The sequence below is a fragment of the Phyllostomus hastatus genome, unplaced genomic scaffold, assembly GCF_019186645.2.
Source record: "Phyllostomus hastatus isolate PE091 unplaced genomic scaffold, TTU_PhHast_1.1 phas_scaffold_39, whole genome shotgun sequence".
In the NCBI taxonomy this organism is placed as follows: domain Eukaryota; kingdom Metazoa; phylum Chordata; class Mammalia; order Chiroptera; family Phyllostomidae; genus Phyllostomus; species Phyllostomus hastatus.
The window spans coordinates 27,170,154-27,314,332 of NW_025334028.1; the positions used below are offsets into that span (position 1 = coordinate 27,170,154).

The 144,179-nt window shown below is 37.1% G+C and overlaps 1 protein-coding gene across 1 annotated transcript; it reads right to left on the reverse strand.

Moving 5' to 3' along the window:
• Positions 1-1,911: 1,911 nt before the first annotated feature.
• On the reverse strand, positions 1,912-84,370 carry PPA2 (inorganic pyrophosphatase 2). Its single transcript, XM_045820270.1, has 11 exons — positions 84,143-84,370; positions 69,962-70,026; positions 60,555-60,608; positions 58,293-58,412; positions 51,166-51,252; positions 43,142-43,268; positions 25,992-26,119; positions 22,993-23,078; positions 20,314-20,383; positions 3,405-3,441; positions 1,912-2,121 (listed from the first exon to the last, which is right to left on the reverse strand). The coding sequence occupies exons 1-11, from the start codon at positions 84,315-84,317 to the stop codon at positions 2,093-2,095; spliced, it is 978 nt and encodes a 325-aa protein (XP_045676226.1). The 5' UTR covers positions 84,318-84,370; the 3' UTR covers positions 1,912-2,092.
• Between the last annotated feature and the right edge of the window lie 59,809 nt (positions 84,371-144,179).

A 144,179-nucleotide genomic window follows, 5' to 3' on the forward strand; every position in this document is an offset into this window, starting at 1 on the left:
TTTGCAATGAGGCACTTAAAAAGGGGCAGAGCACCTGAATAGGCTATAGAGAGCCCGATGCAGGCCACAGCCCTACTGTGCATTCTAAATAGAGAATAGCCAGCTTTCCTCTCAAGGAACCCCAGAACACCGTTAAGTTGTACATTTGGGATGTGACTGACAGAGGCAGTGTTGCACCAGATACTAAGATGCCCACCAGATGTGGCTTCCCTCTTCCAACTCTCAGGAGACTGATATGCCTCAGGCCACAACTTTCCTTATATATCCTTTGGTAATTCAGCTTGTTCATAACTATTAAAATAACAGTTGGTCTCCATTTTCTATATTTCTATAGGTTTTGTTTTCATAATTAAAAAGTCAATATATTAATAAAATTAAAACCAATAAATTCTGCCCTTATAGTCAGTCTTCCATGCCCCTCAGAGAGGTTCACACATTCCCAGACATTCGAGTGGACCTTGCTATTTCACTTGGGCTGATCACACCGTGTGCGTGCCTGTCTCCTGTTCTGTAAAACAGGAATGCTCTGACCTGTGTCTACATCAAAAGGAGCTACATAGGGGAGCAGCATGCACAAGGAAGTGGAAAGACCAATGGATTTAGAGCCATATAGTCATGAGTTCTAATTTTGGTGCTTAAACTTACCAGGTATGTGATCTTGGGTAAGTTAGAGAATTTCTCAGTGTCAGTGTGAAGTGGGTAGTATCTATTGTACCTTATATGGTATGTGCACATAAGACATCTAAAACAGTGCCTAACATAGAATATTTAATAAATGGTAACTATTTTCCTAACGGTGCTTTGTAAACCACAAAGCATCTTCTGTAAACATCATGTGTTGATGATGATAATAGAACAAAAAAGAAAGAAAAAGATTTGGCAAGGGAAGAGCAGCACAATGCTAGAAACATGAAAGTACAAAGTGTGTGAGGAGAGGAGTGAGCAGCATGGCATGGCTGGAGGATTTCCTGAGGAAATCCGAGTTTTTTTCTTTTTTATCCCCTCAAGAATATGGAAAGCCATTCAAGGCATTCTGAAAAAACTACAAGGCAAGACCTGTGCTTTACGAAAACAACTGTTTAGAAATGTGGAAGATGGGATGGTGGGAGAAAAGCCAGAGGCAGGACTTAGGAGGCAAGAAGGTATGAAATGGCGCCAGAACAACTGGAGATGAGGAGGAGGGGCAGGGTCACAAAGGCACACAGGGAGGCTGTTATAACAGTGCCAGTGAAATAAGTGGGGAAAGCAGCAAAGAATGGGGGTGTAGGAAGGGAGATGACAAACATTTAGGTGGTCTTCATTAGTAAAGATCATAGAAGACATGTTCAAATGATTTTAAGGGTTTGAGTGGGGGACTAGGAGAATGTTAATGCCATTGTTCTTCAACAAAAGAATTAACAAGAACAAAGGAATTAACACAAGGTCAGTTTTGGATGAGAGGGTTCGAAGGCAAGAAGAGATGTTCAGTAGGCAGACCTCAGGAGAAGGACATGGGCTTCTTAGGTAGATTTGGGAGTCATCACCATAGAGAACTGAAACTAGGGAAACTGGATGACACTCAAACAGAGTTTAGGACCTCTAAAACAATAAATTATAGGGAATTATGTTAAAATGTAAACATATTTACATAGGACAAATAAGTGGACAGAGGTTGGCTAAATGAAGTCTACAATGGTGATTTGAAGACTTGAAAAGAGATAATAAGGTATGCAAATAAAAACAATAATATCTACAGAAATCTTATTATTGTACTAACTTTGTTATTTTACATTAATGGATAAAAATAAATGTCAATAAAATCTTTGGGCTCCTTCAGGCATAGAAATGTGAACCAGTCAAAACTCAATGCTTTTAAATTTCTGCTGTAAAATTAGATCTTTTTCATATCAATAAATATCTGGAAGAGACTAATTCAAATATTCCAGTGTTTATTTACATAGTGCATATCTTAGAAAATTTGGGGAAAAAAATAGAGTTCCAACAGAAAGTCATCAAATTCTCACAGATCAGCCTATCTCTAGCACTTGTGGGAGACAGAGTCTGGAAGTCCTCAGAAACCGAAGTCTTGATGGCAGAACTTCAAATGCTCCCATCACTTGCCAAGGAAGTGCCACACTTGCTCTGCATTTAAAATGGCGGGGGGCGGGGGTGGGGTGGGGAGGAGAAAGGTGTTAGGGAAGGGATGACAAGGGCGGGAACAAGGAAGAATAAGAAACATTTAATTTAGACATTCAGGAAGTGTTTACACAGATAAAAACAATCAAGAAACTTAGTATAACATATTTCTCTGGTTAAAGCTACTTCCATTTAAACTCAAGTTCTCTCATTAGGAACAAGCCTTATATAAAACTACATTAAAAATTCTAGGGCGTTCCCACTTTCTTTCCTACTTCCTTCTGGGTCCTTTTAGTCTCTATTGCATACTGCAGACGTTAGTGCCCTAGCTATAGCACGAAGTCTAGAAAAACCTTAAACTGTAAGACTTGACTACCCATGGAACACCCCGCACAGAACAGTATTACAAAGAAACAATGGGTTAGTTTCCCATGTAAGGAATAGGAATGATTTCATGCTTCCCCATGAAATCATGTCTATGAGGTTGCTCCTTTCTATACATCCTAGAACTGGATTCACAGTAAATAGTTCTCATTTTCCCTCCAAATTAACAAGTTCAATATTCTCCTAATGTTTTTTTATTAAAGCAAAAGAGCAAAGGTCTTGCCAAAATTGAAAGACAAATGATATGTGCATGTGCTTGTATTCTGAAATTTTTACCACAGAACATTTTTACTCGTTTTTCAAAACAGCTTCAAATAATGGTACTAAATAATATGGTGTTTTTAGTCCTACTACAATTTTGATTTGTAAGATCTTCAGTTAAAATGAATGATTAAAATAATAAAAGATAATAAAGACAGTCTCCCAAATCAGGTATTTAGAGTCTTGTTAAGTTTATCAAAACTAGCGAGAATCTCCTTACTTCACCAAAAAGTCACTAAATAATCAAACTATTTTCTAGCCTAAAAGTAATAAAGGTATTCTTTCTCATTTTCTGAGATTAGGAAATAAGGTATTTCATTGAAAATTTTAATGACTTTTTAAAAGTATAACTTTCAAAAAATGTTTACTTATTGATTTGAGAAAGAGAGAGAGAAACATTGATTTGTTGTTCCACCTACCCATGCATTCTCTGGTTGATTCCTGTGTGTGCCCCAACCTCGAATCAAACCCACAACCTTGGCCTAGCAGGACGACGCTCCAACCAATAAGCAATCTGGTCAGGGTGTTAGTTTATATAACTTTTAAATGAATATCTATTTATTTCTTTTCTTTTTTTGGTTTCCACTAACTGTAAATGTATTCATTTATACATCTAGCTCCTCAAAGACCAAAACATACCATACCTTCTTCATTACTTTCTTTATTTATTGAAGATGGTACCTGAAAGATAAGAACAGAGTCTGTTACAATGAATCTTTTGATGTATAGAAAATGTGTCTGAAAGTTTTCTCCGTAAATCTATAAATCACGTTCACACATAATGATTCTCTAACCTGAAAAAAGTAAATGTTCCTTTTGCTTATTATCATTGCTTATTCTTTCAGATAAACAAACTACAGACTTAGAGTCAAATAAAAAAAAGCATGCTTGAAAATATCTTCCCTCATGGGAACTACTGGGGATGAAAAGAGAGGTTTTCTTTCAGCTGCTGCTTTGGCTGAAGTCCTGAGAACAAAAATCAAACACTCACATTCGTAAGTATGTGCACGCATGTGCGTGTACACACACAGACACACATACAAATGACATAATGTATTTAGCTGCTTTCTAGAAATTTTAAGATAACTTTTGTTTATTTCAATGACTAGGCCAAGATTTTTAGAGCATATGTAATATAATCTGTGGTAGACAAGTTTGAAAGAAAGGTTTTCTTGAGATACAAAATTTTTTTCTAAGAATACATTTTTAAAAGATTTAAAAAAACCATTTTATTGGAAGATCCATTTTCCAGAGGTAGAAATGCATAAAGCCCAAGAGCACTTAGAATAAACTTCTATGTAATCACTACTGAGCTTGAGAAATGGAACATGGCATGTTCTTCCCCAAGCATAACCTCATTTCCCCAAGGGATAACCACTACTTGGTTTTACAACACACCGTTCAGGTTTCAAAGTTAATAATCAACTTCCAATTCTCTGAATTTGCTCACTCTCAGTAGGGAAGATCTGCCTTTAACATTTGAGATCTGGGGCAAAGGCAGGAATAAAAGACCATCTATTACACATCTGAATATTTAAAAGTTATAAATCAAGCTAATAAAGTGATGACTAAAATATAAAGCATGTTTCACCCTACTACCTTGTAAACATTCCTGTGTAATTACTTAAAGCTCTTACTTAGCATTCTGGACGCCTCAGAGACTACCTGAGGATGACAGATCAAGAAGAGGCATACGGCCCTCACCCTGCCCCTTGTCACCTCCTACTCCAGGATCCATTCTGCACTGGGGGAACCACATGCACAAAGGTGGGAATTCCAGCCCACACATCTCTGCAGCCTCTGACTGCAAATGGCCACCCCCCCAAGCCCCTGCAGAAGTAACAGCACGCACACAGCCACATAGTGAGTGAGTGTGAATCTGGGCAGATGCCCATGCAAACCCTGAAAATGGGCCTACAGCTGTTGAGGCAAAGAATTCCAGGGTGCTGAGTAGCAAGAAGGTGGTCTAGAGTAAAGGGCTTGGCCTCCTGGTGAAGACACAGCTTTGGCCCCTTGGTCTTGCCCTGTGGGAAGGGCCATCACTGGATAAAGGCCAAAGCAGATCCTCTAAAAAGTAGACTCCAAGTAGGACCCTCTAGGTGTAAGGGCACAACTGAATGAAAACAACTCAGCAGGAAAATAACATTTAAATTTCAGAAATATTAAAATATTCCCTATACTTAATGTGTCACATAGGAGTATGTTTTTGGCTGAGATTAGCAATTAAATTGGTGAACTCTGGGTAAAGCAGATTGCCCTCCACTGCATGGGTGGGCCTCATCCAATCAATGGAAGGTCTGAATAGAACAAAAACACAAGCCTCCCCAAGCAAGAGAGAATTCACCAGCAAAATGCCTTTGGACTTCATCTGCACCACTGGCTCTTTCAGGTTTCCAGCCTGCTAGCCCAGTGTGCAGATTTTGGACTAGCCAGGCCTCTACACTGTCTCTCCCCCCACCCCTACACCCATCCGCCCCCTCCTGTCTGTCTGGAGAAGCCTAACTAATACATCTTTCTGAATCATAAATGATTTGAAGTTGTTTTTCCTTCAACTCTTTAACAAATACTAATCGAGATGTCTGGTCAAGATGAAGGCATAAGTAAACACGCTTCACCTCCTCATGTAACCACAGAAAGAATTACAACTTGACCTCAAAACAAATAACACTCAGAACCATATGAAAGTCTGACAACCAAGAATTTAAAGAAGCCACATTCATCCAGAGGGTAGGAATGGTGGAGATGAGACAGGTGGAGAGGCACGGAGATGTGGTGTGGAACGGAGAGGCGGCAGTGGAATGGGCAGTCCCACATTCACTTGTGACAGATAAAAATCGGGAGGGACACCTTGGGAATGAGTGATCCTAGCCTCAGGGCAGACTGCACAGACCAGGGTTCCAGTGCTAGGAAGATAAATCCTCATAACTTCTGTCTGTAAAAACTGGTGGGGGTTGGGGCAGTAGAAGAAACTGCTGGATTTTCAGCAGACTCTGATTAAAGGGCTTGCATGGACTTCATACGTACCAGACCCATGCCCTGTGGGATTCAGCAGCAGGCCAACAGCTGCAGGGCCCCAAGCTGCACAGGGCAGTGCCAGGCAAACCTCCAGAAGCTAGACAGTGTCACTGTCTCTTCTCCAAACCCTCCCTGCACACAGAACCACAAGGTGGTGAAATGGGTTGCCCTGCCCTAGTAAGTACCTAAGGCTGTGTCCCACATAATTTACAAGTGCCTTTTAAACAATAGGCCACACTACTAAGAGAGGGAGTCAAAGCAGCTCTACCTAATACACAGAAGCAAACACAGGGAGGCTGCCAAATTGAGGAGACAAAGAAATATGGCCCAAATGAAAGAAGAGAACAAAACCCCAGAAGAAGAACTAAATGAAACACAGATAACTAACCTATCAGATGGAGAGTTCAAAATACTGGTGATCAGGATGCTCAAAGAACTCACTGAGTACGGCAACAAAATAAAAAAGACCCTGAAGGAAATGAAGGTTACACCAAGTGAAATGAAGAAAAAACTACAGGGAAGCAATAGTGGTGGGGATGAAGCCAGGATTCAAATCAACAATTTAGAACATAAGGAAGAAATAAGCATTCAATCAGAACAGCAAGAAGCAAAAAGAATTAAAAAAAAAAATGAGGACTGTATAATGTGCCTTTGGGACATTTCCAAATGTACCAACCTCCGAATCATAGGGATGCCAGATGGAGAAGAGGAAGTGCAAGAAATTGGAAACTTATTTGAAAAAATAATGAAGGAAAACTTCTCCAGTTTGGTGAAGGAAATAGACATGCAAGTCCAGGAAACACAGAGAGTCTTTTTGGGACCCAAAGAGGCCCACATCAAGAAACATCATAATTAGAATGCCAAAGATTAAAGATAAAGAGAGAATCTTAAAATCAATAAGAGAAAAGCAGGGAGTTACCTATAAAGGAGTTCCCATAAGATGGTCAGCTGAGTTCTTAACAGAAATTTTGCAGACAAGAAGGAACTGGCAAGAAGTGATGAAAAGCAAGGACCTACATCTAAGATGACTCTATCCAGCAAGACTATCATTCTGAATGGAAGAGCAGATAAAGTGCTTCCCAGACAAGGTGAAGCTAAAGGGGTTCATCATCACCAAGCCATTATTACATGAAATGTTAAAGGGACTTATTTAAGAAAAAGAACAAGATCAAAACTATGAACACTAAATGGAAATAAATTCACAAATATCAACTGAATCTAAAACAAACAAATAAACAAATAAACAAACAAAAGGCAAACAGAACAGGAACAGAATCATAGCTATGGAGATCATTTGGAGGATTATCAGCTGGGAGGGAACGGGGGCGGGGAGAATGGGGGTAAAGTACAGGGATTAAGAAGCATGATTGGTAGGAACAAACAGACAGGGGGAGGTTAAGAATAGCATGGGAAATGGAGAAGCCAAAGAACTTATATGCATGACCCATGGACATGAACTAAGAGGGGGCACTGCTGGAGGAAATGGGGGTACCAGGCAGAGAGGGTGAAAGGGGGAAAAATTGGAACTGTAATGGCATAATTCATAAATATTTTTTAAAAGAAAAAATGCTAATGAAATATGCTTTGTTTTGTTTGTCACAGAAAAGGATGATGCAACAATGTAAATAAAGACCTTCGCACATTTTATGTGAAAGATCCTTGACATTTTCCAAGTACTTCAAAAAATAAGAAAAGTTTTATTCAGCTTCCTAGCACAGAGAAAATACTTAATTATAGCTGGTTTTGAGGATGGCAGAACTTACTCTTTGAAATGTTTAAGCTCTTTAAATTGTGTAGGACACAGACTACAAAGTTTGTTGGAAAGTTAGCTGTTTAGGTTTCCCACTTAAAATCAGCAGCTGCTTCTTGCTGGAGCTAACAAACATTTTGGAGAAAGAAAATGTATGGTATAAAACGGAATAACTGAGCAGCTTCTCATAAACCTAAAATGTATTACAGAAAAGTAATGAACAAACTACTCTAGCTGAAACATTTATCATTAAGCTTTATTTAAAAAATAATTTCCAGGTCCTGGCTGGGTAGCTCGGTTAGTTAGAGCATCACACCAATAGGCCAAGGTTGTGGGTCTGATTCCTGGTCAGGGCACATACAAGAAGAATTAATCGATGAGTGCACAAACAAGTAGAACAACAAATGGATGTCTGTCTGGCTGTTTCTCCCTTGCTCCCATCTTCTCTCTCTAAAATCAGTAATAAATTAGTCTTTTAATTTTTTCATTCTGCAAATGTTTATTTCTTGGTTGGTAGAATATATTCAGAATGTACAAAGCCTTATATAAAAGAAAAACATCATTGGTAATTTAACACTCATAATAAACAAATTTTGAGGTAACTTGTTTTTTAGACATTTTCCATACTATCATACACCATAGAGAGAAGCAGTTCTATTTATAAACAACAACATGGGTTCATGATGTGCATCAGCTATTCAACTGTAATGACTTCCTGACTTTTAAACCTAATAACAAACATAACATGCGCTCAGGGAAGCTAGAAGAACAAAGAACTGCGCAGAGCAGCACTTAAAAGGGCCTGCACCCCAACTCCCAATCTCAGCCAACAAAAGTCACCACTGTTGTATTTTCCTAGTAAGAAACAAACAAAAAAAGATTTTTAGTTACTTCTATTTCTCAGTAGGGAAAAATGTGGGCACTCTCTAATCATTGAAGATAAATTCTTCACAAAGTAATAGTATTTTATACCCCAATTCTAAAAATGCTATCTCCTCCCTTTATCCCACTCCAAAAATACTTCTCACAAATATTCATATCTTTAATTTCTTTCAGATAAATCTAGTGTTCTTGTTACCAAAGTATCCCTCTTTCTTTTTCAACCAAAGAAGGTTCATTCTGGCCTCAGTCCCTATCAAGTACAAACTTAAAAAAAATTAATACAAAGTATTAATACAACTGCTCTGCACTTAGTATCTCCTTCAAATAACCCCACTAGCTTCCAACAAGCATTTTCTTAGTTATTCTTAAACAAAATGTTAAAGAGTATTTTAAGGTCATGTAAGTTTAATCTACTTCTTCAAGAATGCATATAATTGGCTAGTAGCCAACCCAATGACTGATTCGATTTTCATTTCTTTTGCCCATCTTTGAGTGCTAATGCACAGTGAAGCTTTTAAGGGGCAAAAAGGAAAAGGAGGAGGGAGATAGAAGTCCACTAAAGTCAGATCCTGGGTTCATCAAGACATGACTTTTTTATAATGAATATTTTATGAGTTGCCATAAAGATGTCCATGCTCAATCACAAATAAAACACATCTGTATGGTATAAATGTCATAGTATGACATCATCAGAAAATTACATCCACAGAACGGCTCTGCCCTAAAAGGAAACAGCCAGCCCTCTTTGATGGAGATGTAGCTTTGACTGGAGTGAGTGCCCACAGAGGAAGAGTCTAGTGCCAAGCATTCCAAGGGGTCCAAGTAACCCTGGTGATAAAAGGGTGTTTCAGCCAGACTGACTTCAGAGCTCAGTTCTGAGTTGGCTTGACTTCAATTACCAGAAGCCAAGAATTGTCATCGCTTCCTGGGATATGCAAGAAACCCATTACTGTCATGTCACCAATAGCTTTCAGTAGAGATAAAGTATACGCTCACAGGAAAACCATTTGAGAAGCATGCTGTTAAAATTCCTATCCAACAACTATAATGAACTGTAACACTGTTCTGGTCATCACTTTCAGAATTTGAAACTACTTTTTAACACTGATTAGTTGGTATTTTCCTACTAGAGCACAGGACCCCTAAGTGTGCACATCCAAGCTAGCTGCTTTATTGATTTGTCTTTGTTGTGGGCCTCTCCAATGCCTCCAGTGGGGACCCAGTCCACAACCCAGGTATCTGCCCTGACCGGGAATTGAACCACCAGCCTTTCGGTTCGCAGGCTGGCGCTCCATTCACTGAGCCATACCGGCCAGGGCTTTGGTGTGAATTTTTAAAAGTGCTATTGTTCTTAAATGATAACAATGCCTCAGACTCATATGAGAGGCTTATGTTGATGAATTCACCTAAAGTCCTTCACATGGATTCATCCTTGAGACTCCATGTAAACACCAATGTGCATTTATAAGATTGCTGGTCCAGTTTAAGGATAAAATAGATGGCTACACTATATACTGATATTAACTGCCACTAACTGCGCACTCTATGCCCTGGCCTCCTGAATGCAATGCTCTTCAAACTTCAGCTCAAAAGTCCTGACATCAAATATAAAATGACCATCCAAATATCAGATTATACTACGTATCTTATTACTGAAAAAATGCTGTCAGAATGAGATACCTGTAATTCAAGTCGTCATTTCCTCCTTCCTTACTGTGCATTTGTGCACCAGTGTCACTGTCATCTCCTGGCTCTGGCTACTTCAGTTTTGACTGGGATGCTTTTAATAGGGATCTGGCCATGACAAGGCAAGATCTAAGCCAGACTGAGGCTGCTGAGAGCTCTCTGGAAGGCATTCTAGCTTTCCAGTTGTAGGTGTCTCTACCTTTCTGGAACCTTCTCTGTGACTAACGTAAGCTAAAAGGTTTATGGTATCATGGGACCAAGTCCCTGCAACTGGGTCGGAGTGTGGTGACTTACTACTCTCCTTGGCCTGGCCCCAGATTCTAAAGTTTTTAAATCCCTGGGGCCACCAGGCTGTGCAGGGTCAGAGGCAGGTCTGGAAATTCCTTTAGCAACAAATGTGGTTCTCTTTGTCAGTTCTACATGCACTGAGTTTGTGTGTGGACCCTCAAAAAGTTATATACATTATATTTATAAAAGACTACGGTCATTAAATATTAGAGAACCTTACAAATTTCCTAATTTAAACTTTTCCCAACTTCACATGCTACTTAGAGGTTTTCTAATTCCTCAGAGGGCAGCATACAAGGAAAAGGCTTAAACAGTAGCATGTGGGAGAATTTTGAGGAAAAAATTCCCAGATGGGGAAAGTGGTTAAGAATGAAAATAAGTTACATTGTGGAAACTAATATATTCTCTCCCCCCATCCTTCTTCCTGTTTAGTTCTCTGAAAATAGGACTCATTCTCATAGAATAATTTAGATTAGGTTGACTTTTTCATTAGTCAACAATGGAATGGGCCATCTCATGAAGGAGTGACAACCTCATCACTGAAGATTTCAAAAAGAGGCTGGAACTGATGGGGCTTCTCTTTGTGATCAATGGAAATAACAACACGAAAAACAATAGTAACATAAACCCCAACTTTTATTGGACACCTTCTTGCTAGTCCACATTTTACCTGGAATATGTCATTCAATTCTCCACAACAGCCTTGATGAGGAAGACATTTTTATTATTTTAGTTCCATTTTATAAATAAGAAAATCAAAGCCTAAATGAGTCAAATAATTTGTTTCAAATTAAGAATAAAAGAGCTGGGATTTGGACCTAAAGTTTGACTCCAGAACAAACCTTTCTTTTTTCTTTCAATAAAGGACTAAAACTGACATGACATAAACTGCACGTAAGTTTTGCTATATATACACTTGTGAAACCATTATCAAGATATATCAAGACAATAAACATATTTGAATGTTTCCTAAGTCCCTGTAAAAATGGTTGTAAATCCCTCCTTCCGGGTTCTCCCACAAACCCTCTGACCAACGATCTGTTTTGTGTCGGTATACATAGGCATTTGCATAGCCTAAAATTTTATATAGCACATGGTGTGATACAATATGTGTATCTTTTTTCCACTCAACATAATTTTTAAAAAAATTCGGCCATGTGTAGCATGTACCAAATTAATTTCTTTCTTTCTGTCTTATATGATAGGTATATGTTTAACTTTTCACAAAAATGCCAAATTGTTTTCCCAAGTGGTTGTAGCATTTTGCATTCCAGCCAGCAGGGTACAGGAGTACCAGCTCCTCCACATCCTTGCCAACAACTGGTATGGCCAATCTTTACATTTTTAGCTATTTTAAAAAGTGTGCATAGTATGTCATTGTGGTTTTCAATCTGCATTTCTTAAATGACTAGTAAATTGAGCTTCATTTCATGTGTTTCCAGTATATCTTCTTTGGCAAAGTGACCAAGTATTTTGCATTTTGGGGAGAGAGGAGATGATTCATTTTCTTACTCAACTGTGAGGGTTTTTTAAATATATTCTGGATATAAATCACTTTATCAGGTATATGCCTTTCAAATATTTTCTTCTAGTATGTGGCTTCTTTCTAGTTTTTTAAAAGTATACTGTACAGAACAAAAATTTTTAATTTTAATGATGTCCAATTTATCATTTTAAAAACTAGACTGTGCTTTTAATAATATATCTTAGAAATCCTACTTAACTAACCTGAGGCCAAATAGGCTTACAGTTTTATGTTTGAAACTTTGGTCTAAGATACTCTTTAGATAATTATCACATGTAGTTCAAGGTGTGAAATAAAGTGTTTTTCCCCACATGGAATACCCAATTCTTCAAGCACTATTTGTTAAACAGATTATAATTTCAAACATCAGTTGTTCATATATACGTAGGTCTATTTATGGATTTTGTTTCATTGATCTCTTTGTTTAGTTTTATACCATTACTACACTCTCTTGATTATTGTAGCTTTATAAACTATGTTGAAATCAGGAATAGTTACTATTCCAATTTTGTTTCTACAAAGTTGCTTAATATATTGCAGGGCCTTAGCATTTACATGCATGAGTTTGTTAATTTCCACAAAAAAGTGCATTAAAATTTGATTGACACTGCAATGAATCAAACGTCAACTTGAGGAGAACTGACATAACAAAACCGAGTCATCTAGCCCACGAACACATTATATCTTCCAATGTATTTATTTCTCTGATTTCCATTGGCAATGTTTTATTGTTCTCAGGGTACAGGTTCTTTGTTTATTTTTTTTCCAGATGTATCTCTAAGTGTTTCATACTTATAATGTCATTATAAATAATGTATTTATTTTTAGTTTCCAACTGTTTGCTGTTAGTATACAACAATACGCTTGTTGTATATTGATCTTGCATCCTGCAAGCTTGCTGACATCACTTACTCTAGTAACTTTTTGGTAGATTTCTTTCTTTTTTCTTAAATTATTTATATTTTATTTATGATGCTATTACAGTTTTCCCAATTTATCCTCATTTGTCCCCCTCCAACCTGCACACCCCCAACTCTCCAGCATTCCCCACCCCTTAGTTCCTGTCCATGGGTTGTACATATTAAGTTCTTTGAATCCTCTGTTTCTTATATCATTTTTGACCTCTCCCCGTCTATGTAATGCCTACCAATTATGCTTCTTCTTCCCTGTGCCTTTTCCCCCATTTCTCCCCTCCCGCTTCCTACTGAAAACCCTCCATGTGATATCCATTTCTCTGATTCTGTTCCTGTTCTAGATGTTTGCTTAGTTTTTGTTTTCACTGTTTGTTTTTTCTTTTAGGTTCATTTGCTGATAGTTATGAGTTTGTTGTCATTTTACTGTTCAGAGTTTTTTATTTTCTTCAATTTCTTAGATAAGTCCCTTTAACATTTCATATAATGAGGGCCTGGTGATGAACTCCTTTAACTTGACCGTATCTGGGAAGCACTTATCTGCCCCTGCATTCTAAATTAAAGCTTTGCTGGATAGAGTAATCTCGGATGTAGGTCCCTGCCTTTCATAACTTCAACTACTTCTTTCCAGCCTCTTCTTGCCTGTAAGGTTTCTTTTGAGAATCAGCTGATGGTCTTATGGGCACTGCTTTGTAGGTAATTGTCTCCTTTCCTCTTGCTTTTAAGATTCTCTCTGTATCTTTAATCTTGGTAACTTAATGATGTGTCTTGGTGTGTTCCTCTTTGGGTCCAACTTCTTTGGGACTCTCTGGGCTTCCTGGAAGTCTATTTCCTTCACCAGATTGGGGAAGTTTTCCTTCATTTTTTGTTCAAATAAGTTTTCAATTTCTTGCTGTTGTTCTTTTCCTTCTGGCACTGCTATAATTCGGGTATTGGAATGTTTAAAGTTGTCCCAGAAGTTCCTAAGCTTCTCTTCATTTTTTTTTTTGAATTCTTATTTCTTCATTCTGTTCCAATTGAATGTTTATTTCTTCCTTTTGTACCAAATCATTGATTTGCATCCTGGCTTCCTTCCTGTCACTATTTGCTGTTTGTCCCTGAATACTTTGCTTTATTTCACTTTGGGTATCTTTCATTTTTTCTTTCATTTTTTGACCACGTTCAATCAGTTCTGTGAGCATTTGATTACCAGGACTTTAAATTCTCCATCAGGTAGGTTGGCTATCTCCTCATCACTTAGCTCTCTTTCTGGAGTTTTTCTCAGTTCTTTCATTTGGGCTCTTTCTTTGTCTTGGCACACCTGTTAAGTTGTAAGGGGGCGGGGCCTTAGGTATTCACCTGTTAAGTTGTAAGGGGGCGGGGCCTTAGGGCAGGGCAACCCTCCTGGCTATGCTGCACCACTGCCAGTTGGTTGATTGTTTAATTCCTTGGTTGTTGGAGTTCCATGCAGTTTGATTTTCTGGCACTTCTGGTTGCTTACTGATTTTAGCTTGGTGGTTATCCTCCCTTTAGTTGTGGGAGGAAGCGAAGGGTTTCTAGCTACTCCTCCATCTTGGCTGGAACTCACATTTATCAGTAGATTTCATTAGATATTCTACACAGACATTTATGCTGTTCTTTTTCACAATTTGGATGTCTTTTCCTTCATTTTAATGCTTTAGTGCACTGGCTAGAACTTTCAGTAAAAACACTGAGTAAAAGTAGTAAGAGCCAACTAGGCTTAGAACTGTATTCATGGAAAGGTTTTGAAGTGCAAGTTTAACGTGTGTATGCCTATTTCTTCTTCTTCAGTGAGATTTGGCAGTTTATATCTTTCAAGGAATGTGTCCATTTTACCCAAGTTGTCAGATTTATTGGTATAAAGTTTTCCACAATATTTCTCAATTCTCCTACTATCTGTAAAATCAGCAGTGGTGTCATTTATTTTCATTCCTGACACTGAAGATTTGTCTTCTTTCTTTTCTTTCCTGCTCTTTCTGAATAAAGGTCTATCAATTTTATTGGTCTTCTCAAAGAACTAGGTTTGGCTTCATTAATTTTCTGTATTGATTTTCTGGGCATACAAGTTTTTAGAACTATGAGATACTTCAAACATACAGAGAGTGCTGAGACTACTATAGTACATACCTACTCCCTAGATTTTTAAATGTTAATATTGTTATTTCAGAAATTTCACAACTGAAGTCTTTTTTCTGGCTACTCATCAAGATTAAAATCTTATTTCCTTTTCCTGTCTGAGGTTACTTCCCCTGACTATTATGCTAACACCAGTGTTTATTGCTATTTGTTTCTGAATTGTGAACACCATAGCTCTTTGTGTTCATTAGAAATACATGGTACTACTGCTCTGGGAGTTTTAAAATTTAGCAACATGGAGAGTCATGCAGTTCTAATTCACATATTTCACCTATGTCATCATATTCTACTGCATAATACACTACAGTTTACTTATCCAGGTTGTTTTTAATTGATACATATTTATTTGGTTTTCAATTTTCCCATGTCTGATCATATAAACACATATTAAATACTCTATAGAATCTAAAAAAGTAATTTCTTAGTGGGTTATAAGCATCTTCAACTTTATTGGAAATTACTTAATTGTTCTTCAAAGTGGTTGTACCAATTTATACTGGCATCAAATATATCCGCATGTATGAGAGGGCTCCTTTTGCCACTCAGTATGTCTGACTTCTAAATGTCTGCCTACTGATAGCTATGAAATTGTGTCTTAGATTGATCTCATTGATTACTAATGACACAGAGCAAATGTTCACATGTTTACTGGCTATTTAAGTATTCTCTTGGGTGAGTTGTCTGTTTATCTTGTTTTTCCATTTCTTCTCCTACTGGGTTATCGTTTTCTTGCAGATTTAAATAAGTTTTTAATCATTTCTAAGTCTTGCTGTTTATATGCACATATCTTCTCCCAATCAATAGCTTATCTTTTAATTTAAGGTATCTTTAGTGGTTGACAGCTTTTTAAAAAGCTTTATATTTATCAATCCTTCCTAGGCTGTTCCTGGCCCTTTACTATTCTGAATAAACTTTAGGATCATCCTGTCAAGTTCAGTGATAACTCCACTAGGATTCTGACTAAAAACAGGTTGACTTCGTGAATTCATATGGGGGAAATCACCATCTTCATGAGTAGCTATCCTTTTAAAATGTTGTAAGTCTATTGTGTTTTCTATTTATTCTTGACTGAGATATAAATTGGTTCGTTTATATCTCAAACAAAATTGTTAATTCATCTGTGTTTAGAAAGGTGTTCTCCCCCCAAATCTCATCATATTTCCTTCTGATTGTGTCTGCAATTATGTTTTCATTTGAATTCTTGATATTTTTATTTGTGCCTTCTCTATTTCATTTCATCATCCTTCCTTTAATAGGTTTGTCTATTTCCTGTCTTAAAAAAGAAACCTAGCTTTTGCTTTAATTGATCCTTGCCATTATTTCTTTGCTTTCTATTTCATCAAATATTTGCTCTGCTCTTTGTAATTTTCTTTTGTATAATGTAAAGAGATAGGAAAAAATAACTGTTGAGTTTAATGTTTGGCCTCTATATTTTCTTTCTTCATTTCTGTTGTGTACATTTAATTTCTCTCAAAAACTATTTTTGCTGCACTGCACAAGTTTTGACATACAGCGATTTAGTTGTCATTCAATTTAAATACTTTACAACTTGTTATAATTCTCTTTTTGATGCATGACTTAATTGAAGTTTGTTTAGTTCCTGAACACACAGATTTGGGGTTTTCTCTTTTAATCGCTCCATAACCCATCAGCAACTTGATCACGTTACTCATGTGGTCCCCATGACGACAACTCGGGCATTTTTTTGCAACTCTCTTTGTGGCCTAACATGTCCTCAATTTCTGGATGTGTCCAAGTATACCAGAACACAACTATGTATTTGTTCTCTAATTATATCCATCTAATCTACTAGATTAGCTTATAAATTTTCTTCCAATTTCATCAACACACTTTAGAGTAACACTTACATACAGTAAAGAATCCGGAAAGTGGTATGTTAAACCCCACTAGTCAAATCAATTATCATTTAAATATCAACTGATACTAGACCTGAAAGGCAAATCAAATACTGTGTATGTGCACATGCACACTCACATGTGCATACACATATACAAACGCATACTCTTTGTTTTCTATAAACACTCTGAACCTTACTCCCTGAAATAAATCTCCAATTACCAGTCACATAGTCCTGAAAAACTAAGAAAGAGTCCCATATTTTTGGCTATCAACTTAGGTAAAGGTTAAGAAAAGGACACAATATCCACAAAATGTAATTGGGTGGTCCTCTGATCGAACCACCAGAGACGAACTCCTGCTGACAGCGGCCACAGGCTGCAGCGCAGACGCCCAGAGTAACCAGGCAGTGCAGTCCTCCGCCCCTTTAGGGATCCCTGGTGCGTTGAGATCTATGTAGCCAACTCTGTTTTTGTCACAGCCATGCCCTTCATAATTGTATATAAAGTCAAGTATCTATACTCATAAAATCTAAAACCCTTTTTAATCATTTCAATTCTCCTCATCTTCTTCAGACCTACAATCCTTCTTATGTTTTCTGCCCCAAGTATAACAAATTATTTCTGTAGATATTTTCTATTTTGTTTCCAAAATCCTTCCAAAGAATAATCAGCAGGATGTTGGCATTTATTTCTTTTTCTTTGTTAAAGTAACAATATCTTTCCTAATTGATCTGTACACATTGTTGAGTGACTACTTAAATTATTTTTGGTCTCAATGCCAAACTTAATTTTGTTTTGATCAAGATATGTTCAGCAATACATGCTTCCTGCAATACTGCTGTTAATCATTCAGAAGTTTAGTCCATTTCTTTTGTTTAAATATATCTTTAAAGTATCTGTTCACCAGAGCAGTTACTTTATTTGAAAAACTCTCACCTAATCAACTCATCATGAGTATCCTGCCAATATACACCTAGAAAGTGAAAACTCCTATTACTGTCTGGCCTTGTTTTAACCATACTTCAGACTCACTTAACAATACGGCTGTCTCAAGATGATATTGCCTGTTGATTCACTTGTTAGAATGAATTTACTCCTTCTGAGCCTATGAATAAACCCTGGGGTTATAGCTGGTTTCTATACACGCTCAGGACTGATATGGTCTGAATATGATCAAGTTTGATGGATGACTTTAACATCTGAAGTTTATTCTGAGTGACCAAAGAACAAATTGGCAGTGCTTTGCACTAGTGCATTGCTCAGTATACAGAAAACCAGAGGGATCTGGGGACATATACTTAAATAATTCAGATTCAAACATTTCAATGTGGTTTAAAGAGATAAAATGTCAAGTCAAAAAAATGCTTTCATTATTAAGAATTTCATTATGACAAGCTGATATAGTCTTCAGGAGAAAATGTTACCTAATCTGGCCTGAATCAGAAGGCTGCTGAAGTGCCATTGGTTGACTTACAAATTTTTAGTGGTGAAACCCCACCTACGTTAAGTTCCATCAGAACTGGTGAAGGAGGACTGCTTTTGCTACATTTTGTTTTTCTCCTGTAGTATTCCCAGTGAAAAATCAGTATAGTACTTTCTTTATTATTATGGAAAGCACAACAAAGTTACCACACCATGTAATTACATCTGGATGTTAATATTTCTGAATTCTAATCTTGTTCCCCAAATCTATCTACCTAGATCATATCCATGTGCTCCATTTTTTTTTCCAAATAGGACTATTTCCCTAGTAATATGACAGGAAACAATTAAAAAAAAAAACAGAATGTAAGATAGAAACTTTAATCTTGAAGCTAATTTTAAGACAAATATCTATTATACCTATTATTTATAAACCCAAAACTAAAATAAATGAAATAGTCTTAATCTGAGCTGGTGAGACTACTTGGGCAAAGATAAAAATTTTTGGGTTTTCTGTCTTTCCTTAAAGAACTAATAGTAGGTATTGATGAGAACTAAATTCAGAATGTAATCTGCATAGATACAAAATTGAAAACTTGAAGAAAATAAATGATATGGTGGTCTACCTTACTAAAATGCCTTCTCTGCATCTTCCCTGACCTCTCTATAGCCTCTTCTCAGCAACGCAGCTGGAGTGTCTTGTTAAAATCTAAGTCAGATCATATCACTCACTTTGCTCAAAACCCTCCAATGGTTCCCAATCTCATTCAGAATGAGAAACAAAATGCTTAAAAGAGTCTTTACGGGCTGTATTACAGGGTCTTTCATAACACTGTACTTTGCCTCCATGTCCAACCCCCAGAGCCAAACAATTCTGGTCGCACCTCCTCCTTTGTCCCTTAGACTTTCTCGACGCTACCAGGCATTGTAGTTCCTCGAATGTTTCTAGAAAATCTCAGGCATCCTCTTGCCTCATGGCCTTTGGGACTGTGGCCTGGAATGCTCTTCCTTCCGATAGACACTTGGCTCACTCTCTCACCTTCTAAGAATCGTGACTCATGGCAGTCTTCTCCCCAGTGCGGCTGTCCCTGACTGCGTCTTCTTTTTTTTTTTTTTTTTAATAACTACAAAGCCCTTCCCACTCCTGGTGCTTTATCCCCTCCTCCCTGCTCCATTTTCATCACAGCATTTATCGCCTTCCAAGACACTGTGTATTTCACTGTGTATTTAATTATTATCCATCTCCCCAATTAGCTATACCAGGGCAGGGGATTTTATATCTTTTCTTTAACACTACATCCCCAGCACCTAGAGCCTGTCTACACATAGCAGGCACTAATTACATAGTTGATAAATCAGTGGGAAAACATTCAAAGCAGCTATAGTGAGGAAACATGTTTGTTGTTCCTAAAATAAACATCTGAGTTTGTTAGTTCCCTACCCAATACTTAATTTTTTTAAAAAACTTAATTTACAAACAGTACTTCTTGCCTAAGCTCATTCCTGAAAACACTTTATATAGAAATAATACTTGATTATCTGAATATGAATTTTCTTATTTAGTGGCATCAAATAAAGCACTATTTTACTAATAAAGTCATTTGTTTCTAGGCAGCAAGTCAGTAGGACATGTAAAAATCCCAGAATATCTTCTTAGTCAGGAGACGGACCTTGAAGACAGCCGAACTAAATGGAAGACCAGGGAGTCTTGTTTGTTTGACTCCCCTTCAGCCAAATGCACCTGTGCCGGCAGTTGGCTGCCCAGTAGCCACTGAAAGGCGGGAACTCATGAGAACACAACAGCATGGAGGAGAATGAATGCACAAACAACACATCAGTCATGTGAGGAAAACCGGCATCATGTGGAGCTAATTAAGTGATTAATGTCCTTAGAAAATTAAATTTAAGTATTCGACTAAAAGCTTTTTGATTTAAATTCCCTGGATTAAAAAAATAGATTTTAATGTTATTTCTTAACTGCTTCCCAAAAGACTTGATACATGTTGCTGCTAGATTTTTCAGAAATTCTGATAGATTTCCTTGTGATATTTGTAACATTAAAAGACAGTTCCCCCTTACCGACTGAACTAATGCTCTTGCTTCCTCCGGAGTGCAATGGAAAGGACTATCGCACACCTGCACGTTCGTGCTGCAAATGAACAGACAATGTTATTATTACACAGGATAAATATGGAGCAATTATCAGAAACAAAGTCAACTCCAAATGCTCCACACTGACAGTGTATGATTTCAGCTAGTGAAAAGGACCTGAATGAATATAAATTAGAAAAACTGAGATTTTTGTATTTTCTTTCAGGCAGGGTTATGAATATATAAGTGTTTAATAGCACTGCACTCTCCAGAATTTAAAAAAAATAGTAAGCAAATCTATAATATCCTGGTGTATATAAAAGACTAAACTAAAACTACACTTCATCTGCACTAAAGAAAAAAAAAAAGATAAATTTGACCCGCAGAATGACAACTCTAAGGAAAAATTTTCCTCTCAGTGAGATGATAAACATTGTAATTGGCTACTGAAAGACATTGTGGAATCTCTTTCTCAGACAGGTATGGAAGATTAAGCTAAGAATGGTGAAAGAAAACCATGTGAATATGAAAACTCAGTTTCCTGACAAGTAAGAAAGTTCAGTAAGGCAGCAGACAGCAGCTCCTTCCACGATCAACAGAGGCTCTCTAAAGTCGAAAGCTCTCCACCCAGTGGGGAACAGCCTCTATCTGCACAAGTTTGCTGCCTACCACCTGTTTCCTACTTCCTAGGTAGGAAAGGTACTGTTCCTCCAAATATAAATTTCATCACAGAAAACAGTAGATTAAAATAGATACAGAAAGAGGTGGTAAGAAGAGGGTTAAAGTACAATTAACTTTTAAAATAGAAGGGAATAGCCCTAGGTGTTGTAGCTCAGTGGACTAAGTGCTGGCCTGCTAACCACAGAGTTGCTGCTTGGATTCCCAGTCAGGGCACATGCCCAGGTTTCTTCTAGACAGGTCCCTAGTAGGGAGCACATGAGAGGTTACCACACACTGATGTTTCTCTCCCTCTCTTTCTCCCTCCTTTCCCCTCTGCCTAAAAATAAAATAAATAAAACCTTTAAAAAAAAGAAAATAGAAAGGAAAAGTGATTAGCAGATTCCTAAAGGAAATAAATAATAAATGAAACACACACAAACATAGACATGCTCACCCTCAAGTGGGTCTATGGGATATATATACATTAGCATATTAAGTTTTTCAATGGTTTGTGAAATATGTTGGATATATATGATAAGAAGATCTGTTAATTATCTTTGTAACTACATCTGTCTATAATTAGATATTGGGTATTTAACAATTATAGTAACTGGTCAGTTTGCTTTCTACCCAGACTCAAAAGGTGGAACTGATTTCCACTTTCGACATGAATAAAATTGATGAAAGTTGGCATCATCATTTTTAAGACTGAAGCATTTTTTATTCTCTTCTGTATATCCTATGTTGAACTAAAAATTGAAAAAAATAAAGCCTTATAAATCAGATGTTTCCCTAAAGACAGTCAAAACAAAGTTTAAAAAGAACAAGACAAAAAAGAAAGCACAGTGTAGAGCAGTATATATAGTATAATATACTATATACAGTATATACTATATACGACATAGTATAATATACTATATACAACGTTTCTAACATTAAAACTAAAACATATCCAGACGCTGGGGCTACAATGCTGAACCACAGAGCCCCCATGGAGCATACAATGTTTAGGGTTCATTTTAGCTGCATACTTGATCATGCCTACAAGAGAAGAAGCAGAACAATTTAAAGGAAAGATCACTAAACTCACAGTGTCTACTTCAAATGAGATTAAATATGACTAAGGAGAAGGTGCTGCTTTCCTTTTTGTAAGATACTAAATATTCTGTTGTAAATTTATAAACATTACATAGTCCATACACAATCTTGTGCACCAAAATAAGCAGATATGGCATTAAAGCAATACATGAACAACACCAAAAATGCTGTGCACAACTGTAATTGCATTTAAAAATAATAAAGCATATTAACAGAAACATAATAGCACAAAAATAATTGGTTAAATAAAAAGAAACAGAAATAGAAAATTACTTGCACATAATAAACAGACACATAAAAGATGAAATTGATGGCCAGCAATACAGAACTTTAATAAAGATAAATTATTTTTTTCAAGATAATTTCAAATCAGACAAATGCTCAGGGTCATGAGAATTCCAAAGGCAGGGTCCAGGATACAGATTGCCCAGACTTTTTATTCTAAGTCAAAGTAGTCAAGAAAAAAGGAGAGAGAGAGAGATAGGAGTGATAATAATTTTAGACTGTAACTCCCAGAGTTTGTAGCAGTGACACTGAAGAAAATCTTCACAAAGGTAAAAGAATTAGAGCTATCTATATACAATCAAATCTATCTTCTTCCAAAGTTTAAGACCTAAATAATTTGGAGAGATATATATGTATGTGTACGAATATATATATATTTGTGTATGAATATATTTTATATACATAAATATATATATACTTTATATATAATATATAAATCCTCTGAGAAATGATACCATGTCAATTACTAGTTTCATGGTGCCCAGCACTTAGTAATGTCTTACAAACAGGTGCTCAATAGTATTTTTAAATGAAAAAATTGCAATTTCTCAGATCTACATATTATTATATTGCTGTTATGTTACAATTAATAAAAAATACTATGTAGAAAACACAAATTCTTACCAATTTATAGCCCCTCCATCACACTTCTTCATAAGCAATGCTTTCCAACATTCATGAGCCGATTTTACAACTTCAAGAGCAAAAGCCTAGTTTCAAACAAACAAACAGGCAGACATAGCAATCATTATACTAACATAGTATACAATAACATTATACTCACTATAAGAACATGAACTGTGGAGTCAAGCAAATCTGAGTATAAATCCTGGCTTCCTTGTTTAGCAGCTGTCTGACCTTAGGCAATTTACTTGCTCTCACTAAACCCTAACCTCTTCCTCTACAGACTGGAGGCAGTGGGGATGCCCGGAGTGGGGGGGAGGGGCTCGCAAACAAGGGCCTGTTGGCCCGATCGAGCCAGCCACCTGGTTTTGTAAATAAATTTTATTCAACACAATTTCATACTTACACTTAATAATCTTATTCAAAGTCCTCAAAACCTTAAAGATTCTTTTAATATGCCTTTTAAAAACTACTGGGTCCAGTAATACATTCTTGTATATCAAAATACTTACCGTAAATTTCAGTTTTCATTAATATGGCTTACTTCCAAACCATAGTTTACTTATTAGCACCCACTTAAATGTTGGTTTATAATGCATAATTCATATACTGGTAATAACTTTTAAAAACTACCCCATGTTTCACACTTTAACTCTTTGGCCTATTTTCTCCACTTATGTCATTTTAGGGACCCTTGAAGGTATTCTAATAGAAAATCTTATGCCAGCAAGGTAATTCAAGTGCTTTCTTAAATTAGCAGTTTAATTCAGTCATGGCAGATGAATACAATGGAGATAAGCTCCATTGTAAGTAACTGTCTCCTCTCCAGAATAGTAAATAGAAGGTTTCCTTTCATAGAGAATTTGACAAATTAGACTCATCATGAAAATCATTCATTTTCTGAAATGAAAGAGATGACAGATAAGTAGATGGGCACAGGACTGCTGGCCAAGATGAAGGCATAGGTAGATTCACTGTGCCTCCCTGCACAACCAAAAGAAGGATAACAACAAATTTAAAAACAAAAACCAACCAGAACTAACAGAAAATTGAGTTGTATGGAAGTCCAACAACCAAGAAGTTAAAGAAGAAACATTCATCCAGACCAGTAGGAGGGGCAGAAATGGACAGCCGGGTGGGGAGGACTCGAGGCAAAGCGGTGGCTGGCGGACCCAGTGGTCTCACATCTGTGTGCAGATAAACTGGGAGGAACAATTGGGGAACAAGAGACAGCACAGCCTAGGGTTCTAGTGCAGGGAAATAAAGCCTCAAATCTCTGATTGAAAATACCTGTGGGGGTGAGGCAGCAGTGGGAGAAATTCCCAGACTCACAAGAGAATTCATTGGAGAGACCCACAGGGTCCCAGAACGTATACAAACCCACCCACCCGGGAATTAGCACCAGAAGGGCCCAGTTTGCTTGTGGGTAGCAGGGGAAACCAGCAGAGAGCAGAGCAAATTGCATTGTTCCCTCTCCGACCCCTCCCCCACATACAGTGTTACAACGCAGCCTCTGGCTTGCCCTGCTCTGGTGAACACCTAAGGATCTTACTATGTAACAGGCACACTGAGACAAAAAAAAAAAATGACCCAAATAAAAGAACAGATCAAAGTTCCAGAAAAAATACAACTAAATGACAAAGAGATGGCCAACCTATCAGACACACAGTTCAAAGCGCTGGTAATCAGGATGCTCAGAGAATTGGTTGAATATGGTCACAAATTAGATAAAAAAAAATAAGGCTATGCTAAGTGAAATAAAGGAAAAATACAGGGAACCAACAGTGATGGGAAGGAAACCAGGACTCAAATCAACGGTGTGGACCAGAAGGAAGAAAGAAACATTCAACCAGAATGGAAGAAACAAGAATTCAAAAAAAATTAGAGGATAAGGAACCCCCAGGACATCTTTAAACATTCCAACATCTGAATCACAGGGGTACCAGAAGAAGAGGAAGAGTAAGAAATTGAAAACTTATTTGAAAAAATAATGGAGAACTTCCCCAATCTGGCAAAGGAAATAGACTTCTAGGAAGTCCAGGAAGGCCAGAGAGTCCCAAAGAAGTTGGACCCAAGGAAGAACACACCAAGACACATCAAATTTTATTACTCAAGACTAAAGAGAATCTTAAAAGCAGCAAGAGAAAAGGAGACAGTTACCTACAAAGAAGTTCCCATAAGACTGTTAACTGATTTCTCAAAAGAAACCTTGCAGGCAAGAGGGGGCTGGAAAGAAGTATTCCAAGTCATGAAAGGCAAGGACCTACATCCAATATTACTCTAGCCAGCAAAGCTTTAATTTAGAATGCAGGGGCAGATAAAGTGCTTCCCAGATAAGGTCAAGTTAAAGGAGCTCTTCATCACCAAGCCCTTATTATATGAAATGTAAAAGGGACTTATCTAAGAAATTGAAGAAAATCAAAAACTCTGAACAGTAAAATGACAACAAACTCACAGTTATTAACAACCACACCTAAAACAAAAACAAACCAAGCAAACAACTAGAACAGGAGCAGAACCACAGAAATGAAGATCACAGGGAGGGTTATCAGCAGGGGAGTGGGAGGGGAAGGGAGGGGAAAAAGGTACAGGGAATAAGAAGCATAAATGGTAGGTACAAAATAGACAGGGGGAGGTTAAAAATAGTATAGGAAATGTAGAAGCCAAAGAACTTATATGTATGACCCATGGACATGAACTAAAGGGAATGTGGGTAGGAGGGGGTGTGCAGGTGGAAGCAAATAAAGAGGGGAAATGGGACAGCTGTAATAACATAATTGATAAAATATATTATAAAAATAAAAAATAGATGGATATATTGATCAGCCTAAAAAATTTTTAATAAAAATGATGGAATAATGGAGTCCATAAGTTTTAAAGTCAGAAAAATGTTTGTTTTCATGGTATATACAAATTACTCATATAAGAAACCCCGAAAGTGAAAAAGTATTGCACAGGTATCATGAGGTACATTGTAAAATAAAGATTACCATCTTCACCTTGTTTTTGAATTCTCCATTAAAAGCAAACTGGTTTTCTGGTTTTCCCTCTGGCACCTTATAAAATCTAAACCAATTAAAGGTAGCTTCCAAATAACCTGGTTTGTACTTCTTAACATCATCAATATCTGTAAGTGAAAAAAAAAGACTTTTTATTTTAAATCAAAATTCATTCCTATTTGTGATAGAGTATTGGCCTGAGGGAGTCAGAAAACATGGGGTCGAGTCTGTCTCTGCTAACCAGCAGCATAATCCTCAACGCACATCCCATCTCTCCTGGACTTCAGTTTGCAATGTAAATATTACGACTTTACTCTACAAACACTTCTTGAGCACATTCAGACTGTGTTAGGTAGAGTAGATGAGAACAACAAAGTTCTCCTCCTCAAGGAGCTCAGGGGTCTAATTAAAGGAAACAGACAACAAAATTCAATGAAGTCAGAAGACTGAGATGTGCTTCAAGTGGACATCACCCTGTGGGCAAAGGAGGGCTTAAAGTAGGGAGAGTTACAACACCAGGATCAGGGTTTTAGAAATGTTAAGTTAAGGGGACACTGAAGATAGAAACGAGAGGGTGGCACCCAGGGGAAAACATGCTCAAGTTGGGTGAGAAAGGTTTTAGAACATATATACTAAATATTTAGTAGGTTTCTCATTCATTGTGTCAGACACTGTTCTAAGCACTGAAAGAGAAGAGTAAATAGAAATGAGTCCCTGCTCTCAGGGCTTACCCAGTAATGAGAGACAGATGACAAAGAAAGAAACAAATACCTAACACGCATATGTGAGTGGCAAAAAGTCCAATGAAGGAAACTAACAGAGTTAAGAAAGAATGCAGACAGAGTGATTTTAAACAGGGTGGTATATGGATGGTTCATAGAGTTTTTCATTTCAAAATCTGTAATGATTTATAGGATTTATTTTTAAGTTTTCTTAGCATGTAAATAGCTTATAACCATTACATTTTGAGGACATTCATTTTAAAATAATTGGGTATTACTGTATTAGTAATAGAACCTCCATAAAAGGTTCCCAAGGAATGTATCCATTCCAATAAATATCAATTCAAAAAGTATGAGAAATAACTAGGTAAAACTAGAAGTCTTTACTTTCCACCAGACTGTGGCTACGCTTAATTTAGCATAATCCTTTACGCATAATATATTATAACAAATGACAAACAACTTGAGAACACTGAAAAATTAGAAAGTTACAACTAAAATCAGGAGCAGACAAATGCACAAGGATAATTAAAAGAGCACATGGTTTCCGGCTTGCTCATCTAAGCCTTGTGGGAATCCTTCTCGCATTAGGCATGTCAGGGAAAGGTAAGTGTTTTGCAGGCATGGGTTAAACAAACAGAAATTATCTTTTTTGATTTTTATGCTTGCCTTTTGCTTGTTATGGAAAGGGTTAGCAAGAGTTACACATGCCTTCTAGAGGCCAGATGTTCCACATAAGTGAAATGGCAAGGCAGATACCTTACGAATGACAGAGGCCATGGCGAACAGTGTGCTGTCTAAAGGCTCTGAAATTTAAAATTTTACAGTGTCAATGGGCCTGTTTTTATTTATGAATGAAACTTTTTGTTTTTTCATTTTACTTATTTATAGAGAGGAGAAGGAAGGGAGAGAACCATTGATGTATAAGAGAAACATCGATTGGTTGCCTTTCATATACCCCCTGACCAGGGACCAAACCTGCAGCTGAGGCATGTGCCCTGACCAGGAATTGAACCCACTACCTTTCGGTTTGCAGGATGACACTCAACCAACAAAGCCACACCAGCCAGGGCACAAATGAAATACTTTTAATTAAGAGCAACTTCCTGGACAATTAACAAAGTCTTCTTTAAAATATTCAGAGTGATGGCCACAGTAGTCTGTATGCTGAGTCTGGGACACAACTCGAAAATAAAACGCACACTTGGCTCCCTCCAGGTAAGTTTCAGCTTTAGCAAGCATCAGTTGTGTTTACTCTCAAAACAGTTATGCCAACAATGTCTTAGCTATGTTATGATTTAATAAAATGTTAGAAAAGGCAGTGATTTTATCAGTACAAAATAGAGATTTTGATACTACAAAGTAATTTGAATGTTTTGAAAGAATTCAACAAAACAGGCCGCTAAAAATAACTGTCATCAAATTAGGCCTGGGTAAGAAAATAGTTAAAGATGAGAAAAAGACACAGAAATCTATAATTATGCATACAGATGGCTTTGCAAGTGAGGTGGGAACATCTTAAATATGAGAGGTCAGGAATAGCCTCTGATAAAATGTAGCAAATTCCTGAATGAAATGTGGGAGCAACTCATTCAAATATCTAGAAGAGTCGTCTTGGGAGGAAGGTGTGAGCACCAGTATTCCGAGGTCTGAGTGTGCTAAAACCTTTGAGAAAGACAGTAAGAAAGCCCTATGTTTAGAGTCCAGTGAAGAAAAAGCAGGTTAGGGGATGAGATTAAAGAAGCAGCCATCAGCCAGTCACACAGGATTCTAAGGGCCACACCAAGGACTTTGCTTTTTACTTTGAAATTGGAAACCAGAGGGTTCTGGGCTGAGGAGCAAACATTTTTTGGAACATCTGTCTGCTGGGTAGGGGAAGACTGTGCAGGAAGAAGTGGAAGGAGGAAATCCAGTAAGAGTCTACTGAGAGTATCCATGTGCTTGTACGGAGCGGTGACAAATGGTCAATTTTGGGTTACCTATAAGAAGCACAGCTGAGAGGACCTACCAACAGGAAAAAAAGTGAAAACAACAAAAAACTGTAAAGAACAAATTCACATAGAACAAAGTATTAAAGAGCTAAAAAGGGCTAGTTTGTAAAATTAGTAAAAACAGTCACCTAAATATGTATCACCCTAATTTTTTTAAAAAAGGCTTCATAAAAGGTATCATAACTTCTGACAAATAATGTGTAACTATGAGGTACTTTAACACAGGGCTTTTCAATTTTGAAAATTTAATCACAAAAATTATGTGGAGTTCCCTTAAGAGAATATTTATATTAAAATTAAAGATATGGTTTATGAAAATAACCATAGTTCTAAATAAATCCATTCAAGTTTTATACATTTTTGTTAAATGCTAGATAAGAAAAGCAGAACAGAAAATAATGATGAAATAAAATAAAAAGTTTAATTTGGTTTTACAAAGTCCAGAGCTCTCCACCTTAATTTAGTTTTTATTAACTGTTTTTGATTTAGGAATTTATAAAAGCAAAGAAATTGATCTAAACTATCTTAAGTCTAACCCTACAATTCCATCTCTGTACACATGAGAGGATCATAGATAGCACTTTCTCTTTTTTAAAAGCAATCTTTATGACTTATCTTTTTCCTTCACCAGGGATACTGAATTCCTTGTATGTAATGAAGTTTCTTTTCAATATAAACCAATTTACTCATTTCTAAAACCCAACAGAATGTCACAAATTGTACTAAGAAAAAAAAAGTGACTTGTGAATTAAAAGTTTGTTTCTATTCTTTTTTTTTTCCATCAAAAATATACTCTCTCACACAGTGTGTGTGTGTGTGTGGGGGGGGGGGCTTCTAGTCGTATGTGTTTGCCAAAACTTCAATTTCACCCAAATTTCATAATTAAAAGTACTTTAAGACAATACTCTCTTTAAGCCAGATAAGCAAATCGTAATTATGTAAATAAGGTGAAAATCTAGTTGATAAGTTTTATTTTACACATACAGCCTATGAATAATATGAGAGAAATATCTAAAGCATGAGATCTTTTAAATCTAGAGCTATATTAAAGTACTAATGAACTTTAAAAATGCTTATGTACTAAAAACAAAGAAAACGCTAAGAAATTAGAAGCATGAGAAAATTATGACAACATACTTGGTTAGCATAATACAGTAAATCTAAAGATCAACAATGAAAATTTTAAATAACTCTCTTAATCACCAAAAAAAGGACCACACTGAGTTCCCATTAAGTACAGATATAACTTAAAATTTTTTTAACAAATAAAAAAGAAAAACTTACTCTGGCTTAATAAATTAACTTTGTGGCCCAAAAGAAAATAAAAACTCGAAGAATACTCTGGAAATGATGACAATAAGAACAGTCAAAAAGCTTATAAAGAAATAAGGTAAACTAAGAAAAACATCCTGTTTGGAATTAGACAACACTAAGTTCAAATTCCAGTTCTGGCATTCGTATACTAGAGTCATCTTGGAAAAATAAGTTACTTTGTCTGATTCTTAAAATACAAAATGAAGAAAATGAAGGTTATTGTGAGAATTAAGGTAATACATGAAAATCATCTAACAATAAGTAAGGGATAATTTTTTTTTAAAAAGATTTTATTTATTTATTTTTAGAGAGGGAAGGGAGGGAGATAGAGAGAGAGAAACATCAATGTGCGGTTGCTGGGGATTATGGCCTGCAACCCAGGAATGTACCCTGGCTGGGAATCGAACCTGGGACACTTTGGTTCCCAGCCTGCGCTCAATCCACTGAGCTACGCCAGCCAGGGCAGTAAGGGATAATTCTTAACAAATACTAATTATCAGTGCTCCAATCCATGGGATGTAGCCAAAGTTATACTCAGAGGAAAGCTTTACCTCTCAAAAATAAATCAACAAATGAATTAATGATTTAGTAAACATGAAGATATTTTCATTAATATTGAGTTATTTTTAATGTGTATCACTACTAAAAAATCAAAGTAGACAGATGCAGATATAAACAATGCAAACAAGTGATGAACATATAAAAGGCATCTGGCCATACTCACACATACACATACACATGTACACTCATTCATACCTTTTTCTATATATTTTTTCTTATGGTAAAGATAAAGCCTCAAATGAACTTGTAATTAGTTTCTCACTTTGTGACAGGTGCATTTACCTTAATTTCTAAATTATTACAATTTAGTTCTTATAAAGTTTTTTTTTGTTTCTAAGGTGTTTAAGTTAAACTTATTCATTAATTTATTTTGGGGAGATTTTAAATTTTATTTTGATTTAATCAAGTTAAATTATAAAACATTTGGAATAGAGAGGAAATATATAAATAAAGTTACTTTTATTTCTGAAATAAAACTTTCACTCAGTTTAAGTATTTAACCAAATTACCAGTGATTAAAAACAATGCTCAATTTTCTTTTTTTTAATCATTGTTCAAGTACAGTTTTCTCCCTTTTACTCCCATTCCAGCCCACCCACCCCTCCCCACTTCCCTCCTATTACCACCATCCCCCTAGTTTTTGTTCATGTGTCCTTTCAATTTGTTCCTGTAAACCCTACCCATTCTCCCCTGAAATTCCCTTTTCTCTCGCCTCTGGTCACTGTCACAATGCTTTTCCAAATCACTCTGCTTTACAGAAAACAGAAATCTCAGAGAAAGATGAGGCACTGAATTCATGTTTCAACAAACTCCCTCCAACTGACCCACAGGAAAACAAGTAAGTTAGGGGAAAAAAAAAGACAAAGCCAAAAAATACCCAAAAAGATAAGTACCCGGCAGACTCAATATAGAACAGTAATACCTGTCAGGTAAAAAGCAGAATGATGAATTATACATATTGGAATATCTCTGAGACTCCTAATGAAAAGAAAAAGCAGCCAACAAAAATCAATCCTGAGATGACCCATGCTAACAAGAATTTTAAAGTAGTTATGAATATGTTCAAGGACTTTCAGGAAAATACAGTACAGTGTACTAACATGGAAATCTCAGTCAAGGAATAGAAACTAAAATACTATCAAAAAGAACCAAATGAGCCCTGGCCGGTGTAGCTCAGTGGACTGAGTGAGGGCTTGCAAACTAAAGCGTCGCTGGTTCAATTCCCGGTGAGGGAACATGCCTGGGTTATGGGCCAGGTCCCCAGTCAGGGGGTGGGGGCATGAGAGGCAATCACACATTGATGTTTCTCTCCTCCTCTTTCTTCCTACCTTCACCTCTCTAAAATACATAAATAAAATCTTTAAAGAAAAAAACAAATGAGGGAGTATCTGAAATAAAAAATTCAGATAGGTTAAATCAGAACTTGGATATGGCAGAAAAAAATCAAGGAAGGAGAAGACAAATCAACAGAAATTATGAAGTCTCCAGAACAGGAGGGAAGACTGAAAAGACATAGAGTTCAGTGACCTGTGAGACAATAACAAGTAATCTAAAATATTTGTATTATGAGTCTCAGAATGAAGGCAAGAGGAGAAGGTGAAAAAAAATGTAAGAAAATAATGGCAAACAATTTATGTTGTAAAAACATGAACTTACAGATCCACAAAAGTCCAGTATACCGCAAGTAGGATAAATATAAAGGAAAGGACACTTTAGCAATTCACACCAAAAAGTTGCTGAAATCCAAAGATAAATAGAAAATCTTTAAAAACAGTATGAGAAAAACAACATATTATATATTGGGTAACAATACATTGACCTTCGACTTGTTATCAGAAACAATGTAGGCCAAAAGTAAATAGAATGTCTTTACAAACTTCCCTCTAACTCATAATTCTATATCTGGTAAAACTATACTTCTAAAACAAAGGCAAGAAAAAACAATTTCAGACCAATCAAAATGGAGAAAATTCATCAGCAGCAGAACTGCACTACAAAAAAAGCTTAAATCTTCAAGTTGAAGAGAAATGACATCAGATGGAAACTATGGATCTTTGGAACATAATAAAATGTATGGTATAGCCACTTTGGTAAAACTATTTGACTATTTGATGTCAAATAGTTTGACAGTTTCTTATGATGTTAAACATAATTACCATGTGACCCAGTAACCCATTTCCTAGGTATTGCCCCAAGGGAAATGAAAACATATTCACACTAAGACCTGTATTTGAATATTCATAGCAGCTCTATTCACATTAGCCCCAAATTGAAAATCCAAATTTCCATCAACAACTGGATTAATAAACTGTGGTATGTCTATACAAGGGAACTCTACTCAGCAATAAAATGAAAAATACTACATGAACCACACACAATGATATGCAAGAACCTCTCTAAAGCATTATGCAAGAGAAAGAAGTCATATACCAAAGAGTGTGTGTCTTTGGCACTGCACAGCTGACTAATTAATTGCAACTCTGAGAGTTAAAAATGCTAAAATGGAAAGTACATGTTTTCTCCCTTTAAAATAAGTGAAAATGCACCCATTTCGAAGATACTTTCACACTTTGCTCACAACATTCATGTTTTGCTTATCAATAATACATATATGTATACATTCATGTATTGATCAATTTAAAAATATATTCAGTGCCTATAATATGCCAGGAACTGTACAAAGCTTTTGTAATGGAAAAATTCATATTAAGTACCTAGAAAGAAATCTAACATAAAATGTAATAAGACCTTCATTATTAAATCAATCACTTTACTAAAAAAATACAAGAAAGTGTGAAAGATGTAGAAATATATACCTATCATATTCACTGACATGAATATTTAATATTTTAGAGACCATAAATCTTTGACAACTGGATTAAAAATTTGCACAGAAGAATACAGGCATAAAAAAATAAAACAACTTTGATAAAGAGCAGAAGAGGAAGTCTGTCTTGTATGTTTCACCATGGGGTCAGAGCAATGAGACGGCACCGCACCGGCACAGGAGCCGGGCACCGACAGCAAACAGAACCCAGACACAACTGCTTGCATAAGACAGGGCGCAGCACACGATAAAGGAGACATTTCAAAACAATGGGAAGAGAACAGATTTTCCTGTTAAGTGGTAATGGAAAAATTGTATATATGAAGAAAATAAAATAAATTCCACATGGATTAAAGACCCAATTATTAAACAAATAAAATATGTAAAAAAGGAAATAAAGAAAAACATCTTTCTGACCAGGGTGTAAAAAATCCTTAAATAAGAATCAAAATGCTACTATACAGACTAAATAATCTTTGGCTATGAGGAAAGAATGTTTTAATAGTTCTATTAAGTAGCATAATGAATGCTAAAATAATCAAAATGCTAAAGTCATGTACAGAAATGATGGATAAAATGGAAGATATCAAAAATAAAAATATCTTGCCTTGACTGGCATGGCTCAGAGGGTTGGGCACTGTTCTGCAAAGCGAAAGCTGGCCCTGGCCATTTCAATTCCCAGTCAAAAGCACATGCTGGTTTGCAGGCTAGGTCCCCAGCTGGGGGCACACAAGGAGCAGCCAATCAATGTTTCTTTTGCACACAGATGCTTCTCTCCCTCCCTTCACCTCTCTCTAAACATAAATACATAAAATCTAAAAAAAATAAAAATAGCTATAAACCAAAAGGCAACAGTTTTTCTGCAAATGAGGAGAAAATATTGCAATTTAGGTTAATACCCATGTAATTACCATATATCAAAAGAATATGTCAACTCAATAGGAAAATGGGAATGATACATCTAGGCAATTCACAGAAGGGAAATTACAAATAGCCAATAGATATACCAGAAAGATACTCCATCCCAGTATTAAACAGAAAAATGCAAAATTAAAACAAAATATCATTTTTCATCAGATTGGCAAATAAAAATGTTTTTAAATGCTCAGTAACTATATGTCATTGAAGCTTTAAGTCCTGTAAACTAGATATTATTTACTTCTTTTATGTAAATTAGGGAATTGGGGCTCCATCAAGTGTTTTCTCAAGGTATTAAAGGGAACAGAATAAACTCAATATGTTAACTTTAAATATGAGACAAGCAGGTGCATGTGGGGAGACATCATCAAATTTGATTAGGTGATTACATCTCATAACTGAATGTATATCAGAATTGTTCTCAACTATTCTTGATTTAAAATTAAAAATCCAACCAACAAAGAAAGGTAGATTCATGGAATGATTCTCAAGTTGGAGTTTTATCAAACTATATACATTCTCATCTCCACACCCCCAAATTGAGAACCACCTGTACTTCCATGAAAAAGTTCTGAAAAAAATTAAAATTTCATTTTTATCTGAATAATTTCCACCAACCCATAACATGAAATGAGGAAAACATATAATGAGCTGACTTTTTGTTTTTATGTTTAGATAAAAACCAGTAACACAAATGTAGTGTTTTATCTCTTTCCCATTATTATTTAAAAGACAGAAGACAAGACACTAGGAAATGGCTTCATGCTTGAAATTTTGTCCAAAGAGTGTAAATAAATAAATATTTGAACGGTCACCGATTCTAAGGGTCTTACCAAAGGAAGCGACGCAGATGCACAGCGCCCGTGTTCCAACACACAGACGCTGCTCTCACGGAACTGATCAGGGCACACTGGCCTCCACACAAAATAGTGGGAGGCGAGCACATGTGTTTTTAATGACATTTTATAAACATTCACAAGAAACAACAGTTCCTTTCCAGAACACACTGTATTTTCTCCATCACAACAAGGTTCCAACTCAGAGATTTATTTTAATAGTTTGTGCTTACTCGGGATCTTTCAAAGATTTTCATGTTTCCCACCCTGTTCAGCATATCTGTGTTTAAGCGTACAGGCTAATGAACAGCATCCACCATTTCACTGGCCCTTTCCTTCTCCATTCTTCTTTCCCAAAATCCTACTCTTATCAATACCTGTGCTGAAAATATGGATTAACATCATGAAAAATAATGGAAATTAACATACTTCAAAAAACAAATAAGGTAATTCTACATTAAGGCCTATTTGTACTGTATCAGAAAAACCTCTCAGATAAGAGTAATTTTTTTTCCAAAAATATACATACATGTTCACTGCCACTTCATGAGAAATTTGACATGACCAATAAAATGAAAACTATCCAGATGTTTTATGAATAGAAACTCAAATATTCTTCTAATCTAATTTTAACATGAAACACATAACAAAGTGGCTAAAGCTCAGGCTCTGGGTCAGAGAGAACCCCACTCAAGTTCCGGCCATATCCCTGAACAGCTGTGCTGAAGAACTCAAAAGTGTGCCGATGTCCCCAAGAAGTCTATTTCTTGATCCTTTAATTTAAACTTTTGCTTTCATCATTAACTTTGAAAATAATTTAGGTCCTTCTGTTCCAGAAGAAGACAGGCTAAAAATAATGGATTAAAAATATTTCCTAGAACTAAAATTCAGAGATGGGAAAAACCCTGGGGAACACTTACTGATTAGAGAATCAACTTCAGAGAAGAAACTGAAGCTTTGAGAGGTCATATGACTTTTCCAAGGTCAGATAACTAATAAACACATGAGAGAACTTTAGAATCTAGGTTTCCCCTGCTCTTTACCACATCATAGAAATAGGACTGAAACCTAAAAAACACTGAAAGATGTCAAGGTTTAGAACAGAGGGAAAAGATTCCCAGAAATTTAATTCTGTTCTTAATTATAGTACATTTTTCTCAATTTGTTCCTGTTCCTCAACTGCCTCCTCCCACATCCTGTCCCTACACACCCACACCAACTAAGGTACAACCATTAATGAAATCAAAAGAATAGAGATCAAAAGAGTCTTCTTTTTACTCGGACCTAAAACCAAAATTATCCCACCGATGCCTAAATTATTTAAGAGCAAATGGCCAGCATTCCCAGAAAGCAACACTGTCCCAGGCCACAAATCTATCCGACTGCCCCAACTGGATTCCAATGGCTCTCTGCATGACTTTACACAAGTTATTAACCAATTCTGCCTCTGTCCCCCACCAGATCCTCAGTTTCTCAATCTGAAAGAAAAAGGGAAATAAACAATTCATAAGTTTTAAATTGTGCACCGTTCTGAGTAGCGTGATATAATCTTGCTTGAGCTTATGCACACATTAAACAGCTACTGCAAAAGCAGCATTCAGCAGAGTTCCTTGGCCGGAGGTAATTCTTCCAGAATCGTTAAGGCTTTTAGAATGAACACGATGACATATTGGCCCCTTTCTGGGCCAAAGAGCGAATGCATGGGAAAGCAAACTTAGCTCCATTCTTTCTGGTTTCAAAGTTAACACATATATGTTTCCTTAGGATTACTATGCTATTCCTTATTTTTCCTTTAAATGGCAGTATTAAATTGTGTCTTAGGAAGGGAATCATCAAATGCCTGTTAATTTCCATATCTTTTAAAAATAATAATTGCAGGGACACAACAATTGTTAATTTAGCAAATGAAAATTTAAGCCAAAGAGATGGTTTCCACATGCATATTCCTGCCTTGAAAAACAATGTATCAGTAGGCCCTCTTATACATGGCTTCACCTTCTGGGGTTTCAGTTACCCACAATCTACCATTTTCCAAAAATGTTCAATGGAAAATCTCAGAAATAAACAATTCATAAGCTTTAAGTTGCACACCATTCTGAGTTGTGTGATAAAATCTCATGCCATCTCATGCTACCCCACCTGGATGGGAACCATACGTGGGTCCAGCACATCCACGCTGTTCATGTTCCCCGCCTGGTAGTCACTGAGTCGCCGACTCAGTTATCAGGTTGACTGCTGTGGCACTGCAGTGCTTGTGTTCAAGTTGCCCTTATTTCACTTAATCATGGCTCCAAAGCACACAGGTAGTAATGCTGGCAATTCAGATATGCCAAGAGAAGCTGTAAAGTGCTTTCTTTGAGGGAAAGAGTAAAAACTCTTGACTTAATAAGAAAAAAATGCATGCTACTGTTGAAACATCTATGGTAACAACAAACCTTCCATCTATGAAATTATGAAGAAGGAAAATACAAGTTGTGCCACTTTTGCTACTACACATCAAACTGCAAAAGTTACAATCACCATGTTTGATAAGTACTTACCTGGTAGAGATGGAAAAGGCATTTTCCACCTTGGCAGAGGTGGAAAACAGGAACAGAAAATGTGTTCAAACTGATGGCAATGTGTTAAGATGGAAAGTATTGAGCCTTTATGAAGACTTTAGCAAGCATCCTCTGAAACAGGTGTCCACATTCACAGAATTTTTATTACAGTATATTGTTATAATGGTTCTACTCTTATTGTTGTTAATCTTACTGAGTTTAATTTATAAATTAAAGTTTATTGTAGGTATATTTGTACAGAAAAAAAAACAGGATACATAGAGTTCACTACTACCTGTGATATCAGGCATCCATTGGGGGTCCTGGAGTAACCGGCATAGGGTGAGCTACTGTATATAAAATACATATAAACTCTGATAATTTTAGAATAAATGCAATGTCGGCCTTTGAAAAGTCCCAACAACCTCATCTACAATATTTTCCTTATTATTAATGCAATTTATTCATTCCAGAATGTATCTACATTAGTATAACTCTTTCTGATTTCAGGTTTTGTTTTTTTAATTTTTTAAAGTGTAAAACCACTGCAAAAGCAATAGTTGTTATAGAACAGATAATAGTTTTCATTTATTTAGTGACAAAACAAAAGGAATCTTCATTGCTCTGCAAGTTGAAGAAGCTTCTAGGCCAAAATTACCTCTCCTGACACTGCTTCCCCAAACATGAGATACGTCGGCATCACCAGCAATTCTGAAGAGGTTGAAACATCTATTTGCTGAATATCTGAAGCTCTACATTATAGATGGTGGTTAATTTAACCAAGAGAGAAATTACACAACCCCAGCATTTTGATCTTCTCAAAAAGCTCTGAACTTGGTTATTTCATAACTATGAAATAACTATTTCATAACTATGCTATTATTCCTAATGGCCTAAGCATTCTCTAGTAACAATTCAGGTGTCCTGGGAGTCTCACTAACTGGTTTGGGCCATTACGGCACCATTAAGAATATTAGAGCCTAGAACCTAATCCCAGTGCATTAAACTGTCTTAGTGCTCTCTGAGTGTTAACAAGCCAGGCAATGCGAATGATTTCCTATCAGGGAGTACAAAGAATTTGTTTTTAGATGTTAATTGGACTTCTTTTAGATTTTCACATTGGCTATTCATTTCAGAAGATAAAACCTGAAGATTTAAGTAATAATGTAGAAATTACAGAAATACAGCTAGCAACCAGTTTCTTCCTAACTAAAACACATTCTCTAATGCAATTGCTAATATTGATTCAGTCATGTCAGTTAAAAACTGTAACTATTGTAATAGGATATTACAGTTTCCCAAAGTTTACACATATGTTCATTAGGATCAAAGAAGTTATTTCATAACAAATAAAACAACTTTAAAGCTTCTTAGCAGAATCATACCTTGCATGTGTGTGGATTAACATAGCAAATACACATACCCGTGACATTCTAATATGTACTGGTCGACTCAGAAAATCAATTTCCCATGCATTTCCTGTAAAAATTTTTGGAAAACATACCAGGTAACAATAAAAATGAAAAACAAAAAAAGAGGACATGAAGAATCTCAGAAACAGTAGAACTACTCAGCTGGGGGGAGGGGCAGTGAAAAGAAACACAATGGCAGCTCTGCAGAGGGCTCAAGAGAACAGCCTGTCAACACAGGTCCTTCTATAAACGGTAGATAAACTACGTGAATAACATTCACATAAGTACTATAAATGCTATTCATTAGTTTCCAAGTTTCAGATTGAGTCAAACAGAAAAACAGTTACAGGTAAAGAACAGAACTTAAAACATTACGCAGTCTGACACTGTAGAACTAATGGTGTAGCCGAGTGAAGCTGGGCGGCAAAGAGCAGAGAAGGAGAGAAGCACAGGAAAATGGCCTTGTTCCATCCCCGGCAGCCACCCATTATCGTTTAAAATTAATGAAGCAACAAATACGGCTCAAAGTGTAAGACTTAAAATTAGTACGATAACAGAAGAAATATGGTAACAAAATTGAGAAATGTATAAAAAGTTGATTTCCTAATCTTTCAAAATAGCAACTTGAGTCATGAATTAAGAAATAGAGGTGCAAGCGCATGGCTTACAGAAGAGAAGCGACCACTCAAGAGAACTAAAAACGCAAGGAGAAGTTCTGAGAAGTCTGAGGGTGAGAGGTGGGAAGGGAACTTTAGTTTTTGTTTTACACACATTTTTTACACTTCTGAGTTTCTATATCCAAGTACTATGATTATGCTTATGATTTTTAAAAAATGCCATCCAAAATCCCATGTTTGTGATTTTTAGAATGCGAATGTGGGCAGGACACAAAAGACAATTTTTTAAAGTTGCTTAACTTACTATTAAATATAGTTGATTAATTTTCAAAAAGATATAGTAGAGAATAACACCAAACTTTTACTATCCATTAGCTAATATTTATTTAATCATATGGTTCCAATACACATTTTTCTTTTATAATAAATTCATAAGCTGTTGTAAGAGGCATAATCACAAAACAGGTTCTGAGGTCTTGTCACCAAGATTCCATTTCAAACCTGTAACATCATGTAAAATAAGCCATGTGCCTAAAATACTTTACCTCCTCTTGAATTATAAGATAGGTACCTCTAGAAGATTAATTATCATGACACAAAGAAGCTATCAAATATTGTAATCTAATTATAACTTTTTTCTTAAATAAGCTTTTAAAAATTCCTTGACAATTTAGGAAGCTTTCCACCCCTGTAATTACTGAGCATCACTCAGTTCTCATCTTCTCCAGTTCCCCTTTTTGGCAGTTGCTAATGAAAACACAGACAACACAGCAGGCTAAGGGTAAAAAAAAGGAAGGTTAGAAATAATTTCTGTCCATTAATACTTCCTTAAGCAGCAGGTCAACAGAAACACTATTGTCTAAAACAGGGCAACAGCTATATGATATTTGACATGTGATAAATTCAAATCAAAACATGTTTAAATTCAAAATAAAAGCTGCTACATAGGATCACCTAGTATTCCATGATTTATGATTTAAAAAATAAAATTTACACTGCAGTTTCCTGCACAGCCTTTCACTTGGTGCCTATATCTGTATCTTCCTTGGGTCACTAAAATAAGATGACAGAAGAAAATCCAATAAAGATATGTGGAATGTATGATACTAATTTGAAGGTAAAAAATGAGAAGTAAAAGAAAACATTTACAACTCAAAACTACATAATTTACTTTATAATATTTATGCTAAGAGTACGTAAGGTATTACGCAGTGCAAATAACATGTGCATATCCTTAAAGGAAATAATATCTTACTCATCCCATATCTTACACATTCTGGAAATACACACTAAACATAATGTCAGCATACCATTCTAGAGCAAAATATGACAATAATACTTGTCTTTTAATTTTAGGATTTTAAAAACTTATGAAGAATTGCATTTTTCATGATGATGTTTGTTGACTTTTAGTAGAATGAAAAAAAGTCTTTTCCTTTCAAAAACATTGTTTTACTATTCCAGTTTTCACCTCAACCTAAATAAGCTTCAGTATTTCTGCCATGTCAGGGTTTCAGTATTTCTGCATGCTTTTCATATATGCATACACAAAACAAATTTAGAAGATAACTAAATACAAAGTCATCTCCATCTGGGTACAAACAGAAGTGAAGTGAAAGAGAGCTAAAATTTTCCATTCTAAGCCTTCAGACACTTAGGGAGTAAAGTACTTAGCTTTGTGATCTGATTTCAGTATCACTAGTTACAAATACTACGTATGAATTGCTCTGTATAGTACTGTAAATGGACAATGGGCTTTATAAGCAAACAGAAATGAGTTCAATCCATGGTTCTACTATTTACTAGATGTACAACTTAGACAAGTTATTTAAACCCCTTGAGCCCAAAGGGCAAAAAGGTCAAATATATGGTGACAGAAGACCTGACTTTGGATGGTGAACACACAATGCAATTAGAGATGATGTAGCATAGAATTGTACAGTTGAAACCTATACAATCTTATTAATGAATATCACCCCAATAGATTCAATGTAAAAAAAGAATAATAAGAAGAATAATATGTATTAGAACAGGCACCGGTACTTTGACATCTGCTAGGGGAGTTTAAAATGTTAAATCACATCTCCAACTGTACTAAGCTAATAACTAGTTCATTCCACCTAAACACTAGTTTTATTCCGGCGCTCAGAGCCCCAGGCAAAGGGGGAATCCTTTAGTAGACTTTCAGGATTTCAGTGTGCCACCACCCACAAATCATTCATTTTAGGGGAATGTTGCATTTTATCATCAGTGCTCACCTGACAAGTAGTTAATGTATTATAATTTTTAACTAGATATTTATCTATTCTTTTTATATATGTATGTATAAGAAATATGATACTAAACCTAGGGTAAAATAATGATACAGATAAGATGTATATGGTTTACATACTGAAGTCTCCTATTTTAATTGGAACTTCATGTTTTAGATTTGACCCTGAGGTTGTATGGAATCACCCTCTCAGACCCCTTCCTTTCTCAAGTACATGCAAGAATAACATAAAACCCCTCTCTGCTATCCCATGTGCAAATGAACATAAATTAAGAAAGATTAACACAAAAGTATTAAAGGATTTCAGTCAATTCAGTAATGATATAAGTTCTAGTTGTGATAACAGCTGAAGTCTAGAAGAAACCATGATCTTGGATAAAGATGAAACTGAAAGGAAGAAGGCTAGAAAAATAAGGGTAAACGAAGTGATCAAAGAATGCTCATGGTGGCCACGTAGTCAATGCTTGTACATGACAGCCAGATGCTTTAAGTAAATCATCTCTTACTCTGTTAAAAACCTTGCAAATAGGTATAATTATCTCCATTTGCAGATGGGCAAATTGAAATTCAGCAAGGTTAAATGACTGGTCCAAGTCACTCAGATAGACAGCAGCACAGCGGGAACTTAAACAGGAGTCTGTCTGACCCCAAAGAAAGTCAGTTCTGCATCACACCAAGAAATTTCTGGAACTGACATTTCAAATTTTGTCAGAGGGCAGTCATCTTTCCCTTCATCTGTACAGGACAGAACAAAAACTAGGTGTAGAAACAGCTTATGTCCTTGATAAGCACTCCTTCCTTAGTTTTTCTCTGTTATTCAAATGAATACAAGAGAGTTTTAAGAAAGAAAAGAAGGGAGGGAAGGAGGAAGGAAGGGAATCCACAGAATGTACTTTTAGGTTGAAGTATCATTTGTCTGTCTACATCCTTTTTTCCCTCTTGTTCCTCCTGGCAATATGACACAACTCAGACACAGTCACAGTGCAATGCCCTTTAAATTCCATAGAGAATAAATAAAAAACAAAACATATAAATGTAACTCCAAATATATAAAGCGTGTTTTACATAACCCCTTTTTAAATTCTAGGAATACCAGTGATACACTGATTTATTTCTGTTTCTGGGCAGTTACAGACTTACCGTGAAACTTTGAGGCTTCAGGATCATTTACATTGATAGCAATTAATTTCCAATCTGTTTCCCCCTGATCAATAAGAGCCAAAATTCCAAGGATCTTCACACGAATAACATCCCCACGAGGAAGAACCTTTAGAGAAAAGAAATTCAGCATTTGCAAAGTTTTGAAGAAGTTTACTCATATCTCATAAAAATCCACGAGAGATGAAAAGAACTATATACTGAAATTTAATAAAGGTTTAATAATTTAAAATGTAAAAACAATCATAAAGGCTTTTATAAAATGTCTTTTAAAATTAAGTATCTTGATCCTTTTTTAGAAATTTAGCATACTAGGCCTAGAAACTCACACTACACAGAAAATAAACCTACGCATATCACTACATAATATAACCCTGGCTTCCGCTGCTTGGGTTTAAAAAGAGGCCTAAGAATCTTTTTATATTGTTTCATACTACCATTTTTGCAAAACATATTTTTCAGTTACAGTAAAAAGTCAATTTTTAACATATTAGAATACAGCCTTAAGAAGCTAATAAATGACAACTAAAGAATTATTAGTGTGTTAAAGACACAGACAAAATAGTCTTCATAAAATGTTTTTAAAAGTTTTTAAGACAAAAAAACAAGAAATAACATGATGTTCAAGCAGATGTGTCATCAGCTAAAATAATTCAGAGGTTCCTTCAAGCTGTCTGTGCCAAGTTTCTATGCATGCATTCTTTCTACAACCTCTTATTTTTTAAAAAATTAGTCAGCTATAGAATTTCACTGGAAGATGGAATTTGAACACATGCTTCAGAATAAATTCCTTCATGATTCAAAATGCAGGTTTAGCCATGACCAGCGTGGCTCCATTGGTTGAGTGATGTCCCGCAAAGCAAAAGGTCAATGGTTCGATTCCCAGTCAGGGTACACGCCTGTGCTGCAGGCCAGGGCCCTGGTCGGGAAGCCTGTGGGGGGCGGCCAACTGATGTTTCTCTCACACATGGATGCGATGTTTCTCTCTCTTTCTTTCTCCTTCCCTTCCCTCTCTCTAAAAGTAAATAAATACATTTTTTTAAATGTAGGTTTACGATTGGAAAGCAAAGTATGCAGAAAAAGTCACCTTTGTGTCTTGAAATTATTTGAAAGAAAAATACCAAACCTTAAACCATAAAGTCAAAATAAATCCTTTTAGAACACTTGTAAAATAAATCTACAATTTTAATATAAATCTGTATGAAGCTGTAATTAGTTTATACAACAGTTCAGTAAAATTGCATAAACTAAACTGAAATCTCATTTTTAGGGGAATATATACAAATATACTAACCAGACTCTTCCATGTTTAGATTCTATTATGTAGCCAGCACCATATCATACACTATGTACATAAAAAGAAAGCATCCCTGTTCTCAAAGGTTTACAATCTCACTGGGAGACCTACACACCTCATCTCAGAAGATCCCTTACAAAACAGCAACGTTCCAAGTTATCACATCACATAATCACCAATGAAAGGCTGGCTACTTTGTTTAGTGTAGTGATAAGCTAGTTCGGTGGTTCTCAACCACAGGCAACTTTGCCCTCTAGAGGACATCTGGCAATGTCTGGAGTTATTTTTTTTGGTTGTCATACTAGAACCCAGTGGGAGACTAGCGATGCTACTTAGGACTGTTCCCTATAACAGAATTAATTATCCATCTAGAATGCCAACGGTGCCAAAGCTGAGGAGCCTGAGGTAGAATCTGGTGGCAAGGGTGTCTATCATAATTACTAGAAATCATGTGTATATAGTTTTAAAAAGCACATTCAAACTTGTTTTATTATTATTCACAACAATAAATTTACTTTGAAAATATCAGACATCATAAGAACAAGAGAAGCTTTCGGATTGTTATGGTTACCAGAGCAAGCAGGAAGTATGTCTGGAGATTATCAAGTTTCATCAGAACGATACATGTTCTTTGATCTCATAAGCAACAGACAAGGATTAGACAAACCATGGCCTTGTTTTATTGCCTTAACAGACTGGAAAGGGAACTCTCAGTGAAACCAAAAACTCAGTAGAAGATGCTTAGGAACAAATAGTAAAATTCTTAATGAACCCCCCATAATTCAATTCATTCTAAATCAATTCAACAAATTTATTAGCAAAAGTATAATGTAGACACCAAATGAATGCTATATATTCCCTTAAGGAACTTAACAATGTTAAAAATGTCTATTATCTGTGGTTTTAAGTCTACTGTCAACTTCCAGGTCTCTGCTCCTTCCCCTTGGCCTATTTACAATGTGGTGTTAAAGACGCTTTCTACCATCATGTTCCTTACAAATGACTTAAGGACTCTGCATGCCCAAGGACAAAAGGAGCACAGTTCCAACAAAAACCTTTTATTTATATAGCAATTAAGTGCTCACTTAATGTTATTTCATTAATGCTATGAATGTTATTTCAGATCTCTAACGAAAGGAATAAACTGATCTAGCTGTAACGTGAAACTTCTTTTCCCACCTCTATTATAAAACTTTCAGCCTACCCTTCTAAGAAACCTGATGTATATAACAGGTTCTATTACTAAATCTTTGGGAATCATATAGCTCATCATGTTTGAAAAAGGAGCTAAGATTCTGAAAGAAGAACACAGATATGCCACAAAGGTTTTAGGAAGAATCAGAAAAGGGTCATTGTTGACTTTTTCTAGCTATTAGGAAAAGATTTCAAAAGATAGAATTTCTTAAGTCACAAATATGTGGGGCTGAATTCTTCTTCCACCACCTCCTGTGTGGCCTTAGACGAATTACTTCACTCAATATTTTAGGACTTGGCTTCTCAATAGTAAAAGGGAAATCATAGCATCTTTTCCTGGAAGTACAGAGCAAAGGAAAGGACACACATGAACGAGGACAGGAGAGGTCTTCCAGAGATATGTTAGCATTTTTTCTCTCTGGGTTCTGTATGAACTTAACTCACACTTGTCACTTGCTAAGTGGCCTACAACAAAAGTTCTATGCTGATTAGCATTTGAAGAATGGGGTAAAATTTCAACTGGGCCAATCAATACAAGAAAACCATGGAAAGCAAACTGTTTAAGGCCTGTTATCCTGTGTATAAGGTTTCTACTGCAGTGTAACAAACTATAAATTACAAACCTGGTCTTAAAATAGTACACATTTATTATCTCACAGTTTCCATGGGCCAGGTGTCCAGGCACAACATGCCTAGATTCTCTGCTTACAGCCTGACAAGGCCAAAATCAAGGGGTTGTTGGCCAGGCTGGGCTTTGATCTGAAAGTTCAAAGGAATCCCCTTAAATTCAGTTCTTTGCAGGTGTGGGACTGAGGTCCCCGTTAACTTGCTAGATGTCAAGAAGGGACCAGGGACCACTCTCTACAACCAAAAGCCAATGCACTCCTTTTCATGCCACCACTCCTTCCTCCGCCTTCAAACGCAATGTTGCATTGCTGTTCCTCATGATCATAACCTCTTACTTGCTTTTCTGCCACCACTCCTTCCTCCGCCTTCAAACGCAATGTTGCGTTGCTGTTCCTCATGATCGTAACCTCTTACTTGCTTTTCTACCACCGCTCCTTACTGTTAGGGCTCATGTAACTACACTGGGCCTGCATAGGACACCCAGGATAACCCTCCTGCTTTAAAGTAAACTGTGCTATACTGGGGGATTCATGTATTCACAGATTCCAGAGATAAGAATGGCCATCTTAGAGGGGCCATTTCAGAACTCTGCCTACCATATCCAGTTATCCCTAAAGAAATTAAAATGTAAAAGCTATGTCCAGGGAAACCTTTACAACTCTGTAATAGATAATAAACTGGAAAATGTGCAACAAAATAAAAATGCTTATATATTTACCCAAGGAGGAGGAAAACATAGATAAAAAACAATATGACTTAATTGGGATAGCAGGATTGTGAGGGAAGGTTGATGCTTGATTTTGTTTTCATTAATGAAACTAAAATTTTCTTGAAAAATAAATATTGTTGAAGGAAAACAACTAAAAATAGAAAGAATTTGGGTCAAACATAAAAATAAAACCAGGTACAAATAAGAAATCTGAAAAAAAATTAATGATTATTTGGTTTATATAGTAGCCAGACCTACAAAATAGTACATTCTAAAATAATCACTATTTTACTTACTAAAAAGTGTAATACCTAAATATTCATTTTTTTCTTTTAAGTTATGTATTATTTCATTATTCTAGAGTGTCTTCCCTTCTCTTGGTAGGTGTTAGTCCACAGGATTTTCTCCTATACCTTACATTATATGATCAACATTAAACCAGAAGTATATTCACTTGACCATTTATAATCAATACTACATTTCCACAAAGATAACAATGATGAGAAAACATGTTTTTTAGTAATACTGTACCAAACAGCTACTATTTACCAAGTTTCTATGTAAAATATTAAAGTATACTTTCAAGATTAATTACATATGCCTTAATACAAATCATTAATATTTGAAACCTTTAATTTTATTCTGCATATTTAGTGACTTTGACAGGGTTATTTAGAAATCTCTATATCAATTTTTCTTAGAGTGATTCTTTGTTCTGTCAATAACAAAGTGTTACTAAGCCAAATCAATTTATGGGGTACATACATTTTCACATGAGTTTCTTCTAGTTGCCAATCTCATTAATTATATATTCACTGACAAATTTTTACATAAAATTTAAAAACTTTAAATGAAAATAAAATACTTATATTTAATCTTTTCAATCACACTTAACATCTGCGTAAGAATTTAAGTTAATCTGCACTCGATATGAACTGAATGGCCCTAGAGATTGTGTCTTCAGAATAAGAAGTTTTCTAAAACAGAAACTTTTTCATCAATGTAATGTTATTTTTTTAGTGACTTTTATTTATGAAATAGTACATGTAAAAGTGAGTAAAGTATGTACCATAGAGTCTGAAACACAGGATGTACTCATTAAAATATATATATCCTTCCTTCCTTCTCATCTATTCACTTTAGACACACTACCCCTCTGGGGAGAAAATGTCTGAAAGATAAATTCTTAAACTATAGTTTACATCTGAAAGAATGCTAATGATGTGATATATTTCTGCTGGAGAGACACAGGAAATACAGCCTCACACACACAGAAACTTAGCCCCTGTTTGTCCCTATCTGTATGTAACTCCAGAAATGTAAGCCGGATGGGGATCCCCCCTGTATGAAAGGAATAAGAGAGAGGGAGAAGGAAAAGGGGAGGGGAAAACGGGATGGGGAGAAGAGTAGAAGGACAGAGAAAAAAAAGTAGAATAGGAGAAGAAGCAAAAAAAGAAAATCTAAGAGGATGATGAAGAGGAGGAAAAAGAGGAGGAATAAGAAAGGAAAATGAAGAAAAGAAAAAAAAAGAAGAGAGCAAATAGTTATGATAAATAAAGTGACAAAGAATCCAAGTAAACTGTTTCCTAAACAATTTAGCAGCCTAAAATTGCTTTAATCTTAACTAGAAGAATATGACTCAAGTAATAATCTGATGTGTTATTTCTTCAATTAAGCACATGCCATGTATCGGGCACTGAGCTACATACTGCAGTGGTGAGTCCTACCCTCACAGAGCTAACTTACATCTCACAGAGGGGACAATGGAACAAACAGCACACCAGTTAGTAACAAGAATGCACATAACAAAGAGCAAGTATTTTAGTTGGGAGTGGGGCATAAAGAAAGACTCCAAGAGGAAGTAGTATTTTAGCTGAGGTCTGAAGGATGAGCAGGGGGAGGTGAAGAGAAAGAAAAAAAGGGGGAAGTAACAATATGAAGGAGGAAGGTCCCATTCTTCTACATAGTGGGACTTGCTGGTGCAAAGGCCTGGACTTGAGCAGATGCATTATAGGAAGTGAAAGATTAGTGCAGCTGGAGGGAGGTGTGCAAACAAGGAATGCTAAGAGAGGAAGCCAGAAACAGAAGCAGGGACCTGGCACTTTTTAAATGAGTGAAGCAAGAAAAGAGTCTGGAATAAATGATGGCAGGGAAAGTAAGACTCAGCAAGCAAACTGATCAGCGGCAGGAATAATTCAAGTGAAGTAAAAATAAAGGGCTAGACAAAGCTAGCTGCACTGAGGAAAAAATAAATAGATTTAAAGGCTATTAAGAATATAGAATCACCCTGGCTGGTGTAGCTCAATGGACTGAGCGTGGGCTGTGAACCAAAGAGTCACAGGTTCGATTCCCAGTCAGGGCACATGCCCTGGTTGTGGGCCTAGTCCCTAGTGAGGGCCACATGAGAGGCAACCACACATTGATGTTTCTCTCCCTCTCCTTCTCTCTCCCTTCCTCTCTCTCTAAAAATAAATATATAAAATATTTTTTAAAAGAATATAGAATCAATATTTCATGACTAATGGGATGAGGAAAAGCACAGAATGATCAGGGGTAACCTCTCAGTTTCTGGGACTGAAAATACTGAGAGGAGTTACTGGTATTGGAGAGGAAAAGAATGAACTCAGTTTTGAACACACAGAGTTTGAGATGTGTAGAAAAATCCAACCACTGAAGTAGGCAGATGAGTATACAGGTCTGAGCTGGAGATATTAATTCAATAGCAAAACTAGGAGTGCTTGGGATTGGATTACCCAGAGAGTGACTAAATGAGGGGAAGGAGTCAGACAAGGGACAGTCCTCAAGCAAACCAATCCTTAAGGAACAGGTGGAAGAAAAGGAGCTTGCATGTTGTTAACTGTTAACTATCTTATGCCCACTAATGTCAAAGAAGTGTGTCTCTCCATTTTACTTTTTATCCACCTTCAGAGATATCCCTGCTTTGCTTTCTCCTGCCTCCCTGATCTACCACCAAAAGATTTCATGTAAGCCCCCATCCGTCTCCTCCTTTGATTCTAATGTATAAAGTAGGTACAAAACTGTCATTCTCTGGAACATTTTCTTAATCGGTTGAGATTTGGCTTCCTGGCAATTGTCATCAGTTTGACTCACAATCGTAAAAATTCTTAACAGGTTTAGGCGTTTGTTATGTTGACAGACAAAACTTATGAAACAGGCTTGTTGGATTTGGCTAAAAAAAGTTACCAAAGACCTTCGTGAGACAGTTTTATTGAAATAATGGCAGGATGATAACTATTTTGAGATAGGGTAAAGATTAAGTGGGAAACTGTTTATAAGCCTTCATGTGAAGGAGGAGGAGAGAGGAGAGAGGAGACATACGGGAGAAAGAACAGTTATAAATATAGGACAGAATAAAGATAAGAAAATACTGTCACTCAGAAGCAGGAAGGGACAGGATTATAGCACAGGTAGAAGCACCAGTCTCAGACAAAAAAGACAACTCTCACAGTAACAGAAGGAAAGGGAGGAGCGATGTTTGCAAGCACAGGTGGCTGGGCAGTGTGAGGGGGAAAGGTGAGGGAGTTCTCATCTGTTGGTTTCTCTGAGCTCAACAAAATGAAAGGCAAGACGTTCTGCTGAGGAGTGAGAAAAAGGTGCAAAGAGTTGAATGTCTACAGAAAATAACATATATTAGCAATAAATGCAGGACAAAAAAAGATTGACCAACCCCAGAATTCTATGGGTTGCAGCAACCTATAAAAACTGTGGGTTTTGCTTTCCCTCAGTAGGACTTGGCAACCTGGAAGCAGGCACAAAAAAAAAAGACACCCGTTTGCATTTCCTGTCTGGATAATGGGTAAGACACTAAAGAGAGAACTCAGTAAATTTTTTCTGTAAAACCTCAGGCAGGAAATACTTTAGTCTTTGCAGGCTGTATGGTCTCTGCTACAAATCCTCAGACAATACGTAAATGAATGGGTGTAGCTGGGTTATTTATAAAAACAGGTGGGGAGCCAGATTTCACCTGCCATTGGGCTATAGTTTACCAACCCCTACTTTAAGAGAAGGAAGTAAAGATACAAAAAGGGACCGATACCAGAGGGATCTACAGGTTAGAACTTTGAAGAGTTGAAGAACTGGTACCTTCCAAAGAGAACTGAAATTTTATGGCATGAATAAACTAGAACACGTTAGAGTAACACAGTCCATAAAACAAACCTTTGAGCCTATTTCACAAACATCAATAGGATCGTCATCTCCACAGCAGTCTGTGCTCTTATCTTTCTGATGGGGATCTTCCCAAGTCTAAAAAGGGGGAGGGGAGCAGAAATATGGGTTAATGCTCACTATAATGTACTTTAATCTTTGTACATGAAGTTTTATAGATAGCCGTAATCCAAACAAAAATTCTAAGATATTATATAGGCTCTAGGCCAACACACCAATACATCCTTAAGCATAATAATAATTAAAGGATATTTATAGTATTTCCTCCCTTCTGTCTCATTTGTTTGTATAACCACATCTGAGAGTGGGCGGCAGTTCCAAACATACTCTTCTTCCAAGTTTAGTCAGAGTCTAAATTCATGTTTACGTTTGGCCTCTCGGTTTGGATGCTCCCACCGTGTACGCCCTGTTTCCAGGGATCGCCTCAACTGCCGCTTCCTTGGCTCACTGCTTCCTCACAGGGAACAGCACTGGGCCTGGCTTTCCGTGTTTGAAAACAAACTTCCTATTTTTTAAGTGACTTCTACCAAAAGGAACATAGTTTTCCCTCCATAAACTAGAGAACAAGATAGTGATTACCAAAGAAAATAAAAATCTATTTTTGTCCCATTTCATTCCATTTAAAAAAGCCTCTACCTTTTCCATCAAATCTCAAGACTTTGACAGAACCATGAAGATGTCAAGTCTTTAGTTTACCGAAAAGATTATATCTTGTTGGCTACAAAATGCAAGTACACACAGGCACTTTCATAAATGAATAGGTCATATAAAAGAAATTTGTTGTCCAGTTTAAATATGCTCCAGGTGCTACCCTTCCCCAAAAGCTTCAAAATTACCTGAATCTAAATGGAACTGTAGAAATTCCCTAAAATTATTTTCCTCAGATTCATGTTATAAGATGTACAGAGACTGTGTCACCTCAAGATTATCTAGAATTTCAGAATATCTAAGCTTGGTTCCTCTAATTTTATATAAATAATAAAAATGAACTTTATTTAAAACTAAACCCTAGATAAAGTCCAACAAAGGGTGTGGACAAAGTAGGTTTATAGTTGTGAGTATGCAAAACAGTCTAATCTTGTGTTAGTATTGATTAATTATTGTATTTTTTCCATATGAACAACTGTAAATGTTTTTGCCCCACCCTATATTTTTCTTCTAGTCCTAATTAAAGCATATTCAGCAAAGAACTGACCCACTCACACTGGAAAAAAAAATCAGTAAACCAAATCTAACATTTCACTACTCCAAGTACTAATATTACTAATAAAATATAAGAAGAATAAAACTAATTGTTTACTTTACATACTGGTTATAGGTGAGAAACACCTTCTAAGTGATATATACACACACACATTCTCACATACTCACATATACACATCCATCCCATGAGAAATGTACCATTATTAAGCCCATTTTACAGGTAAGTAAACTGAAACACAGTTTAAACTTGACCAGGTTCACAGTTTCTGAATGGTAGCAAGGGTATCAGAACTCGTGCTATTAACCATTAGGTCATGATGCCCAAATTTTGGTAACAGTTGAAGGGCAATATTTTCAGATACAACCTCACTCTATTTCATGGTCTCTTTTTTTAAACACCTTTTTTTCCTCTTGGAAACTCTTAAGTATATTTCCTTTGGAGTTGTCTTCTCCCCTACTGTTCCGCTTATTGCTTCTTATTCTCTGCTACCTGTCACCAGGCATCCATTCATGCAATAAATATTCACGGAGTGCCTACTCTGGGCAATGAGTTTAGAACAGAAATAAATAGGACATAGGCAATACCCGGATGAATGCTATGTGAATAAATTGTACAACATTTGCCACAAATGCTGAAAAATTAATCTTAATGTGCTGGGGAAACCTAGGTGGGATTGAGGATAATTGGAATCAGAAAACCTAGAAGTAGAACCCCAAAATATCAGAGAAGTTCCTCCTTCCTAAAGCAGGTAGGAGTATATATTATTACAACTTCTTATGTAAACAATTTGGGAATACCTAATAAAGTAAAATAGGTATGTAACTCATAATTTAGCAATTTGACTCACAGGTACAGGCCAAGGAGTATATATCTATATATATTATGTACATGGGAAAAGTGTAGAATGGACCCAAGAAACACATTAAAAAAAAAGGAAAAGCAACCCATCAACAGGAATATGAATGTTAAAAATCATACAAGTGATAGCTAAAAAGCTATAAAAATAAATAAATCAGCTCGCAGATTATTGATCAAGCCTAAAACAAATCTCACTCGTTCTCATGCAGGTGTTTGAGAACATTACCTTGCAATCTATAAATATGAACACATATGTTTGTAATCACTGTGCTCTGGTCCTTAGGGCTCTTTAAAACATCACTGACCTGTACAGAGCAGTACACATTGGTGCTTCTTGAAAACTACTTGCTGATTAATCAGGATTCCTGTTACCCAGTCAAAGGAAGTAAGACCTCTTCAGACACTGCCTGTACTTTACCAGCTTAAATTTGGAGCAAAAGCCCCTACCAGTGGTCTCACTGTTAGCAGCTAATATCAGAAGTGACAGTGTCATCATCGTTGAGATACTATGACTGAGAACTCGCTATGGAGCTAAACACTTGGCTTTGATCATCTCATTTAATATTCACAATAACCTTGGCGGGTGGGTGGTATAATGACACAGGTGAACAAACAGAGCTAGAGAGCTTTAGTCAGTGGTCCCCACAGGTTACACATATAGCTACTATACTAAGTGGTACTAAATGACACGTAGGGTCAAGGAACCAAATTTATAATAAAATTCAAAATAATTAAACACAACAACTACATTAAGACTGAAGAAATCTTGAATTTAGTGTTTCTAGTCCTTTAACATTATCCAGATGTTTCCTAACCTAAATATTCACTCAGAAGAATTGGGGGAAGAAAAAGATGATTTTCGCCCAGGCCAAACTCAAACTCTGAAGAAGGCACGACTGCTAGTGTGGGAGAAGTTATTAACGTTAAACAGTCTAGACAGCTGAAGGTCTGAAATAATGACGGCACGGTGATGAATCACAAGCTAAGTGGGGAGACTGCTCCTTAAACAGTATTCTGCTGCTTAAATGTTCTTGCAAGCATGGTTGGCTTGGTAACTGCTCTGAACAAATGCATGCTGTTACAAGACAAATCCTAAGAGAACAGCAAAACCCAAACACATCTATAAAATAAATGCAATTCACACAATGCATTAATTAATTTATTCATTCCACAAATATTTAATGACTACCTACTCTGTGCCAGGCACTAAGCCAAGCAGCTGGAACACATCACTGAACAAAACAGACAGAATCCCTGTCCTTGTGAAGTCTGCATTCTGACTGGAAGAATGAACAATAAATATAAATAACTAAATTACATAGCATATTAGAAGTTGGTAGGAGTTATGAAAAAGGGGAAAAATAAAGTATGGCAGGTGGAATGGGAGTATAGGAGACAGGGTTAAAACTGTAAAGGATGTTCAGAGCAGACTTAATGAAGTAGGTGACTCCTGAGCAACTGTATAGAGGCCACATGCATACCGGGGAAAGAGCATTCCATGCTGGAGGACACAGTGAATGCAGAGGCCCATGGCCAGAGCGTGCCTGGAGTATCAGATGAATCTTGGGATGGCCACTGTTGGCAGTGAGAGTGAGGGAGGGGGAGGGAGAGGAGACGTTGGAGATATGATGGAAAACGTAAATGGGACCTGGGTCTTACTTTCATATTAATAGGCTCACTCTGTCTTAATATGGACAATGAAGTGAATATCCTTTCACATAAACAACTAGCCTAATTTCTACTTTTTATAAACATTGATCAATTTAGGTTGGTTGAGTTTTTTTGGTAAATAACTTTGATGCAATCTGTAATGTATTCAGTTGCTGAAAACACACATTCACACACACACTACAATATCAGTTTGGGTTTAAAATAGTAAGATATCTGGTTAAAAATGGCAGAGGGTTTTTGTTTTGTTTGGTTATTTCTTTCTTCCATTATGTTCTACATGAGTGACATCACACAGGTTTTGTCCATTTCGGTCTGAGATATACCTTCATTTGGCATACCTTCAAGATTTTGTTGCAAATGGCACTATTTCATCCTTTTATGACTAACTAGTATTCAATTGTGTGTGTATATATATATATGCATACTAGTTCTTAATATCCATTCATACATCAATGAACACTTAGGTTGCTTCCATATCTTGGCTACCATAAATAATGTTGCAATGAACAGAGGGGTGCATGTATCTTTCCAACTTAGCATTTTCATATTCTTGAGATATTACCCAGAAGAGGAATGACTGGATCATAGGGTAGTCTTAATTTTTTTGAGGAACCTCCAACAGTGTTTCCCATAGAGGCTGCACCAATTTATACTCCCACCAACAGTGTATGACAGTTCCCTTTCTCCACATCCTTTCCCGCATTTGTTACTTCTTGTCATTTTGATAATAGCCAATCCAGTAGGTGTGCAATAAAGGGAGGGTGAAATGAGTAAAGGGGGTCAAATGTATGTCCACAAATGGGAACTTAGACTTTTGGCAGTGAGCACACTATAGTGCAGATAGATACTGAATTACAATGTTGTATACCTGAAACTTCTATGTCACTAACCAATGTTACCCCAATAAAAAATAAAATAAAATCATCAGTATAAAAAGAGAGGGAATACAGGTCTATTTCTTCTTCCTCACTTCCATTCTAGCCATGCTGGCTTCCTTTCTGCTTTTCAAACAAGCTCAGCCCACTTCCATCCTGGGGCCTTTGTACTCCCTGTTTCTTGCCGAATGCCCCTACCCGTCCAACTATTTGTTCCCTCACTTCCTTTAGGTCTTCATTCAAGTAAAACCTTCTCCCTGAGGCTTCTCTCTACCTAAATTGCAACAATCCCAAAACAACCTAGCCCCATTTCCTACTTTATTTTTCTCCAACACTCCATCATTGGATGTAGTATATTTTTTTAAATTATTTTTTGTCTGTCTCGGCCCAGGATAAAAGTCTTAAAGACCTTTTGTCTCTTTTTCACTACTTTACCTCCACTACTTAGAACATTGCCTGGCAAACATCAGACACTTAACATATACATACTGAATGAATGAACAGCTCTGTGAGGGCGTGGTGGGGAAATGACAAGGGAAATGAGAATCACTGAAGAAGCCACAGTGGTAGAATGGAAGTGAGGAAGGGCAAATGTTGGGAAATGAGGCTGGAGGAGGCCAGAGGCCAGATTATGCAGGGTTGGGGGTCTATGTTAAGAATGTTTTATTCTACCCTTTTAGCAACAGGAAACCATTACAAAGTTCTCATACAAGCATAACATTAGCAAATTTATGTTTTTAGAATGTTGGACGCTGCGTGAAGTGTGAAGTTTTGGTAGGCAACAATGAATACAGGGTGCAGTGAGAGACTACTACAGTTCGATTCTGTTGTAATTAAGTAGGAACTACTGTACCTAACAGACTAATGTAAGAGCAAATAAAAGCATCTTGAAACTTCAAACACATCCAAAGAAGTAAAAAATTCATCAGTTCTTTAAGTAAATAAACTACAAAAGCTTAGAATTAGTAGATGAGTATCACCTATTATGCTGTACTGTAACCACTGGTTTAGCTGTTAATCACCCTTATGAGACTATAAGTCCCTTTAGAAAAAAGATCATATAATAATAAGAGTATCAGTAGCAATAATAATGTGGTTACCACCCAGTAGGCACTATTCTAAGATAAAGCTGCAGTAACTCATTGAACCTCAGTACAACCATATGCAGTAGGTACTTTATCATCTCTATTGTACAGATGAAGAAAGTGAGGCAAAGAAAGGCAAAGTAACTTGCCCAAGGTTACTTTACTAGTAAGTGGTGATTTGACTCCAAAACCTATATTCTTAGTCACTTAAAATGTAGACGGTTTCCCTTAAACAATTTTATTTTACCCTTTCACCAGGTCAAACAGAATGTCTACTTAGGCACCTGGGGTGCAGAAAACCTGCCTTCATAGATTAAACAGACACTCTCATTCTTAGCAAGTCACTTTAAAAGTGCTTATTTAACAAAGAACGTATCCATGTGGGTGGTCTAACTGCATCAAAGGCAGTCTGACTCTTTAGAAAACAATTTTCTTTTCCTGTGAATGTTTATTCTACGTGGGCAGCTGTGTCTCTGAGATGGAAAAAGCAAGGCCCCTTTCCTCAGACATTTCCCCCAAAGTATCCTGGAACTTCAAGCCGAAGATGATTTGACTTTGGGTGGTGGGCACACAGTGCAACATACAGATCGCGTACCACAGAAATGCACACTTAGAATGAAATCTATATCACCCTACTCACCAATGCCTCCCCAATAATTTAATTAATTAAATAAATAAAATTAAAATACAACAATTAAATATCCAGATAGACGGATGGTCTAATGGCTTTTATAACTATAAAGGAAAATGCTTCTCCATGTTCCCAAAACTTAGCCATTCAATTCTGCATATTCTGAATTTTACTTACTAAATAATCTGGAAATAGTTACCACTTCCCAGAAGTGAGAAATAGAAGAAGAAAACAAGAAAGAAGGAAAAGTAAATAGTGTCATTTTCTAATAGGAATGCTGCTTCATCATTCTTCAGTCCTTGCTTTCACTGGTTCCCACTGAAAATTACAAATTTATAACAGTGAACAATTGTCACCTAACTCAATTAATGATGAGTTCTGAAAAAAGTTAATAATTAAAAAATTAATCTGTTAGAATTTAAAAAATGAAATTCATGCTACTTTATATGAATATATAAAAGCATTACTTGTCACATTCAAAGAAATGACTGCAGAGAAAGAAGAAAAACCACTTCTCACTGAACGTTAATAGCCAAGGCAGGAAAAAGAAATGTGTTCAAAGTGCCAAATGTGAGTGTTCTATATGCCTAACTCCAAGAACCAGAGTACAGATATAAATACAGTTTTAAAAAAATTTATTGATACAATAAAATTCCACATTAGAAAAATTTAAATGTACAAATCTCTCAAATTGAAGTCTTCAGTACCAATTTAAATTCAAGTAGTTCACAGGATTTACAAGGCAGTTTTTTTCAGGAGACAGAAAAGTTTTACCATTACAACAAAAACGTTACCTGAGGGAGGGCACCATAATTCCATATATAACCCTTGTGGGGAAAGATATTCGCCACGTAGCGCAGCTTGCCATCCTTTATGTCTTGTTTAATGGGATTCAATGGCTCCTGCGTGGCAATCTAAGCAGGTCGTGGAGAAGAAGGAGTAGGAGGATGAGAAATGATTAATCCTGTCTTTAAGTAGTATTTTTAAGATCTGCTATTATCAGACTAAAAAGTCATATTCCACCTTACTGATCAAAGAAACTTTAAAATAAATTAAGGCAGTTCTTATTTCTAATTCAGAGTACTGTGTAAGAATAACCATCTGGGAAGGAAATATCAGATTATATGTTTAGGTACTTTTATTATTTGTGTATTCATTATTTCTAACACAAATAAAATAATTGAAATGGCAAGAGAATAAAGATGATTCAACTTGCTTTGTTACTAATGTCAGACTTTTTACCATCAATCTTACAAGAAAATTAATGCAAAGATTTTCATCAAGTGATTTCATATCCAAGTTACCTTTTTATCAAAAATATTCAAATTGCAAGCCCTGGCTGGCGTAGCTCAGTGGATTGAGCACGGGCTGCAAACCAAAGTGTCACAGGTTCGATTACCAGTCAGGGTACATGCTTGGGTTGCAGGCCATGACCCCCAGCAACCGCACATTGATGTTTCTCTCTCTCTATCTCCCTCCCTTCCCTCTCTAAAAATAAATAAATGAAATCTTTTAAAAAAATATCCAAATTGCCATGCAAAAAGGAAAAAAAAACTATTGTATGAAGTGAACAAAAATAACTGATGCCATGTTTGAATAAACACTGCTTAAATTAGGCTAAGGTGGAGAGTAGCCAGAATGATGAAACAACACAATTGAAGCAGAATCAACTTTTTCCTATGAAAATATTACCCCCAAAAAATGTTACCAGGACCTGGTGAAATCAATAACAATTTTCAAATAGAAATTCTGAAAAATATACATGTATATAATAGTTTTTAATTTAAATACTTGAAATTATACTTGCCATCAATTCCAAAGTTGTAGAACAAGGCTTAAATAACTGAACAAATAAGTGCCATAAATTAAATTTCACTCAGAACTATACGGGATCTCACCTAACTGAAGATGGAACCGTAAAATTCTGAAAAGCAAAAGAGAAGTTCTTTATAGGTTCATGTCTCAGGTAAAAGATTTTTCAAAAAAGCGAACCAGGGGAACAGCAGATGCTCTCAGTGCTCATAAATCAAGAGTTGGCCAAGAAGCTGCTTCCACTCCTGGCAGAACCAAATCTAAAAAAGAATTAAGTCCTTAGATACTGAAATTGCCATAGGCCCCAAGTAAATGTTTCAGTGGTGTTTATGAACAAAATATAAGGAGGGACCCAATAAATCCCAAAATTTATTTATAAAAAAATTGTGTTTATTCTTACATGTTTAAACTTCAGTCCCCTTCAAAGTACTCTCCGTTTGATGCAATATACCTACCGAGACATTTTTTTCCCACTGCTCAAAACAGTGTTTGAACTCCTCGATTTTGATGATTTTTAGTGCTTCCTCTGCCATTTTTTGTTTCACCTCTTCGACATCAGCAAAACATCTCCCTTTGAGGACAATTTTTGTCAGGGGAAACAAAAACAAGTCTCTCCAGCAAGACTGGGTGAATAGGGAGGGTGTGGCATGGAGGCCATAACCTTTTGGTCAAAAACTGCTGAATACCCAGTGTAGTGTAGACAGGTGAGCTGGTAAATCCCCTGTCATGAAATGGGCAAACACAATGAAAGTCTTCAAAAAGAATTACCTGAAGCTGAACACAGCCTCTTACAACAATGCCAGCTGGTACACTGATACTGACAGGTTCCTAGAACACTCACCTAGTACTGAAAGTCTGTACTACAAGGGGCCTGCCCTCCAGAAGATAATTGTGGGGTTTTTTGGTGTTCCCCCTTTGTATATCTCAGAATCTATTTAAGTAAACTTTGAAAATATCTGTCACTTTCAAAGACAGAGGAGTCAAGAAAAATTAAATATATGTATAACAAACTAGAGAGGCAAAAATGGAAAACATTCTCTTTAAAGTATAATTTCAGCTTTAAATAATATTTTGCTTTTGGAAATTAAATTCAAAATTAGTGTACATGAACGTTTTCAATTTCTCTCATTATAAATAAGTTTGTCAACTATCCCAAATTCAAAATATTATGGCACACAACTTGAAACAAAGTTTCTACATCATGATTATCATTTCCATTTGATATTAATTAAATATATCCATACCTCCATTTTAGCATTTGTCCACCGAGGTACTTCGACAACCATATTAAACAAATTCTGCAGTAAAAAAAAAAGAAAGAAAATTTATTTTTTTTACCTATTCTTTATTTTTTTACTTATCTCCTGAAGAATGCTTTAGTTTCTTCCCACACACAAAAAAATGTTAAGAGTCTGCACAAAATATCTGCCTATGACTAAAATTTCTTCCAAACAATTAGAGAAGGTGTCTATAAAAAGCACAGCAGAATTTAAGCCATGGTGTCACGCGACCACTACTGCACAATGAAAGTTGCTAAATTTTTTTAAATACCTTGCAGTATAGTGACAGAAATAAGAGTACAATCAGAAAACTTGTTCCAATTTTGTATTTGGAACAAAACAGGAGAGATGAGGTCCACCATGTAAGCTGCATATCTCATTTTCCAATTTGTAAAGTATGTGTAATAATCTCTGATCTACTTACCACACAAGGTTGTTACAAAGATCAATCATATAATTTAAATAAAAATATACAGTAAGTTATAAAGTAAAATATTATAAAAATTATAAAACAATATTGAAATCTAAGTTATGTTCAAAATGTAAAATTAAGGATATTGGTATAGGTAGTTAGATATAAAGCTTACAAAGAGTTAGATGCAGCTTTCTACCTTGTTATCTCTGGTTCCCTAAAGTTACAAAAGGACCATTGCTTCTTTTTATCATTTCTGAACTTTGCAAAGTGCTTAAAACAAAGTAGATTCTGGGTCAATGGTGAGTAAAAATAATTTCCTATAGTGTATATTTTCCTATGGTTTTGGACTTACAAAGAGAAAGTCTTAAGGTTAAAGCTGACTAGTATATCATTTTGATATCAGTAACTAACAGCTTATCATGGCAAAGCAACGGTTTAAAACAGCACTACCCAAGTGTGGTCATGGAGCAGGACTAATCTGCCAGGTGTCGGTTCATTTAGAAACAGTTACAGCAATTTTACGGAGTAAATTTTATTTCTGCTGAACCTAATAACATCAATTTGGAACGTAAATTACGCTTTCCTAATAATTCACTTTGACTGTATTTTTTAAAGTTATCAGTTCACAAGAGATTAGAATTAATCCCCTCCCCCCAAAATCTAATCCTTCAAGATCATTTGAGAAGCTGTAATTAAATATACCTATTCCTAATTATGCCACACATGAAAATTACCTGGGGAGCTTTGACCAATTACAAAGAAAGAAAGGATTCCTAGAGCCCCACCTTTCACATATTTTAATTCAATTGGTTTTTTGATAGGAGGGCAGAGGGAGAGCCAGGGCACTGTTTATTTTTAAAAGCTCTCCAGGAAACTTTCATACGCGGCCAGAGTTGAGACCCCCTGGTTTAAAGCACTGGTAAACAATAATCTGGGGCTTTCTTAGTGAAACATAACTGTAGACTAACTCAAAGAATGCCATTTCACAATTAAATATAGGTATTAATTGAGCCACAAAAGTACTGATGGTTTTTAAGTTTTTCTAGATAAGACTAATGTTGACCTATGACTCACATTTAGCTCTTTAATGAGCTAAAGAACAAAGCCAAAACGAGTTCTCAACTGCTCCTGAGGAGCCCATCTCTTACCTATCCTAGCAACCTTATGCACAGTCCTGCTGTGATGTGTCATTTCCTATGCTCTTTTATGAGGTGCCCCAGCACCTGTTTAAATATGTCTGAAGTAGCAGTTAAAAAAAAATGGCAGGTGTCCCCATAATGTATTCATCCCTGAAAGCCAGGCTCTAAGAGAACAAATGCATGCAGATGCATAGTCAGAGGTGACAGGAAGACCAAGCTAGCAACAATTATTTTACACAGTGACACCTACCAAAACCACTCACAGAGACTTGAATTAGGCCAAAAGAACAATAGATGAGGTTTTAATTTTTAGCCTGCAAGCCACACTCGTCCTCCCCATTTTGATCCTGATCACTAAGAGCATATTACCAAGCCTTCATTTCTTGCTTCAGCTAAAATGTGTATGACCTGTAATTTTGTAAAGCCCATGTTACTCCGGTTATCCTAACATTAGTGTTAATTATAAAGCAATAATGGTCTGCTGAATTTTATCAATCACAAAGATATAAGGTGGCAGACACGTTTCAATTCAGAAAGTTGGGTATGAGCCAGGGACATTTTCTTTCTCCTTCAGTTCTTTACTATCTTTCCATTTTCCCTTCTATTTTTATTGTAGAAATCAGAAATGAAAACTAATAAGATATGAAAAAGCAGTCAGTAAATTTGGGAGAAAAATGAGAGGAAGTCACACTTTTTTCCTTCTACTAACTTAAAATATCAAATAAACTTTGTATCTGACACTAAAAACAAAGGCAACAAAAGCAAAAATAAACAATGAGACTACACCAAACTAAAAAAACTTCTGCAAAGAAACAATAAACAAAATGAAAACACGGTCTGTAGAATGTGAGAAGGTATTTGCAAATCATAAATCTGATAAGGGGTTAATATCCAAAAGACACAGAAAATTGATACAACAGACAAAAAAAGCAAAGAATCCTGATTAACAAATGGATAGAATAGACAGTTTCTGAAGCAGACACACACAGACCTAACAGGGCACATGAAAAGGTGCTCACCATCACTAATCATCAAGGAAATGCAAATCAAAACCACAGTGAAGTGGAGAAAAGGGAACCCCCTTGTGCACTGTTGATGGGAAGAATGTAAACTGGTGCAGCTACTATGGAAATCAGTATGGAGGTTCCTCAATAAATTAAAAACAGAATTATGATTAAGTAATTCCACTTCTGGGTATTTATTCAAAGAAAATAAAAACACCACTTGGAAAGATATATGCACCTACATGTTCACTGCAGCATTAATCACCATAGCCAAGATATGGAAACAACCTAAATGTCCGCCAACGAATGAATGGATAAAGAAGGTGCGGTATGATACACAATGAATATTACTCAATGAGAAGAAAAAAAAAATCCTGCCATTTGCAACAACATCGATGGACCTTTAGGGCACCATGCTCACTCAAATAAGTCAGACAGAGAAAGGCAAATACTGCACGGCAACTGCATGGTATCATTTGTATGTGGAAACTTTTTTTTAAAGAACCAAACTCATACAGACAGAGAGTAGAATAGTGGTTGCCTGGGGCAGAGGTGGGAGAAATGGAAGAGAACCTTAAAAAATCAAAAACTCAAGTCACACCGTCTCTGACACATAAACTATGTTCTAAAAATTAAATTTTAAGTTAGCTGTGTAAACTCAGAATAATACATTTTTCCCACAGAAACAACTGTTTCCAGGTTAACACACAAAGTCTCTAAGAACCTGTAAAATCCTAAGCCCTTGAGTGACTACTCACCCAACATCTAGGGCAGTGGTTCTCATACTTCTGTGCATGCACATGCCCAGGGACTCCAGTGTAAACATATAGACTCTAGTGTAACCAGCACCCACCAAGCAGAGATTTTAATTTAGTAGATATGGAATGGCACCAAGAATCTAAAATTTCTACGGTTTCCCTCAGCAGTTCCACCATAGATGGTTTAAGGACCATTTTCCAGTTTAGGAAAATATTATGTAAAATGGACAGCAGGCAAAGATGGAAGGAATTAAACAGCTCCCACATCTATGCTTGGAAGTGGATGGAAAGGCTGAGGTTGTAAGTTTCAGCTGGAGAAGAGAATGAATGGAAGTAAGGTTGGGATGGGGAAAGAAGGCTGAGGAAGGCGGCAGAGAAGCTGCCTGGAATCGGCAAGATAAAAAGGCAGTGACCAACAGCAAGAGGTGGAATGACAAATGTCAATCAAATATTCTGGTCCTAAGTGAAGAAACATTAAAGGTTTGACAGTCACATGTTTAAAAGATCTATTCAGAACATATGTATTTTAGCATGTAGTTGGTATATTTTTTTTAAATCTCCAAGACTTGCTCCTAAATTCTAAAACAGCCTTCAAAACATCTTTTCCTATGCAATGAAAAGATGACAAACTGACCAATTTTCATAAGTACCTTTACTTTAGACTATCTAGCATGATAAATAACTTGCTACTAAAATCTGGGTTCATTTCCTGATCCACTCTGGTTTTTCACTTAAATTGGATAGGCCAAAAAGTTCATTTAGGTTTTTTTGTATGCTGGCTCTAGTAGTGCTTAGTTGTCTTCAACTTCATTCAAAACAATTTTGTTAGATTGTATTGTGACAGCTGTCATATCAGTATACATTAAAAAAACTTATCAAAATTACTAAATTTTGTGCAGCCATTTTAATATTGAAGATGGAAGAAAATCAACATTTTTGGTGTTTTATGCTTTATTTTTTCAAGAAAAAAGGTAAAATGCAACTGAAATGCAAAAAAAAACCATTTGTTCAGTGTTTGGAGAAGGTGCTGTGACTGATTGAGTATGTCAAAAGTGATTTGCGAATTTTCTTGTTACTATAGATACCTTGGGCACATAATTCATTGCTGTGGGGCTGTCTTATGTATTGGAAGATGTTTAGCAGCACCCCTGGCCTCTACCCGCTAGAAGCCAATAGCAGGAGATAGCTGACATATTCAAAATATCCAATAAAGTTATTGGTGAAAATGAAAAATGTGTCTGTTATTTTACTTTTTGGCCAACCCAATAAAATGAAATGGCACCTAGAACAGTCAAACTAGCAACAAAAAGTAGAAACCAGCAGATAGGTAGAGGTGGGGATGGAGATGTGCTGTTTCCTGTGTGAGTTTCAGTTTAGGAAGATAAAGTTCTGGAGACAGATGGTGGTGATGGTTGCACAACATGTGAAAGTACTTAATGTCAATGAACTGTACACTTAAAAAAGTGGGCAATGAATAAAATGGTCAAATTTATTACACCTATTTTACCACAAGAAAAAAACAGTGAAATGGTAACATCATCACTAGCACCTTAAAGTGATACTGGAAGAACATCAGACTGCACAGAAAAGTCTCGCAGGGGAAAATTTGGCAGCACTTCACAAATGCAAACTATCATCAAGGTCTTTAGTAGACAATATAAGTGATTCGCAAAAACAAAAACTTTTCGATATACCTCAGATTCATCATTTTGTGCTCTCTTTGTGGGAATGCCATTTTCCTATAGAAGAAAAGATGGCATTCATGATTCTAATATTTCATGAAAATACAGCTGCATTGGAAAGCCATGAGAACAAGCCTGTTGCATGAACACCCACTGGAGGGGCTGTCAGAAACCTGACGCAACAGAGAATGTAGCAAAGGCCCCGTCTGTTTCCTCCCAGTATGTGTACCCGCAAGTGCATGGGCATCAAAGTGATTCATAAAATAAATTCCCAGGAAAGCTGTCTCTTGCCAGTATATTTTCCTAGTTTTTATAAAATAAGCAAAGGCTCTGTTCACTCTTTAAAAAAAGACTGGCAGTTTCCAGTGATTGCGCTTAAAACAGTCATTTCATTATTGAAATGAAACCCCAGGGAGCATGACTAACAAGCCATGAAGGTACTCGGCTGCACCTCCTGCCTGTGGATTCCACTAAGGTGTGATTACTTGTCTCCATCATGTACTTTTAAATTAAAACAGAGAGTATGTGCTGGGTTGGGAAGAAAAACCATGCCATTCAGAAGTGCACACACATTATATGTAACTTTTACACACCAAAATGACTAATGAAGAAAACAAAACAAGCAGAAAAATGATTATTACAAGTTTGCTGTGAAACATTATTACCATTCCCAAAATACCACAGCCCAAAGTACAAGATGCACCCGTTCTAACTAATCATTACCGCCGAGAGCCAGGAAAGCCTACTGACACAACCACTGTATGTACCAATCTCCTCATGTCTGCCAGCATGTCCTGCTACATTCTGCTTTACCCTGTCCTCAATTTCCCCAACCCTAAATTTCATATTCCCCCAAACTCATCCTCCTTAGGCAGAATATTATGCCTGCTAATTTCTAGCCCATTCTTTGTTCCACACCTTCACCCCTACCTATCATGTTTCCCAATAATATTACTATTTTTATTATTTTTGTTAGTAGGTGCACAGATGTCATGGGACACCCTGTGTGAAGCAGGACCCCACCAATCACTTCTTCCTTCATTATCCTGTTCCAGCTGTACAACACTTAACATCACCTGATTGACTTGTTCGTTTTCTGGTTCTCTGTCTCCCCCAGCCGAGTGGTAACTACATCTACCTTATTCGCCACTGCAATCCTAGTGCCAAGAATACTGTACATAGTAGGTATGCAAAGATTACTGAATTATTAAATTAATGAATAAGTGAAGGTATGCATTTTTGTCCAAAAGCAAGGGGAGGCGCTGATAAACATGAAATATTTAGGTTGGAGAGTTCAGTGCCCTAAACAAAACACAACACTTGGACACAAGGACATGTGGGTAGACACACAGACACATATACACTCATACACTACAAAGACCCACACAGTAATGAAATTCTTTCTGCCCTCTCTTTGGTTCCTTTCTCCGGATTATATGACCCTTTATTCTGTAGCTGAACACTTCTTAGAAGTCATGAGCTGCATGGATTACACAAGAGCAGTTAGGAGTACAAGCTATGGAGTTAGGGGTCCTAAGTTCAAATCCCACCTCAGCATCAGACTAGATTTGTGACCACAGGCAAGGCACTTAACCTCATTAACAATATAAGGGTAATAGTAGCCCTTGCCTTATTGAGATAATGCAAGGCAAGCACTGATCACAGTGCTTTGCTAAGCACTATGAGCACTCAATAAATCTTTGCCATTATTCTCCTTATTGCCATCACTGACAGTCCAGTCCTCTAAAGGGCTAAGACACAGCACAAATCGCACTTCAGCATTCCACAACCTTAGCATGATACCTTATATTCGGCCTCCAAGCTAACACCAAGGTTAAGCCACTCTTGCAGTTGAAAGAGCTTCTCACTTCTTCATCAGCCTCTGCCGTACACTGATGTAGAAAACCCAGCCCCATAGGATCTCAACCTGGAATGTGGTCCTATTTATTAACTTAAGAGCTATGCTCCTTAGTAAATTTGGTAATGAAATAAACCAATTATCTACTTGAATTTTAAGGAAAGAATTTCCAACTTAGTGAGGATAACTAACATCCACTGCCAGTCATGCCACCTTGCCAGCCAGACAGATGCTCCCAGGATTCAGAGCTCTTCTCCCGTCCACTTTCAGCAGCAGATCTCCCACTCCTACCTGACTTACATGCTTCCCTCGCTCTTATCTGCAAAGCAATTTTAGGTTCTCAGACAACTACTCAAAGACTACCACTTTTCCAACTTTACTTTCCAGCATCTGCTTCGTACAGTGGTTAAAAACCATGAGCTCTGTGATCAGACATGCCAGTTTAAAATCTGGCTCTGGGAGTTACTGGCTGTTTGATCTTAGACAAGTCTCTAAAATGCCTTCAGCTTCGATGTCCTTGCAGGTAATGATAGTAACACATGAGGATTAAATAAAATATCATATGTTCACATGGCAGCTAGCAACAGGAAAAAAATCCACAAATGTTAACTATCTTATTATTATTATTATTAAAAATAAGCCCGTTGTTAACCTCTTAAATTCTTTTTTTAAGATTTTATTTATTTTTAGAGAGGGAAGGGAGGGAGAAAGAGAGAGAGAGAGAGAGAGAGAGACATCAATGTGCAGTTGCTGGGGGTCATGGCCTGCAACCCAGGCATGTACCCTGACTGGGAATCGAACCTGCGACACTTTGGTTCGCAGCCCAAAGTGTCAATCCACTGAGCTACACCAGCCAGAGCTCTAAATTCTTAACCTTAAATCTTTATTTCCAACCAGGTTCTCAGTTTTATGGTCCACTAACACTCATTTTCCCCAAGTCTTCCAGACAGAATCCTATTCTCATACAAATTCTAGTTCGTGAAGGAGGTTTACAATCCTGTTATAGTAACTCATCCTTCCTTTTTTAAATATTATTTTAATTATTGTTCAAGTACAATTATCTATGTTTTATTCCCATCCCAGCCCTCCCCCTCTCCCATTTCCACCTGTCCCTAGTTTTTGTCCATGTGTCCTTTATACTTGTTCCTGTAAACCCTTCCTATTCTCCCCTAAAATTCCCCTGAAATTCCCTCCCTTCTCCCCTCTGAACACTATCAGCCTGTTCTCTATTTCAGTGTCTTTGGTTATATTTTGCTTATTTCTTTGTTTTGTTGATTAGGTTCCTGTTAAAGGTGAGATCATATGGTATTTGTCTGTCGCTGCTTGGTTTATTTCGCTTAGCATAATGCTTTCCAGCTCCACCCATGCTGCCGCAAAGGGGAAGAGCTCCTTCTTTCTTTCTGCTGCATAGAATTCCATTGTGTAAATGTACCATAGTTTTCTGATCCATTCATTTACTGATGAGCACCTAAGCTGCTTCCACAACTTGGCTATTGTAAATTGTGCTGCTATGAACATTGGGGTGCATAGGTTCTTTTGGATTGGTGAACAGAACAAAGAGCCCAGAAATAAACCCAAGTCTCTATGGTCAATTAATATTTGACAAAGGGGGCAGCAACATAAAATAGGGTAACAATAGCCTCTTCAACAAATGGTGTTGGGAGAACTGGACAGCTACGTGCAAAAAAAAAGAAACTCGAGCACCAATTTACACTATACACAAAAATAAATTCGAGGTGGATAAAAGATTTAAATATAAGTCATGACACTACTAAAGTCCTAGAGGAGAGCATAGGCAGGAATATCTCAGATATTTCACACGGCAACACTTTTATTGATATATTCCACAGAGCAAGGGACATAAAAGAAAGAATAAACAAATGGGATCTCATCAAAATAAAAAGCTTCTGTACAGCTAAAGGAAACAGTATTAAAATAAAAAGAGAACCAACTGTATGGGAAAACATATTTGCCAATGATACCTCATACAAGGGTTTAATCTCCAAAATATATAAAGAACTTACACGACTGCACTCTAAGAAGACAAGCAACCCAATTAAAAAATGGGCAAAGGACTTGAACAGACACTTCTCCAAGGAGGACATACAGAGGATCCAGAAACACATGGAAAGATGCTCAATATCACTAGCTATCAGAGCGATGCAAATTAAAACCACAATGAGATACCACTTCACACCAGTCCAAATGGCCATCATAAACAAACCAACAAACAACAAGTGTTGGAGAGGTTGTGGAGAAAAAGGGACCCTAGTGCACTGTTGGTGGGATTGCAGACTGGTACAACCACTATGGAAAACAGTATGGAGTTTCCTCAGAAAACTAAAAATGGATCTGCCTTTTGACCCAGCAATTCCACTGCTAGGATTATATCTGAAGAATCATTATCTTTCTTGACTTGTGACCACATTCTTTCCTTTTAAAATGCTACCAAAAAGCATTTTATGGTGATACTAGAAGTGTGCATTTTCCTCCCCAAAACAAGTTAAAACAATACCTGTGTAGAGTCCACCTTCAGAGGAATATCATGAAAGGGGGAAATATAGTGACCAGCTTCATTCTCTGGAAAGGAAAAGAAAACAAACAATTAAAGCAATGAACTATCCCATTCTTTAGAGCAAAAATATCTTTATCCACTTTGAACTTTATAAGGTTTTAAAAGTATTTTCAAAATTAACTTTAACTCCCAATATAAAGTTTAATTCATCATTTAAAATATGTTCCAATATAATCACACAAAAAAATACATACCAAATAAACCATATTTAGGTTGCTGAAATCATTGCTTATGCCTGTGGCTTAAACATCCAAAGCAGAAAATGTCTGAAATAGACTGAACCCCCAAATATGAAACATCTCATCTTGAAAAGTCTTTACTAAGCGAATTGGATTAAAATTGATGTCAACATCCCTCTGAGAAACTGAACAACAAAACTCCCAATTTCCGCCTACAATCCATATGAATGAAGGTCTAAAGGTCCTACACAAATAAAAACCAAATAATTCATATCCATTCAAAGTGATAATGATGCTAATATTAAGTTTAAGGGGAAAAAAAGCTTTAATACCAGAAACCATCTTCATTACATACTGAAATGTACATGTTAAATACTTTTAGAAGTATATATTATTTAAATAAAATACAATAACACAACAGGCATTTTTATTGAAATGTATTTGTTTCAAAAAGCTGGACTTAATATAGCCATAGAAATTTTTCACTTTATAATTTCCGGCTACCTCTGTGGCATAATTTTCAAATTTAGACTTTAAAAAATATTTTTAAATAATAGAACAAGGACTGACTGACTTCCCAATATCAATGAGTACACTCAGTAACCAACTCTTGGTTTCTAAGTATTATTCTCCAATAAAAAAGAACTAGGGCTTCCTGAAAAGGGGGCTGGTTCTGAGGCTGGGGCAAAGAGCACACAAGATAAGCCTGAAGCATCCTGTTCTACCAGAAATCAACCAAGTGCTCAAAATACAAAAGGCTGGAGGCATGCCAAAAATAAATGGAAGCCCACCTGAAAGAGCTCCCCAAGGCCAAAGTTGAACAATCTGAGCAAAAAAATAAAATAATGGAGCATTGGACTAGAAACCAATGCAGAAAAGAAATATACATAAATCCACACTAATGCAAATACATTTACCTAAATAAATCAGTAGAGACAAATGTTCCTTATAGAAAAACTCCAAACAATATATGCAGATGCCCCCCTCTCCAAAAAGTAAAGCTAGCCCTGCTCCTCCCCCCTGGCCACAGTGTGACTGGTCTCAATGACTGGCTTCCAAAGAATACAGCACAGGTGACAAACACAAGGCCCTCCACCTTGTTTTATCCGGCCTGGCACCTTGGTTCTACCTGGCGGCAGTGCTGAGCTCTCACTTAACTGTTAAGGAGTTGTTATATTTATACAGTCCTCAAATTACACTCAGCTCTTTTGAAGGCAACCACAAGGCTGATGTGGCCCCCAGTGAGTTTGACAACCCTGGAATGGAATATGGAAAAGGAAAAAACGTTACAGTGGAGAAACCTGACAAACAGTGATCATGACCAAGTGACCAAGGTTAACATCACCAGTGATCAGTCTTGTTGACAGCATGTGCCTCTTGATATGCTGGGGTGAGAAGTGTACTTCACCTCTGTTGTAATCTTCCCAAAAACCCGCAACACCAGTTATCATAAGAAATTCATCAGACAAATGCAAACTGAGGGAAATTCGACAACATACCTAACCAGCACTATTTTATAAATCTCAAGGTCATAAAAAGAAAGGAAACACTGACAAATTATCAGACTGGAGAAGACTAAAGAAATATAATGAGTATATGCAATGTGGAATCCGGAATTGGACCCTGGAGCAGAAAAATGTCATTAGTACAAAAACTAGTGACATCAAATAAACCTAGACGTCAGTTAATAGTATGCACCGGTATTCTTAGTTTTAACAAATGCACAGTGGTAATGATTGATGCTACATTAGGGGGAAGTTGTAAGAGATATGCTGGAGTTCTGTACTATCTTTGCAACTTTGCCAAACCTAAAATTATTCAAAAATAAAGTTGTTTAAAAAAACAAACAAGCCCTGGCTTCAGTCCAATAAAATCAAAGCATATAATAACTTAATGGCCTTTGCTCCACCAAAATTTTATTTCCTCCTCTCTGCTGTATCATTTGCCTTAGCGTTTACCACTTGACTAAGTTCCTAAAAGCAGGAGGTTTTGTTGTTTAGTTAGCTCTCTGCGGATCCCCACCATCCAGAAAAGTAGCCAGCAATTTGTAGGCATTCAATAAATACAGGGTGGGCAAAAGTAGGTTTACAGTCATTTGTATGGAAAAATGCAAGAATAAATAATAATACAAAAATAAACTCTGTGTTTCACATAATCACAACTTCACTGTTACTATTTTATCTTCCCCTCCAAACTGTTAGTATGATGCTTCTTTTTACACCCTAGCAACAAGGTAACCCCCAAAGGAGGACGTAAGCACAAAGCAGAGAAATGATGGGAAGAGCACAGGTGTCAAACTTTGTGAAACTCTTGCTATAAAGCTCTTCATCAGTTAAAAGGCTGCATCTAAAAAACAAAAAAAAACAACAACAACAAAAACCTATTTTTCAAACATCATCATATTTCCAATTCTTCTTGCCTGATTTTAAAGTCACCTATGAGCAACACAAGAACACAAGAAACAAAAATTATCAGTTTGTGGCATGACCATTTACTTTTCTACAAATAAGCAAGATACTTAAGTGGGTCATTTTTACATACTTTCCATTAAAAGAAAATGGTGGGAACTGAAAATGGTACAGCCACTTTGGAAAACAGTTTGGCAATTCCTTATAAAGTTAAGCATATGACCCAGAAATCCTACTATTAAGAACTTAACCAAGAGAAATGAAAACTGTTTTTACCCCAAAATCTCTGAGTCTTTACAGCAGCTTTATTTAAAATCACCAAAAACTGAAAATGACCCAAATACCCAACTGGCAAATAAATAAACAAACTCAGTTATACCCATACAATGGTGTTCTACTCAATAATATATGTCCTCAATAAAAAGGAATGAAATACTGATACATGCAACAAAATGGATGAATCTGAAATGCATTTCACCAAGTGTCAGAAGCTAGACTCAATTACATGTAGATGACATCCTAGAAAATGCAAACCTGTAGGGATAAAGAGCATATCAGTGGCTGTGAGATGTTAAGGCCACAGGGTGGAACTGACTCTTTAAACTACAGGTGGCAAACACAAGGCCCGAGGGCCGACCCTCCACCTTATTTTATCCAGCCTGACACCTTGTTTCTACCCAGCTCTCGCTTGACTGCTAAGGAGTAGTTACATTGATACAGTCCTAAATTTACATTCAGCCCTTTGAAGGCAACTGCCAGGCTGATGTGGGTCCAGGTGAAAAGTTTGACACCCCTGTTTTAGAGGGACCGCAAGGAAATTGTTTGGAGTGATGGACTTTTCTGTATGTTGACTGTGATGGTGTTTAAATGAACATATTTCTATCAAAACTCAGAGCTGTTCATAGACATTAATAACCTTTACTGTATGTAATTTTAAAATAAATATGGAGCAAAAAAATAAAGGGGAGCCAAGAAAATATAAATGGCAGAAGCTCTTGTTCCAAAGGACAATCATTTATCTGTAATTCTTTTCTCTGCTCTAAGTCTCAAAGATAAGGTAGAATTCTGAGTAAAAAATACAATCCTTTAGCAGAGCCCAGTGTGCTGCAATAATTTTTAAAACATGCAACAGCTGACAATTTAGTCAGGGGCATTGACCTCCTTTCCTTTAAATTAAGACTGTCAAATTAAGACATGACAATAGCCAACACAACAATTGCTGTCAGGTGTGAGTGCATCAAAGTTATACTTATGGGGGGTCAGATCGGCAAAATAATATATTTTTTGGTGCACTGCAGAATTTTAATAATGAGTTTACAGGTGCCCTGAGATGAAAAAGGTTGAAAATAATTGCTTTAGCAGATTACTTCAGTTGTTATATTTGGGACATACACTGTGATGGAAATGAACAAGAATCTCGGCTCTAAGAATTCAGGAAGCTGCACAAACCAGATAAATTCACTATTAAAAGTAAGGCAGTATAGGAAACCTGACAAAATCACTGAGCTGCCCTTGTACTAGAGAGTAAATGATACCGCTAGTACATGAATTTGATGTTATATTTCCCTAAAGCTCCAATGTCCCTGTTAACCGGGGACAAGCCCCAACAAACTTTTAGGGTGCAAGTTGAGTGCACCTTACTCAAGGCTGAGGAAAACAGGACTAGACTAAACTGTGATCAGTAAAAGTTAAAGGTCTGTGAGAACTGCTCTTTAAATTGTGATCTAAATAATATTCCATTTAAACATTAAGGTAATGACAATAGATGTTTAAATTGTTTTCTAACTGCCATTTTGGAAGGTAAAAAGAGTATAAATGAGTGAATGGTCTCACTCAGGTAACTATATATTTAGGGGCACCAAATCGTATAAATAAAAATGTAATAATAAAAAATATTTCTGGATAAATAAAATTAAAATGTGGCCTTAGATCTCAGGAGCAATGAATACAGAGGCCAAGAGCCTGAGTTTTAGTTCCTGAGCTCATTAGAGTCAATCAGTTTCTTGGAAACTTAATTTTTTTCTATGTTCTTCAAATAAGTAATGTACAATTTAGTCAAGTGAAAGGAAATGTCCTAGGCGCTGGGATAGAAAAGTGCTGAAACAGAGCTGTACTCATAGCTAAGACAGGGCATGGACTCCATCAGAGGGAGCACATCATCCAGCAAACTTAAAGAAAAAGGAGTCCTTCCCTTGGCTGGTGTGGCTCAGTTGGTTGGAGCACCATCCTATAAACCAAAAGGTCACCAGTTCAATTCCCAGTCAGGGCACATAGCTAGATGCAGGTTCGATTCCCGGTTAGGGCACATGCCAAGGTTATGGGTTCATTCCCAGTCTGGGCATGTATGAGAGTGGTCCCCAGTACAGACACTTAGGAGAGGCAACCAATGGATGCTTCTCTCTCACATCGATGTTTCTCTTTCTCTGTCTCTCCCTCCCTCCCCCTCACTTTAAAATCAATAAGCAAGTCCTCAGATGAAGATTTTTAAAAAAAGAAAAGAATCCTCTTGGCACAATTAGAGAGCTAATCACTGACCTAATGCACAAAAGAAGAATGAGAGTCTTCCAGTAAACATTTTCTGGGGTCAGTGCTATTAGTATGCTATTATGCTCCATTTAAAGTATTAAGATTCTCTAAAGGTGGATTTAAAGATATGCACTATCCATCCTGATCCTCTATCGAATGAAAGGATAATCCATATTACACACGTGAGCCATGGAGACAGAAACGGACTGCGCAGCAACACACATCCCTCTGTGACGGTAACAGAACTGCAGCTCACATCAGACACAGCCTGCTTTAGAGACTCCCAGTAAATCAGTGACAAATCTCAGGTTAGAACTTCATTATCTAAAGCTCTTGACGAGTTGTGTCTTTAGAGTTGAAACCATGCTGTGGCCAATTTAGTTTTCGAATATCTATTTTGTTGTTTAAACAAAAGAATGCATGTATGTGGTTAAAAAAAGGAAAGTACCCACCTCTCTCCAGTACCGTTCTACCGGAGCACCCCACTTCACCTCTTTAATTTATTTAGGTCTGGTGCTCATCTTCATCTCTCTAACTAATGTATTTAGAAATTATCTACTGATTCCAATTCTGGGAGGTAAGTTTAGTTCACTTGATCCCAACTATTCCTCCTAAATTCTCTATTGACTCGTCTGGATACTTTATAGCTCTATGTTCTCTGTTCTACCAAACACATACAATATTTGACTCTACTGATCAGTTTTTTACCCCTTTCCTCATTCTTCTCATTCCTAATTTTTGACTCCTGCACTTTTATACTTTCATTTCAAGGCTGACAAAACGTTCTATAACCTAACATTGAAGGTTCTATGCTTTTCCTGTTAGTACAAAGTTAACTCTTGAAAAACATGGCTTTGAACTGAGCAGGTCCACTTATATACAGGTTTTTTTTTCAATAATAACTGTAAATGTATTTTCCTTACGATTTTCTTAGTGGCATTTTGTTTTCTCCAGCTTATTTAATTATAAGGATACAGCATTTAATACATATAACATACATACATGTGTTAGTGTATGGCTTATGTTATTTGTAAGGCTATCAGTAGAGTTTTGGGGGAGTTGATAGTTACACATGGATTTTTGATTATGCAGAGGGTTGGCCCCCCTGACCCCAGTGTTGTTCAAGGGTCAACTGTATTTCCAAAATTTTTCTAAGGATAAGAAAAATCTGAAGTGTTTGTGGAACAGATCTCTGGACCCTGATTTCATTCATACTAGTGAATCAGAAACTTAGGGAGAAAAATCTGAATGATTCTATTTTTTAGCACCCCAAATAACTCTTCTGCTCAGGAAAGTTTGAAAGCACCGTCGATGTGCTGATTTTTAGCCGAGTAGAATGTTAAAATTAAATGTCCTTTCTTGTTCAGCTTCTGTTTTGACTTGTGCTTCTAATTATCTTTCTCCCATTGTGAGTCATAATCATATCTATAAATTGTTTTAATGCCTCACAGCCACCATACTGTGGAATTCTCTCTTTGCCATATAGCTCCCTTTGGAAACCTGCCCTCCCACTGCAGTCTGGGCTGAATGCTTGCTTGGCATCCTAAGACTTTTCTTCTTTGGTCTCCAGCTAAGACCTACTGTTTCTGGATCCTATGCATTCATCTTCTTTGATTTGCTAACTTGTTTTACAGAAGCATGTCCCTAACTTGTGTTCTGTAAGAAAGGTTGCATGTCAGGTAAATGTCCAAAGTCTTCATTCAATCTTCACCCTCAGTCAATGGTTGTCTGGGTAGAGAATTCTAGGTGGAACATTATTTTGTCTCAGAACCTTGAAGGCATTACCCCGTCATCAAGCATTTAGTGCTGCTGCTAAGTCAGATATCAGCTTAGAGTTCACTCCTTTCAAGGGTCCTGTTCTCCCTCCCTCCCTGCCCTCTACCCAGGACTTTCAGGACCCTCCTATAGTCTCAGGTTTCTGAGATTTCCCAATTATGTGTCTGGGACTTAGAATACTTGGGTTCTTAAATTCTTAGATCTCTTTCATTGTTTCTTTGATCATTTCTTCTGCATTTTTTTTTTGTTCCTTCCTTCTGGAATTCTTATCAGCCAAATATTGGGCTTCCTAGATTGAGTGTCTGTGCTTCTTCTGTCTACCTCTTTTTCTTCCCTGACACTTTGTTCGAACTTTCTGGTAGGCTTCTTTACTTTGTATTCTAACTTTTCTGTATTAATTTTCTTAGGTTTCCATGACAAATTACTATAAACTTTGTGGCTTCAAACAACAGAACACCATTCAACCCACTACAACTTCTACGAAGTTCTCTGTCTTAACAGCCATACTTTAATTTCCAAGTGTTCCTGTTCTTTGACTGCCTTCTCTGCATAGACTCCTCTTACTTTTCAATGGATGCAATAGCTTCTAAAATCTTAGAGAACACCTACTTGACTTTTTCAAATTCAAGTTATCTTCTTTTTACTTTCTTTTTTCCCATTTGATTTATAAGGTCTCCATAAACTTGTTCATGCAGTAAATATCCACAGAACATAAATACTACACCAAACACTGTCTTAAGTACAAACTATTCAAACCCCTTGCTCTTAAGGAGAACACAAACCCTCTTGCTTTTATGTTCATGGGGGAAGGATACACAGAAGCAATGAAATGAATCTGTTTTTACCACACAAGGTACAATAAACATCATAAAGGAAAACTAATCAGGGCAAGAAAAGAGTGAATAATGGAAGGGGATACTATTTCATATTGAAAGGCCTCGGAAGATCTCTCTGGTGGGTAACACTCAGCAGAGAGCTGCATGAAGTGGGAAGCGGGTCAAGCGGACATCTAGGGAGGGCCGCTGCAGGCACATACCAAGCACAGAGGTGCTGAGGCACAGCACGTCTGAGAACCAGCGAGGAGGCCAGCCAGGACGACTGGAAGACACGATCAAAAGGAACAGCAGTGAGGGACGAATGCAGAGAGGAAGCCCAATATTAGGTCACAGGACCTTGTATACTACAAGTGAAATGAGTGAAATGGAAAGGCACTGGGGTTTTGAGCTGAGTCTGGACATGACCTGACTTACATGTTAAAAGGATCAAGGTGACTTCTGTGTAGAAAGCAGACTACAGGGAGGAAGGGAGGAAGCAGGAGGCCACCGGCCAAGTGAAGGATGATGACGATATGGATAAAGTGGCAGGGCAGAAGTGGAGGGACGTGACTGTCTGCTGGATACATTAAAAGCAGAGCTAAAGGAAGAGACTAATGAACTGGATGTGGGGTCAAAGTAAGAGGCAGTAAAAAGGTCTCCTAGGTTTTCAGTTGTAGAAGTGAGAACAGTTTGACAGGGGTCGGGGGGGGTCAGGATTCCTGGATTGTACATGTTAACCTTGAAATGCTTTGTAAATATTTAACTGGGAATACCAAGTGGAAAGCTGGAAGCGTAAATTTTGTGTTCAAGAAGAGACTGGGGCTTAATGTCTGGGAATCATAGATGGCATTTAAAGCTATGAGACTGAATGGGGCCACCGAGAGTAATGACAAAAGTCAGTGACTGTGGGACAAACACAGCCCACGGCCTGTATTATATCTGTAAGTAAAGTTTTGTCGAACCACAGCCAGACCCCTGCTTTTACCACCTCTGGTTGCTTTGCGCTATAATAGCAGGGTTCACTGGCTGCGATGGAGACTGTAGGGCCGCTCACAGTCCACCTCCTGTCTGACTCTTCAGGGAAGAGCTCTGCCAACCCCTGCCCGAGAGAATAGAGAGAGGAGTGTGCTAAGGACTGAGCCTTCAATTTCAAAGGTCAAAGTGTGAAAGCACAGAAGGATGCAGCAGGAAACACTGCTGAAGGAAGCCATCAAAATACAGTAACTAAGAAAGTCTTGTCCCAGAGGCAAACATGAGGATGAGAAATTGATCAACTGTGAAAAGTACTGTTGAGGTCACATAAAGTCTTAAAAGTGATCATTACATTTGTCGCAAGGAGGTAACATGTGGCCTTGATGAGAGCAGTCTGGAAGAGCATCAGTGACAAAGGCCTGGCTGAAGGTGATCCTTGACTCTTTGGTTTATATATAAGAGTAAGAGATTAAAAACCTGGTTGAAAGAACGGGAGTATACATACAGGGAAGAGGCCTTTTGCAGGGCCAGTGTCCTGTGGGCGTGGACAGGCAGGAAGCGGCTGTTTCTGGGGGATCTCCGAGGTGCCAGAATGCAGAGGGACCTGCTGGGCAATGACGTCCTCATGTCCAGGTGTCTGACTTCCCCCCAAACACTTCCCTCACTTTCTGTGGGAGGAACTAGCCTTTTCCCTCGGCCTCGGGCCGACATGGTAAATATCTGCCTGCTATTCCACATCCCTCTCGCCTTCTCTCCTGTGACATCAACATATCCAGAGTCTGATGTCCCGTACATCAGCCTGGCTCCTTCCTGAACTACAAACCCCTTAGCGCAGATGCTTCGGCTGGGACTTCTGCTGCGCCGCTTCATCAATAACCAAACCTCCATCTGTTTTTCATCTGATGGTTCCTTCTTATTTGTTGTTTTAGGGGTATGCTTTTTATTACTTACTATCGCTTTGATAGGGTATTTATTAGAAGGAAGATAAGACAGACAATTACAGCACCCGGGCATCTGGTCTAGGCATTCACTCTTGTCGAAAACCAGGCTGCATCCCTAGGCCTAACCTAATTAATTCTTTTTTTTTAACTTTTATTTTTGTTGTTGTTTTTCAAGTACAGTTTTCTCCATAACCTAATGAATTCTATCAGGCCAATCAACATACATCTCTGCTATTGTGGCGCAAAGCAACCAGAGGTAGTAAAAACACATGTGTGGCTATGTTCCAACAAACTTCATTTATAAATGTAAAAGTGTCAAAACTCTCTCTTCAACTGGACTGAAATAAAATCTTATTCTATCATTTTTAAGTTACCTATATATTTTCTTTCATAAAAGCAAGTCGATGAAAAGTTTATTATTTGTATTAGCAAGTGAGAAAATTAAACAAAATGAGACACCTGTATCTGATTTTATTTATACATACAACAGCCTTATGTATGCCAAGTACCAACACACTGTAGCATATTATTATTGAAACCACTTATAGAGATTTTTACTGGAAACTTTAATGACAAAAACCAAATAATATAATTTTCTATATTCACATAATAACAATTTTGTTCTATTGTGTCAATTCAACTTCTATAATATGGGCCAACATTGTTTAAAAAAATAAGGTTACAGGAACTCATCTATTTAAGATGAAACACATGTTTTATAGATTATTCACAGGAAAATTTATTAGGTCCAAATATATGGTACATTCAATGGCAGATTTCACCTATTACTCAAATGATGTACCTAAAAAAGAAAACCTATTGTAATTTCAACATAAGCATACACTTACTATAAATGATAAAACAAATTCACTCTTAAAGAACTACATGACTCATCTCCACACTAATAAATGCAATCATCCATGGCACTGATTTAGTGAGTGAACTGCTGCCTTCCCCACAGTAACAAAAATCCGAATTATGAAAAGCATAGCATCTCCCCATCCTTTGAGAAAAGTTCAAAATAGTAAATTTTCAAGATATCAATGAAAAATACAAGCAAAAATACACAGGCTATCAAAGGGGAATACTGACATGCAATCTTTCATCTCATGTAAACATGTACAAATGCATTATGATTTCACAATTAATTCAAGGCTGCCGGGAGTACAAACCAAAAAACTCTGAGACCTATGAATTAATAAATTGGAATAGATTCCAAATATTCAATTTTATCTGCATTCCATTGTTTTCACCTTTGACAGAATGTAACAATAAGAACTTTGGTCTTATGTCTTAAAGTCAAATGGGAAAAGAAAGATCTCATATTAAGTACCTACCATGTGTGAGATACTGATAATCTTCATACCCAGTCTCACTTAGCTGCCACATCAACTCTGTACACCTATTAGTGCTATCCCACTCTTCAGATAACGAAGATAGTCAAGCCAGGCTGAACCCTAAGTGTTTTGACTTTTAGTCTAGAATTGTGTTTCCACAACACACTTGCTTCTGAAAATTTAAAAAATCATCTCATTTAGCACTTTCCAAACTGAAGTCCATGAAACTCAAAAGAGTCACTAAGATGTTAACAAATGTTCTGAGAAACAGGGGCTCTAAGGTTCAAAAGTCTGGGACAATTTACATCAGAATTTCCCAGAATTTTATTAGACACATTATGACTCTCCAAGAAGGCAATAAAATGGGAAGTGTTCCGCTAATTTATTACACCATGAAGACCTTTTTTAAAGAAAACCTAATAACATCCCGTGGGATGCTTGTGCTCCACTAAGCACAGTTTGGAAAATGATCATTTCCAGTCCAATCTCTTCTTTCCACGGTTTAATAAAATGGAGTACAGGAAGGTTAAATGACTCACTGAGGCCACACAGAAAGTTACCAACAGGGCCAGGGCTGGCCCCAAGAAGGCCTGATGACTCCAGCAGGATGCTCTTCCTCCTATGTCATCTTGTCTTCTTACTTCAATATTGTTTCTATAAAGTCCAACACCAATTAAAAGGGAGGAAAAGTATTACATCCATCATTCTGATTCTTCTGAATGGCAGCAGAGAAACCATTCACAGACATTAAGCACAAAAAACGGTCTAATTCCCACTGCACTAATATTCAGATATATTTGGAAATGTGGAAAATGATTCCACTTTAATAACACTGAACAACACTTTTCAGCCAAGTACTGCTATGCTCATGTTTTTCATTGAAGTTAGATAGAATTGCACCCTAGTGCTGCACGCAGACATTGCCAGAATGAAAAATATCCCACTTGTGACCATCTTTATAAAGAGCAATGTGTTTATTGCTTTCCCCCTTGCCCCTTACCCTAATGGGGCTTCCTTTCACTTTGTCCTACCCCTTCCAGAGAGTAGTAGACAGTCCTGGGCCAAGGATGCCATCTGGCGTTTAGTTCAGGAATTGTATAACCCAACCTACCTTCCAATTACTCTCTCACCACCTGGCCCCATTCCAAAAAAACCACACTCCCCTTCTTCCAGTTCTCGCTCATTTACCTCAGTAAAACTATTTTTCTTCTTTTCTGCTGTCCCAACTGAGTGAAAAATAATATTTGTGGCATTCTAGTTACAGAAAAATCATGAGTCTGAATTACACTTTTAGCTAAAGGAGAAGCCACAGTGAGGGGCCAATGTACAATACAGCCTGAGATATGCCCTGTAGAGGCCTGTCTCAATAGAGGTTGTTAGAATACCGATTATTCATCCAGTGCCTTCCAAGATTATCAGTGCTGAGAAGTACCTTGAAGATCAAACTTCTTCATTTTACAGCTAAAGAAACTGGCCCTGTGAGATTAGAAATGAAGCAACCACCTGCCCAGCAGCACACAGTGAGAGGTTACGGCAGAGCCGGGATTAAGGCCTGGGACGCCCCATTCCAAAGCCAGTGGTTGACCCCTATGCCATATGCTCCAGGCTCCTCAGGACAGTTTTTCCTCAACTAACACTCAAACAAAATATTATATCCTCCTTAACTAATTATACTGAAGTTATGAAACTTAAGAACAGGGCTCATAATTAAATCTCCTCAATGCCACCCCTAGCAGTGCTGAGCATACTTCTTAAATATTAACTATTTTTGTCTATTACTAATTACTGTACTTATTGCAAAGCTAGAATACCTTCATGGGTATCATGCATTGCAGATGCTTTTATCTGTTTACAAACCTAACTGCCATTTTATAACATTGTTTCTATGAAAAACAGTTCCCAGTAATCATCACATTGTAACCATTTGGAACACAACCCATTCAGAATTTGGGACTTCTTCTTAGGGGGTCCTGTCCACCTGATCAGTCTTGACCAAACAAGGATGAAAAAGAGTATGTATGTAGCATGGAGGGAAAACGCAACCAATTTTGAAGACAATGGGAATTCTAGTACCAGTTGCATTACAATCACAAAACTTTAGGCAAGCTTAATTTTGTCTGCCATAAAATAGTCCTCAATCCTAAACTCGGATAGGATATGTGCAAATATTTTATAAATTACAGATATCAATAATGATTACAGGGATTAAATAGTATCTTATATTCTAGACCCTGTGACTCATCACTTTACATACAGTGTGCCAAGTAATTCTTACAGCTTTAGTTTATGGATGAGAAAAACCAAGGTTTAGCAAGTTAAGAAACTTGTCCGGGGTCAAAGGTAAGAGGAACTCAGGATTAGAGTTTAGGTCTGAAACTCCAGAGCTGGTAATCCTAACACATGGAGGATACAGCAAGACCAACTTCACAGAAATAAACTACTCCCCACCCGCAACAGCCGGGGCTCTGGAGTCAGTGAAGCAAGAAGGCAACTCAACCAACCTCGCTATTCTCGAGTTACAGCTAACTCCACAATGAAGTACCTAGGTGCTGAGAAAAAACGGAGACCTGGGTCCTACCCCGTCTTAGTCGGCCAGTTCAGTGCCCTGAGAGTCCTTCGCCCTCTGGGCTTGGGTCTGTTCAATGTGGGGAGGGGAGAGGGGCTACCCTGGAGCCAAAGAGGCTCTTGATCGTGGATTTCATTGAAGGCATAAACTTCTGAGTGTAAATTCAGGATTCTGGGAGAATATCATGAGAGCTCCCCCGGCAAAGAGACTTGGGACTAGACCTCTCCGAAGTTCTGCCAGCCTCTCCACTAGCCAGCAACCCTCCCGAGGAGGAGCTTTGTTACGCGCAGCGAGAGGGCGGGCTCCGCGCCTTTCCTTTCATTACTCAGTCGCGTGAACCTGAGACGGCCGCCGGGGCCCCGCTAAAGGCTGCGGGGCGGCCCAGGGGCCTCGGGAAGGGCGGTAGGCCTTAACACCCCGCGTCTTTGCACTCCGCCTTTGGGAACTCAGGCCGCTGCTCACTTCAGAGGCGGCCCCAGTGGCTCGGCGTGGGCACTCCCTTGCAGGGAGGTGGTCACTGCAGAGGGGCCAAAATGGGGAGGAAGGCGGCGCGGGTAGCCCCCGTTAGACCTTCCTCCACCGCGCCGCGCGAGCTACTTACTGAAGAAGAGGCGGTAACCGGGCGATGGGGGCTGGCCGCGCTCCTCCGTGCGGTACGTGGTCATGGCGCGGCCCGGCGCGAGCCCTGCGCTCGCGACCCTCCGCAGGCGGGTGGCGACGGGGGCGCCCGCGCGACCGCCCAGTCCGATGCACAGCAGAAGCTGCAGTGGTTGCATGGCGTCGCGGGCGGTACGGCTCCTGGAGGGGAGGTAGTCAGGCCGCACAGGGCCTCGCCTGGCCGCGCGCCGGCGCCCCCTACCGCCCGGAGTCGTCATTCCCTGCCGGGGGCTGGGGTCTAAGTCCCCCGCCAGGGCCACGCTGGCCCTGGAGACTCGGATCTGAGAAATCAGAGCGCTCATCGAATTGCCCAACTAATGCACACTGCACCCCCAAGAGAGCTGGAGGTTCAAAGATGTGCAAGACGGTATCCACCTCTCTGAATAGCTCACTGCTATGTATTAATGCATACATGCATCCCTTCACTCAACCAGTCAATATTTACTATCATATTATTTTTATTATAATGTATCGAGGGACTACTCTGCGCCAGGCACTGTTCTAGATCATGCCCAGTGTGGGCCACAAGCATACAACGCCCACAAAAACATTATTATAACACAGTGATTAGGCCTCTTTTGAAGACAACCTTGACACTGATTTATTTGTTGAGCAAAAACGATGAACTCAAGCCCTGGCTGGCGTAGCTCAGTGGATTGAGCGCGGGCTGGGAACTAAAGTGTCCCAGGTTCGATTCCCAGCCAGGGTACATTCCTGGGTTGCAGGCCATAACCCCCAGCAACCGTACATTGATGTTTCTCTCTCTCTCTCCCCCCGCTTCCCTCCCTAAAAATGGATGAATAAAATCTTCAAAAAAAAAACGATGAACTCACATTCCCTCCATGAAATTCTCATTTAACCCAAGTAAAGGTGATATGTCCTTCCTTTTCTTACATTTTCACTTCCTATTGGCACTTGGTACTATACCTATGTTTGTGAACCTATCATGTTCCCTATTTCACTTTGGATTCTTAACGTGCCAAGCCTTTAGGACTCAAGATTTAGTACACTTTCAGGATCTGGCTCCATGCCTTGCATCTAATAATGGTACCATTGTTGAGTTAAATTGCTCCTGGAACTCCTTCTCACCAAATCTTTCTTATTAGCATATGAAATTCTAGTTATCAATTTTTGGGAAATACTTGTGGAACGATTGTGCATAGGCACGACCTCCACTTCCTCATATTCTCTGGTCCAGTCCAAACGGCTTCCTCCTCCTTCTCAAGGTCATCACATGACCTTCTTGTTGTCAGACATGAAGATCAATTTTCAATAAATTGGAGTGAGAGAATCTTGAAGAAAGCAGTAAGATTTTTTAAAATTAGAAATTAAAACTTTTAAAGAAAATAAAATATTTGAGTTACTACTCTACAAAAGTAAAAACAAGAAGAGTAGCAATTCTACAGAAAGCCCAAAAAAGCGCACTTGTGATCTTTGCAAAACCTAAGTGAAATGGTTTTAATTAAAAGAAGGCATTTTGGCCATGGCCAGGTGGCTTAGTTGGTTGGAGTGTTGTTCTGTACACCAAAAGGTTGCTGGTTCAATTCCCAGTCAGGGCATGTGCCTAGGTTGTGGGGTCTATCCCCAGTCTGGGTAAATATGGGAGTCAACTGATTGGTGCCTCTCTCTGTCTCTAAAGTCAATAAATACATGTCCTCGGGTGAGGGTTTAAAAAAGAAAAAAATAAAAATAATGCATTTTGACCTGGCTAGGTGACTCGGTTGGGTTGGTCGTCCCCTACATGCAAAGGCTATGGGGGTTCATCCTCAGGCAGCACACATACCTAAGTTGCAGGATTGATCCCCCCGGTTAGGGGTGCATATAGGAAATAGCCAATCTATGTTTCTCACATTGATGTTTCTCTCCCTTTCTCTCTGAAATCAATTAACATATCCTTGGATTAAAAAGAGAGAAGGCATTTTTTAAATAATTTCTTAAAATACTGTAATAAAAATGTTAATAAGCACAGGGAATATATAAATTCATGAAAAATATGATTCTTACTTAAAATCCTGGCTCTTACAAGATAAAACAAACATGTTATATAGATTATATTAACTAATTTATAGTAATTAAACCAAAGTTACGCATCTGATCCCCGTCTCAACTAGTTAACTTCTCTCTGTTCCATGGCTACAAACTAGACCCTCTGGTTATTAATGTTAACAAAATGGACAATTTTTGAAAATTAGTTTAAAGCTTTATTCACAACATGAAAGCAAAAAATCTTACTAAAATGACTCTATAGCCATCATATAACTTTATATAGGGAGAATAGTACTTTTATCTAGGCAATGGTCAGAATTTTGATCAACAAATTCTTGAAGTAGGTGATACAGGGCTCTATCCTATGAGGGAGTCAAGTTATTTCTGTCTTGTTGCTCTGATGTGTTTGATCTCCACTGCTAAAGTAATCCTTATAATTTCAATTAACTGCTACAACTCCAACCATCACATCCTCATTTAATCTAGCAGGAAAGAAGAAAAAAGAATGGGAGGCGGGTGCAGGCAGTGTTCCTTCCCTTAAGAACACATCCTTGTAATTGCGTATACCACTTTTACTTTCATCCCAATAAACAGAACTTAGTCTATTGGCCATGATTTACAGCCTTTTTGCTGGGTGGCCATAGGCCTAAATAAAAATTAGGAGCCATACGACTACAGAGGAAAGGGGAAGTGAATATTAGAGAATAGTCAGCAGTTTGCCATGAGTGTCTATTTCTTTCCTTATAGAACAACTTCCATGGAGAGGTCTGTGAGAACTATACATTTCTACTTCAATTGTGAAAAGGATTCACATTCGTCTGTACTGGGCACCTGGGTTCTTTCAGCATCTCCACTTATTATTTAAATCTCCAGTTAAAATTAGGGGACTGGTCCTACCCAAGTTCCAGAAAACATCTCTAGGAAATATTGTCACTACCCACTTTGATTCTGCTTAGATTATAGATCTAGAGTGTTTTTGTCAACAGGGGCGGCTTTGTAATGTATCAACTTGACTAGGCTAAACTATAAGGCAGACTAAGACAAACCTTCCCATAACAAAAGGGAGAAATTTCTTTTGTGCATAAATCACAATGGCTGTATAATTTTATTGTTTTCTTATGAAACCCAAAAAAAAAAGCTTAATTCTATTAACCTTTGAAGTTCAGATGTCTCAACAAGACAAAATCCTGATAAGACAAAGTTGTGAGTTAATTCTAATGATCTTAGATCTCAGTCTTAGGATAAAATAAAATATTCCAGGTATCTGATTTTTAGACATGTTATTGCTTCATGATATTAAAAACAATAGCTTAAAAATAGCTTCTTTAGGAAATGGCGAAGAGAATTTCCCCCAGAGTATTCTTTAAATTAACACCATTCTGTTTCCTAACACTCGCACAGTTACCTGTTGGGAGAATCTAACAGATAATTCTGAGGGCCCTCTTGCCGAGAGCTTTCTTAATTCTGGCAAAACATCTTACTGGTAACTGCCACCAAGAGATGTGCATCCTGATTTGAAGAAACCAGTAATAATAACATTAAACATTTTTAGAATATGAAATGTTTACTTAAAAAATATTGACATTTGTTACTTTATAAATTACATCTTGAAAATGTTACTAAGGTTATTAGGCATTCAGCAAAGGAAACAATGAATTTTATTAAGTTTTCATTTATTGTTAATCACTTATATTCCCATCTTTCATTCCCTTCAATTTACTGAAGTATTTGGGAATCAGAATTGAGAGTGTATAATATCAATAATAAGAAGTAATAGTAGTACTGCTAGGACATTAGTACTAGCAGTAAAAATAGAAGGGAATATTGGATTTGAAAAAAAATTACAAAATAGGGTGCCTGATTGGATGGTGAAATGACTATGGAAGATATAAGGAAATAAAAATGGGAGAGGAACTTGGGAGACAGGTGATAAATTTGCCTTGGAACGTGTTGAGCTGAAAACAAGGCAGAGAGCTCCCAATGAAGATAAAATTACATCTGCTGGATTCTCTGAGAAGCCAGGTCTGAGGTCAAGTTTAGTATGTGCTGTGAGGTTGTTCCCTTGGGACCTGTGTGTGGAAGGAAAGGTGAAAAGCAAAATTGGGTAACAGCTACAGCCTCAGCTGACCCTGCAGAACACTCTGGAATGTGAGTGGGCTGTAGAATTGCCCGGTGTGAGGCTAAAATCACTGGGTCTTCTTCACCCAGCGACTGGATGTGGTTGACTCTTCCCTGAAGAGAACTATGAGGCATACAAAACAGCTAAGGCCATCCCTGAAGAGGCTAACAGCAAACTCAAAAAGTCCTTTATTAAAGTGCCATTTCCAGTGACCCCCACAACTATGAGACTACAGTGGGGATTGTAGTTGTAGCTAAGAAAAATCAGATAGTGAATCTAATTGGTAAGCCTAACACAAAGTCTACCATGGTTATAGTTGTCCTTTTCTGAAATGCTGGATGCTCCTATGAGAAATAAAAGAATTTTAGTCATTTATGTATTAATTTTTATAAAAACAGCATGTGTTTCTAAAATGAATTATTACTTTTATATCATGATAAGTGAGCAAATTTAAATTTTTTCTAATTGTCATTGCTCATGTTTGCTAGCCAATAGTTAGCTTTGGGAGCTGGGCCATGAAATATAGAAGTATTTAGTAAAAGTAATGAGAATTTTAAAACAATTTTGAACATTGTCTAATTTACCTGTTAGGGACACACAGAATGAAATATTTCACTGGCCTTTTGAATACTTTGTCAAAAAGGGGAACTTTAAAAATACTTTCATGTTACCAAACATTTAAAATATTTATTACATTATCAAATAAGTGTTCCAAGAATACTTCTGAATGTTACCTCGGAGCCATGATTATCCATTTTTATCAGCCACATTTTTTCTTCTAAACACATGTCAAAGTTCTGTATCATTTCTTATTTAAATACTAACTATTGTTTTATTGAGAAAGTTATCATCATGAGAAACAAAAGAAGCTTTGTCTGCTAACTTTAGATCTTGAAATATTACATTATACTGTAATGAATTTATGTTTATTAATAAAAGCAATAAAACCGCAAGAAAATAAGCCATAAACTAGGAGAGAATAATTGCAAAAGACATTGTAGTATAAGCCCTGACAACTTTTTTCTCTTCTATAATGCAAGTGCCTAACAAGCTTTAATTGCCAAGCAAGGCATCCACTTCAAAGAGGCACTTGCCTCAAACCCAGCTGTCTGCCGCAGATCAGCGCGTTGCCAGCCACACCACTGGATAAAGAGCCAGGCCACCTCCTGGCACTGAGGCTCCTTTGCTTTAGATATCTTCACTAATTTCAATATCTGACCATTTGAGCCCCTTGTTTTGTCTCCCCAGGCTTTAAATTCCCATTCTGATGTTTTAGATTAACCAACAGTGAGCCCAAGAAGTTCTAGGACCCCATCCTCCACCCTAATGAAAGCAGAACTCCAGGACCATGCTCACATTCTCTCTCTCTCCCCCTTTCCTCTCTGTCTCCACAACCTCTCTGCATGGCCCCGGATGTGCTGTGTAATTTCTAGGTCTTGTAAGTGAGAAACCTCTATCATTTTAAGGTTGCCTGATGGTATTGCTAAAGGGCCTGCAACCATAATAAGGACTACAAGGACTGGTCCAATCACAAAATTGGTTATCCACCGGCTGACACCAGCAAAATAAAGACAGATCTCATGAAGGACTGTCATCAAAATATACAAAAACCTCTTTAAAGTGAAAAATAAAAATCAAGCAACCCTATTTAAAAACAGGTAAATGAAAGAAAGAACAAAATAGTGAGAAAGATTGGAAAGAGGCAGAATGTTTGCTGTCCCCCAGTATCAGTACTCCCCTTCTGGTATAGCAAACGAATTTTTGAAATGGGGAGATCCTACCCAGAGGGTACAAATTTTCCATTACGGTGACCAGAATTAACAATCCATATTGCATTCTTGAAAATTGCTAAGAGAATAGTTCTTGACAATCCTTAACACACACACACACACACACACACACACACACACACACACACACAGAACAGTTGTTATGTCAGGTGATGGAGGTGTTAACAAACCTCATGGCGTAATTTTGCAATATGTAGATATATGCATCAAAGTGTCACATTGTATACCTTAAACTTATACAACGTTGCATGACAATTCTACTTCAATAAAGCTGGGGTCAGAGCAGATGTTAACTTACCCTTTACCTCTTCTTCTTCATCCTCTCCTGCATTCTGCTTCCCGCAGCTTGGATTCTGCCTTGTCCATGAAGATGAGGGCTGCCCCTGGGTGAATGGAACTCTGAGCTGAAAGAGGCTTGGATCCCAGAGGACTCTGTGGAGCAGAGCTGCCATTCACATCCGGAATCCTTACCTTTGGACTTTTTCATAAGAGAAAAAACATCTATTTTATATAAGCCATAAAAAAGTATTTGTTGTTTTTGCTTTCTGGTTCTCCCACTTGAACTTAATTCTGATTTTTTTATTTTTGCATAAGAAAATATCTTAGGAGAAATTCTAGTTAAAGACTCCCTTTTTGATGTCTATGTACTTTTATTCAAAAATGCTGTAAAAATTATGCATGAATTGTTAACTTATGAAGTTTTTAAAGTAAGAAAGTACTTGCAGTAGTAAGGAAAAATATGTATTAAGTTAACTCTAAAAGCTAATTAAGAAGGTATTGAAAGAGAAATTTTAGTTGAACTATTAAGCCAAAGGCAGAAAAATCTTTGCAAAACACATATCTAATAAAGAATTGGTTTCCAAAGAACCTCAACAATAAGAAAACAACCCAATTAAAAAATGGAGAAAAAATCTTAACAGGCACCTGACAAAACAAAATATATAGATGGCAAATAAACATATGAAAGGATGCTCCACATCATATGTCATTAGGGAATGACAAATTGGAACAATCAGCTACCACAGCACCTCCTAGAATAGCCCAAGTCCAAAGCACTGACAACACCAAATGCTCCCAGGATGTGAAGCAACAGGAACTCTCATTAATTGCTAATGGGTATGAGAAATGCTACAGCCACTTTGGAAGTAAGTTTTGCATTTTTTGCAAAACTAAACATACTGTTAACCATATGATCCAACAGTCATGCTTCTTAGTATGTACCAAAAGTTCAGGAAAAATTATGTCCACACAAAAACCTGCACATGGATATTTATAGCAGCTTTATTCATAAGTGTCAAAACTAGGAAGCAACCAAAATGTCCTTCAGTAGGTTATTGGCTAAATAAACTGTGGTTTATCCAGATAATGGAATATTACTCAGTGCTAAAAAAGAAATGAGCTATCAACCTATGAAAAGGCATGCAGAAACTTCAAATGCACATTACAAAGTAAAAGAAAACAATCAGACAAAGCTATGTAATGCATGATTCCAACAATATGAATTCTGGAGAAAATATAACTATGGAGACAGCAAAAATTTCACTGATTTTCAAGGATTGAAGAGGGGGAGGCAAATAGGCAGAACACAGATTTTTAGGGCATGCCATACATTTATCAAGACCCATACAATGTACAACACCAAGAGTGAGCTGTAATGTAAACTAAGGAGTTTAAGTAGCAACATTGTATCAATGAAAGTTTTATTGTCACAAGTGCACCACTCTGGTGAGGGAGATTGCAGTGGGAGAGGCTGCATGTGTGTGTTGGGGGGGTGGAGCATGGGAAGGAAGCCTGTGTGCCTTCTGCTCAGTTTGTCTGTGAACCTAAAACTGCTCTGAAAAATAAAACCAGTAAAACAAAAGTGATTACAAGAGACTTAACACCTCAAAAACTTTTGAAACAATATCTAGTATTATAATTTACACTTAGGAAACATTTAATTTATTTTCTCTTGTATTAACTGATTTTCCTTTATCATCTAATAAGAACCATGTTTTTTTTAAAATTTTCTAATTGTGCCTATAAGAGTGTCATTGGTGCCTTTAGATGCTGCATTCATAACACACATTCGCTCTTAACTGGCATTGCTGTTGCTTTGGCATAGGTGCACTGCGCTACTTCTGCAAAGTCATTCATCATGTTATGTTCAGTGGAAGCAGGTTCCCCAGTGGGCATGCCATGCTCGGTTTCACTCTTTCGTACATTCTAGCACAATATTCTTTACTATTAATGAGAAATTTCTGTATCATTTTATTTTAAGCAAATATCCTAATTTTTATTTTATAAAATTTCACTCACCTACTTCATCACTCCAAGTCCACTAAACTTGAAGAAAAGCTTAAATTCTGAGAGGTCCTTTTTACCCAGTTATTGAATGAATAATTTGAAATATATATTTAAAAAGTTCCTGCCCTGACTGGGTTGCTCAGTGGGTTGGGCATCATCCTGCAAAGTAAAGTTTGCCAGTTCAGTTCTCGGGTAGGGCACATGCCTGGGTTACGAGTTCATTCCTCAGTCAGAGTGAGTACGAGAGGAAACCAATCGATGTTTCTCTCCCTGCCTTCCTCCCTTCCTCTCTCTCTAAAAATAAATGATAGATAAAATGTCTTTAAATATTTCCCACACACACTGCTATTAAATAGCAACTAATTTGGGCTCTCACTTTAAAGTCTTCTTCATATAATATAGGGTAAGTTTCTAAATGAGGTGATAATAGTTCACCTGTAATCATTGTTCACTCTACATTTCATAGATCTCATACATATCTTGTCAGATACATATCTGCATGATAATTCAGCAGGATGTTTTGTGAAAATTCTTGAAAAGATTTGTCAACTCAAATACAAGGACATAACTCTGGGTATTTTGAATGAGAAAGTATGTTACCGATTCGGTCCAAGTGAAAAAGGCATTTCCAGTGCGTCTGACTCCTGCAGCCTGACGCGCAGCCAGGGGTGGGTCTCTGCAGCCTCCGTCTCCGCTGCACGGCCTTTGGGATGCCTGTCAGCAAACTGTGGCTTTTGTTTTATGTTTTAAAATGACATTGTTTCCAAGTTCCTTCCCTAAATTTTCCCTATCAGAAGAGTCCCTGAGAACAAATCGATTTGTTTTAAAGCAGATTCTCAGCAGCTGCTTAGAGGAAGTCACTGTGGGGCGTCGACCCGCAGCCACTAAAGTCCGTGTGTTTCAGTAAGTCTGTTCCTAAAGCTTGGAAGTCTTAAGTATGAAATCCCAGGTGTAAAACACCCTGCTCTGCCGTAAAGTGACAAAAAACAGATGCCAGGAAAACTCTTCAAGGGTCCATGTGTGTCTGGGAGTTGTGGGGGGTGGGCATCCAGAAAACTTGGTCACCAGATTTTATTGTGTTCTCATTGTTTTGTTTGGTGGAATGAGTTGAGGTAAAAGATTTAGAAGAGTTGTGCAAGCCTCTGACGCTGCCTGACTGGAAAAGCTGAAAGAGGTAATTGGGGAAAAAGAAGGACTTTGTGAAAAGAATACAGAGAATTAAAGTGGATTTTAAAGAAGCCTTATTGTATGTGGTAAAATGTAACTTTTCTCCTAAGACTTCCTTTGAAGTGTACAAGGACATCTGTACTTACTGTACTTACTGGCAATTTTGGAGTTAGACTTGCGTTTTCAGGAAGATGCCATTTGCTGAGACTGCCTCCAGCAGTGCAGATACAGGAGAGTTACACATATATTTAGACACTGTGTCACAGAATACTCACATGCATTTTGTTGGGAACCGCCCTGCCTGGTTTCAGAAGCTGTAAACCACCGCCCCCGCCCCCCCATGGCTAAGACTGAGTGAGCGACTTTCAGACTGTAAGCCACTAAGGAGACAAGGTTTATCTCCCTGACAGGAGTGGGGCTTCTGCTCCTTTTTCCATAACTGGCCCCCAGTGCTTGATAAGTTAGCTAATGATGAGTAAGATTCCCCAAGGGGGTAATGATCTAAGATAGGCACGATCGTGGGGAGGCCCCAGGGAAGGATTTGAGGGGCTATGGAGAAAAGGGATGAGGGATCCTCACCCATCAGCTTTGACAAAGCCTGAGTCCTTATTCTGCCTGGGAGAAGTCTCCTAATTTCTTGGCTATCTTGCCTCCTCTCCCTGACTTAAGCCTGAAACAAAGACAGAGGGTGGTGCAGCCCTGTGCTGAAAAGGGCGGGATCCCCAGGTGATCAGGTCTGAGAAAGAATACATAAACTCCTGTGAAACCTGCTTTGGTAAGAATGCTGTCAATTAAATGATAAGGTTCTGAGCAGGAAATGAGTTTGTTTCTCGAAGTTTTGTAGCCCTTTAGCTAACAGACCCTGACTCAGAATAAGCCCTCGTAGTTCTTCGTATGCTATTGTTTGATCCTTGCTGCTTGACAATGATTAATGAACTTACCTGTATTCCTGTGCAATTTAAAAGCCAATGAAAACCTGTGAAGGGACGGATTTGGGTGCTCTCCTCTTGGGAGAGGTGCCGGGCCGCTCTGAGGCACCCTCCCATTGAGAGCGCAGCTGTGCTGCCCCTTTTCCTCCACAGGACTTGGTAGTCCATGTGAATATCTCATTTCATCCATGACACCACAGACACTGCGGGCTGGTATCTGAGTCACATTTAATTTTAAGGATAATTAAACATGAAAATTCAAAGAAATTTAAAGGTTCCAGGAGTGTAAACTTAAGGTCACATGTTCTCAAAGGGACAGTACTGCACCCAAGAAGGCACTCGTGAAATCATCTGGGTGTTTTCCCGAGTCACAGCGATGGAGGGGCGTCACTGCCAGTTAGTGGGTAGAGGTCAGGGAGGTTGTGCGTCTCACAACACACGCAACACGAGAGTGTTGTCTCATGTACTGCATTGATCTCAAACATCACACCAGACATTTGAGAATGTCTGAAGAATCTGTGTTTTAAAAGCAATCTCGGTCTAAATGCTGGTACCTTTTTGCACATGACACAAAGTATTTTTGGCATTGTTTTAATATGCTCATGGATTTGAGTCTCTAACAGCATCAGTCAGCACTGAGAGCTCTGAGGTCGTGCTTACTCTGAATAAGAAGGCCAACAGGTGACTACTTCATATATCTCAAGTTCTAGTGCCTAAGCATTTGCCTATGGAAATACAGACAATTTTAATTATTTAATTATAACTCACTTTTGTTTTATGGCTTCTTTATATGATAGTTAATACATTATATTGATTTGGTTTTAAATTACCTATATAGTAGCTTTTGTGATCAGTTCCGTTTGAGAAAAGTAAAGATGCTGTTACAGAAAATTTCTTACTGAAAGGGAAGTTTTTTTATATTCATTCACCCACTGATAAATATTTGGATGGTTTCTGTGTTTTGGCTACTATAAATAATACTGCTATAAACTTTGCTATGTAAGTTTCTGTGTGGATATGTTTTAATTTCTCCTGGGTCATATGGCAATTAGCTCCTAGAAACCATGAAATTGTCTTCCACAGCAACTGCACCACTTTACATACCCATCAGCAACATTCAAGGGTTCCTAGATCTTCATACCTTTGCATATATTTTTTTAAAAAAATATTACAGTCATCCTTGTGGGTGTGTAACAGTGTCTTGTGGATTTTGTTTGTATTTCCTTAATGACCAATACATTTGAACATCTTTTCCTCTGATTTTTGGTCATTTGTATATCTTCTTTGGGAAAAAAATCTATTCTAGTTCATTGACCATTGTGTAATTGGGTTGTTGGCCTTTTTGTTGTCAAGTAGGGTAAACAAGTTTTAGTATATACAAACAATGGAATATTATTTAGCCATAAAAAATGAAGTTTGTGTACATTCTACAGTTTGGATGGACATCAAAAGCATTATGCTAAGTGAAAGACTCCAGACACAGAAGGTCACATGTCATGATTTTTTATATGGTCTACCCAGAACAGGCAAACCCACAGAGACAGAAGAAGGATTAGTGATTGTCATGGGAAGGAGAGGGGAGTAGGGGAGTGATCACTTAAAGGGTATGGGGTGTTCTTCTGGGGTGATGGAATGCTTTGAAACTATAGAGGTGGTGGTTCCAAGTTATTGTGATTGCACAGATGACACTGAATTGCGCACTCTGAAATGGTTAATTGTATGTCATGGGAATTTCACCTCAATTTTTTTTAAAGGGAAAAAGGTCTAATGATGTTGAAAATAACTGCTTAAGGGTTCCAGACCATTTTTATTCCATTAACCCCATTATCAGTCATATGAGGCCAGTGAACTACTCTCAAAATAATATTTGTAAATGCATAAAATAGAATGCAGAATTAAAGAGTAAACCAATTCTATTCACTTATATGTGCAAAAAACATTGGGTTGACCAAAAAGTCTATTACATTTTTTCTATAAAATAAAAAACACATTTTTCATTTTCACCAAAAATTTTATTTGTTTAGATATTTTTACTGTGTCAGATATCTCTTGCTATTGGCTTCTAGTGGGTAGAGGCCAGGGGTGCTGCTAAACATCTTCCAATGATAGCCCCACAGCAAAGAATTATTTAACCAAAATGTCAATAGTACCAAGAAACTTTGCAAGCCACTCTTGACACATTTAATCAGTCACAGCACCTTCTCCATACACTGCACTAATCTTTTTGTGTTTGCATTTCAGTTACATTTTCACATTCTTGAAGTAATAAAGCATAATACACTGAAATGCTACATATCTTCTTCCATCTTCAATATTAAAATGGCTGGCTGCACAAAAATTCACCGATTTTGATAAGTTTTTTTAACACACACTGATATGACAGCTCTCACAATACAATCTAACAAAATTATTTCTAATGGTGTTCAAGATAATTAAGCACTACCAGAGCCATTGTATGGAAAAAAACATAATGGACTTTTTGGCCAACCCAATATTTTTTAAAAAGATATTGTAACCTAAAACATACTTGCTTCTTCACTGAGGCATTAAGGGACTATATCTAGCAGCAGATCTAATAACTGCCATAATTTTGAAGTAGTGATGAGTGTAAAAACTATTTAAAAGCATCTGTTACATTGGGGAAATGATATAACAATAATATACCATTTATACTGGAGACAAAAATCATAGAAACTATGAACACTACTGTCGAGTTTGTTGCTTACATTAAAAATGCTACATTTTAGTTAGAAGTAAATAAAAATAAAGATGTAATCTTTTTAAAAATCCAAGTTCAATGACCCCCTAAATTCTACCTCAGAACCCTTGGTGGCGATCTCCTAGTAAAGGGAGAGGCATATAATCTTTCTCCTTTGTCCTTGGAGTCTTCAGTAAGACAATTATGATTGAAGAGCAGATAAGAGATCAGTCTGTTCTCTATTTATTTTTTAAAATGTCTTTCTTCCCCATTTTAAAAGATGTTGATCCAAGTTTAAAGAAACAAATTGTCCAAAAAGCAAACTCACCCAGCACACAGAGACATAATTGCTTGAAAGATGAGAAGTTAGTTTTATTCCCCCTTTGCCTGGGGAAAAAAGTTGTCATTAGCATGTAGCAGCTCTTTTCTGAATAACTATGTATGTAAAGCAAGCCACCGTCCTGAGGCCCACGTGCCTCTTAAAAATAGAAGACAATCAAGTTGTGTTTAACCAAGCTCCAATGATGTGCATTATACATTTGGTATTAGGCTTTTCATCTTTCTGTTACTAAATTGGATGTAATAAAATTTATCCATCATACAAGAATCACATGTGATTTAACTACACATTGTTAAATGGCATGAAAAAAATAGAAGTTTTGCTTGATTAAGTATTATTACTGCTTGCAGGCTAAAATAATCATGAGAAATTTCAGCTCCAAATGACACATTATAAATCCCTTGTGATATTATAAATATAGTGATCATGGTAATACTCTAATCCAATTCAAGGGTGAGCTATAAATTGGTAATAATAGGTCCTGAACAAAAGTTAACGAGATAACCCATTTTTTCTGCTCACTTTCTAGATTCTTCGTTTTAGGCCTTGAGCAATGGAAATTAATTTTGTCTTTAAATGGTTTAACTATAGAATTTCTGTTTTTTTCCTCTTTTATACCTTGCTAATTTTATGGAATGATGATTTTTCAAATTGGATTCAGAAGAACTTTTGGTTCCAAAAACAATTCCTTGAAATAAATTTTGAATAATCCATTGAAAGAAATAAGGGACAGGATTAATTCACATCAATCCTCATGTCCCCAACACAAAAGAATTTCAGGGCACCAAAAAAGAATGCAGGATGGTTTTATAATTTCTGTTGATGCTTGCTTTAGAAACTCAATAGCTGAGGAGTTTCCCTTGTTTGGGAATCATGTTTTTAGAAAGAGAACTGGTCCTTTCCCTCCCTCCCTTACTTATTCCTTCATTTAACTAATATTTACTAGAGATATATTATGTACCAGGAGCTATGTATCCTGGTACATGTATCAGAAACTGAGTATAGAATGATAAAAACTTGGAAAATTATTTGTCCTCATGGTGTTTAGTGTTTGGTGAAGAACTCAGGTGTTAAATAAGCATGTAGGTTTATTGATAGGATTAAAAACAGATTAAGTGCTGCGATGAAAAATATAGGAAGCTGTGACAGAAAATAACAGGGAGACTTGGTTTAGACTGAAGATCAGGGAAGAACTCAGTAAGGATATGGCATTTTAGTTGATACCTAAAGGAGAAGTAGGAGGCAGCCAATGGAAAATGGCATATGAAGAGAATGTGCAAAGGTCCTGAGGCAATAGTTGCCTAAAACATATTTTCTGAAAAATATTTGCCACAGTGTATAAAATAAACATTTTCCACAGAATGGATTCTCCAGGAAGCAGAACCTGACACAGAATACTTATAAAGAATTTTCCATAGGATCAATCCCTGTGGAAGGCAGAGAAGGCTTCAGGATTTGGTGAGGGAGAAATTCAACTGCAGTGCAGACCCAAATAATAGCCTTGGCTGACCACACGGGGAGCTCTAGAGGTAAAATGGCCTGTTGGAACTGTCCGCTAATGGGCCGGAAAGGCCGGACCTTTATAACCTTCCTTCCATAACATTGGTCACTGACGTAAGCCACTAGGGCAAGGGTGTGGCCTTGGGCAAGGTAGTTCTGCTGCTGACGCCATCCCTGAAGGGACAGACAGTTGAAGACTCTATGCTCTCCGCACTCCCTGTAGAGCAGGCACAAAGCCCCTCCTTGAAGGGGATGGGCGTGGCGTAACTCTGCATCCATCACACCATTCGATTGCCATAAAAAACTTTAACAAATTCATTAAAAGAACAATAACCCATTAATAAAATGAGTAGAAGACAAAAATAGGCAATTCACAGAAGAATCACATGTTATCAATATATAAAAATATGCTCAAGCATTAGCAATAAGGAAAATGCAAACTAGAATAAGACATCTTTTGTTTTATTGTGCATTGGCAAAAATCGAACAACTCATAACACCCATAGTACGTGAAAGTGCAGTTACACGGCTGCTCATCCTGGGATTCCTCGGCAGTGGTCCCTTGCAATGTGGGGCAGCTTCCTCGAGGCACGAGCAGCCCTGTAAGATGGCGTATCTGAGTTTGCAGTAACAAAGCTGACTGTGCACACTGGTTGGAGGCAGGTAGGGGCAAAATTAAACTATTAAATGGAGTGATTCAAGGGAATGTCTTCAAAGTCCACAGGAAAAGCAAACAGAAATTTCTATAGAGGTTCATCATAAATACATCTCAATTTCTAGTCCTCTATCTCAGGCTCAGCTGCTTCTGGGAGAAGAATTACAATTTTTGTTTGTCCAAAAAAGAACATACCTGTGTTTACATATTTGCTAATAAATGTAGAGGAAAATCTGGAAGGACATCTCTGAAGCTCACTTCTGTGTTTTTTAATTGTTACGACAGTAAGCATTGTATTATTTTAGTATTTAAAAAAGACCTTAGATGATTTCCCAAGCAAAAGTGATGCCTTCTAGTTTGGTTAAGCGTTTTCTGAGCCCTCCAATCACTCACCATTTCAGAGCTTCATCTAAACCCCATAGGGATGGTCTCTTTTTATATGAGCCTAAGAGGCTCATTAAGAATAACACCCTGGTTGGTGTGGCTCGGTAGTTTGAGCGCCGGCCTTCAAACAAAAGGGTCGCTGGTTTGATTCCCAGTCAGGGCACATGCCTGGGTTATGGACCAGTTCCCCAGTAGGGGAAACATGAGAGGCAACCACACATTGATGTTTTTCTCCCTCTCTTTCGCCCTCCCTTTCCCTCTCTCTACAAATAGATTTTAAAAATCTTTAAAAAAATCACCACAACTCTGATCCCTTTCCCCTCCAGAAAGAAAGCAAGGGAGGGAGATAGGACATAAAGCAGTCCACACTGAGTGGACCACAGTGAGTGACAGGAGGCAGGGCATGCAGAGCCTTATGAGACATTTTGAGAATTTTCGAATTCATCCTATATACAATGGGAAGCCAACAGGGGGGGTTTAAGCAGAGAATGCTATGATTCAAATTCTGTTTTATAACTATCACCTTGGTTTGTATGTGGTCAATAAACCAGAGGGGTGCAAGTATAGCATTAAGGGGTCTGATTAGGAGGCCACTGGAAGAATCCAAATGATGCAGACACTGGCCCACAGTGTCCGAGTCATTATGGATGAAATGAGACATTCACATAGACTACTGAGTCTGATGGAGGAAAAGGGACAGCATGGCTTTTCTCTCAAGGGGAGCAAAACCTTGGCCTTTGCCCTGATCAGCCTTTACAGGATTTTTCGGAACATTACAAGATGGTCCTCATTTACTATGCACAGGTTCGCTTTGGGTGGGGTTACCTTTTACAGAAAACAATAGAGCCAATGCCACTAATCACATCACAGAGGAGGGATATTTGCAAATGAATAGGCAAAAGTGGCTGAATCAGTTACACTCATCCATGGAAGGTTTAGCATGGATTTTAGGAAGTTATTTTGCAGTAAATGTCCTCAGTTCAGGGTGAGGGAGTTTTTTAGCAAGAGCAAGACTCAAAGTAGCCTAGGCACATTGCAGGCCTGATTCCCCACAGGAGAACCTATCCGTGGACATGGCTCCTCTGCATCTCCGAGTGGGAGCTGGGCCCGCGCCATGAAGAATGGTCTCCTACATCTAAACAAGATGCAGTGGCATCTGGAATGGCAGCAAAAATGGTGGAAAAATAGAAACGGCAGAGAAGCTGGGATAGAAAAAGATTTTCAGGGTGGAGGAAAGAAAAAATCCAGCACACAGGAAGATAGGAGAGTCTAAGAGGAAAAACAAAAAAAACTGGATTTGGAGAAGAAAAGCAATTAAGCAGAACTGTGAAGCTGAGGAGGAATGAGTTGAAGATAAAATGGAAGGCAGTTAGAAAGGTGGGCAGGGCTGTAATTTGAGGCTATAAAACCACAGTGGTCTATGTCTTTGGGCACCAATTAAGGAAAAATTAAAATGTTTGTGCACTTTCAAAAAACTAAATATTATATTAATTTAAAAATTTTTATTAGGAAAATCAATATCTGCCACTTTGTTGAAGCATGTTTTAGTTATTTCCCTGTTATTGAAGAGTTTGTTTTAAATAAAATAAAATAAAGTATCAAAATTACATGACTCATGCTCTCTGGTGCCTGGTGTGATGCAGCACATATGAACAAACCTTAGTTGAGGATAACATTTGTGACGCTAGCTTATTGTGTCTTTTTTGCCTTACCTTCTAACCTACTGAATATAAAATATAATTTTTTCAGAGACACTATTGTATTCTTTAAAATAAAGACGTTTTCTAACACAAGTGAAATAAATAGTAACACCTGTAACACAAAGAAGTATACCTTAATTAACATACTTTGAATCAAGACTTTTGTGGTGGTAGCCCTAATTGGAGTTATCAATTTTATGTAATAAATAACTCTCCGGAGACCCATCTGGGTCTCAGATTAGAAGCCCCACTAGGAGAAGTCTGGAGCTTAGAGTCTGTACTGTCTAAGGACCTGGAACGAGGAGTGGCAATTGTGCAACTTACCCATGCTGTGAAAACCAGCTTCACTTATCAGAGTGATTCCTGGGTCCTGAGTTCACCAGACTTCAGGGTCCTAGGTCCAATCAGCTTCATAACTGCCTACAGGCTAATGCCAACAACAGATCCTCCTTGTCTGGAGGATGAGTCAGGAGCTCAATCGGCAATGGCTTGTGGGCTCTCTGAGTCATCTAGGACTGAGTTTGGCCTCATCTGAAGAGGGGCAAAGGGGAGAGGAAGAGGGTAATGAAAAAGAGACAGAGGCCACAAAATGAAGCAAATTATGAACCACCAGATTATAAACCTGAAACTGCCTTTCAGGTTTGAGAAGAAATGGAGAGATATGCAACAGTCTTTAATGATCTTTTTAGGTCAGTAAACAATCAGTTAGAATGTATAATTCTAGTATATATACTTATAAAAGCTCTGACCTAATTTTAGTATGTATACTAATAAAATATATCTATCCTATTATAACATATATAACTTATGTGGAATATTATTTATAATATATCATTTTATTTTTTTGCTCTTTTATATGGTCTCTCTTTTAAAACATTTTTTCCCCTCAAGCTGTCCTGTAAGTGAAAATAATATCAAAATTACCTAACTGGTCTGCTTAGACTCTTGCTGGCTGGTTTTGAGGTCACTGTGCCATCTACTTTATCACAGATACATGAGATGTCCTTAGAGAAACCCAATTGCTATCACACATCTTTATGAAAGAAAATGCTAGCAAATGATTAGCCTCATTTGCTGAAATTACTTTCCTTCTTTTTTTTTTGTTTCAGTGACTAAGAAATCATCTATTTTTGTAAGTAAAACCTCCAAAATAATACCTCAAAAAACTTCATACTCATAATCTCAAAGGTCACAAAAAGGAAAAAATATATATATGTAAAAATTATGTCAAATAACTCAGCCTTAGGAAGATGAATACAGAGGTAAATGAATCAAAGTGCTTTTCTTATAACTTTTGGAAATCTACAGTTGATCCTTAGCTGTAAATATAATATTTTGCTTAATTTCTGTTAGCTTTTCTTTTATCTGATTGCTAGTAAAATTCAAATTTCCCCGTCCCGGAAATGAAGATTGGGTCTTTTCTTAGACATTGGCCAAGAGAAATAGTGATAAAGTATTTAATCTTATTTTTTAACAAATATTTAAATGAGTATTTTCTTCTCATTTGTACCTATCATGCAGTTATTTAGATTTTTCTGCATTCACTCAAAACACTTTTAGTAATATTCTTTTTGGAAATGCCCTCCAGATCAAGTCACAGGCCACTTAAGAAATATTAGTCTCATCATATCATAATGATATCTCATTTAAGAACCCCAAATTTTATTACTTAGTGAAGTTATAGGTCCTTTCCCTGCCCCAAATGACTTTTAGTTGTTTTTTTTTTAAGTAAGAGTACCCACAGATGGTTGCCTTTTCAAAGTATCTTCAAGCTCTGTCATCTCATTTATTCCTCATGACTTCCTTGGGTATTATTAATAACATACAGGGGAGGAAATTGAAGGCTGAAGAAGTCTCCATATCATTCATTTCTTCACTTGACATTTACGTGATGCCTAGTATGGGACAACATTGGCAGGTCAGATAAGTATGTTTAAAGTTACATGGCTAGTAACTGTCAAACCTGCTAGAATGCAGATCCATTTTTATGCTCTGTCATACTGTCTGTGGCAGTTTGTATGTTCTAAAATATAAAAATCATCACTTTATTTCTCATTCCACATGCGCTGGAAGTTTGCCACTCCTCTATCAAGAAGCAAGGTCTAATATTCCTCTCCTTGAACTGTAACTGATAGAATGCAGTGGCAGAAGTGAAGTCACATGATTTCTAAGACTAGCTTCAACTTCACGAGCTAGATTACTTGCTCTTCATGCTTTTCATTTAACTAAGCAGTCCATGTGCCCCAAGGCTGCCATGCTGTGAGGAAACCCAAACTAGCCTATGATAGAAAGCCCACTTGGAAAGACTATGAAAGCAAGATATCTAGCCAGCCCCCTTCTGCTTCAGGACTCCCTCTGTTCCAGCCCCAACCATAGCCTGACTGCAATGGCGTGAGGAACTGAAAGAGGTAGACAATCCAGGTGAGCCTACTCAGAGTCCCTAATCCACAATAAGAGTCAATCAGAACAGCATCACAAAGGAAAATCCAAAATGTGCCATACTTGTCTTTATGGTAGATTGAATTAATGACCCCAAACCACCATTCCTTTTGTTTCTATGTATTTTCCCATGTATCTCTGAAGTTTCCCAAGGCAGAATATATTTGACCACTCCCCTGACTGTCGGTTCAGCTACATCACTTCTTTCAGCCCAAAGGATATAGGCAAATGTAACTCAATTAGAAGCATAAGATAGTATTCCATGTTTGGGTTGGTTCTCTGTGTCCCTGCCCTCTCCATGGCATGTGGTCCAAGGAGGACGAGTGACATCGGCTCACCTGGGACAGTCACTCATCCCAAGTGAGCCCAACCTGCAGGTACATGAGAGATAAATTATTATTGTTTTAAGCAATTGAGTTTTGGGGCGATTTGTTTTGCAGTGATGAGTAACTGCTACGATAACCTTCTTTGAAAAACATATATCTTCTCCAAGTAGGCAAAAAAGACAAATATTTATTAATATGCCCAAGTTCTAAAATCAGTCTTCTTATATTCACAGTTCACTAGTCCTGTGTTTTGGAGGTGTAGCTGGAGTTAGCTGAAATGCGACTCCTATTGTTGCTGTTCACAGCTGCCTGACTGAGCAAGATTTGAGCCTATTTAAACTTGTTTTTTTCTTTTGAAATAAATAAATAAATAAATAAACAAACAAACAAATAAATAAATAAATAAATAAAGCTTATCACCAAGGATTGTTAGCTCTGTGTTTTTGTTACAAGTGACAAGATTACAACTCAAACTAATCTAAGCAAACATAGAAATTATTTGACAAGATATTTCATGCAATTGAAGGAAACACTGAACAACTGAGCCACAAGATACAGTCAGTCCTTAAAAACAATCAAAATTCAGATCTTTAAATAACTCCAGGATTCTTTTTCTTGTCCTTTCCTGATTTTAACCTATTTTTGTTGGTATTTTGGTTTTATTCTTCCTTACCAGCTTTCTCAGAAAAGCAGAACCATGGCTACTATCTGCTCCAGAGTTTGAGATTTTGTGCTTCCCACTGTTTTATTCTCTCTGATCGTCAATTCAAAATTCTCAGTGAAGAGGCCTACTTTGAACCAAGCAACTGTGGCTAGAGGACCTGGTCTATAAGATGGCAGCTCCTGAATATACTACATGGCAGAGAGGAGGGTAGTAGATTTCATCAGAAAGGACATTTTACCCAGAATGGGTAGAAGTAATGATGGAACCGTTGCTTAGCCAGTATACATACAAAGCGTTTAGCAAAGTGGCTAGTATGTGATAAAAGTATAACATATAGTAACATCTTTTTACTGATTCAAAAAATGTCAGTAATCATCAGTGAGTACATTATCTAATATTCATATGCTTAATTTACAACCCATGATTGTAAACAGCCTAACACTACTTTCTGCTGACATCTACTTTCAGCTCAAGTATTATACAATGCATTAATGGACCTTTCTTGGTAGTGCGTTTTGACAAGTTAATGAAACCTGGGATTTTTCTTTCTTTTCTGAGATACCTTTGCTGAAAATTCCCTTGAATAGTCCTTGTGATAGTTAATTTTGTCTGTCAACCTGGCTGGGCTAAGAGTTGCCTGATAGCCAGCAGAACATTATTTCTGGGTATGTCTGTGAGGCTGCTCCTGGAAGAGATCAGTATGTGAATCAGCATGCTGTAGTAAGGAACATGTCCTCACCAACGTGGCTGGGCATCATCTAACCCACCGACGGTCTGAATAAAGCAAAAAGGTAGTGTGGGAAGACAGATTTGCTTTCTCTGTTTGAGCTGAGACATTGCCTTCTCCTGCCCTAGGACACTGGTGCTCTTAGTTCTCAGGCACTCAGACTGGGACAGGAACTTGCATCATCCTCCTGGTTCTCTGCTGGTTCTCAGGCCTTTGAGTTTGGACTGGAGCTACACCACTAGCTTTCCTGAGGTCACCTGGCAGGTCATGGGACTTCTCAGTCTCTGTAATTGGATGAGCCAATCCATCATAACACATCTCTCTATATATGTGATATATACTATTAGCTCTGTTTATCAGGTTTAAAGTACCTTTCATTACAGAAAGGAATGGAATTAGTAAATGGTGTCTTCTGCCTATTGTACTTAAGTAAATCACATTAGTCTGTCTATGCCTATACCTCAGAGTATAAGTTATACATATTTCAACAGAATGGATTGTGTACTAGAAGATGCATCTTGCCATGTATACACACTGAAAGAAGAGAAAAGAAAAGAAAAAGGAAAGGAAATGAGCAAAAAGAAAAGAAAAATTTGTTTTTTCTCTTACTTAAAAATTGTGGAGAAAATTCCCAAGTGATAAACTCCTGTAGTCCAAACTATCTAGAGTGACAAGTAACAAAGGCCTTTAAGCTTTTAGACTTCATTCCCACCCCTCCCCCTTCTTAGGAAAACAGAGGTTATAATTAATAGGCAATTTTTAAATGTCGTTTTCCTCTGAGGAAATATTCATCATCCTGGTTAGTTCTTTCTAAGAGATGGGTGAAGACAAGATAATGTAATATTCAGGCCTTCAGTGATTCAAACCTAACTTTCCTGCCCTCTTCCACTGTGAGTACGATAGGACTTTTCTCTGAGAGCCCCTTCTGGGATAGTCTAAAACTCAGGTTTTATAGTTATTATATCTTCAGCTGTTTATTTAGAACCCTGAAAGAGATTTCTGCCATTCTTTCTCAATATAAGAATTACCTCAGCATGGAAATGTAAGGTTCCTCCAGTCAGAGAAATGTATGGAGATTCTTCAGGAAATAAACGTAGCAGACATTAACTGGTCTTATTAATCGGGATTATTAAAACTGGTGTAATCACCTGGCTTGCAGTGATTTCCCCAGTAGTCAGTCTCTGATGCTCCTCTGTCAGGGCAGCTAAAGTCTTCTTTCCCCATTTCCACTCCAGCATATGGTCCAATGGAAGCAGTACAATTTTGTCTGCTTTGCTAGGGGAAGCTAAACATGAGCTCATAACTCAAGCTAGGCTAATCAGAATCCTTCTTCAGGATTATTAAAACTGAAGCAGTAAGTGATAAAAATGAGTCCAGATTCTCTACACTGTACGTCCTGCACTTTGTCTCACCACTCAACAGCATGAAGAAACCTGTCTGCAGCTGTGAGAAGCAGAAGCAAGAGCACAGAGAGAGTCTTAATGGCACTCAAATCTTTGGTTCCAGTTAGTAAAATTCCCGGAGCTGCTCTAATCCATGCCTTTCCAAAAGGTGATTGTTAAATCTTGCCTTAGTTCTGGGAATTTCCCCAGAACCCTTTCAACACACCCTGTTTTATTGCTTAAGCCTTTGTTACATTTCTATCACTTACAACTAAGAGTCCTAATGTCCTAGAAGGAAAGTAGCTGTCTTTGATTCAAATAAGCAGTGTGAGGGTTAATTATGTTCAGAGCCCTAAACTTTATCCCTTGTCACAATTCTCTTATGCTCAGGGAAGTCAGGGATCACTCCACACATCATGCAAACTAACATGAACCCTAAGACCCCCTGTTTATGATCAGCTCCTCATTTCAGAAGAGAATTATTTATCTACTGAGTTCCCACCCCCCAATAGTGTTGAAATCATTCTTCATTTCAGTCCCTTTGCTATTTTTTTGTTTAGTCACTTTAATTTTTTGGAAAAGTTTTCATGGTGATATGCACTTTTCCAAAATTACTAATCATTGTAATCTGAATATTTGCATTCCCTGTAATTCATATGTTGAAATCCTCATTCCTGATGGGATCATATTAAAAGGTGGGGATGTTGGGTAGTGCCTAAGTCATGAGGGGGAAGTCCTCATGAATGAAATGAGTGTCTCTATCCAAGAAGCCCCAGAAAGCCTGCTAGCACCTTTACCATGTGAGGACATAGCTAAAGGCGCTGGCATGAAGCAGGAAGAGGGCCTTCACCAGAATGCAACCAGACCGCCACCTCGATCTTGGACTTCCCCACCTCCAGAATAGTGAGAATAAATTTCTGTTATTTATAAGCCACCCAGTCCATGGCATTTTGTTATAGGAGCCAAAACAGACCAAGACACCAATCATCACTTAAAACAAAACTAATGGATAAGCATTTTTGTTGCTCAGAGACCTGAGACATCTTTTGACTTTTCTTTCTCAGCCAGCTGTGCCTGTGAGAAGAAAATATATGTTTGTATCTCTTTCTGGTGCTCCAAACCCATCTGAGGAGCCTGCTGACCAGGGAGAAAAGAAGTTATTTATCCTTAGTCCCTGGAATTCTGCTTGCTCAGGTTTTGACTTATTTTACAGCAAGGGGTGGAGGATGAAGGAGGTAGGGAGCGAAGGATATAGAATCACATCTGTATCAAATTTAGTTCCCCAAATAGGGACGGGTGCCTTTCAACAACCCTGAGATTGGCTCTTGCAGTCTGGAAGCCATGAACACCTTCTCCATCACTGACTTCTACAGAGTCAACCTCACCACTCAGGAGAATTCTAAGAGCAGAAAGAGGGAGGGGTCAATATTCATATAACCATGAGTTTCTTCATTCTTGTTACTTAGGCTAAGTGTTTTTGGGAGTGATTCAATTGTGTTGCTCCAAAGTAGCTAGCTTGTTCTAGGTCTCCCTGCAGGAGTCCATCCACTTGTCGCATGTTTGTTGTGCTACTTACTCCTTTCTGTTGGTGCATGATCAAAAACTTGACGTTCATAATATAATGCTGAATGTCAACTGTAACTGAAAAAAACTCAGTACACGACTTTCATCATCTCTTCACTTTACTGAAAACCAACCCCTTTGACTGCTGTGTGGCATTCTACCAACAGCAAAGAATGTGCCAGGGCCTTGATGATTCAAACAATGTCTGACACAAAATAGACTCTTAATGTGTTGAGGCCCATATAATTCTCAATGCCAGAAAGAGGCATTGATACTTGTTTTAGTGTCTGTTGAGTTCAGCCATTTTTGAGTCACAGGCCCATTTCAAAATGTGTTTCAAGTTATAGGCCCCTGCCTCACAAAGTGAACAAGACACATGAAAGTTTGCTTAGAATTTTAGGAGGTTTGAGGATCTCCGTATCTGTGGTCTTTACATTTACAATTTCTGTTCAAGTAGAATATTAAATCATACAGAAAAATATTCACAATTTTTGGAGAATGGCTTGGGGGGTTCATTTGCATTCAGACAACCTCATCAATTCTCCCCAGCCCATTGTCACAGGGACTTAAGTGGATTGAGCTCTCCTCATACAGTCATTTTAAAAAGAGTCTTATACAGGAGGTGGTAGGCAAGAAAGAAAATAAAGGAAGGATATAGATCCCTCCTCCCCAAGGGCTTCCACTGCTTATCCTGGTTTAGAAGATTCTCACCACACCTGAACTCTAAGGCTGGATATGACTACCAAGGTCTGTGCTGTCAATGCCCTTCTTACAACAAAACCTTCCCATCGGAATCTGAACATTTATATGGACTGTGCCCTTTATTTTTTTAAGAGTAGCATGAGATGGAGGGACCAGAATATTTTGTAGAGAAAACTCTCTAGTAAAACTGCTGATGTCTGCTTTACCCTTTCTCTTTTCAATTAAAGTTCAATAGCCATAATAGGTACTTAAAAAAAAATCTCCTCTAGTATTACACCTTGGTATATCCCCATTCCCTGAGAACCATGAAAGACACAAAATGATATAGAGTTCTGATAACATAAAAGTGATGAATTGGTGCTCATAAAATTAAAAAACAAGGCACAGAGAACATACTCACATTACACATTTTTGACAAAAGATTTGAATTTGAAGTAAAGAACTTTTGCACCTTATTAAAAGTAAGATAAATAACAACTTAATCAATATGGACAGATACTTTACAAAAGAAGATATACAAATATATAATGAGCACATGAAATGATGAATCATGTCATTACTCATCAGGAGAAAGCAAGTCATAACCACAATGAGGTACTACTTCATACCCAGCAAAATGGCTAAAATTAGAAAGTCTGACAGTTTTAAGTTTTGGAGAGGATGCAATTAAAAATCTTGTGCATTACTGGAGGCAATGTAAAATGGTACAACAGTTTGGTAAAGAGTTTGACAATTTTTACATAGTCCATGAAAGGTACAAATGGTATCGATAACAGAGAGAACTAATTAGCCCTCATAGTCACGTATTATATCAAGTCAAAAGTGCATCTAATAGCAATGAGCACACTGCAACCAAACAGAAGAAGTGTTCAAAAGAATTTGAGTTAGTAAAATGTCTTAGAGAGAAGTGTATGGTCCTGTTCTTGCATCTGTTAAGCAATGAATCTGTTATATGACCCTACAAATGATAATAAAATACTTGTAAGGAATAAAAAAAGTTGTAATAATGCTAACAGACCAGGTCAACACATTATAATGACAAGACATAGATGACATTACTAACAAAAGGAGACTTTCAAAGTACATTATTTAAGCGTAAGAGGAAATAGCCTGATAACCATTCCTTGATTTTTATTTAATCTGTTTGCAAGAAACAACTAAATTGTATATCCAATTCTCTATCTAATACCATTAATCAATAACCCAGATCCTATGACCATGGTTAGTTTGAAAAAGTCTGTTAACCTTTTCTGTAAGGAAAGGTTGCCATCCTTGGAAATATTATTTAAAATTTAGGAAGATACAGAATTAAATATAGAAAAATATTGTATAATAACAAAATATTGACAATATTAATAGAATATATAATATTAATATTTAGAACATAGGTAAAGGAATATGTAATAATATAGTATAGTCCTTATATTTGTGTATATTTTACCTGTTGTTAAGATGTTCAGTCATGCTAAATGTGGAATTGCTTTTTATCTTTTTAAAGCACAGTTGGTTAATCAAATTTAACATCAATGTATACTTAGTAAGTAAAATATATGAATATCATAAGCTAACAATTAAGCGAAGTACAAATACTTCTGGTTGCTTCCCTACACAAAAGAACCCTAGATATCAAGACTTATGATCAACCACAAACATATACAAAATGGGGCAAGAGTAGGTTTACAGTTGTTCATTTGTAAAATAATATAATAATTAATAAATAATAATACAAGAACAAACTCTGTTTTGAGTACTCACAACTGTAAACCTACTTTTGCTCCACCCTGTACAGAGCCAGGCAATATATAAAACTTAAGGTTAAGCACCTACCTTCCAGTACAGAGCTTGGCATATAGTAGAAACTTGGTAAATACTTGTTAAATGAATAATACAATGTAATTTGTGGAGAGGGAATTGAATTATAATGGAGTTTTAGGTGTACAAACCATGACACAACTTAGAAAAGTGTATTTTCTAATGATGACACAGAGTCCATCAGGATAGCAAAGGGAAACTAAGCTAGAATATTAATTTTAAAAAGCACAATGTGACTAGCTTATATTTAGCAAATAACAAGTTAATTGTAACAAAATTGAAGAGACAGTAAATTTCCCTGGGAAGACAGATATAAGATTCCCAGGACCAAGTAGTAGTTGGTGAACTAAATTACACTGTATTATGTTTATCACTTCATTCAAAAAGCCAGTCACCATGATGGTGTTAAAATACATATTTCAATGAAAAAAATCAAATTTACAGTTTTTACAAAGTTCTAAATTTGTTCCTTAGTTGTGAGGTTAAGAACAATTTAAGGTGGTAGGGTTTATTTTTGTCAGGTTTTGTTTTTGTTTTTAATATAATGACATCCAGAGCAATGTTGTTTTGTGACTAACTCATGAGAGGAACTTTGGAAAGAAAATACATGGCAAATATGTCCAAATATACTGTACGTAAAATGCATAGTTTTCAGTCTTGGCTGGTGTGGCTCAGTGGATTGAGCCCTGGCCTGTGAACCAAAGGGTCACTGGTTTGATTCCCAGTCAGGGCACATGCCTGGGTTTCAACCAGGTCCCCAGTGGGAGGCACAAGAGAAGCAACATTGATGTTTCTCTCCCTCTCTTTCTATATCTGTTTCCCTCTCTAAAAATAAGTAAATAAAATTTTTCTAAAAAACACAGTTTTCAGAGACACAGTTTAATATCTCAGGGAATATAAACCCTCATAGGGAGAAGAAATACAGTCTTACTATACTTTATACAGTCTAATAAAGAACACAAGACCTTGAAAAATCTTATGTGTTAATTAAAATTAAAAGAGACAAAATAAGTTGTTATTTTCCCTAATATTCAGCTCACCAAGGAAGCTACCTTTGAGCTGGCAAGTTTTGCTGAAAAGGATGTTCATGGCAAATGTGATGTAACAACTGTAAGTATGATGACCACTTTATTTTCGGGAGGTTATTTAGGTCAACGAAGAGAAAATCTGCTGTTGTGTCATTTGATGAGGCTGCAGAACGACTCAACATTACTAAAGTTGTTGAAATGGAAAATCACCAATATTTTTGTGTTTTCTAGCCACTTCTTTTCAGACTTGTTTAAATGCATTTCTTTCCTTCTGATTATTTTCTATAGAAATCCTCAACAAGTAGCTTTTAGAAAGTTGTATGCAAGATAAATAATATTTTATTAGGTCAGAAGGGGCACAAGTGACACACTGACAAACAGAGAGAATACTAAGGGGCCCATTTCCCCATTTCCTTCTAGCCCTGTCCGTCTTTCATATCGTCTACCACCCACATTTGCTCCCCTCCCCTTCTCAGGCCCCTGTTACTATTATATTTTCTGCACTATTTAACTAGCTTATGGTGGTAGAGGCTTGGAACTAACTACACAATAACCATTTTCCAGTTCTCTAATGACCAAACCTCAGATTTATTTGGGAGTTGCAATATACCCAGCTAGAAAAGTCATTTCCCAGCCTCTCTCATGGCTAGGCATAGACAACATGGTGGAAACAACAGTGTTAGAGGAGACGTTCTGAAAGGCTTCTTGAAATGACTGAAGTGAACCCCTTTTGCTCTCCTTCCTGCTGCCTATAGAGTGGACATAGTGGTTAGTGTTCCAATGGCCATTTGGCAGCCAGTGCCTGTGTGGTGAAGGAGCACAACAACGATGGAACCCTGACCTCAAAACTCTACTGACTGCCACAAAACCATTGTACTAGCCCTGGACTGCTAATTACGGGGTCAGTTCACAACCCAGGCATACACCCTGACTGGGAATCGAACAGGCAACCCTTTGGTTCTCAGGCCAGCACTCAGTCCACTGAGCCACACCAGCCAGGGCCTAACTATGGAGCATTAAATATTATGACTGGAGTTGGTTTTTTTATGGTTTGAAGTGACAATTTTAGTGGCAAAAGGATGACAGTGTCAAACAGGTTTACTGAGGACAGTTTAAAGAGGGGACTCTTTATAAGGGTACAGTTAGGGTTAGGGCAAATGAACACATTTGACAACCATAAAAAAACCCCTTCAGTGCTCAAGGCTAAAGAATTAAGGAAGAGAGCCATTATTGGCCCCCAGGCTGTGTTAGAATTGGGTCTCCCGACAGAACCTTGACCATCAAGCAGGCCTCCCCAAAGCAGAATAACAGTGTGAGAGGAGTGTTGCACTAAAACTACAAATCAATGGAGGAGAGCAGACTGGTCAAATTTATCTCTAACATTAAACATTTAGTAATTTACAGAAGGCTTCTTTACTCATAATTTAACCAAGGAGAGTCATTAGCCATGGCAGAGGAAATGTAGGGTAGTTGTCTCACCAATTCTTTCAGAAACCTGCCAAAAAATAATTGTTGGCATAAAAATAATAATCCAATAATGATATTATTTGAAATAATAATCCAAATTTGTAAAGTGAGTTTGGTTTATTTCTCTCATACTCACTATGCTAACTGTGGCTATTCTAGATATGGCAAGATGAGAGGGGGGAAAAAAAAGCAGAAACATCGTTATTTAGCTTGTATAATTTTTGCCATTTGGTTTATCAAAATATTGTTTCCTCTTACTGGGTACTTTGAGGGTTTTAAGAAACCTTCTTTTAGGGCGAATGCCCGAGAAGCCCTCGTGGGAGAGTCCCTTTTACAGACAGCCCCAGTGGTCCACACTCAGTGCCCGTGGCATTTGCACGTCCCCTGCTCTACTAAATTGTCCCATCAGAGCCCTGACTTTTTTCCTCGGCTCTCACAAGTCCCTTCGGCCAGGCTCCCTTCAGGAATTTGTCGAAGCTGAATAGAATGTTAGTCCCCAGGGCCCTTGGCTATAGGTTGGGGGAAGCACCCCTGTCCTGTCCACCAGGCAGAGGGGAGGAGAGCTGTCATGGCACTTTTGAAATAAAGGAAGGCCATTGCCTAAATGAGAACTGGAGTTACGGTACTTATTCAGATCCTGGTATAGCAGGGGAGGCAGCACCACAACTTGTATTGACTCAAAGGCCATCAGGAGAGTGGAGAAGCTTTAGAATATTAAGAAAGAAAAGTTTTCAGGTGTGTTCTGATTTGGAGATTGTTGACCTAGAGAAGCTGGAAGGGAGCTAATTAGAAGCAGGATATCTTATGTGATGAGTTTGGGGAGCATACTTGGCTTTTTCTGTCTGGTCCTCAGTTAAAAGTGGAGGCCAAAAAATAGGGAAGTTGGCCGCCATTGTTGGCCAAGTGCTAACTGCTCGAACCAAATGCAACAGAAATTGTGGTTTGGCTTCCCTCGATGGTTGCTACAGAGGATGTGGATCAGAGTTCTTTTGACATATATGGCCTGGCCATTGTTTATTTATATATTTAGGCTCTTATAATTCTTTCCCTAAAGAAGTCTTACTTACCCATCTACGTGAATTTTCAAGCCACCCCTCAAAATACCTGTAAGGTAGATTGAGGATGAATCTCCAAATTAAGCCAGCTTTTTGGAGTTGCTCCTTGGTTCTGAAGAAAGAGTCTGGTATCTATTTTAATAATTTATGGATAATAAAATATTTTATTTTCAAAGTCAGAGCATCACAAAACTAAGTAAATAGCAAATGCCCTACTTTAACATCCTATTACATAGGTCGCAGTAGAGAGGACTCATTTGAGAAGTTTGGCAGCAAACGAGAAACTGGGTAGCATCTAGAATGAACAATCATCAAGAAGGAGTCCTTTCCTTTCTCTTCTTTCCATTTTCTACTTTTTCTCTTCCCTTTTTCTCCTAAGGCATAAACCCTTACGAGAAAGTCTGGGCTTCTTAGCATGGCTAGATCCTTTGGCCTCCAGCACTTGGTCCAGCCTTGCCCTTTTCCTCTCACTTCCTACCACTGTCAAACACGACCTTGTATTTCCATGAGCAGAAGCTGCATAATATTATGCTGAAAGTCAGCATAAAGAAGACATGAAAAGGATGTGATGTATCCAGACTCAGAGAATGTCTCAAGAATCTAGAGAGTCTGTTAAGAACATGAGCTGGCTTAGTTCATAGCAGCAGTAATTGCTGTAACAACTTCCATTTCTTTTGTTTTTATTCAATAAAATGGCAACTTGTTGCTCAGGCTAATCTCTTATGAGAATGAGGTATGGGAAAAATGAATAATTTTAGTGAGTTGTTTTAAGTACAATATGTAAACATAGTATTTCACTTGTAATACCATGAGAACAGTCTCAGGAATTATCACTCTTAGTGTTCTAGGCTTTGACTTTGGAATGAAAGATACAAGATTTTCAACTAGTGGAAGTTTCCATATAGTTGTGATTAATTTTTGACACTGTAGGACCTTACCAAAACATATAAGTATTAATATGGTGCTAAGTAGCAACTTGAGCAATACATTATAATTTTTTTCTACTTTTGAACAATCACTGGCAACCTAAGTGGAATACCCACAGGTATTCATTTTATAAAGGTTTTCTTATTTTTACTATTACTTAGAAAATGTACTATTGTCTTACTAGTTTGTTCATTACTTCTGAAAGCCTACTTCAGGATGAAAATAACCCATTAATACAGTCAATCAAAAAATATTTATTAAACACCAAATGTTCACAAGCACCATTCTAGGCAATGTAATACTGAAGTGTATCAAGTGTCTTCAATGAGCTCTTAATTTCTTGGGATTTCAAGAAGTGATAAGAGCTAAGAGGAAGTAACAAGTGGAAATGCCATTGGAGTGAGTGAAGAGGCTGCTTTAACTACGGTAGTCACTGTTTTGCAATTACATTTGAATTTAGACTTGAATGATGAGTAGGGTGCGGACATGAGGAGATCTGGGAGAAGGGCATCCTAAGCATAAGGGAAAGCAAATGCCAAGGCCTTGGGAAGGAAAGCATTTAAGAGGCAGAGGCCAAGGTGTCTGGAGGGTAGGAAACAAAGGGAAGAAGGAGGCAGTCATCCCATTATGTAGGGCCCATGGACTGGGCAAGGACAGTGGATTTGTTTCTGATTGTAAAGGGAAGGCACTGGGGGATTTTAAACTAAGGTATGGCATGATCTGAATCACACTTTGGCTTCTTTGGAGGATGGACTATTAAATAGGCAAGAGTTCTTGGAAGTACATAACATGTCACTATGTAAAGATTTGTCTTGACAGAAGACCAATTTAGAAGCTGTTGCCACAGCCGGGGCAAAAAATAATGGTTGAACAGTATTAATGGCAGGATATATTTCAGAGGTAGAGCTTATAGAAACTGCTAATGAATTAGATGGAGCTGTATAATAAAGACAGAAGTCAAGGATGGCTCTTTTTATTGAATTTATTGGGGTGACATTTATTCATAAAATCATACAACTCTAGTGTACAACTCAACAAAACATCACCTGCACACTGCATTGTGCTCTCATCATCCAAAGTAGTCTCTTTCCATCCTCATTAAACCCCCCTTTGCCTACTTCCATTCCTCCCACACCGCCTTTCCCTTGACTTTTTTTGTCCAGTTCCCCCAACTTCCCTCCCCTCTGACAGGCGTTGGTCTGTTCTATGTATCTATGCTTCTGATTTATTTTATTTGTTAAATAGTTATTTTTTATTAGATTCCACATATAAGTGAAATTATATGCCTTTTGTCTTTCCCTAGCTGCCTTATTTCACTGGCCATAATGCTCTCCAGGTCCATCCCTGCTGTCACAAGGGCACTTGGGCTGTTCCCAGATCTTGGCTATTGTGGACAATGCTGCAGGGAACATAGGGGTACATACATTCTTTTGAATTAGTGTTTTGAGTTTCTTAGAGTATATTCCCAGAAGTGGGATCACTGAGTCAACAGGCAGTTTCACTTTTAATTTTTGAGGTAACTCCATACTGTTTTCCACAGTGGCTGCACCAGTCTGCATTCCCATCAACAGTGAACTAGGGTTCCCTTTTCTCCACATCCTCACCAACAGTTGTTTGTTGATTTGTTGATGATAATTATTCTAACAGGCACAAAGTGATATATCATTGTGATTTCAATTTGCATTTCTCTGATGATTAGTTCAGCATCTATTCATATGTCTATGGGCCATCTATGTGTCCTCATTGGAGATGAATGACTCTTAAGTTTGGAGCTTGAACTACTGGATACATAGGATGAAATCACAATTGAGGGTGGGAAAGTGAATTTGGAGGGCAGGACGAGAAATCCAAAGCTCTCTGTTGTCCATCCCAGTTTATAATAAGCTGCCTGTTAGACCTCAAAAAGAGATGTCAGGAAGGCAGCTGGATATATGTAGTAAGAAATGTCAGCTGAGTTGTTCTGCACTTTGGATATTAACCCATGCCTACCATTCAGAAGCTGGATATCTATGGATGACTAAGTTAGCTTCCTGAGCTTCTATTTCATCATCTTTAAATTAGCATACTGATAATTTGTTAAAAATAAACTGAGGCATATTAAAAATTTTATGAGTTTATTTGAGTTAAAATTTATTCAACGCAGGAAGCACTAAACTGGAAGTTGTTAGAAGTGCTGTACCCACAAGAACTGGGGGAAAGACTTTAATAGAGAAGCCAAAGTAAAGCAAGGAAATTATTTGATTGGCTATAGCTTAAGCAATTGCCTTATTTTGAAAGGCTTAGTTGGCTGTTTGTGATTAGCTATCCTTAGGTTTCAATTTCTTAACCATGAAGAATTTAGGTTTAAGTTTGGTTTGCTTAAACAGGCCACTGAGACATTAAAGCCACCTCAGTGTAATGCCCTCCTTGTTTAATTAATTTAACATAATGAAAAAAGTAATATTCAATCTCAAATTTCTTGACTCATATTCCAAAACACTTTTCACTCCACTACTATCTCCTTGTTATCCAGCTGCCATTTGCTGCCATTGTTTGACCTCCAGTCTATTCCAGTCTCCACATGCTTATCAACCTCTCTTACCCCTAATTGTCCATGGACTTCAGAGATTTGTGTAGTCCATACCCAGAGCCACTCAGACTGTTTCTTCTAATCAGCTCATGCTGTCACCACTTGAAGACTTGTTCTGTCAATTTGACATACACTGCAAGGATGTTCTTCTCAGGTCCATTGTAGGGCCAAAGTTGGGCACCCACGTTATCACTTTTTAGTTTATATCCAGTCTCAGATATTGTTTTCTCACAGCTCAACTGTTGTGTAGGAATAGCAATATACATAGAAGTTCTCAGTGTCAACCAAGCACTGCAGTGTAGGTTTGTAACAGGTATGCAGTCTCCCCACTCACGGTGACTCGCCGTGCTATTCCTGTACCCAGTTCTCCTCATTGTTGTATGATCTACAATATCTTTCTAGTTCCTTCATAGAAAGTTCAAAACTCCAGTTTCCCCAAGTGTATTCACCTAACTTATATAGCTAAGGGACAACCGTATTAAGTGTTTTGTTACAGAATAAAGATCTACCTAAAAGTGACACGTAATCTCCACCCTTAAATAGAGAGAAGAGGTACTCAGCTAGTTTTGATTTTTGTTATATGCATTATTAAATATAATATTTCTTTTCACTTGTTACAGGATATATGGGTCACCAGTAATGAACAGAGAGAACTACAGAAGCTGATTGGTGCTAAGTTTTTATGCATTTGGAGAATTATCCAATAAGCATTATTATACATAAAAAGCAAAATGTGGTGTGCTGAGCACCAATGGTACAAAGCATCTTCCAAGTCCTTCACATTCACCAGCCATTCAGCTTCCTCATATAGCCACCATTCTTCCATATTCTATTGTTATTACCTTCATCCCTTCATTTAGAAGTTGCTATTATTGTCTACTAATACTGAACATATTGTCTGCTCATACACAACCCTGATAATTATTTAAACTTTTAAACAATTTTCAGTCAGTCTGTTGGCTGTTAATGAAGTATTAGGTAAATATATTGATGAGTTATTCAATAGCATTAATATTTGGAAAAACTATGTGTTACATATTTTAAAATATGCAAAATAACATCTATACATGTTATAAGAAAAATATTTTTTGTAACAAAATTGTAACATGCCCACTATAAAATAAGTAATATTGAATGTACATAATTGAAAATGTTGCCCTGGCTGGTGTGGCTCAGTGGAATGAGCGCCAGGCTGTGAAGCAAAGGGTCACCAGTTTGGTTTCTAGTCAGGGCACATGCCTGGGTTGCTGTATTTCAATGTATTACAATTGAAGGCCAGGTCTCCAATAGAGTGTGCATGAGAAGCAACCACACACTGATGTCCCTCTCCATTTGTTTCTCCCACCCTTTCTCTCAAAATAAATAAATAAAATATTTTAAAAAATAAAATATAAAATATAAAAGACTATTGTTGTTCTAAAGGAAAAGAAAATGTTACTTTTCCATAATCTCACCTCCAGGAGATATAAGCTTTGCTTTGATGTATGTGCTTTTGGATTTGTTATAATATATAATCAAATTCCTTTATCATGTATTTTACAAAACGTGAATGATAACAGCATGTTTGCTACCCAAGGTGAACTTGAAGAAAGAAAAAAATGATGATGTGGAAGAGGGAAGGAAAAATTGCCGAAGTGACATCTTCAAGTAATCAGGAGGGGGTGGTGTCTAGGGCATAATTTGAAGGTCTAATCCAGGTCAAGGCACATAAACCTTTCATCTACAATTGGGGAAGGAAGTCTGATAATTTGGTAAGTGTGAATAGATATGATGATGTAAGTTTATAGAATTTTTTCTGAAGCCACAACTCTTTCAGAGAGGTATGAAGCAAGGTTATCATCTGAAAGAAGCAGAGAGAAGGTACTGAGGGTTTGAAGAGAGAAGTACAGAGCATGGTGTAAGAGAGTGAAAGAATGGAGAATGGATTAGGGGTGTGCAGTTTGATTCCTTGGCAGTACTAAAGGGCCACTTGAGAGTCAAGGTGAACATTGGGAAATTTAAGGTGGAAACCAGTCAGTGTTCAGTGTTACACACAGCCATGTTCAGCTATATAGCATGCAGCTGCAAAGAAAGGTGGATTTAAGCAGAATCATTTTTCTGCCCAGTAAAAACCTTAAAAAAAGAGACAGACAATGGAGTTGACATTGTATACCTAATTGTAATGCCTGCCCATGAATTTAAGATAGGTAACAAGAGGAGTGATTGTGATATTCAGGGGGTGTTGGATTATAAAAATGTGATAGATCAATGAATCATAGATCCTGGTGGGGCTGAAGAATTGCTGGGTTCTGGGTACTAGAGAAGGTTGAACTGGAAAAATCACTGAAAAGACTGATTTCCTCTGAAGTAAGGCATGTCTGTGGCAGTCCTATGTGGAGAGTACTGGAATTATGAACTGCCAACGAGGTCTTACATTTGTTCCTGTTTGGTCACCCAGCATATTGCCATCTGGATCCACTTTTTATGTTAATTTCTCAGTTTGGGAGTACTGTATTTTTTGGACTATAAGACACACACCCCCAAATTTGGGAGGAAAATGGGGGTGTGTCTTATAATTCAAATGTAGCTTTACATTTACATTGGTGAATATTATGTTATTTGTGTTATTAAATATTTTGCCACATTTTTTTGCTTCAAAAATTTTGTTCCTATTTTCCTCCTCTAAAACCTATGTATGTCTTATAGTCTGAAAAATACAGTAAATTTAATTCCAGCTTTGTTTGAGGATAAACTGAGATTTCAGTTTTTCAAAGGAAACTTTGAAAACTCCAATTCAGAATCCCAGGCAAGACAGATCAGCTTAGTAGTTGTTTCCATGTGCCAATGGATGTGGCTCTTCTGGTTTCCAGCACTAAGTAGGGTGGTGGGGAGGAGAGGGAGTTTCCAATATTCATACCACCCCTCCTTTCTTGAATTTTTTTACCTGACTGAATCCCAAAGCCCTTAGTTACTGGCTACTGAGATTGGTGATTTGTCCATGAGCATTTTATTACTTATTTCTTTTTTTAAGCTCCTGAGTATTTATCTTTCTTTCTTGTAAACCAAGCCATAAATTTAAAAAGATGTTTTTAATGTTTTCTCAAACATTTCCAGATATTTTGTAACAGAATGATAACAAGTTATCTAAACTGCAAATTGCCAGAAACAGATATTCATCATTTCTCTTTTGATTAGAATTTAGTTGATGTATATATTTTTGCATTCTTCTATAATCAATCACTATTTGTTATTGGTATTTTTTTCATATAAGCATCCTATAGGGAGCCTGCAGCAATTTTTTTTGTAGTAACCAGGTAATAATTTCTATCTTTTAATAGGTAAATTTATATTTTAATACCTGAGTACTGATATGCTCTTTAGTTTTATTCATTATCTTACTGATCTGTTTACCATATTTAATCTTTGTTTCATTTTAAAAATTCCCTTACCTTCTGTTATATTAATAAATTTTTATAATCATTTATATTTTTCTTCTCTTGGTTCCAAATATATAGATTCAATTATGAGCTTATAGTAATTACCCTTATGCTTTTAACTAGTAAACTCAAATAGATATTTTTTCAATAAATTCTAAAGTTATTCAGTATTTCTATTATCCTTCAGAAAAGGAGGACTTTAACATGATTTAGTTACCCACTCAACACTCCTCTTAACTTCTTTGTTATTGTTGTACCTTTTGCCATTGAACGTTTGAACAAGTTATCATTTTTATAATTAATTTTTCATAAGATTTATAAAATACTTTGCTTATTTCCATTCTGACAATTTTTGTTTTATGCCTCTCCATTCTTTCAGTTTATGTCTTCTTCTTGAAGAACATCTTGTAGTGATTGTCATGCACCTGAAAATATCTTTATCTTACTCTCACCCGGAACGCGGTTGAGTCAGGTGCATTTATTCTTGATTTTTTTCTCTACAATAAACTTCGAAGCTGTTACTTTTTTCTCAAGAGAAATGTAAATTCTGATTGAGTTTCAATGGTCAGACTCTTTTCAATCTTATTCACCTAATTCTTCTGGGCAATTTCCCACATTCACATTACTAAACAATTCATGATCAGTCTCGTTTCATCTACACCCCTCTCTATTCATTTCCTCCCTCCACATTATTTTAAAGCCAGTGCCTAACATCTTTATCCATAAATATGTTAGTATCCATCTCTGAAAGTTAAGTATTATTTTTAACACAACAACAATACTATTATCAGAGCAAAACAAAACAAAATTAACAGTAATTCCCTAATATAATCAAATATACCGATAGTTACTGTTCAAGTTTTCACTTACTATGTATACATCATAGTTTTTAACAGTTTTTTAATCACGGTACCAACACAGTTATCATATTGTGTTAGTCAATACATTCTAAGTCTCTTTACATGTTCAGGTTTTTCCTGTCAACTTGTGTTTTCTTGTAATTTTTTTTGTTAAATAAGTCAAGTCCTTATTTCCCTGGTTGCTGGTGTAATTGAACATGTTTCTACATCATTGATATTTCCTATAAATTGAACCAGATATATGTTAAAAGTTTTATATATCAGGCAAATTGTTTTCTTCCATCAGGAAGACATAATTCCCATTTGTCTCTCTTTTCATGACATTAGTAGTCACTGATGCGCAATGCCTAAACCAGGTATGTCTTTTCATTAGCAGATTTTAACATTCTAAGGATACCTGTATACAAACCAGTCATTTTATCAAATTTCATTGAAATATTTATAATTTGCTATTCTAGTAAACTCAGCAAAAGAAGAGTTGATGTTATTGTTGCTTTTTCCAGCTCCTGACCTTCCAACATACTGGCTCCATAGAAGCCTGAACACATTGTTCAATATACCTTCATGATTTGGGCCAACACCGGTGCTCTTGTGACATCACGACAGATGAATTGGTACCAGGCTGGGTTTGGCTACATCTAAAACTCAGATCTCTGTAAAGGCCATCAGAAGTGCACTGAAGACTTAGGTCAAAGCAAATGCTGAGAAAACTTTTGGTTGTAGTGTAAAAATAGTGAAGGTGAAAAAATGAATATTGTATCCCCACTAAAGTTACATTTTCAAGATGAAGATATGTAGGCATATATTATGGAAGACTGAAAAATAATCTCACTCTATCAAAAAATGGTTTTAAGCCCTGGCTGCTATGGTTCAGTGGACTGAGTGCTGGCCTGCTGGAGAAAGGGTCATTGGTTCAATTCCCAGTCAAGGCACAGGCTTGGGCTGAGGGCCAGGTCCTCAGTAGGGGATGTGCAAGAGGCAACCACACATTAATGTTTCTCTCCCTTTTTCTCCCTCCTTTCTCCTCTCTCTAAAAATAAATAAATAAAATCTTTAAACAAATAAAAAATGGTTTAATACTAAATTGACAATGCTAATAAATTAAAATGTGATTTTAAAAAATAAAACTCTCTAAGATGACTATTCTATTTCCTACATTGGAGGAAATAGAAGAGACTAAGGTACAATATTGCTTCCTCATTATACATACGTGTGTGTGTGTGTATATATATATATATATATATATATCCATGTATATCCATACATGTGTGTATATATATATATATCCATATATATCCATATATATATGGAATGGTGACTGACATTTTAAAAGGTTTGAAAGAAGAACAACACAGAGAGCATGAAGAACCAGAGAAACAGAGTTCTTATCAAATTAAAAATATAAAGTACCAGAAAGAACAAAAGCTGAGAGAATGGCTGAAAGTAGGGAGATTCGGAGAAAAAAATAAAGAGATGATATAAGTTACAAGCCTGAAGTAAGAAAGCAAAAGTGAAAAATAACTCAAGCTCTTTGGGAAATAGCATTGCAATATGTAACAAATAGTAAAGGTATTATTGCACTTTGATCCAGTTATTCTACACTTAAGAAGTTACACTAAGAAAGAAGTCTAAAATTTAAAAATTATTATACCCAAGTTGTTTAACATGTGACTTAAAAATAAAAATCTTGGAAACAGTGACCCCAATGAATGTATCTGAAGAATGATTCAATGACCAATAGCATATAGTGTAAACACAGTCATTCAAAATGTTGTTTGCAATATATTTGATGGCACGGGAAACTGAATATTCTGTAGCTTTATTATTTTACATATGCATATATTTATATTAAATATGTATATGTTATAGGTCAAGAATATATTAGGATAATATATGTGTAATGATACACCATGCCAAATTAATGCTAAAATTAAGAATAGCTGACAGGGAAGCATAAAATTTGATCATTCTCAGTAAAACATGTTCAAAAGGTAAAAATGAAGGGCTAACTGTAAAGTCCTTTGGTAAAACCACAGAAAACTCTAAGGACAAAAATTCTGTCAAATAATAGGATTTTAAAAAGCATATAGTATTGTTCCTAGGCAGTCTTAGCAGAAGCTTATCTGAAAATGATTGTGCAAATGGCATTTGTCTGATGAGGCAAAGCCCAGTAAGATTGATGGGAGACAAAATATGTTTAAAAGAATTGTCTGGCAGAAACACTACTGATTTGGATAGAAAGAGATATGAGTAGCAAAAAATGAAAAGAGACCTTACATTTTTCTTAAATTTATAGAAAAACACAGCATCTTGTACACATGAAAAAATAAAGGTATCCTATGGGAGTTGATGCAGGAGAATTTCCTAAACTACCACTCCTGTTTCGGAGGGTTAATGCTTATTTGGGTCAATGTCTTTTTTTAAAAAGCATTTCTTATATTTATCTGGACTTTCCAAATTTTCCATAATTTTGACTTAAATTGATGATCCCTCCAAAAAAGCATAAAGCCAAACTAACATAAAGTTAAGAAGTCAAAACAAGATCATCAGTCAGTAGCTATTAGACTCATGAAGAGATCAATAGCCACTTCTCCTCCAGGCCATTATGTCTCACTCCCTTTCATTGAGAAGCTTCTTGAATGTATGGTCTATGTTTTATTTTGCAGTTGTTTTGCCACAATGACTTTTTTAAGCCCCTGAAATCTGACATGTCATTTCACTCTTCTGAAAATAATCTTTAGTGATCACCAGAGACTGTTTTCTAATGAACATTCTCTGAAATTGTGATACAATGACTTTCTTTTTCTTACAATATTTTTTAAAAATAGAAACACCTTTTACAGCAGGAGGGTAAATATGATTATATTTTAGAAAATTTACTTCACTATTTATTGAGAAGATAGTTTAAAAGGAATGCTGTCACAGAAGAACACCTATTTGCATTTCCTTTTCTGTGAATTCTATTTATGACCTTTGTGATACAGGTTATCTCTCCAGAAGACCGGGCCAGACCTGGGACAGCGGAGGGGACAGAAAGAGGTGGTTGTCTGAGGCAGTGGTAGACTAGCTGGAGTGGCTCACGTACTGGCAGATTTCCCTAACCCAGGACTGAAACTCGGAAGGAGAAGGCTTTGAGAGGAGTCAGTGCAAACCAACGAGAATGATTGACAGAGGAAAAAGCCCTCCTACTCTCTTCCAGTGCGGGGCAGAAGGGGGGCGGGTACTGTGCGGCTGGATTAAAACCTGCCAGTCTAGTTTGGGAAAAGGATGGGATTGGCTGGGGAGCTGGACCCTTCAGGAGCACAAGAAAGTTTGCACTGGGAGATTTAAGTAGAGGGAGGGCAGAGACTGCTCCTTCTATTCCTCAGGTATCAGGTATCAACTTGAATGTTGGGGCTGCAGCACTTGCAGACCAGAAGGACCTGGCAGCTGCTTGGTCAGGCTCCAGGCTCCACACCCCTGGTTCGGGAAGCAAACCTGGCTGGTGGTGTGGGCTGGCGGGCAGACTGCAGGAAAGAGCTAAGCAGCTTGGGTGATCGTGCAGTGGCCACCTGTGGTTTCACAAAGAGCGGTATTTTAATGAACTGTAGAAATGATCCCTGAAAGTATAGTCTTAAAGGATGGTATTTTAAATGGGAGAAGAAACTCCGCGTGCAGCCTTGGACTGATCTGGCTGAGGATGGTGGGGTTTTTCTTTGGGTGTTCTGAAGGGGATCAGCTCTGCGACAGAAGCCTGTCATTCTTCCAAATTGTATAGCTTTTGAATAAATAACCTGTTCCTTTTTCAACCAAACCTCTGCCTCCAGAATTTGCCTAGAAGGTGGCAGCAGGCAACAGAACCCCTATTTCTGTTCGGTAATATTTGCTCATATTTTATTATGGAGGTGTTGGTGCCTTTCTCATCCACTTGCTTAAACTCCCTCCATTAAGATATTATTAAAGATCTTAATTAATTTTTACATTTGTAATTAATTTTCTCCCAGTTTATTATTTGTCTTATTTTATTTTTAGATCTTTGGGTCTTTTTCATTATGAATGTAATATACCTATATTCCTTGCAACAAGTTCAAATGTATAGACATGCATAAAGTACAAAGGAAAGGTTAGAATAACACGGTATAAAACTCATCTTGTATTAAACTATGACTCCCCCTTTTCATGCCTTCTCAGTTTTTATTAAGTAGCATTGTGTTAGATGGTGTGTGTGTACTGTGTGTCTTCAATGGAGATATTTTCATCTCTAGGACAGTGTGGTCCTAAAGGAGAAGAGGAAGGGAGGCTTTTTGCCTTCACTGAATCCTCACTGTCCCTTCTACCCAACATTTGGAGAAGAAATCTTACTGATCATAAGTCACATTTTCCTAGAACTTTCATGGCAGGTATGGCAAAATTTTTGGTGACTGGAGAAATAGTATGAACTGATCCTTTGTTTCAGCCATGATAGACCATCTTCAAAAACAAATAGCAAAATCATTAAAAAGTATTAGGGAAAGCTATATTAACATAATTTTATTAATACAGGTCACCTACAAACACAAAACCACAGTGCATTGTTTCTCCAAGAAAGCATTGATGGGCCTGGTCCTCCTAGTACCTGCAGGCCTATACAATGTATTATTGTCTGCAATCGAGGGAACACTCTAAAGCTTGGCAGGCATGTAGAGCTAGAGAGATATAGGGGAGTTTTAGGCTGCTAGTATTTGCTGTTCTTTGTTTTCTTTGTGAAAGGAAAAAAAAAGGAAAAAACAAATTTGTCCAATGGACCCAGAAAAACAATTATTTAGCTAGGTTTAAAACCTCTATAAATTTGATAATTTGATGGATTTTGTTTGTATTACTAAAATTTGAATTGTGCCTGTTTAATTGAGCAGGTCGCATATCAGCTCTCTAGTCACAGACAACAAGAGCCATTGCAGAATCAATTTATGATTGCAGTTATAGAACTCTTTCTCTTTTCTTCTCTTTCTTTACTTTTTCTTTACCTTTTCCACAGTTCTGCCCCTTCAGGCAATAAATTCTCCTAACCTTTCCCCTCGTCTCTAACTATCAGAACAGTAAATATAATGTGTTTTTAGGAATGGTAGACTTTGCCATTCACTTATTCATTTATTCTATAAACGTTCATGGAGTAATTTTTATATACTGGCTCTATTTTAGTCACCAGAGATACAGAGATGAATAGATTACAATCCTTGCCTTTGAGTCCTTTCCAGAGGACGAGTCAGAGCTACAAAATATTATTACAGTGGTGTCAAACATATTATAATATATGTAAAGGAAAGAACCATAATTTGTAAAAAGTGGCTAAGGGAGCACACACATAGAATCATGCATACATATAGGGAGATGATGGAAAGCTTCCTGGGGAGGTAATTTACAGCTGACTGTAAATTTAGGAGCTGAATAAGGGTTATTTGTGTAGACCAGGCATGGACAAGTATTCTAGGAGAAGTAGATAGTGGGAGGGAAAGAATCAGGTACAACAGAATTTTTCCCTTTTTTATTCTTTCTTTTTCCTCTCAATAAACTGTTTCCTGACACTTTCTTCCATTTTTGTAATAAAAAAATGACCGATCAAACAATAAGTAAGTTTTAATGTACACACAGCTACACAGAATGTAGAGGAAGGGTGCCCTGTAACTCTAAGTATAAACAAGTAATTTATCAAATGTCTCTGGGTTAACAGACCAGTGCTTCTGGAATATTTTAGTTTTCTGAAAGACCACTCTAATTTATAGAAAGGTGAAAAAAAGCACACACACAAACATTTCAGTAGGAGGATGTTTAATGTTGTATTATCTATAATAAAACTATAGAAATACCTAAATTCTAACTTGAGACAACTACTTATACAAATTATACACATTAATATGTGACACATATCCTTTCATATTCCTAATATACAAAAAGTCTATGAAGTATGGTCTTATAGTTGCATAGAAATGTTTATATAGAGATAGAGAAATCACAAAAGGATACACTTTTTATGAAAATAAACCAGTATTCTTTCTAGGTTTTGGAATTATATGTAATTTTTCTCTTATTACCCTTTCTTATATTTTCAATACTACCCATAATGAACATGTCTCATTTCCTAATCATAGAAAAATCATAATTAATTACAGCAGCAGTATTAACAGTTTAATGGATTCACAGTATTTCACCTCTAGTTTGGTTTCTAAATTAAAAGCCAAAGCTAAATACAAGAAATGTTGCCTGTTTGCCTTATAAAGAACTGTTCCATTGGATTTTAATTGATTGGATAAATACTTGAAAAATATGTGAACTTGTAATACAGATTTGAATACTTCTGCTTGGAGTCAAAATTTCAAATATTTTTTTCTCCCTTTTAAGTGAACAACTTTTAAAAACAGCACATATTTGGTATTAAAATATTTTTCTGTGGATGAACTCTAAGAGCTTTCTGTGATGGGTAATTGAAGTTGGGTTACCGTTGGTTTCAGGATTTTTTTTTGCAGCATACTGTTTGGTACCACAGTTTAGCCTCCAGACACAGATCAGCATTCATCAATCAAAGTGGCCTTTGCTGTGTTAATCATGTCACATAGAAATAGGCTAGTAAAATGTGTCTCGTTTGTAGCAGTACCTGTTTGGATCTTAAAGTAAAATTCTAGCTTTTTAAAAGGAATTTTCTTCTTACATCTATGAGAAATATGTGATCAGTGAGCACATGACTTTCTCATCTGTTGGAAATTATAGTAATAACCATATTTACTTGTCATTGACTATATGCCAGTGTCTCATGGATAGTGAAGGAGGCACCCTAATCATGAGAAGTTAATGAAGTTAATTAGGCCAAAACAACTGGAACACAATTTCTTTAAAAAGATGAGTGTATTTTTCAATAATATTGTCTGTATGTAGCATAATGATTAGGAACTTATGCCTCATTTTGAATTCCTTCTCCATCACTTACTATTGATAATGTTGGGAAATGACTCCCTAACATCAGTATCCCTCCCTATAAAACAGAAGAGTTGCTGAAACTATTTCTTGAAGGACCATGGCCCATGAGAAGTATTTAGAGTGCCTTGCACATAGTAAGTGCTCAATAAATGTTAACTAGTAATACATTTCTATAGAATCTTTGCCATCTAATACAAAAAAAGTGTAAAAACTGTTTATGTTTGATTCTCTTTTATTCAATTGTCTATTTATGGGACAACTATTCTCATTTTGGGGGATGCAATATACTAAATGGAAAAGGTGAGACATTAACTTTCTGTGACCAGCATTAAAAGCTCTTATGATTTTTCTCAAGCAGGGATTTTCCTAAATCTGGGCTATGAAAGTTGATATCTTCAAATCTTCCTAATTGAACTTACTCAATGTGTGACAGTTCTAAATCAAATCCATAGGATTCTGAGGGTGTGTTCCTAGGATTCTGCAATGATGGGATCTTTTTCACCAATTAAAAAATAATAAAAATTTAGCCTGTCTTAGAGACCCATTTTACTCGTTTCTTTTACACAGTGGGTACACAGGAATTTTTATTTGGGAATAAATCCTTGCCCTCACCTCCACTCTACACCAAAAATAGATGATAGATGATAGATAGATAGATAGATAAATAGATAGACAGATAAAAATATATCATATGGTCTCAGGACTTACAGTTTTATTGCCAGTTTGAAGCCATTATTTTCTAGAAGTCCTTCAGTCACAGTAGGGGCATCCTTCTTTTGTTTGCAATGCTTAGACTGACAAAAACAAGAACTTTGGAAGTTGTTCTTTACTGATAGGAGTTTTTAAAAAGCAGGAGGCTGAGCCACCAACTTTTAGGAGTCATAAGCTTTTATTTCTATTCTCTCTGTCTTGAGCTTTCATAATTGAACCAATGACTATCATTGCTTTTGTCCAGGACTCAAATCAGATGGTATTTCAGATAATATTTATTTTTCTTTCTTTTGAATTCATATTTAAATCTATTTCTTTGCTTTTCTTTTTGTGAATAAATATGTGGAGAATATGTCCTCAAGTCACAAGTTGAAGAGAAAGAAATGTTATTTGTCTAACTATTTTCTTCCCCATTCTGTTTACACTTAAAACAGTGCTTTCCTCTACATTATTCATAGAAGGAAAAGAGAGCTTGGGGACTGTACTCTGGGGAATATATTATCCCAAAGAAAGAAATTTATAAAATTAAAAATTATATTTTAATATGAAATGAGATTTAGGAACTCAGCAACTGTGCTTAAGATTAGCTTTTTACTGACTAAAAGAAAGGTATTGATTTGGATTTAATATAAAAATATACTTTTGGAAAAGTATTAATTATTATGAGGGTTATATATTCACTGGTAGAGCTATATGTACCCAATATTGTCTGTTTACTAACCTTTTATGTCACTTTAAATATATACCTTAAAGGCAATTTAATAATGAAATTCTAAAACTATTAGGCTCCTCCTTGTAGTTTCCATAGTAACTGATAACTAGAGGTGAGGAGGTTTATAACAAAAACAGGTCCCACACCAAATTCTATCACATACATACATTTTCTTAAATAATGTTTATTAGAAAGCAGGCAAAAGCAATTATAACTTGTATAAAATTGGGTATATCTAGTCTATTTCCACTTTGGGTGCTTCAAACACATGTTGTATTAAAGGTTTACTAGAGGCAAAAGCACAGGCTCTAGTGGCAAGATTTGGTTAACCTCTTATCTGCATAAAACAAACAGAATACTAAGAACCAATGACTGGATGTGTTGCCATTGAGTGATCAAGCCTCAAGCATCACCACTAAGGATGCTAACTCCAGCATTTACTAGATCCTTGCTTGCTTAAGAGTCTGGACAACCCAAACTGTGGAATGCTCACCTCTCAGATTTTGTCTTAAACCCTCTTTCTACTGTCATTTACTTTGTGCCTTCCTCCTCAAAGCCTATCATCCATAATTCAAATCTAAAGTCTTCATTAGAAGTCATTGTTGGTGATGGGTTTTCTTTTTCGTATCCCATCTTACACCAAAATCTATCACATGCACAGACACACACACACACTCAAATTTCATGAAGCAACACTTATTAGCAAGCAGGGACAAATACAACCAAATACTTGGTCATCCTGCCAATTGGGACACTAAGACTTGTTTTGAGTTAAAGCAGTGACAGCCTGAGCCTGCAGTAACAGTGGCAAACAAGACAGGAAACACCCCTGCTCTTGTGGTGGTATAGAAGTCTGATGAACAAGGAAGTAGATAAATAAACACAATTATTTCATATAGCAATGAAGTTATAAATAAAGAATTGGTGAATGAGATAGACAGTCTTCAAGGTCATCCAGGAAAGTGTCTGTGAAGAATGGCATTTGACCACAGAGTAATAGATAAGAAAAAATTAGCAAATAAATTTCCACTTTTGGCATAAATGAGTTTGATGTGTTTGGGGAAAGAGAGGTTTGGCTGAAGCATTAGTTTCTGGGAAAATGTTTCTTGCAATGTGGTAGACCAGATATTGTAATTCTCTCTGTCATCAAACACATAGAAATGATGAGTGCAATATTACATATTTATTTTGAAATGCATAGCTGAGTTAACAAATAAGGTAAGTAAAGCACCTATTTGCCAGAAACAAAGAGGGCACAGCAAAGTGGTAAGGCCAAACTAAATATTACCAGTGTTGGTAATTGAGGTATGAATTTTAATAACCCTGTGGGATGGGAAATGAGGCCATGGGCCCAATGGAGGTAAAATGTTGAAACTGAGAGTCTTAATAGGGCACTAGAAAAATTTCCTCACCAACACAAACTTTCCACCAAAACATAATTTTCATGAGAGCAGAAACTTTGGTTGTTTAATTCACTGCTATGAGCAGGGACTTAATGAATGTTTATTTAATGAATGAATTCATGTCTTTGCCTGGGCTCCAAGTGATGAGGAAAAAGTCGCCTTTCTGAATGTATAATCACTGCTCTACAGTCAAGTGCATTTCTGGATTTAGACTTGAAATGAAAATACATGGGAAGTTTGCAAACCTGCAAGATAAGATATTAACACAAAAATTGCTCCCAAACACCGACATCCCCGGGGATCCTAGAAGTAGCAAAATAACACATTATTGACCAAGATTTATTTTTTATCAGTAATAGATGTAGTCATAAATAAAATCATGAAGACAGCATATCTAAATGCCTGAAGAAGTTTCTATAATCAAGAACACACTTTATTATATTTATGAACTTAGGATTGATAAAAGACTTAAATATAAGTTGTAACACCATAGAAGTCCTAGAGAAGAATATAGGCAGGAAAATCTCAGATATTCTATGCAGCAATATTTTCACTGATATGTCCCCTAGAACAAGGGACATAAAGGAAAGAAGAAACAAATGGGACTGCATCAAACTAAAAAGTTTCTGCACAACTAAAGAAAGCATCAACAAAATGGAATGGGAACCAACTGTATGGGAAAACATATTTACCAGTGACACCTTGGACAAGGGTTTGATCTCCAACTTATATAAAGAGCTCACATGACTCCATTCCAGGAAGACAAACAACCCAATTAAAAAATAGACAAAGGACCTGAACAGACACTTCTCCAAGGAGGACATACAGAGAGCCCAGAGACATATGAAAGGAGGCTCAGCATCACTAGCCATCAGAGAGATGCAAGTTAAAACCACAATGAGATACGACTTCACACTGGTCAGAATGGCCATCATAACCAAATCAACAAACAACAAGTACTGGAGAGGATGTGGAGAAATGGGAACCCTAGTGCACTGTTGGTGGGAATGCAGACTGGTACAGCCACTGTGGAAAACAGTATGGAATTTCCTTGGAAAACTAAAAATGGAACTGCCTTTTGACCCAGCAATTCCACTGCTGGAATTATACCCTAAGAATCCTGAAACAACAGTTTAAAAGAACCTATGCATCCCAATGTTCACAGCAGCACAATTTACAATAGCCAAGTGTTGGAAGCAACCTAAGTGCCCATCAGTAAATTAGTAGATCAAAAAAAAAAATGATGGCATATTTACACAATGGAATACTATGCAGCAGAAAGAAAGAAGGAGCTCCTACCCTTCACGACAGCGTGGATGGAACTGGAGAGCATTATGCTAAGTGAAATAAGCCAAATAAGTCAGGTGGCAAAAGACAAATACCATGTGATCTCACCTATAAGTGGCACCCAATTAACAAACAAGTGAGAAAAATAGAACCAGAGACACAGAAATAAAGAACAAACTGACAGTGACCAGAAGGGAGAAAGTAAGTGGGTAACAGAGGAAAGAAGGGAAAGGGGCAAGCCAAGAAACACGAATAGAGGACTCATGGGCACAGACAATGGGTGGGGGATTGACTGTGGGAGTGTGGGTGATGGTGCAGGGGAGAGCAATGGGGAAAAAGGCAGGACAACTGTAACTGAATAACAATGAAAAAATAAAGTGAGTCTAACTCATATACCACAAAAAACAGACTTTATTGAATTTATTGGGATGACACAAAATAAGACAAAATTAACAAAATTAGACTGGTTTCAGGTGCACTTTTCTACCACACATGTGTATACTCTACTGTGTATTCACTACCCAGAGTCAAGTGTCTGTCCATCACGATTTATTCCCACTCTACCCTCCTCCACCTCTCCCTATCTTCTCCCACTGGCAGTCACCATGGTGTTGTGTCCATGAGTTTCTTCTTTTTTCTTTATTGTTCTATCCTTCCACTGTCTGCTGCCCTGCCCAGCACTCCACCTCTGGAGAGCTGTTAGCCTGCTCTCTGTCTATGAGTCTGTCTTTATTTTGCTTATTAGTTCATTTTGTTCATTAGATTCCACATATAAATGAAATTATGTGGTGCTTGTCTTTCTCTGACTGGCTTATTTTACCTAGTAAAAGAACACATTTCAATCAAGATTTTCTACAAAAAAAGCCACTAAAAATAAACTGAGAATCTAAAATAAAACATAAAAGGAAATAAGCCTTGAGAACAAACTTAGGAATTTCAGATAGTAGAAAAGGTTAAAAGAGGACAAAAATAACTAAGCTTAAAATTATTAAAACCATTTAAAAAGGATTTAAAATTCGATAAAAGAATGAGACCCTACTTTTAAAAGAAAGACAGCAGATTTGATGAGTCAAAATTATTTCTTAGAAATAAAAACTGATTGGCAGCTGCTGTCACTCTCTAACGCCAGCGACCTCCTCCAGCTGTCTTAGCTCCTGACGAAGGAGAAGCAGCGGAAGTGAAGAGGTCCCTATACCATGGCTTGTAGAAAGCAGACTGCCCACAGATCCACCAGTGGTAAAGCACTGAGGAAGCAACTGGCTACCAAAGCCACTCGCAAGAGTGCGCCCTCTCCTGGAGGGATGTAGAAACCTCATCATTACAGGCCTGTCACTGTGACACTCCATGAAATTGGACGTTATCAGAAGTCCACTGAACTTCTGATTTACAAACTTCCCTTCCAGCATCTGGTGCAAGAAATTGCTCAGGACTTCAAAATAGACCTGCGCTTCCAGAGTGCAGCTATTGGTGCTTTGCAGGAGGCAAGTGAAGCCTATCTGGTTGGCCTTTTTGAAAACACCAACCTGTGTGCTATCCATGCCAAATGTGTAACAATATGCCAAAAGACATCCAGCTAGCACACCACATACATAGAGAATGTGCTTAAGAATCCACTATGATGGGAAACATTTCATTCTTTAAAAAAATTCTCTTCTTCCTGTTATTGGTGTTCTGAATGTTAGATCTTTTTTTCCCATGGGGTCAAAAGGTACCTAAGTATATGATTGCAAGTGGAAAATAGGGGACAGAAATCAGGTATTGGCCATTTTTCCATTTTCATTTGTGTGTAAATTTTTAAAATATAAATGTGGGGACATAAAGCATTAATGCAAGTCAAGGTGTTTCAGTGAACAAATTTCAAGCAGTTCAACTTTATAACAACATAAATAAACCTGTTAATTTTTTCTGGACAATGCCAGCATTTGGATTTTTTTAAACAAGTAAATTTCTTTTTTTTTTTAAGATTTAATTTATTTATTTTTAGAGAGGGAAGGGAGGGAGGGAGAGAGAGAGAGAGAGAGAGAGAGAGAGAGAGAGAGAGAGAGAGAGAGAGAGAAACATCAATGTGCAGTAGCTGGGCGTTATGGCCTGCAACCCAGGAATGTACCCTGGCTGGGAATCGAACCTCGGACACTTTGGTTCCCAGCCCGCGCTCAATCCACTGAGCTACGCCAGCCAGGGCTTAAACAAGTAAATTTCTTATTGATGGCAACTAAATGGCATTTGTAGCATTTTTATCACATAGTAGATTCCGTCCATTCACTATACTTTTCTGACTGAGTTGTCCTACATACAAGTATGTTTTTAATGTTGTCTGTCTCTTCTGTTGTTCCTGTAAGTTTGTTATAAAAATACATTAAACTATATTAAAAAAGAAAAGAAAAAAGTAGTCACTCAAAACTCAGTTTAAACTCAGATGAGTTTAATAGCAAATTAGATATGTCTGAAGAGAGAATCTGTGAGCTGGAAGCAAACATTGAACAAATTAGCCAGAATGCAGCACAGATAGAAGATAAGAAATAGAGAGGGATGCAAGATGATAGTGGAGTAGGTAGAAGTTACACTCACTTCCTCCTAGGACCATATCGAAATCAAAACTAAATTGCAGAACAATCAACCTGGCTAACCATTTAAAGACTAGCTGAAAAGAAGAAATCTTATAACAAAGGATATAGAGAAGAAGTCATGTCAAGACTTATAGAAAGGGTGGAGATGCAAAAAGGGCTGGCCCTGACCCACATGCAATGGTTGAGAATCTTAAGGGATTATCTCAGTTGCAAAGGTCTCCCATGAGGAGTGAATGGTTTATTCTCCACACTGAGCTCCCCAGCCCAAATACTAGTAGTATGAAGAGAAGCCCACATAACATCTGGCTGTGAAAATCAGTAGGAATTCCACTCATCAGGATAAGGCTGGAGACTGCTGGAAGCCCAGGTGCCCTCTTCAATGGAGTCACACAGAGAGAGATTGGGTTGTGTAGCTCTAGGGAGATGGCTGGATGGACAGCAAAGAAATTGGAAAAAAGATAATGAAGAAGATACAAATAAGTGGAAGTATATAACATGTTTATGGATAGGAAGAATTAACATTAAAATTTCCATACTACCCAAAGCAATCAATAGATTCAACATAATTCCTATCAAGATACCAATAGCATATTTCACAGAACTATTCCAAAAATTTAAATGGAACCACAAAAGACCCATAATAACCACAGAAAGCTTTATAAAGAAGAACAAAGTTAGAGGAATCATGCTACCTGATATCAGACTATACTACAAAGCCATAGTAATCAAAACAGCATGGTACTGGCATACAAACAGACATATACATCAGTGGAACAGAAACCCAGAAATAAACCCATGTCTTTATGATCAATTAATATTTTACAAAGGAGGCAAGAAAATGTGATGGGGTAAAAGTAGTCTATTCAATAAATGATGTAGGAAAAATTGGGCAGATACATGCAAAAAATAAAACTAGACCACCTTCTTATATTATAAGCAAGAATAAACTCAAAATGGATTAAAAAAGTAAGACCCCAAACCACAAAACTTCTAGAAGAAACATTGGTGGTAAAATCTCTGACATTTTTGTTAGTGATATTTTTGATGTATCTCCACAAGTAAGGGAAACAAAAGAAAAAATAAACAAATGAACAGCATCAAACTAAAAAGTTTTTGCAATGCAAAGAAAACCATCAACAAACAAAAAGACAATTTACTGATGGGAGAAGATATTTTCCAATGATATACATGCTAAGGGGTCAATACCCAAAATTTATAAAGAACTCATTCAACTCAACACAAAAAAGTAAAAAATCCAATTTAAAAATGGCCAGAGTACCTGAATAAACACTCCTCCAAAGAGGACAAACAGATGGCCAATAGACACATGAAAAAGTTCTCAACATCACTAATCATTAAAACCACAATGAGATATCTTCACCTCCACTCTATCAAACTGGCTCTTGCCAATAAATTAAAACAAGTGTTGGCAAGGATTTGGAGAACAGGAAACTCTATCATACAATGTTGGTGAAAATGCACATTGCTGCAGTAATTACAGAGAACAGTATAAATATTTCTTTAAAAATTAAAAATGGAACTGCCTTATGATCCATTAATTCCATTTCTGGGTATATATTTGAAGAAAACCAAAGCCCTAATTTTATTTCTCATCCCAGTGCACAATCCACTGAGCCACGAGCTCAGTGGATCAGCCAGGGCTCAAACACCTAATTTTAAAGAATATATGCACCGCTGTGTTCATTGCAGCATTATTCACAATAGACAAGATATGGAAGCAACCCAAGTTCCCATCAATAGACAAGCAGATAAAGAAGATGGGTACCTATATAAAATGTAATATTACTTGGCCATAAATAAGAATGAGATCTCATAATTTGTGACAGCATGGATGGGCATAGAGAATATGATGTTAAGTGAAATAAGTCAGAGAAAAACAAATATATATGATTTCACTTATATATGGAATGTAAAGAGCAAAATAAATAAACAAACAAAATAGAAACAGACTCAGAGATACAGAGAACAGACTGATGATTGCCAATGGGGAGAAGAGTTGAGGGGCGGGGTGAAAATGCGAAGGGATTGAGAAGTACAAGTTGGTGGTGACACAACAGTCATGGGGGTATGAAATACAGCATATGGAATATAGTCAGTGATGTCATGATAACTCTGTATGGCACCAGGTGGTAGTTGAAATATTGGGGGACCACTTTGTAAAGTAATTATTGTCTAACCCACTATGCTGTACACCTGAAAGTAATACAAAATAACATTGAATGTAAATTGCAATTAAGAAATAGAATTAAAACATTTAAAAAGGGATAGAAATTAAGTGCAACACAAATGGACATATTAAATATTTTAATTTAACATTCACCTTCTAGGAGTTAGAGAATGAGGAAAAAAAAGGGTAGATGGTAAGCAGTATTCGAAGAGATTGTGTTGGAGATTTTTCAAAATGAATTAAAAAATTGGATCTTCAAAGCCAGGGAGCCCAATTTTAAAGACAATCAGTAAAAATTAATTTCAACTAAGGTGCATCAGGTTGAAAGAAATTTTGGAGGTGAGTGACATGAGATGACATTGGAAATGTAGGCAGGGGCCATATCGCATAGGGTTTGTGTTACACAGAGGATTGATAGTATGTAATGTGCATTTTCCACAGATTATTTTGGCAACTCCTTGAAGAACAAATTGTAAGGGCCCAGAATAGGAGCAAGAACAGTAACTAGCAGACCAGTATAATAATCAAGGCCAGTGGTGATAGTGGCTAAATACATTTGGAGAAATGTGGCCTAACCTGAGATATTTTGGAGGACAAGTGAAGATCATAAAATCTAGAAATAAACAGAAATTAACTCTCATGTGGCAATTTTGACCAAAGGAAACAGGAGAGAGGAGGGAGGCTGGCAAGTGATCCCTCCTTCCTTCCTCCTTTGCGTGAACTGGTCAAGGCAGGCTTCCTGCATGCAGCCTGACCAACTCCATTCCTTGTGCTGAGCATGTGCTGCAGTCCCTCCACCTGCTTTGACATTCCAGCTCACTGTGAGTAGTGGCGACTTTTAGAACACTGAACCTCTGTGTGTAAACTATGCAATTTACTTCTTACATAACGGTCAGCCTAGGGGGGATATAGCAATACAGAGTCTTCTTAAAACACAGAGGTGTTCTAAAAATTAAACTGAGCAATCTACAAGTAATGAGTAGGTCAGTTATAGAAGTAAATTTACCCCAAGAAATACACAAGAAATGGATGTTTTATTAATTGAGAAAGACTAAAATTTCAATCGAGATATAAACTTTGGTAGAAAACAGTAGAAAATGTAAAATAATACAATCAAAGTCCCCAATTTATAAAGGGAGTGACATTTTAGGAAGCCTTCAGACCTTCTGCAGAGGTAGGCCAGAGGGACATAGAAAGAAACAGTTTAACAGGAAGATTTCAAATCATCTTGGACAGTACCTGAGTAAGTCTGGAGGAAACCATATGCAGGTGACCCTTGAATAGTGCAAGTTTGAACTGCATGGGTCCTCTTACACATGGATTTTTTTCAATAAATGTACTACATTTAGTACTACATGCACTAAAACTGTACTATATGTACAGTTTTCTTCTTAATTTCCTTCTTTCTAGCTTATTTTTTGTAATAATAAAGTATATAATGTACATAACCTACAAAATATGTGTTAATTGACTGTTTATGTCACTAGCAAGGCTTCTGGTCAACAGCAGGCTATGTAGTAGTTAAGGTTTGAGGGAGTCAAAAGTCATTCATGGATTTTTGACTGTGTGGGAGGCCAGTGATGCGAACACCCATGTTGTTCAAGAGTCAAATGTAGTAGGCTTAAATAATTTACAAGAGACTACCCTGAACTCTGTTATGTGTTTCTGGGATTTGGTGCTTGTCATTGGGGAAACACTGAGGTAGCCTGCTAACGAGAGCACTTCAGTGATGAGGTAAGAGACTGGATGAGACAAAATGTTAGCAAATTGCATGTTTCCAATACATACTTTTCAGGGAAATATAAAGGTTTAGAATTGCCATGCAAGGGTTAGTTTTTGGACTGATGATTCAGGATGAAAAGCAAAGTCTTGTTATAATCTAGATCCAATTTGTTTTGACAGAAACTTGTGTTTATATAAAAAAAATGTGACCAATATCACCAAGGTCACAACACTCTCCAAATGTCACTTAAGTCAGAAGAAATACAAAGTATTTCATCACATAATTGCTACCTGAGTTCATTTTGGCAGTCCCTGACTAGATCACAATTCTGAGAAACTGTGGTCTATTCCTTGCCTGGTCCCAGGCAAGGAATACTGTGTCTGGCAGATAGCAGGCACTCAGTGACAATTCACTGGCCAACTTAGTGACTTCATTTTTCATCCTTATTACCCTCAGAATAAATTATTTAAATGGCATAAATAATTTCTTAAGATTATAATCAAAATTAGTATCAGTAAAAGTGGTAAGATAAAGTAATACATATATACATTTTGGTTAATTTAACTTGTCAGGAGTTTCTAATTACATACGGCTTTCTTGTGACTTTTTCTAAATCATTGAACATGTTGTTACATCCATCATTCTCACACACACAGTCATGGTCTTGCCATAATCGTATACTAAGTGTTTCTCTCATAATCAGAGGAGTCAAGACTCCTCCTGTGTAGATGAAGCTTCTTTCCTTGACAGTAGGTGAAAGCAGCTATCCCATAGTCCGCATTTCACTGGATTAAACATGGTGCTGTTGCAGAGTCTGCTTATTGAATTTCCCTGCACATATTCCTCTTTGGGGGTGAATGTAATCTTAGTGAAGAGTCTCTGAACTGTTTCTACTTCTTGCCTTTTATGGTTTCACTGAATTTCTCTTATTACTGCCTTCTAAAATTTCCTTTTATCTAAGAACTTTTTGTTTCCTTACAGGTCTGGATTTCCAGCCTTATAATTCTACCCCAAATTGGTCTGCACACTTTGTTTATACAGTATTTACACCAATATAAGGACAGAATATAGTGTATTTAAAAGCAAACAGCATACTTGTTTTTAGTTTGTTTCTGGTCGCTCTGGGTTACTCCTAATCCACATACATATTTTCTCAAGGAAAGACAGAGAGAAATGTACGTGTGAAGAAGGCCCACAAAATGAACTATTTATTTGCCTACCAGAATCTATCCAAACTTTGGCCCAGCTTGTAGCAGTGAATTAGATGATAGGTCAAGTCTGGATTAAGAACTAACATGTTTTAGTAAGGGGGGAAGAGACTTCATTCCATTTCTGGGTTTGCCACTAACCAGCTGTATGACATATCACAATCTCTTAAACTTTTTCAATCTGTTTCCTGAAATGTGAAATATGTAAGTTAAGGCTGAAAATGTAGTTCAATATTCACTGGCTCATACAGTCAGGAATGATTCTCCCACAGTCATTCATTCAGAAACCATACAAAAAGCAGAGACTACCTTTTCCTGTAGAAAAAGTGTGCTTTGATGGGAGGATGAAGGTTCAAGAGCCTGACACACCTGGGCTGGAATCTCTCTTTGCCCTCTACCATGTGATCCCACATGAAGTTATATACCTTCTTCCCAACCCAGTTCTGCATCTGTATGACAGGAATGATAAGATTTGCCTCACAGGATTGTTCTGAGGGTTGCATGAACCGCACAGTATGCAAATGACATGCACATAGTGCTCTATAAATGGAAGTTATTCTTAATGCTGTTCTACTTATTGATTTGAAGATGAGACTGTATTTTGACTTGAAGAAATTAGTACTTTAAATAAGTCAGTTACTGTTAGATCCTTTGAAAATGTCCAACATAAAATGTTTAAAGTAAGAAAGAAAAATTCCTCTTGTTCTCCCTCCAGTGCCACTCTCCATATATGTGTATGTCCAGGGTGAAATTCCAGGTGCATAAATATAATTGCTTTCATAAAAACCATATGTTAAATATTCTCTTTTAAATCAATCAACCAATCAACCAATCAATCAATCCCTGGCTGGTGTTGCTTAGTGGATTGAGGGCTGGACTGCGAACCAAAGGGTTGCCGATTTGATTCCCAGTCAGGGCACATGCCTGGGGTGTGGGCCGGTTCCTCAATAGGGGGCACTTGCGAGTCAACCACAACTTGATGTTTCTCTCTTTCTCCCTCTCTTCCCCTCATTCAAATTAATAAATACAATCTTTAAAAAAACCATATGTTATATATTCTGTTAGATAAAATATGTGATAGCAAGTGGGAAGGAACAATGACTATTTCTTGGTTTAATAAAAAAACAGTAGCTCTGGGGGAAACTTTAGCTGTGAGCAAAGTGGAAAGATATTGTTATGTCACTCTAGTGTTTTTATAAGAAAAATTTAGGTATTATTTTATTAGTATTAATCACAGTATTTTAAAAGAAATAATTAAAACTTCACTACTAAAATCATTATTCAAATTTTCATTCAGGTCGAGTGAGGTAAAATCATATACACATTACTTAAACTGTACGAAGTTTTTGAATGTGTGGATCACAAATGAGTATGAAAATAACTCTCCCAGATGCCTAAGCCTTTTCCAGCTACACCTACTTCTAGCAGCCTAATGAAGTTTTGCAAGCACAGAGGATGGCTGGAAAAGGTTATAGATTTTCTGCTGCTATTTGTTACACCAAGTGCAAACTGACCTAGTTAGAGTTGCTATGGATACTATAATTTTGAATTTAATAATATTCCCTGAAGGAGTAGCTAAATGGCTCTACAAAAATGGTGAGACCCATCTGAATCTCAGCCTCAAAAGGTGAAGAAACTGAGCCAGAAAGGCTGAGAGATTTATCCCACTCCGAGAGAACTCAGAAGATTCATAGAGAATCTCAAATCTCATGAGGCTAATGTCTCTCAGGAGTTCAGTGTCCCATGTGCTTTTTAAAGTCACTCACTTCATAAAAAATGCTTCACGGCTTAAGTAATTTACATGAATGGACTTTTATTTTTGCAATTTATTTTATAAATTGCATTTATTAAAAATACGCTCTTTCTCCTAGTCATCCACTGCTTTTCACCTCCAAACTGGGAAAGCATCTCCCTGGAGTCAATATACTGAGTTCTCAAAGCAAACAGGTTTCAGTACAAATGAAAACCCAGCCAAACAAAAAAAAATATGCCTTCAAGAGAGAAGAACAAAGGACCATTTCTTTTAATTTCGCTCTCTAGGATCATTTCATGCCCACATGTTATGGGTCTGCAGCACAGAGTCCTACACAGAAAACATGGTACTGTATAAGTTTAAATATTCAACCATAATATTAAAATTTTATTTTTCAATAAATGTTTCTGAATTATTCATAGTTACAATAAAAGGAGTAGGAAGCTGGATGCATACAACGCAATAAAAGGTACCTATAGTTCTATCTCAAACTTATAAGCTGGTTAATACTAACTAGGCCCAAATTTTAGTATATAAAGATGGGAATAATTGGAGAGAGGATGCAAAAACAAAAATCTTCTAGATTCTCCCTGGAAAATGAGAATAGTTCACCTCCAGTATTAACTGTGACCCAGTTGCCATTCTGCTGGAATAACTGCTAAATGAATTCTGGAAGATCATGAACTATTGGAAATTGCATCCAATGTTCTGACTCAGATGCTAGCACCATAGAATTGATGGTTTTCAAAGATTCCAATAGCACTTTTTATTTTTTGCTTACGTAGCTAGTTTTGATCATAGTCAGGCTATTCCAAGCACTTACAAAGGTTCTTCCCCTTCCCAAGATAAATTTCTCCACAGCAACCTTGAAAATCTTGTAATGGATGATTCATTATAGCAGAGGCAAAGGCCCAAATATAATCATATGTCAGTGTTAAAATTACTTCAGTCAAGAGGATAAAAACATTAGGTTTACTTCTTTCCAAACCTTAGCTGCCATCCATTGTTTGC

Coding starts and splice junctions, on each gene's coding strand:
- PPA2 (XM_045820270.1), bottom strand. CDS start 84,317: ATGCAACCACTGCAGCTTCTGCTGTGCATCGGACTGGGCGGTCGCGCG. Junction 26,120..43,141: donor TGAAGCCTCAAAGTTTCACG/GTAAGTCTGTAA, acceptor TTTCACTTACAG/ATATTGATGATGTTAAGAAG. Junction 20,384..22,992: donor GATGGAGGGGCTATAAATTG/GTAAGAATTTGT, acceptor GTTCATTTGCAG/CACGAACGTGCAGGTGTGCG.